This window comes from Aquarana catesbeiana, linkage group LG01, assembly GCF_042186555.1.
Source record: "Aquarana catesbeiana isolate 2022-GZ linkage group LG01, ASM4218655v1, whole genome shotgun sequence".
NCBI lineage: Eukaryota > Metazoa > Chordata > Amphibia > Anura > Ranidae > Aquarana > Aquarana catesbeiana.
This window is the reverse complement of record NC_133324.1, coordinates 168,696,131-168,840,309: the sequence shown is the minus strand read 5'-3', so window position 1 is coordinate 168,840,309 and position 144,179 is coordinate 168,696,131. Positions and strand designations below refer to the sequence as shown.

General features: G+C 42.4%; 1 protein-coding gene across 2 annotated transcripts; it reads left to right on the top strand.

Moving 5' to 3' along the window:
- The first annotated feature begins 39,494 nt into the window (after positions 1-39,494).
- ELL2 (elongation factor for RNA polymerase II 2) lies at positions 39,495-119,244 on the top strand. 2 transcript variants are annotated; one of them, XM_073624534.1, is made up of 12 exons: positions 39,497-39,771; positions 75,314-75,361; positions 88,195-88,316; positions 89,329-89,492; positions 90,483-90,742; positions 97,182-97,306; positions 97,558-97,642; positions 99,410-99,959; positions 103,705-103,768; positions 104,319-104,490; positions 108,654-108,698; positions 112,414-119,244. In XM_073624534.1, exons 1-12 carry the CDS (start codon positions 39,640-39,642, stop codon positions 112,528-112,530), a joined length of 1,884 nt encoding a protein of 627 aa, XP_073480635.1. In that variant the 5' UTR covers positions 39,497-39,639; the 3' UTR covers positions 112,531-119,244. The 2 variants fall into 2 exon arrangements, with proteins under 2 accessions (XP_073480636.1, XP_073480635.1); XM_073624535.1 differs by lacking the exon at positions 75,314-75,361 and having other exon boundaries at positions 39,495-39,771.
- The last annotated feature ends 24,935 nt before the right edge of the window (positions 119,245-144,179 follow it).

The following is a 144,179-nucleotide window of genomic DNA, read 5'->3' as shown; positions in this document are numbered from 1 at the left end:
CGGGGATCCATTTGTTTACATTAATAGATCCCCATTCTGGCTCTCTGTGGAACGATCGCGGCAAGTGGTTAAACTGTCTTTTGAAATTTACAAATGCAGCGATTTAGAAATTGTATGAAAGGTTTAGCACTGTGAAACACTTTTTGAAAATAAATAGTGCATTTTATATACAACTATATAGATCAGACCAAAATGAGGAACAAATGAGGAGCAAAGTGGGACAGAGGGACCTTATTCCAAATCAGGGACAGTCGATCCCTTGAAATCAGGGACAGTCCCTTGAAATCAGGAACAGTTGGAAGCTATGCCTTCGACATGCACATGCAAAAGCACAAGCACATGCAAAAGCACAAGCACATGTGTGGCCCTAGCCTTAAGCCTCCTCCACTATCTGCATACAGCAGATTCAAGCGTTGGAAATCAGCTGATTCCTGTGGCTGGGATCACAGGTGTATGACTGTATGCAGACAGCTGCTGTACAAAATAGCAGGCTCTCTACATCCAGGGTCACTTATCCTTCCCTAACAACAGGTAACCCCTGGGTGTACAGTGCAAATACACGTGAACAGCGGCGGCTCCTCTCTGCCTAGAATTTCTTGTGTGTAATTTGACAGTATAACACCCCAGTCTCCTTCAACAATGCTGCCTGGCACTTGCTCAGTACCAAGCGCTTCCATGTTTGTTCACAAATGTAAGTAGATAGGTAAACATGAGAGGCATATATATTATATATGCCTCTAATATATATAAATAAATATATATATATATATATATATATATACACACATATATATGACCAACTTCCCAGTTTATCATCCTGAACAGAAAAGACGGCAAGGAGGCTTGCATTGGCAGATCTTTTTCGATCAGACCGGCTGCAGTACACACAGGCCGGATGCTGGCTGGCTTCTATTGAACCGGCCGATGCCACCTGACATTCAGCCCGTGTGTACTAGGCTTAAGGCAGCAAGATTCAGATGTGGGACTGAAAGGACAGTCTGGGGTCCAGGGTGACACCAAGCACCAATAAACCATGTTTTCTAGGTGTATTTACTGTGGACGTGGTCATTGCCCTCAAAACAACACAGGAGCTGTTTGGTCACTCTGGCCTTCTCACCACCGTAGGCATTCATGAATATGTATATAATGTAAAGATTGTTTGAGAGTCAAATTGTGTTGTTTATTAAAGTCTACAGCTAACCATGGACAAAAAAAAAAAAATCTATTAACCACTTAAGGACCGGAAGGATTTGCCCCCCTAATGGCCAGGCCATTTTTTGCAATACGGCACTGCATCATTTTAACTGACAATTGCGTGGTCGTGCAATGTTGTACCTAAACAAAATTGACATCCTTTTTTTCCCACAAATAGAGCTTTCTTTTGGTGGTATTTGATCACCTCTGTGGCTTTTATTTTTTGCGCTATAAACAAAAAGAGAATGAATTAAAAAAAAAAAAACAATATTTTTTACTTTTTGCTATAATAAATATCCAAACAAAACATTTATTCATCAGTTTAGGCCAATATGTATTCTTCTACATATTTTTGGTAAAAAAAAAATTGCAATAAGTGTATATTGATTGGTTTGCGCAAAAGTTATAGTGTCTACAAAATAGGGGATAGATTTATGTTTTATTTATTTATTTTTACTAGTAATGGTGGCAATCTGTGATTTTTAGCTGGACTGCGACATTATGGCGGACAGATCAGACACTTTTGACACTTTTTTGGACCATTGACATTTATACAGCGATCAGTGCTATAAAAATGCACTGATTACTGTGTAAATGTCGCTGGCAGGGAAGGGGTTAACACTAGGGGCGATCAAGGGGTTAAATGTGTTCCCTGGAAGGACGTTTCTAACTGTGGGGGGATGGGACTGACTGGAGGAGGAGAGAGATCACTGATTCCTAATCACTGTCTCTCCTCTCCTTTCAGAACGGGAATCTGTCTGTTTACATTGACAGATCTCGGCTCTGGCTCTCTGCGGAGCGATCACGGGTGGCCAGCGGACTTCGTGGCTGCCAGACATGCGCACCAGCTCCAGCATCACGCTACGGGCGTGCGCGCCCCCTATAGCTCTTAAAGTGGCCAACTTACACCTATGGCGATTCGCCCAGGAGAGCCAACATGCCGCAGTATAATGACAGCGCCTGGTCCTTAGGCGGTTAATTAGTAAAAAAGTCATACATTTCACTGGAAGGGCCCATTTACACTTGTCTTTTCCTGTAGTAAGATGCATGCAGTTAATAGCATTAAATAGGATTTTAGGAAGAAATCCCATTCATTACTATGCATGTGCTGGAACTTAGTTCGTTTTTAAAATCCACGACATACAGCATTTAGTACATTCAGGCATGGCAAGAAGGCCTATTGAATGGTAAAGACACACAAACACAAGTTTAATGCAGATTTGTTCACTTTTAGTGCATCTGCAATATAAAAAATCCCTGTTCTGATAGCTTGACCCTGACTTTTCATAATTAATTAACCAAATGCACAAAAACATACATAAAGGCTAATGTACAGGTACATCTCATAAAATTAGAATATCATCAAAAAGATCATTTATTTCAGTAATTTAATTCAAAAAGTGAAACTCGTATATTTTATATATTTATGCGTTACACACAGACTGATATTTTTAAGCATTTTTTTTCTTTTAATTTTGATGATTGTGCCTTAACAGCTAGTGAAAACCCCAAATTCAGAAAATTAGAATATTACATAAGACCAATAAAAAACAGGATTTTTAATACAGAAATGTTGGCTTACTGAAAAGTATGTCCATGCACAGTATAGTATGCACTAAATACTTGGTCGGGGCTCCTTTTGCATGAATTACTGCATCAATACGGTGTGGCATGGAGGCGATCAGCCTGTGGCACTGCTGAGGTGTTATGGAAGCTCAGGTTGCTTTGATAGTGGCTTTTGGCTTATCTGCATTGTTGGGTCTGGTATCTTTCATCTTCCTCTTTACAATACCTCACAGATTCTCTATGGGGTTTAGGTCAGGCGAGTTTGCTGGCCAATCAAGCACAGTGATATCATGATCACTGAACCAGGTATTGGTACTTTTTGGCAGTGTGGGCAGGTGCCAAGTCCTGCTGGAAAATGAAATCAGCATCTCCATAAAGCTGGTCAGCAGAGCATGAAGTGCTTTAGAATTTCCTGGTAGAGGGCTGCGCTGACTTTGGACTTGATAAAACACAGAGGACATGGCTTCCCACATCATCACTGACTGTGGAAACTTCACACTCGACCTAATGCAACATGGATTCTGTGCCTCTCCACTCTTCCACCAAACTAAGGGACCTTGATTTTCAAATGAAATGCAAACTGTTTCACAGTCTGTGATGATTTGGGGAGCCATGTCATCTGCTGGTGTTGGTACACTGTTTTTTTATCAAGTCCAAAGTCAGAGCAAACTCGACTGACCTAAACCCCATAGAGAATCTGTGGGGTATTATCAAGAGGAAGATGAGAGACACCAGACCCAACAATACAGATGAGCGGAAAGCCTCCATCAAAAAAACATGGGCTTCCATAACATCTCAGCAGTGCCACAGGCTGATCGCCTCCATGCCACGCCGCATTGGTGCAGTAATTCATGCAAAAGGAGCCCTGACCAAGTATTGAGTGCATACTATACTGTACAAGGAAATACTTTTCAGTAAGCCAATATTTCTGTATTAAAAATACATTTTTTTTTGGTCTTATCTAATTTTTCTGAGATATTGAATTTGGGGTTTTCACTAGCTGTAAGCCATAATCATCAATATAAAAATTTTTAAAAAATGCTTAAAATATCACTCTGTGTGTAACGCATCTATATAAAATATATGAGTTTCACTTTTTCAATTGAATTAATGAAATAAATTAACTTTTTGATGACATTCTAATTTTATGAGATGCACCTGTATAAAATGCACACAAAAAAAATGTATGAATGTGAGCAGTAAACATGGATGAAAAAAATGCATACTGCATATGCATGAGTGTGAAAGGGGCTTTGGTCTTACAGAAAAGCTAACAATACATCTTGCTCACATGCTGTGACAAAAAAAAAAAAAAAGGTGCCAACTGAAGTGACACTCTGGGTAATTTCATCATGGTACAATGTGACAACTCCACTCCTACTTTACACACCAGCATGTGCTGTGTAATCCATTTACTGCAGCCATTGGTAGGATAAGTTTCACTCATAGGTGAACAGACTTGTAGGTCAGAACTTGGAAGACTGAACTGCAAATGTACAATTCTCATGCTCAAAACTGAATTGAATTATACACTGTCAGATTAGAAACACTTTTAGGCAAGGTTCACACCTTTGTGTTTCTGTTTTCATTCTTTTTTAATGCGTTTATCAGTGCATGCTGATTTACATTTTGCAAAAACTTTGATGTGCGTTTATGTATCTTCATGCTTACTGCATTTTCCATGGCCAATAAAAAGCTATTTAGGATTCGTACCAGAGGCTGAAAACACATCATTCATGTGTTTTAATGTGTTACCTTTAACTTCTATCAGCCTCAAAACACATGAAAGGGCAAAATAAAACCAGACCTGAAGTATTTTCAAAAGAACACTACTATGCAGCACACAGATGTGAGCAGGTGCTATCTATAGCATTGTCTTTGATACCACATACATTTCAGCACATTCCGACATGAACGGTACCTTTTAATAGTGTTTCTGGTGGCAAGTTCTGACTACAGGAACATTCATACTGTATGTAGGGCGCCTATACATTTGCATTTTTTACATGTGCTTTGGAATTTGTTTAAACGCATGTGTAATCAAAGGAAAGGTAATAGATAGAGCCTGTTCACCTCTTTGCACTGCTGTGCTGCAGCACATTTTTGAAGATAGCTGGATTCCATTTTTTCTATCTATTTTCATACATTTTGAAGCCAATAGAAATCAATAGTAGCGCATTGAATTGCACGTTTCATGCATTTTACATGCATTCTCAGTCCCTGGTAACAGGTCTAGGGCTGAGTTCACACATATGCAAATTGAATGTTTTTTTCTCCGCATCCAATTCGCATGACAGATGATTTCCGTGACAGGCCTCGATCTGGATTGAAAAAGGGTAATTTTTCATGTATTCTCAGACCCTGGTAACAGGTCTAAGGCTGCGTTCACACATATGCAAATTGAATGGGGGTTTCCCCGCATCCAATTCGCATGACAGATGATTTCCGTGGCGGGCCTCGATCCAGATTGAAAAAGGGTCCAGTACGTGTTTTGGGTCCGGTTCAGGTGCGAATTCAGGCAAAAATTTGGCCCTGAATCGCACCCGAACAGGTGAACGGTGAACAGACAGCACATGTGTGAACCCAGCCTAAGGCCTCATTCACGTCACATTTTTCTGCACCTGTCTCTGTAAGGGTACAATGAAAACAATTGTTCTATATGTGCCCTGTTCATACCACAACACTAGTGTTATGTGCAGATTTTTTCTGAGCAGAACTATGCAACATGTATGCATTTTTCTGTGCAGAAAAAAACCATGACACCAGCACTGTTGTGTGAACAGAGCCCATAGAAAATATTATTTTCTTTGTGCCCTTGCAGAGACCTTTTTTTCTTGCATATAAAAAAAAAACCTCACATGACACGTGTCATAACGTGCATTATGGTGTGAACAGAGCACAATTGTTTCTTTGTGTCCTTGCATAGACCTAAGTTAGAGAAAAGAACATCTCTCACTTGGTGTAAACAAAAATATTCTATGCAAGTCAAATCGACATGTTTTTTCCATCAGTTTTTTGCACATATGGCGTGAACAAGGCCTACAATAGTTTTTTATTGGCCAGTAGAAAAAACACATGACAAATGAAAATACAATAAAAAACATGCATCCACACACGCATAGAAAAACACATAAAAAATTGCATGAAAATGGAAAGGAGTGAAGCAAGCATTATGCCAGACACACATGGATCGAAATTTGTCCGGTTCAGCGGGGACCGGCCAAATTGCAATCGTATGGGCAGGGAGGTTGTATAGAAGTCAATCTACTGTTCAGCTTCTGTATACTTGCCCTGTTGGATCTTTCCCGCTCGATCAGCACTGCAGGCTCGATCAGCAATGATGGCAGGAAGTCTCTCCACTGTCAGAATACAATAGCTCAGATGGAAGGATTTACCCATCCACATCGAGTGTGTGGATGGGGGATTGGGTCGTTTTTTTCTGTTCAACCTGCTGGTTGAACAAAAAAGACTTACTCGTTTATGGGCTTCCTAAGGCTCAGTTCACATCTATGCGGGTGGCTGCAGGTGCAGGATGCTGGAAGGACAACAGCATGTAATGTAAAGTCCTGTGAACTATATACTGTATGAATTATACCTATCTATCCAGAAGGTGGCACTGTAGTGTGTATCTATGGTAATGTAATCAGAGGAAGTGTTATCTCTCTCAGTGTATGTAGTTGTATGCTCCTTGTTCCTGTTCCATGAAAAGACATGTTTTAATATTTCGCCATAAGAAACTTCCAGCGCATAATTTCAATGCTCTGAACAAAACAGGTATCACAGCGATTCCCGCACCCACAACCACCCGCAGTGAAAACTCGCTGCGGTGAAAAAACGCTCAGGGCTGCTATTCAGTTTGAATGGTACCCCCACACATGTAAAAATGCAGAGCGTTTTCAGGTGCAAGAGTTGCAGTGAAAGAGTCGCAGGATGACCATGCAATTTCCCTGCAGGCCGCGTTTTGAAAAAGGTACATACATCTTTTTCTGCGTGAAACACAGGCACGGAAGCCCATTCAAATGAACACATGCATAGGTGTGAACTGAGTCTTATAGAGTATGGCTTCACACATCAACAAGTAGGTCAGTTACTGCTAAGTAAATGTGCCCTGTACATAATAGAGGGCAGTCAGTCAGGCATGATCCATCTGCTGTCAAGCTCCAGCGTTGTAGGACAGTCACATAAACAAGAATGCTTTCCCAAGTGAGTGGGGGAGGCCATGATTTACCCCAACAGCTGACGGCTGGCAGTGTCTGCTGGAAATCCATAGACATGAGTTTATCACCAAACTCAGCCAGGCTTTCCACAGACACCAGATGAGCGTTATCCTATTTATCCTATGAGCATTGTCCTATTTCAGGATGATTACAGCCTGATTGCTCTATTCAAAACAAATTTGCCTGCATGATGCTATTGTTTCCCTGTGATCAGGCTGGCTCCAGAGGTGCAGAATCAAGAATGCTAGTCTGAACGTCTCAAGCAAACATACAGTACATGTCTATGTCACAACAAGTCTTTTATCTCCTCTCTGTCTGTGGGCAGCCTGATACAAAACATAATAATATATTGTGCACGTTACCAAAACTGGCCATATAAAGAAGAGAAAGGATATAATTAATGTCCCTGGAAATACTCTCTTTTTTATAGCGTTTAGCTACCCAATTTTTGCACGCTGTGTTATAAAACAACACGTATCATACTTTAAAACCGGTGTTTAAAGCGGCGTTCCGCCTGGGAAAAACAAAAATTAAAAGTCAGCAGCTACAAATACTGCAGCTGCTGACTTTTAATACAAGGACACTTACCTGTCCAGGGAACCTGCGATGTCCTCACCTGAAGCCGACTCTTCCCTCGGCTCTGGGTGCAGGTGCCGACATCCTTACTAAGGCAAACAGGAAGTGAAGCCTTGCCCTGTTTCCTACTGCGCATGCACAAGTCACTTTGAGTGATCTGAATGGTCCCTGCTGTCTTCTGGGACCTGTGTGTCTCCCAGAAGAAAGCGGGGGGGGGCGGACATTGCGTAGTTTGTACTTTGTGCTGCGATCTATGCCCAGAAGTGGGAGCACATACCTGGATTTGACAGGTATCTGCTCCCCCCTCCCCCCTGAAAGGTGCCTGGGGGAATCTGATCAGCGGAAGTTCCATTTCTGGGTGGAACTCCACTTTAAAATGCATCTAACCATGCATATGATGCTTGGTGTTCTTTTAAGACCAAATTTGGTTTATGTGGGCAATGTGTGTGGCCGCCTTCTTCCAGGTTTTTTTCACTTATTAAACCAGTCACTTGTACTTTGGCCAGTACAGTACCCTATGACAGGAAGTCTGCTATCTCTATGGGGTGGTCAGATGAAAATGGACTGCCTGTCCATTTCCATCTGACTGTCATCTGATCTTCTAGAGGGATGGGGAATGGATCCCCATCTGCCTTTTTTTGGCGGACTGAATTGGACCAGATGCAGGAGGGTGTACACATCCATTTGCATTCACTTCCCCATAGAGAACAATGGGTGGTCCGATCGGGTCGGCCTAAAAAAACGGACAGGTGGACCCGATCTGTCCACTTGTGTGAAAGGGGCCTTAGGCTTTTTTCCTTTATTTTTGCCTGGTGATCCTGCCAGTAACACATTTTATGTCCTAGAATGACAACACTCATCTCTCTTTACTGCATCTATGAAGAATCAGCAATGTCACAATAGGATAGCACTGCAAACACCTCCTCATCTCCATAACATAGAGGGGAATGGTTCTGTATTTCCCTGTACCATTACGTTTTTTGCTTTGCTTGGTTATTGCTTGCCTGGAACACGCCTGAACTCTACTGCCTGAAAAGACATAAATTGGCCAACACAGAACAAATTTCAGCAAGAATCATCCAAAATGTACTCTGTGGGTGACCCTGTTGGCACCACTAAGTTCAACAAAAGTCGATATATCAAATAACATTTCATAAAGAAGCCTGTTGAAAAATCCTCGTCCAATTAGATGTAAGCTGTTCAGGTATTCTGACAGCTGTGGGTGCCAGCTGCCAGAATAGCCGACATTGCAGATGTGTCTATCCATGCTGTTTGTCACAGATGGAGAAATCAAGTGATATCTCTCATTCATCCTCACAGGGTTGAATTTGAGAAATCTTAGGCAACAAAATGTGTGGGATACGGATTCCTGTAGCTGGATATACAAATGGATGCAGATAGTTGTGGCTGCTCTGCCTGTACAAAGCAATGACAGACAGACAGCAGCCACAGCAGGCCACCGGTGTTCAGATTTAACCACACATGGAATGATTAGCTGCAGTTAGGGACAGATAAGCAACCTGGATCCAAACAGCTTGTGTCAAGGAGTAATTATCTGTCCCTAAGCTCCATGTGCAATTACATCCAAACATCAGCAGACAGCTGCGGCAGCCTGTAGGAGCTTTGTACAGGTGGAGCAGCCACAACTACCCACTTCCACCTGTACATCCAGCTGCAGGAATACATTCCACAGGTTTCTTCTCACACCTTGCACGTTTTTGCAGTGTGAATGAAGCCTTAACATGTATGGCCAGCTTTAATTCCACCCACATATTTGAAACATTAAACCATCAGATATGAGCATCAATTAATCCCAACAGGAAATGGGTGAAAACTGAAAAAAAAAATCACTCCTGCTGTATGCTTACCTTCTCATTTCCCTAACAGGTACAGCCATATCTGATGTAAACCTGATGACACATTTCAGATAGCGTGAATAGTATGATAAGCCGAGAAAAATGAAGTTCAATAGCCAGGGCGGCTCTTCTACTTGATTCCGAGCATGTGTGGACTTTTGTGCGTCGGACTTATGTACACACGCTCGGAATTTCTTGTCGGAGAATTTGAGAATATATGTACTACTACATAAATTGCTATCTACAATTAAAAAGAAAGAGCTCCTTGCGCATAGCTATGGGTATTATCTGCCTTTGAATTAGCACTTGATCCTGTGTTCAAAATAATGAATTGGAGGTCGTCGTGGGAGGAGGCTGATCTTGGAGCCATTGGGTCATCCCATGTCATACACATTGAGGTCACACAGATGGAGCAATGAGTTACAGCACAACTTTGCTGGGACAAGCTGAGGTTCTGCCAAAAAACCCATAATGGCAAAGATAGGGATTAATGACAAACAATGTGAGAGTGACAACACTTGAATATAGTAGTCTGGGTGCCTATTATATGGTTAGATAAATGCATTGCTTTTTAATGGCAAAATAAGTGTAGAACAAATAAAAAATGCACAGCTATTTTCAAAATGTAGTATGCGTTAGAATATTTAGGTTTGCAGTGGTAAAGCACATATATTTTGTATGTAAATATTTAGCTATAACAAGATCAAGGGGAGAATCTTTCTAAAGACAATGCAAAGTAAGGCTATGGTGGAGGTCCACTCCCTCCCGTTGTTGTGGTTAGGCAGTTTGGAGACTGGCTTTGGGGTCCACAGAGCTTGAGTTTTCTAGCATTATACTGTTTCAGGCCTTAAAGCCCATTGATAGCATTGCCACCACATTGACGGGATTCCCCACATTTTAGCTAAAAGTAGAAAAGCTCTAGAAGAAACATTATGTTTCTGGCATGTTAAACAAGAGCTACTGTTTGTTACATAGTAGAGGTAGAATTATGTGATCCTATCCAAGATTGAGGGCAGTTCTAGACTTCTACAAAATCACTGCTTACACAGGAGGTACAGCTGTTCCTAGGCCTGTAGAGCTCGGCGAATGCTGAGCTACTTTTTAAGTCTGCGGTGGTGTAAAAACATAGCATGGAAAAAAACCCATAAGTGAACAACAAATGTGCATGTGCAGACACACACTAAAGAGTGCACTTAAGGGTGTGCATTTAATCCACCCCCCCGAAGGGGTAGGACCTCTAACCCTGATCCTCTGGGGCGCAAGGCTCCTGTGACTAAGGAGTGACTAAGGTTTCCAATGGTCTGCCTAGCCAGAAGGCCTGGCAGACCCCGTTATTCTAGGCCAGCCGAAGCCAACCATCGAATACTTGGTCGAGGGGTTCTCCCGAAGTGAGATCCCCCAGGGGCATGGGAGGAAGGAACTTAAGGGCCATACATCTGTCAGGGCTGTGCTCAGTCCTTCCTTTTCAAAGCTGGCTGCTCAGCTGTCGGCTAATTGCCAGCTCCTATCTCTCCACAGTGACTCACCTGTTTATGATATCCTGCTTGTCAGTCCTGCCTACTTAAGCCGTCCAGTCCAGATGATCTCTGCCTTTGCCTTGGTCACATCTCTAGAGACGTTCTCCTGTGTTCCTGTAAAAGACTTGCTTGGCTGACATTCCTTCTGGCTCCAGATCCTGCTTGATGTTCTACTACGCTCATCTCTGGCTCCCTGACATTTTGGCTTGTCTGACTATCTGTTCCTGAACTCTGGCTATGTTTTGACTACGTTTACTCTGTTTACCTTTTTTTTATTATTATTAAACAAGTGTGATTTAACTGTACTTCTGTCTCAGTCTGATTCATGGTTTCTGACAACATCCTACCCCTAGATGTTAGGGCAAGCCCGAGGACTCGCACCCTTCATCCGTGAGAAAAACACATACAAAAGTGAAAGTAGTGAGTGACAAACAGTGGGAGAAAAATAAATAGATAATAAAAAAAGTGGCCGTGTAGATTGTGCACTGGCTAGGCCTGAGGCCTGGTAGACAAAAATTGCCCCCGGACTTAGTCAAAAGGCCTAGTCCTAAAAGCGCAGTGCAAAAGGAAAGCAAATTTGGTGACTGTGACCATGTGTTCTGTTCACACCATGGGGTCCCACACCCAAGTGTTACTAAGAGCACCCCTAGGGCGACCACTCCCAGGGGGCACAGACATTGTGGACCTTCAGCCTTCCCAGCCCATGGCCAGAAAAGGTAGAACATTTAAACCAGGAGGTAATGGGCTCTTTCAGGTTTCCCAGAGGAATTACTTCCCTGGCCCAACTACCTTTGGTGGACACTTTAATGAGGTTTCAGTACAGAATCACCCCTTAATTGTGCTATCTTTGCTATAGATCTGCTAGTATAGGTAAGATTTAAGATCACAAATGGATGTTAGTGACTGAATTGGCCTTTTCATATATCAATTCTATTTGCTTCTGTTGTTCTCAGTGCATTCTGGATGGTAACACAGGAAAAACCCATGTACGTTGTTTACCAACCTCAATTATATGATGTGATATAGTGAATGACAATCCTTCATTCATAGGGATATTTGTTCTTCCTATCTGAAATCTATACATGAGGAAAAGGGGTTTTGAACGTATATTCTCCAAAAGGAAAACTGCTTTTAATGGAAAATTGTCCCTTTCCCAACCCGCCTACAGGGCTAAACAAGAGAAATCTAAACATGTATTGCTAGCCTTAGCTTTTTGGCAAAGATCAAGTGTAGTATCTGTTCTTTTCAGTGATCTAGTGGAGGTTCTGTGCTGTCATTCTGACCTGACCAAGGTTGGAGTGGTGGCTATGAATCTCTGCTAGAGTGATGGGGGCTTGGAAGGTTAGTACAGCCTGGAACAGAAACTGGGGCGCCGAAAGGCAGTTGGGGCATGGAAGTAATTCCCCCAGGAAAGCTGGAAGAGCCCATTACCTCCTGGTTTAAACATTCTACCTTGTCTGGCCATGGGCTGGGAAGGCTGAAGGTCCACGGTGTCAGTGACCCCTGGGAGTGGTCGTCCTTGGGGTGCTCTTAGTAACACTTGGGTGTGGGACCCCATGGTGTGAACAGAACACCTGGTCACAGCCACCAAATTTGCTTTCCTTTTGCGCTGCGCCTTTTAGGACTAGGCCTTTTGACTAAGTCCGAGGGCAATTTTTGTCTACCAGGCCTCGGGCCTAGCCAGTGCACAATCTACATCTCAATAACACAGATTTAGACAGATTTGTGAACAATATTTGAGAGAAATAGGCCTTTTGTGTACATAGAAAAGGTCGTAGATCTTTGAGTTCAACTCAAGATAAATAGGGGCAAACACAAAGTGTTGTGTTTATAATTTTGCTCAGTGTAATACCATAATATAGGTTTAAAAACCTGCTTGGATTGCCTGTCTTTTCTGCAAAAGCCTGGTGACTTGAACTTCTCCCTGCACTGCCCCCTTCCCTCTCCAAGCAAAGCTTGCATGTTTTGTGCCAAAGCCGAATGTAATTTTAGGGTCATTGAATTAAGCCTACCCGTCTGACCACCCTGTGAAGTCTATGTCCAGCCTCACTGATATAATTTGGGCCAGTCTCTCTGTCTGTAATGCCATTTTTGAATACTTCTATTTTAGCTAAATGTTTCTTTCATGATTATGCCTTAGAAAATATGTTTTTTTATTGTGTTTATGCATTGGATATTTGAAACTACAAATAATAAAGTGGAATCTGTTTCAAGCCTCCATGCCCTGTCACTGTATGTGAATACTTTAGAATATCATGATTTCTTATCAAGAAACATTAAAAGGAAGATACTTTGCTAGGTTTCAACACCATGACCCACTTCACTAATTATCTGCTATTGACAGCCCAAGCTACTCCATGTGAAGCTCAGCAGATCTAACCAGAATGTGTCCACACACACACACACACACACTGTAGCTGAATAGGTTAACAATATCATTATTTCTTCCCAAGAAATGTTTGCCTGACTTGTTCTAGCACCATGATCCACTGCATTTATTACATTATTAATTTTTTTTCCATTCAATCAGTCGACTGAAAAAAAAAATACCCGATTCCCTCATCCAAACACTTGATGGCTATCGAATCCTTCCCGCTGAGCTACTGTGTTCTGACAGTGGGGAGGTTTCCCCCCGGGAGCATACTATAGCCGATGGTACTGATCGATCGGGGAAAAATACCTCACAGGATAGTTGTAGAGAAATTGATCAACTTCTGTACAAACAGCCTGCCCATACATGGTTCTAAATTCAGCTGGTCTCTGCTAAATGGACGAATTTCAATCCATGTATGGCTTACCTTAAATATATCCTACCAACTACATTAACACTTTAAATTAATCACCTTATTTAGGAGATTGCTCAACACTAGCTCTGTCTAGCCCTGCAAACAGGATGGTCTCACCACTGATTGATTTTAACACATGCACTGAAACAAAGTATTTTGTAAACTTAATGGGTACCAATTTATATGCTAAAGAGCTGACAACCTACAAAGCATATATAAAGACAGACTTTAAGTGGCTAGTGTTGTCTTTGCAATTATTATGTTAAATTGAAAATAACTTTCCCAGGAGACTCCTCTGCATTTTAGGTGTGGTATGTTTTGGCACCCATCTCTATAGGAAGTGTGTTTTGTAGGACACCAATCCAAAGATGTAGCAAGAAGGAACTTTTGTACACAAATGCAAAAGTGTGAATTCTAACCATTGTCTAACCTACAGAAAGGGATGAAAAAAACTACATTTTTCATTTTCCACAGAAACAGGAGGTGGGGGGATAATCTTCCAACGGGGATGTTCTGATAACAACTGTCTAAGAGGAGATATTCCCTTGTTTTAAAGGCTACAGTTTTTTTTTCACCTTAATGCATTCTATGCATTAAGGTAAAAAAACCTTCTGTTGTAGAGGTCTCCCCCCCCCCCCATGCTTACCTTAGCCCAATCTAGATCCAGCAGCTCTCTCTGCTCCCTCCTTCCTCACAGGGCAGATTGATAGCAGCGGGAGCCATTGGCTCCGGCTCCTGTCAGTCAAATCACATGATGGGGGAGCAGGGGGCAGGAGCGAGCCCACACAATTGCCCCCATAAAAAGCGTCTTTCTATTGGGGCACTCACCAAAAAGGAGGAGCCAGGAACACCAGCATGGGACCCCAGAAGAAGAGAATTGGGTTTGGGGTGCAAAACTATTGCACAGAGCAGCTAACTATGACATGTTTATTATTTTATTAAAAACAAAAAAATAATGGAAGCTTTACAATCAAACACATCTCCTCTTACTTTCTGTGGTGTGTCTGGGACAGGAGGTGAAATCTCCCTGACAATACATATACAACAATATAACATTTCAACGGGGGTCTAAATCATTCCTACTATTTCCAAAACGAAAAACAAAATGTTTCCACAAAACCTATTACCTCCATACTGTAGCAGATAGTCACTACATCAACAACTATTGTTCTATTAAGATAATTCTGACACCAGGGAGTCTGCAGACCTGACAGTGGCCATGTACACTAATGCAATACATAGGAGTAGTCTAATTTTTGAAAACAAGTTATTCAGAATCAGCAATCAAATCAATCAAGCAAACAAGAGTTCATTTACACCAGAATACATGCATTAATGCACTTAGTGCTGGCAGGCGTTTCAAAAGCATTGTGTTTTTTTAAGAACCCTATCACAATTGTCATGGATGGCAAATTGCAGATGCCTGATTTAAAAAAATACAGCAAGCATGACTTAATTTACAATGCACCCAACATACTGGTCAACTGCAAGCTTCTGAATAAATACAAGTGAATGGAACTCGCTACAAGATTTATTCTATGAATTGCATATTGTGGTAAAAATGGAAAAATAAAACAAATGAAGTATATGTACGTTTCCACATGTTTTCACTCTGCAGTACTGCAAGTACAGAAAAAATACCTGTTGATATGCCAAAAGCCCAGTGAGCTTCTGACTACCTGTGAGCTGACAATGCTGCCTCTGCTGCACTGAAATTCAAAACAGTATTGCATACCTCCCAACGTTCTGATAAAGAGGGATACTTTTTAGTATACAGTATATAGGCAAAGGACATGTCTCTGCCACAACCCAGTTATGCTGACCCCAGAAATCTCACATGCAGAAAATGATTGGCTAAACCACACAAGTGTTTTTTTAACTCTATTTTTCCTTTACAGTGCCTTGAAAAAGTATTCACACCCCTTGAAATTTTCCAGATTTTGTCATGTTACAACCAAAAACGTAAATGTATTTTATTTGGATTCTATGTGATAGACCAACACAAAGTTTCACATAATTTATAAAGTGGAAAGAAAAATGATAAATGGTTTTCAAAATGTTTTACAAATAAATATCTGAAAAGTGTGGTGGGCATTTCTATTCAGCCCCCTTTATTCTGATACCCCTAACTAAAATCTAGCGGGACCAATTGCCTTCAGAAGTCACCTAATTAGTAAATAGAGTCCACCTGTGTGTAATTTAAGCTCAGTATAAATACAGCTGTTCTGTGAAGCCCTCAGAGGTTTGTTACAGAACTTTAGTGAACAAACAGCATCATGAAGGCCAAAGGAACACACCAGACAGGTCAGGGATAAAGTTGTAGAGAAGTATAAAGCAGGGTTAGGTTATAAAAAAAAAAATTCCAAGCTTTGAACATCTCACAGAGCACTTTTCAATCCATTATCTGAAATGGAAAGAGTATGGCACAACTGCAAACCTACCAAGACATGGTGTCCACCCACACTCACAGGCCGGGCAAGGAAAGCATTAATTAGTAGCAGCCAAGAGGCCCCTGGTAACTCTGGTGGAGCTGCAGAGATCCACATCTCAGGTAGGAGAATCTGTCCACAGGACAACTATTAGTCATGCACTCCACAAATCTGGCCTTTATGGAGTGGCAAGAAGAAAGCCATTGTTGAAAGAAAGCCATAAAAAGTCCTGTTTGCAGTTTGTGAGAGGCCATGTGGGGGACACAGCAAACATGTGGAAGAGCTCTGATCAGATGAGACCAAAATTGAACTTTGTGGCCTAAAAGCAAAACGCTATATGTGGCGGGAAAATAACACTACACATCACCCTGAACACACCATCCCCACCGTGAAACATGGTGGTGGCAGCATCATGTTGTGGGGATGCTTTTCTTCAGCAGGGACAGGGAAGCTGATCAGAGTTGATGGGAAGATGGAAGGATCAAAATACAGGGCAATCTTAGAAGCAAACCTGTTAAGAGTCTGCAAAAGACCCGAGATTGGGGTGGAGGTTCACCTTCCAGCAGGACGACCCTAAACATACAGCCAGAGCTACAATAGAATGGTTTAGATCAAAGCATATTCATGTATTATAATGGCCCAGTCAAAGTCCAGACCTAAATCCATTTGAGAATCTGTGGCAAGCTAAAATTGCTGTTCACAGATGCTCTCCATCCAATCTGACAGAGCTTGAGCTATTTTGCAAAGAATGGGCAAGAAATGTCACTCTCTAAATGTGCAAAGCTGGTTGCGTCATACCCCAAAAGACCTGAAGCTGTAATTGCAGCAAAATGGGATTCTACAAAGTATTGTCTCAGAGGGGGTTGAATACAAATGCACACCACACTTTTCAAATATTTATTTGTAACAAAAAAAAAAATTAAAACCATTTATCATTTTCCTTCCACTTCACAGTTATGTGCTACTTTGTCTTGGTCTATCACATAAAATTCCAATAAAATACATTTGGTTGTAACATGACAAAATGTGGAAAATTTAAAGGAGCGTGAATATGTTTTCAAGGCACTGTATATTGTTTTTTCAAAATAATAAATGCAATGATATAGAGGTTGGATAAAAATTTATTGCAGCATAACACTTTTGGTAGAAAATTTTCCAAGATATCCAATTTTGTTTAGAGATGTATGTATGCTTTTATAGGTTCCTGAATTTGACTTGGTATCAGCCTATTGCAGTCCTCTGTAAAGCAGAGCTCAGACTGAGTGAGGGAGAAGCATCACAATGAGTCAATCAACTGTGCTGCAGCGCTCCTGTGCTAACAAGCAACATGCTGATAAGAGGAGTAAGCAGAATGAAAAGGTGCTTGAAAGATCTCCTAAACCTCCATGGTTTAAGGAGATATTTACGAAAGACCCGAGCACCGATGACATTGGCGCATGCGCACTTTAGAAAGGGCACATCGTGTCGTTTCTAATAGGGGTCACGTGACTCTGGACAGTCACAGAGCCGGAGTTCGTGGCCCCAGAAAGGAAGAGGGGTGAAGATGGACGCTCCCTGCTAGTGAGGACAACAGTGACATCGCGGGCTTCGGTTTCAGGTAAGTGACACATAATAGGCTACTATGCGATGCATAGTAGCCCATTATGCTTTACCTTTGCAGGGAAATAAAGAGGAAGTAAAACCCACCAGGGGGTTTACTTCCTCTTTAATGATACTTGAATTTCAGTTAATTTATTTAATTTAAAAGAAAATATAGGTTAATTTTACCTTCAAACAAAATATTCATTCAAAAAACGTCCTCTTGCATTCAAATTGACATCACTGCTTGATGAAAAAAGTATGTAGGCTGCCAATAATTACCTCTCTATCTAGGAATGCTAATTGCCTGGCTGACATACTTTGGCTTAAATATTTCAGTCATTAACCAGTAATAAGCACAGGAATAACTAATTCAAATTTTTTTTTTTTGCTTTCATTTTCTACATGCTTGTTTCAAATTTGTGATGTAAAGGTTTAGAAGTCAGAAAGAAGACAAAAACTAAAACCATACTTTTTCCACAACATGTGTATTTTAATCAGGTACGTCTGATGGCCAGAAGCAATCATTGATGTTAATCCCTGCATAAGTGACAATGGGCTTTCGAATTCAAGATGGCGACACAGAGGAACAGGAGCCTTGAGAAGACAGCTCTGGACTACATTGGCTGGTAAGTGTGTGTTTTATAAGTCAGCAGCTACAGTACTTGTAGCTGCTGAATTTTAATGTTTCCAAACCCAAGTGAAGTTCAGATGCAAAAAAAATGTTTCACATCTGTACAGCGTTTTTTTTTTTTGTTTGTTTTGTTTTTTATTGATCTGAATGTAGTTCTATTATAGCCAATGGGGAAGATTTACTAAATCTGATGCACACAGCATCTGGTACAGCTGTGCGTGCCCACTGGACATTTTTGGATGTTTTTACAGCTACTGTTTTTGGCTTCAGATGTTTTTTTCTACAGTCAATAAACTCTCCAGCATATTATCCTCCTATGTGGCTCATTGTCGTATTTTAACGTTTTTGATCCCATTGCTTTAAAAAAAAAAACATTTAAAAATGCTACTGCTATAAAACGCTAAAGATTGCTAAAAACCGCTAAACAGCGCTATTGCAAAAACGCTGAAAAACATTGAAAAACTCACTGCAAAGCAACTGCTGGTTTTATAACCTTATTATAACGTCCAGTGTGCATGAGGCCTTACTGTCGCAGTTTAATTGAACAATCTGAAGTTAGAAGCTGATTGATTACTATCCAGAGCTGCACCAGCTTTAGTAAATCTCCGCTTTAAGCAGGAAGTCTCAGCACTGGACTCCCGTATTACAGCAGTGGAACAGGAACAGGGAGCAATGTCCCAGTCTATACAAGCTGTGCAATCTTCTCACACCGAACTTAATGACCAATTTATACAGCTGCAGCTGCTCCTAGATGACCTGGAGAACCGCAGTCGCAGACAGAACATACACCTAAGGGGAATCCCTGAATCCATCCCACAATCGGAGCTCCGTCTGATGGTAACCTCCATCTTTAAAAAATGTATTCAAAAGAAGGAAACGTGGACTTTAGAGGCACATCTGTAGTGTTGAAATACAAAATGAACTTTTATTAATCTTTAAAATTCACATTATTGGCATGACATGTTAAAAACAAAACATGGTGTTTGGTCTAAACGACGCTCACACCACCTAACACAACCAACTATTACCACAGTGGAACAGATTGATCAATAAGGGTTCAAAATGAGATGATGTCAAATGGAAGGAGCAGCTGGTTGGTAGTAGAAAGGTAGTGAAGAAAACTCTACATGTTACGCTCCCTTAAGCACTTCTTCAGGAGCTCGTAGTGGTGCATAGTATACAAAACAATATACACAGGCAAACCTGACGGGATCGTCCACCAATCAGCGGTTCCTCATGCCTTAAGCAATATAGAGCTCGAAGTGTCCTTATAACTAGTGTGGGATGGGGGTAATAACCATATCCTCAACAGCCAAACTAGGGAACTTTGAACCAGGCATTAGTACCATACACATGGAAAGGGGAAGCCCAATATGGCTATTCCTATGTAAAGTCCACTTTAAGCGTAGGGGGCCAGTAGAGCTCTAACAGTGTTAAGGCCAGAGCCAGTAAATGTAACGAAGACCCACCATCCGTATTTCTCCAGAAAAAGTGAATCTGTCTCTGAATAATTAAATTTCAACCTCCATCTTTAACCATCACCTGGACCGCCCGCATGACACGATCATAACTATTGACCAGGTTCTCAGAACACTTGGCCCACATTCTAACATGCCTGACAGACCCAGAGATGTGCTCTGTTGCCTACACTCCTTTAACCGTAAGGAGGAAATTCTGTGGCGGGCCTGGCAGGTGGGGGTCTTGGAATTCGATGGTGCGGCTATTCACCTACTCCCAGATATTTCCAGGAGAACCCTGATGATGCGGCGGGCACTTAAACCACTTCTAGATGGCATTGGAGAGAAAGGTCTCACTTACAAATGGGAACACCCTTTCCATCTTATTGTTCGTAGGGATACTGACACCTTCCCACTCTGTCACCCCTCAGAGCTCCCGCATCTGTTCACGTTCGCTGAGATGAACCCAATCACTGTTCCCAACTGGCTCCTGGTAACCGTGTCGTTGAACCCACAGCATCAGCCTATTGATGGCAGACCTCAAAGAAACCGGAACAACCGCCGCTCTCAAAGAGGCCCATCTCAAGCTCCTCAGGAACTGGTCCCTTGATTCTACGTGCAGACTGACAACAGTGGTACCTGACTGATTCCTCCTATGTGGTGTGTGAACACTCCTCTCTACCTGCATTACTTCGCCTTGTCTTTATCAAGAAAAGCTCAATAACCTCCTCTGCGGTTTTGCCCGGGGTCCACCTGCTCACCTATACAACTTAGAGAATGACCTGAACTACCAACTTCAACTTCCTGGTATACCCCAATCTGTGATACTACAGGCCTTCTTGCATATACATTGCACTCATTACCAGGCTGCGGATGGAAAGGGGGGGGCTTGTTTTTTGTTGTTGTCTCTCTCTTTTCCAGGTTGGAGTGATATGGACGGCTCACTAAACAAATGCAGATGGAGGTCATGGACCTCTCATACACTACTAGCGGGGGGGGGGGGGGGGGGGGGAGTATTTGCTTATTATAGTTACAATAACCCTTTTTTTTTTTGTTTGTTTAGGGCCTGTTGAGCTTTGAGAGGTCAGGTGAGGTAGATGTCGGATCCTAGATTCCATACTACCTCAACTCACCCATTACTTTTAATGATACTTCTACCTTTAGGCGTCTCCCTAGCCTCCTCAGAGGGCTCATTGACCACTTGGACCCCCGACACAGGCCATGTACAGCGGGCCCCACTTGGAGATACTCTCTGAATTACCGTTGAGAGATGACAGAGTTTCTCCTCAACTGGGCCCTAGTTGCCAACGTTGAGGGGTGGGTCCTCGATGAGCCACAGAGGTTACGGCCCCTGCCACAAATAGCGGGGATGTCATGGGGCACACCTGGGGGCTTGGGGATTTTGTTTTCTGGGCCACCTGGTCTGCATGACCGGAATTTAGGCCTTAGATGACCATTTTTGTCATTTTTTCAGTAGATACTTTTCATGTTTTTGTCTGGTTTTCCAACAGTTGACTCAATACAACTGTATTACCTTACATGTTGGTGCCGGTGTACCGGAAATTTACCGGCGTTGCTGCAGGGGTCCCAAAGGATAGGGCTCTGCATTTGACTGTGCCCTAACACCTCCCACAATAGGAATACTCTGCCCTGGTGGAAGTAGTTCTCCTCTGTGGAGTTCCCCTTTTTGATAGACCCCATACCTTTTTCTTATCTTTCTTCTATTTCCCTTTACTCCATCTTTTCTCGCCTTTTCAACTTCCCCCATATCTTCCACTACCACCCTTTCTTCTCTCCTCCCCTCTGCCTTAACCCCCCACCCACCTATGGAGTAGGCATCAGCAGGAATTCTGATGCTATGGCTCCTAAATTCCTATCATGGCACGTTAAAGGACTGAACTCCCCTGAGAAGCGTACCAGCTGTCTGGCCGAACTCTGGAGACATAGGGCACACATAGCTTTCCTCCAAGAGACTCATTTTCAGGCAGACAGGGTCCCTAAACTTACTAACAAGCATTTCCCGGTGGCCTACCATAGTCCATCTACATCTTCTAAATCTAAGGGGACAAGTATCCTCCTATCCAAATCTCTACACTGGCAGTTTCTAGATTAACACTGAGATCATGAGGTTCCTGCTCCTAAAGGGCAAAATCAATTCTCACACATTTACCCTTGCGAACTTCTACCTTCCTAATACAAATCAACCCCAGGTCCTGGAAGCATTTTTAACCACACTAGAGTCTTTCCCTGAAGGTACGCTTGTCTTGGGGGAGGGGGACTTTAACCTCACCTTAGATCCCTCAAAGGATTCCTCTGTACACTCCCCCTCCCTACCCCAAAGTGCATTATGAAACCTGAAAGACCTGCTGCATGCTCACCAACTGGTCAATATCTGGAGAATTTTCCACCCCCAGGAACAGGATTACTCCTTCTACTCTCCCACCCACAGATCCTACTCTAAGATAGACTTTTTCCTACTAAAACACTCAACGATTACCTTGGCCTCCAAAGCACAGATTGGCCAGATAATGCTTTCTGATCACGCTCCAGTTCTCCTTGTACTTACTCTCCCGCGCTCGTCCCCCAAGACACCCACTTGGCGCCTGAACGAAACACTTCTTGACCCTGAAACATCAGCAGAGATCATTAGAGAACTTTGCTCCTATTTTGACAACAACACTGGCTCCGTATCTAACCCTCTCTCTGTGTGGTCAGCACATACATGCTACATTAGGGGGGTCCTCATAAAGCATGGCCATGCGGCCAAACAACGCAGCGCCAAAACTTTGACGGACCTTTTGACAAAACTCCACAACCTGGAGATGCAACATAAAAGGTCGACCTGACAGCACAATAGAAGCAGAGCTGCTCCGGATTAGAGAGGCGGTCAGGGAGCACTCCTTATACAAGGCCAAGCATGTCCTACTCAAGGCTCGTCGTTTCTTCTGTCGTACGGCGATAAATGTGCCTGTTTGCTGGCCAACGCATTGAGAGAAAAGTGCACCCAATCACACATCCCCTCTCTTCTGACCCCTTCAGGGTCCAAGATCCATGCCTCGCCAGATTTGGCAGATGCCTTCCGGGATCTTTATTCAAAGCTTTATAATTTAGATTCAGCACACGCCGCTAGCCCAACAGCCCCTTCCCTCTCAAATATACAGGAATACTTACAGGAAGCCAACCTTCCTTCTCTTACAAATGACGACCAGGAGCAACTATCCCAGCCTCTCAAAATAGAGGAATTTACAGCTGCCATAGCGGACACACAACCAGGGAAGGCTCCCGGCCCCAGGGCTTTACACTTCTTTACTACAAAGCATTTCAGACCCAACTAGCTCCCCAGTTTACCATGGCCTTTAATGCCATCCTAGAGGGGCATAACGTTCCTCCAGACATGTTACGAAGGTCTATCTCTGTAATCCCAAAGCCAGGATAGGACCCACTGCTGTGTTTTAGTTACAGACCCATTTCTCTTCTAAACGGTGACATCAAACTTTTCACAAAAATCTTAGCCTCCAGGATAAATGGTCTACTACAACGCTTGGTTGCGCCTAAACAGGTGGGCTTTATACAGACACGAGAAGCGAGAGACAACACTATCAGGACATTGAACATCAGAGAATGCGAGGAGATCCCGATTTCCCCTCCTACTCTTATTCACTGATGTCGAAAAGTCATTTGACAGGGTGGACTGGGTGTTTCTACAAGAAGCTCTGGGTTCAGTCGGAATGCCGAAGTCTATCCTGGATTGGATCTCAGCTTTATACACTAACCCCACAGCCATGGTTCGGGTGAATGGGCTGGATTCTGACATGTTTGCGATTTCCAACGGCACAAGGCAGGGATGTCCACCCTGTCAGGTATATGCCCCTTTCTTCCATTCAAATGGGCCACCCGCTCGATCCAATATTTGGGAACCAGAATCCCAGCAAACCTAAAGGACATCTTCCCCCTGAATTTTCGACCCTTCCTATCAACGCTCACTGCAGACCTCAAGAAATGGGACTCCCTTGCTCTGTCTTGGTTTGGTTGCTGCAATTTAGTGAATATGAATGCAATGCCAAGACTCCTGTATTTGCTACAAGCCCTACCTGTTAAACTACCCCAGACTTTCTTTCATGTTGTACGTTCAGCGTTTATCAAGTTCCTCTGGCATGGCAAACAGCCACGTATTTGTAGGGCATTGCTACTAAGTCCGAAACTGAGGGGAGGCATCAGCTTCCCAGATCCTGCTGTATACTACACGGCGACGCACATGACACGAGTGGTTGACTGGTGCCATCATGGGGATTTGAAGCTCTGGGTTACACTAGAGCAGGAGGTGGCCCAGGCCCCATTGGCCAGTCTGCCATCAGCAGGAAAGCAAATAACCTCCCACTTAACTACCCACCCACTGATTGGCCCTACACTCTGAGATGGAAAGGTTCTTTCGTCTATCTTCCTTGACCAATTTCCCATCTCCCATGACTCATCTGAGATTCCCCCTGGGTTTATTGGACTCGGCCTTTACCGGGCAAGCCCTGAAAGCGCTTTTACGTGCCTCTTATTTTCTACGGCCCGCAGACTGGATTCCAACTGAGACTTTAGTGTCGGGACAGAGTACTATCCAATTGGACATCTGGAGAGCTAGGCAGCTTTCCCACTTCCTCAGCTCCCTGCCCAAACATGCGCTCTTCCCTCGGCAACTCTACTAATTTGAAGAACTCTGTCTGAGTGACGGCCCAATCCGTGGATCCCTCTTACAAAACTCTGCTGGACATACAAGCTACCACAGACCCTCCTTTCTTGGCTAAGTGGGAAAGAGACTTACAAACCACATTTACTGATCCCCAGAAAGAACGCATACTTTTCTTTGCGCAAAAGTCATCTCTGTAGTAAATACCAGGAAATTTCCTACAAATTAACCACACGCTGGTACCGGACTCTGTCTATTTTGGCTAAAATATTTCCCAATCAATCTGAACGTTGCTGGCACTGTGAGCAACACCCGGGCACTATTCTCCACATTTTTGGGGAATTTCCCAAACTACAAACTTTCTGGCAACCAGTCCTTCGACTCATTCACAAATTCACAGACATTTCCCTAACCAACGACCCTGCTGCGGTGCTACTAAACCTCACTCCCATGTCAAGAAAGCGCTACCATAAATCTCTTCTTAAACACCTTCTCAATGCTGCTAGAGCTTGCATACTGAGCCAATGGAAGCAGCAATCTGCCCCCACAGTGGCCCAATGGTTTGCAAGGGTTAATGATATTGAACGGATGGTAGATTTGACTGCTACGATTCGGGTTAAATCTGAGGAACATAAGACCAGGTTCTCAGAGGAATACCTCCGCTATACATAGTCTGGCTTTATTGATTGTCAAAAGCTTTAACTTTAAACCTAGTCTTTGCACTGCTTGATGAGCAGCGGGCGCCCCTCACCCCCTAGGTATGACCTCACCTCTTCCCTTCTCCATAAATCCCCTTTCTTCCTTCCCCCCTCTTTTTTTTTTCTTTTCTTTCTCTTTTTTTATTTGCCCTCCCCTTTATTTACTTTCTCCTATGTAATTCAAAAATTGGTATGTTTCAACCCCAGTGGGATACCCTGCATTACTCTTCCCCCATGTACTAATAACTGTATTTTTTAAGAATAACGGGACTTACCCCTATTGAAATGCGAGTGAATATACAACCCATCTACGCAGATCCCTAGTCTAGGTATCGGTTTATTCTGCACACCTACAGCTCTATTCCCTTGTAATTAGACTGAGAGTTCTTACCTTTAGTAAGATGCAATTAGATGCTGATCATTTATATGCTACATTGTTTGAACCACCTATTCTGTGAATTTATCTTTTCATTGTATGTCGCATACCACTAAATTAAAAAATGTAAAAAAAAAAAAAGTATACAACATTAATTTGCTGTACAGCAGCATGATGCACTGTGCTGCTGTACAGTGGCATGCGATTCAGTACAACGCACTGCGATAAAATGCAGCATGTCTGCATTTTATGGCAGCACGCTACAGCTCAGCTCTGCATTGCAGTGTGATTGAGAGACACAGAAAACAATTGTTTTCTGTGTGACCTTGTGATGAGAGGCATTTTACACTACAATAAAACACCTGTCGCCACACTATGTGTGCATTCGCCCTTACGGTGTTTAGCTCCATAATTGAGCATTTTGGAGTATTTTATATTTATACATTTGTGAATTATACAGTGAAAAAATACCACGCTAAATCTATATAGAAAAAAAACAACACATCCCAGATCATGTCTTAGGAGACGAAACGTGTCGGGTTTTAACGCTACTCAGGCAAATGCATTCCACAAGTCTACTTCCTGCTGGATCTTGTTATAAGGCGTTTTTACTTTGGATATGATGTACAAGTGTTCTACCTGTTAAATAAATTCTACAGCTACAGTTTTACACTATGTAGAAGCTTTTTTTATTTCTATGGTTCAACGAAATGCACAACACAACACTGTGAATGGTGATCTGTCAAAGGGTTAAGACATGAGACCCTTAGAGCTGCCTTCTAAACTCCATACTTTGGATTCACAATAGCATTGTTACTACGGTATCCGAGTCCACACGTTCTGGTAAGCGCATTATCCCCTTCAGTGGTGGATTTTCACACATGAGTGTTTTATACAGACAGTAACACTTCTACCCTTAATTACTGTGATTGCACAGGGATTCTACCTGTTCCTTTTTTTTGGACTTTCATTCCTATGTAAAATAGACTTTTCAACAATTTTTTACTGTTTCTTTTTCCATATTGCACTTTAGGCTGGGTTCACATATGAGCACACAGCGGCTCACAGCAGGAGTCTGCTGCGTCCTTGTTCACCGTTTCAGGTCCGATTTCAGACCCAATATTTGGCTGAATTCGGACCTGAAACAGACCAAAAGACACACAGGGCCCCTGTGCAAATAGCACCGGAGCCGCTGAGGAGATATGTGAACCGGCTCCAGCCGGTCATATTCTCCTGCTGTGCGAATTGGATGGGCGGAAATGCGTATCCAATTCGCACTAGCGTGAACCCAGCCTGAAGGTATATTATGATATTCAATAGATAAGATACATCAAGGTTTTCAATCTATTGCACTTTTCAGCGCTGTACTTTTATATTATACATTTGTGAATGCATACAAATACAAGTGAATGTGTACAAACAAAAGTGTAATCTGGTGGGGTATGCATACACATCTAAAAAGCAAGTCGTTTATGCTCCATTACATGTGTCAGCTGATAGTAGTAGGATCTAGCAAAGATATAAGTATTTTATTTACTGTACGCCAATGTGCATGAGCCCTCAAATCATCAGATCTTTTGTATGAATGATCGCTCTTAAATGTACAAAGTTTGTCTTGAAATCCCCTATTTCCTGATGTGGCTATTTTAGGTCTGTGGATGAACATTATCCTGAGCCAATAAAAACAGGCATCCAAAGGCTCCTTTTAGCCATTACCAAAAGGATCTGTCGGCAAGAACTGAACCAACCAAAAATATAAAGCAATCTATATACAGTAGTATACGCTGATTGAATGGGACGCCACTTTAATTTCATTGCTCTACGCTGATGACAACAAAAGAAAATCCCATGAGTCAGAGATACAGAATAATTGTCTAATGTTTTTGGCACAAAAGGAGTTAAGTGAAAGGAAGCCCATATAGGCTCTAGGACTTCCCATATGGTGATTTACATTCCAAAGAGACAGACAGGTCTACATTGAGGAGGGAGCACTGCACAATACCAGCACAGTGATCTCTCAGCCACTGCACACATTCCTGGGCCTTTTCTGGCTAGGAGCTGCTCTGAATATAGAATCTTTTGGGAAAGTTTACACCGCAGGCTGTGCACACAGTTTTTAGATGATGGAACCTTCATTAACATATTGGTCACTCTGCAACATGCTGCTAGCTTTAATGGCGCAGGAACAAAAGATAGGAAACTTCATAACAGCAGTAACTGTATGGTTACAATAACAAGGATTATGAAAGGAGCTCAGAAGTAATAGCAACAGACTTAAGTTTCCAATACCAGAGCATTATGGGAATGGATACCAAGATAGCAAACAAATTGGTTAAAGCATATCTAAACCAAAAAAAGAATAAAAAATGTATATGTTGCAGCTTGCCCATCCCTAGATTTTTTTTCATTCATTTTCACCCAGTGATCCTGCCAGTAAGCAAAAGTAGAAGTTATACAGTTGATACAAACCATTTAACATTGACAGGGGTGCTTACAATGGTCAGCTTTTATTCTGTTTTTTTTTTAAATCCCAGTTTAAACATTTACCTTTCTTGCATGTTATCCCCCTTCTCCCTTCTGCAAATCATTGTCTCTCAGCATTATACCCTTGCTGAAAATATGTTTAAAAATGTCACCAACTGAAACTAGCAGCCAACATCTACGTCAGCCTTTAGTTCTGCAACAAAGATGTATGTGACAGCCATGCTACGCTATTAAGCAAGAGTCAGGATGTATCTGCAGAGATTTCAAAGTGCCCATGGGCATTCAACAGTTCAGTCTATGAACTAGTTATTATAGAACAGACTGGATCTGTCTGCAAAAATATTACAATTAATAAAGCTATCATTTAGCCCCTGTTCACACCGGTGCGAGTTGTCATAAGTTGGACCCTATTGTAGGCAATGTAACTGTTCAAAACAGTACAATGCTGACTTTGTGGTGCCACATCCTTTTGAAAAAGTAGTTCCTGCACTACTTTTGGCGATTTCAGGTGTGACTTGCATAGACATCTGTGCATAAAGTTGCACAGATGTCAACCAAGTCGCACTGACATGCGGCTGTGGAATTGTGCGATTTCGAGTGAAGTTGCACAATTTCAAAGTCGCATTTAGTCTGAACCTAGACTTACTGTTAAAGAGAAACTTTCATGCCATTGGTAAAAAAAAAATCAGATTACCCAGAAAAATATGTTTCCTGGAGGTGTAGGTCACATCCCTTGCTCCACTACAATCATATAGGATATTTAGGCACTCAAAATCTTGCAATAGGCTGAAGTGCATTCTCATGTAATTTTTTACTCCCAGCTCTGCTGAAAGACACAGTGATCTTACAGTTAAGAGAAAACTACCAATGCCTCCCGAAAGTGTTGGGGGCCAGGTCAAGTCCTTTTTTTTCCCCTGGCGATCTGTTTGCAAATTTTTTTTAAAGCCGTATGTGTTGGGAGGAAGGGTGCTTGCTAAAAAGCAGACCTTCCATTTGGCAGGTCCACTTTGGCACCTTAAGACTATGCAAATACTGATTTTCAAAAATCTGGAGCACTGCCAGTATTTCATTATAAAGGTATGCTTCAGCACTTTATGGTGCCAGTTCTGCATTGTTTTGTATTACCTATACCTAAAACTTTATTTATCTTACATGCATGCACACACATATGTTGCCACTGACATACTGTATATGCATTATTATAATATATATATATATATATATATATATATATATATATATTGTACACAGTTGTATTAGGTATAGTGCACCTGTGTCGCACCTTAACGTATGCGTGTACTTTTCAACAAATGTATAAACTGCTGTCAGGAAGCAAAGTTGTTTGTTCCTGTAGGTACTTTCACAAATCTCTGCAATTGTCCTGGGATCCACAAAAGCTATGACTCTAATGCCGCGTACACACGATCGGACTTTCCGATAGGAAATGTGCGATGTGAGCTTGTTGTCGGAAAGTCCGACCGTGTGTATCCTCCATCGAACATTTGCTGTCGGAATTTCCACACACAAATGTTTGATAGCAGGTTCTGACAACAAAACTTTTTGTGGGAAAGTCTGATAGCGTGTACACAAATCCGTCGCACAAAAGTTCACGCATGCTCTGAATCAAGCAGAAGGAGCCGCACTGGCTAGTGAACTTCCTTTTTCTCGGCTCGTCGTACGTATTGTACGTCACCGAGTTCTCACGTTCAGAATTGTTGGCCAACATTTGTGTAACCGTGTGTGCAAGACAAGTTTGAGCCAACATCCTTTGGAAAAAAATCCACGGTTTTGTTGTCGGAAAATCTGATCGTGTGTACGGGGCACAAGCTGAGACCAAACTAGTCCCCTCCTGCTTCATTAATGTGATGGGAAGAATCACTGATGACCAGAGAGCTATGAAAAGAGGAGGGCCAACTCATGACTTTCCTTGCAGAAGCTGAGATCTGGATATAAGGGATCCTCAGGCTTTGGTCCCTTTTATAAAGTACTCTACTACAGTATAAGAATTTATGTTTCCCTGTATTATAATTTATTTTGACAAGTTCTTACATAGCAACAAGTTACATTCTGACAGCAACCTGTTCTGACATTGAAATTATTTAAAATACTTACAGATTCTCAAATAGTGCTATGTTCTGACACAGTGATGTGTTTTTCCAGTTCTGTCATATGAATTTTATTTGCTACATATTTACTGTTTATCAAATGTGCCCACTTTTGCTGGTCAGACGTTAAAATATACATTGTATTATTTAATATTATAGCAATAGCAAGTAATTCTGATTGACTCAAGTCCTTGTTACTGTATGCAGAATTTCTTGACAGCTTTTTTTTGTGCAATAGCAGCCATCTCTCGCTTTTTTATGGAAAATAAGGAACAATGCCATTGATAACATTTTCTCCTGCAAATGCTGCCGTGCTGACATGCTAATTCAGTGGATTCAATTCTTTTTGAGTCAAACATGCAGATCAAACAACAAAAGAATAGTAGCACGGGATCCTCATTAGCATAGTGAGAAACATTTATTGAACAATTAAAATAGCACACTTACAAGTAGGATTCTTGACATTCAGCATAAGGATTGGATGTGGACACTGCAAAGCTGTTAATGAGCATTGGTAGCTTTTGCATACCAAGTCGGCATAGGGAACCAGATTTGACAACTGTCAAAAAGCCGCCACTGCCCGGTGTCCTACAGCGCTAACGCGTTTCAAAGTAAACCTCAAAAAGTTTTTGACAAAGAATGATTGTTCCTTTGAAACGCATTAGAGCCCCCTCCTTTCAGTATCACATAGGGGTTGCCACGAGGTAGTGGATAGCCCTGCTGCTAGCAAGACCAACAGGCACTTGTGCCACTCTGTACTGATGCCCCTTCCTGTCTGCTCTATCAGGAGCCCCGATTTAGAGGTGTAAGAGAGGCCTTCCTCATTGTGTCAAGCTCTTCTACCAGGTACGTGTCACTAGCTTAGGCGAGAATGACATTCGTGTCCCCGCCCCCCTCCGGATTAGGTGCATCTGTGCCCTGTGGCACATCTGCACATGCACAGGTCTTCCACGTCTGCGCACATGCTGCTTTATCTAAGCATGTGCAAAGACGGCTGCTATGGAACTTCCAAACAACTACCATGCGTGCGCATGCATAGGAAATCTCCTGCGCATGAGCACATTGGCTGAAGAAATATTCCAAGACCCGAAGGCTAAGCTCTTTGGCAAATCTATGCATGTGCCGTGATATAAAAAATGCTGCATAGTTGTTCACATTCCATGCCTTGAGAATTATTGAAGCCAGAAACAGTTTTGGAAGTAACATTTAAAAAAGAATATCAGTAATAGCCATTTACATATTTTTCTAAATGTGAGTACAAAAACTTATTGGGTAAGGCTTGGTTCACACCCATGAGTGAGGTGCAGCCCTTGTACCTGTGGGAAAAAGGTCCCTGCACCTTTTTGAAACCGCAGCTGCAGGGAAATCGCATGGCTCTTTTCAACCATGTAATTTCTTGAACCCACAAATGTACTGCGTGTTTAGATGCACAGGGGTGCCATTAAGAATGACTGGTAACCCCATGCATCTGTGAAAGAGCTGTGTGTTTTGGCTGTGAGTGTGAAAAAAGCTGCGCACAAGTGTAAACCTAGCCTTATGCTGCGTACACATGAGCGGACTTTCCGGCAGACTTGGTCCAGCGGACCGGACTCCGTCGGACATATCGATCGTGTGTGGGCTCCAGCAGACTTTTTTTTCCCAAAAGCCCAACGGACCTAGAAATAAAACATGTTTCAAAGCTTTCCGACGGACTCGAGTCTGGTCGAAAAATCCGCTTGTCTGTATGCTAGTCCGACGGACTAAAACCGACGCTAGGGCAGCTATTGGCTACTGGCTACTGGCTATGAACTTCTTTATTTTAGTCCGGTCGTACGTCATCACGTACGAATCCGTCAGACGTTGGTGTGATCGTGTGTAGGCAAGTCCGTTCGTTGTGAAAGTCCGTTGGAAGTACGCCGAAAGTCCGTCGGATAGTCTGTCGGACCAGTCCAGTCGTAAAATCCGCTCGTGTGTACGCGGCATTAGTCAGAGAGAACTCTACACTGGGCCTTACTGCACAGAGATTAGGAGAAGGGAGAAAAGTGTAGCTATACTTAAGCTGGCCACACAGATCTCAAATTTCAAAAAACACCTGCCAACACCACCTGGCTCGACATACTTTGAGAAATCGAAGGAAGAAAAGAGTCAGCTAAACAGTGACTGCAGCCAATTAGCTGCAGTCACTGTTAGGGACTGAAAGCTGGGGATGACAGTTTTCATTATGCAATATACAGCGGCGGTGAAGTCTTTCATCAATGCTCTTTGCATGTATGGCCAGCGTTAGATAGAAGTTCTTGGTAAGTCTGCAATTAACATCAGTTGAATTTAAAGCTGAACCCTGAAAACAGGAAAAAAACAAACTACCCTTGAAATGGGATACCCTCCATGCTGCAAGCACGTGTTACTAAAGTCACATTTTTTTTTAAATTAAAATAATATGTTATACTTACCTGCTCGGTGCAGTGGTATTGCACAGAGTGCCCCCCGATCATCCTCTTCTGGGGTAAGGGAGATATCTAAATGTGAAATCAAATGGATCTATTTAACTGATACACTTTATTCTAAGGGAGTGAATGTTGAATTAGATCTCAATTGTTTTATAAGCGATTACTAGCAATGTGATATATTTGGTATTTGAGGTTGGAGATTTCACCATATACACCACCTCCTTTAAATTAGTTCAAATATTACCAAGGACAGAATTGGAGTTTGAAGGTGCAAACAATCAATTAAAATTGATATTACAAAAGTACATATTTTTTATTAAACAAATATAATTTAAAAACAGAAAAACTATTTAATATAAAAAGAGCCCAATAAAGTTCAGTGGTCACTATACAAAAGAATGGTTGCCCCTACATGTTTCACCACAATCGTGGCTTCTTCTGGAGCTTTTGTAGGACCTTAGTACATTACCACCCTTTAAAACAGTTCCAAGGAATCCTCAGAGCCCGTCGGGAGCTCCAATGAGGTGTCTGTGTGCCAAAAATAACCCTGTAATCACACCCTGTTATAATAGGAAGTTTAAGGATTTTATGGACTAATATGGACTGATACCAATATACTCCCCAAGACGCAACCTTCATAGAAACTGTGCTATCTGAGCAATTCCTTCTCTGAGAATGCCAATGTTCCTTAATTTGGTATCAATACCTTTAAACAAGGGAAGATCAAAATAGTTGGTCTATCCCAAAGGGATTAACCCTTTTTTGCTTGGTTTAGTGATCCTTCAGGTAAAAAGGTGATCCTCCCCAAGACACAAGATGATGCGTATTTGTATCAGTCCATAAACTCGTTAAACTTCCTATTATAACAGGGTGTGATTACAGGGTTATTTTTGGCACACAGACACCTCATTGGAGCTCCTGACAGGCTCTGAGGATTCCTGGTAATATACTAAGGTCCTACAAAAGCTCCAGAAGAAGCCATGATTGTGGTGAAACATGTAGAGGCAACCATTCTTTTGTATAATGTCTACTGAGCTTTATTGTGCTCTTTTTATTTGTTTTTCTCTTTTTAAATTATATTTGTTTAATAAAAATTATGTACTTTTGTAATATCAATTTTCATTGATTGTTTGCAACTTCAAACTCCAATTCTGTCCTTGGTAATATTTGAACTAGCAATGTGATGTTTATTGGATTCTCATCCGTTATTTTTAACATTTTTATTTTTATTATATTATGAATGTGCTGAGTTGTGGCATGAGATTTTCTATTTGCTTTAGTCATTTGCCTTTATGTATTAATTTTCTTTAAGCAGTTTTAATAACGTAGATGCATTGATGGTATGACTATTTAGATACCAGTCCAATTTACGTTGGATAGTAATTTATGTATATCTACATGTGAGAATAGTAATGCATGTACTGTTTCTGAGCCCGATTGTATTATGGAATATGATGTATTGGGTCATATTAGGTCTAATTGGGATTTGGGCACGTTTTTGTGTCCACACACGATCAGATTGAGCCGAGATTTCACCTATGTGAACAGCCCCTTACATCTAATCGGCTGTCCGTGGTGATTACTGGCATGGGATTAGGTTATGTGAACATATGGGGTTAATACCCTGTGTTATAAATATACAAGGCCGTGTCGCGTGGCCACGCCCGCTGACGAAGACGTAATGACGAAATGCGTCTGGGTGTGACTATGCGGCTTCAGAGACTGCCAGCAGCATTGACCTCTACCCGGGAATCACTGGGTATAGGACAACCTATTATCGTTGAGAGAGATCATGCAGGCTGAGCGGTACAATTAAATATTCATGCGATACTTGTTTTGACCCTTAGTAGGTGCAATTTTAAGTTGGGTATACGGGAATAAAAGTTTTAACAGGATTACTCTATGAGGTCTGTTTCCCTTTGTATGAGATATTGTGACTGGTGAGGACCCCAATCTAGCGTGACTCTATGAGGACAAGGATATCTGTCTGCGATTTCCCACCTGTCTCTTCATAGCCTCTGGTAACTGCAAAGACCTTCCCTGCAACACAAAGTCGCTTTACCTGTCTGCGATTTCGTGACTCTTCATACCCTCTGGTAACTGCATAGACCTTCCCTGCAACACAAAGTCGCTCTACCTGTCTGCAATTTCCCACCTGCCTCTTCATACCCTCTGGTAACTGCATAGACACCACTCTTCTCTTATACACTGGACTACATTAACTGTCAAAACCAGGTACCCGCTCCCACGAAAAAGTGCCAAATGTGGCAGTGGGGGGGGGGGGGGAATGCAAACAATTGGAACTTCCCCTTTTGGGTGACGTTCTGCCTTAATGTTTGATTTCTCACATGACCACAGCCTCCACCTGGTCCCAGGCACTAGTGAGCACACCTTTGGGTGAAGTGTTACCCCACGTGCAAGGTGCAGTAGACCCCGCCCACACGCTCATCCAACAAATTAAATTCAAAACCTTAGCAACAACTTACAGAGCCAACCACAAATCAGCCCCCAGCTACATCACTAACTTGGTCTCAAAATATTAACCAAATTGTTATCTTCCTTCCTCCCTAGACCTCCTGCTCTCTAGCTCCCCTGTTACCTCCTCCCATGCTTGACTCCAGGTCTTCTCCTAAGCATCTCCCATCAGTTGGAATTTCCTAACCCAATCTGTACAACTTATCTCCTACTCTGTCCACTTTTAGATAATCCCTGAAAACCATTCTCTTTAGAGAAGCCTACCCTGCCCCTCGCCTAACAACTGTACTTTTATTTTCTCCATCAGCGCATCCCCCACAGTTATTAAATTTTGTATCACTTGAGCCTCCCTTTTAGGTTGTAAGCTCTAATGAGCAGCTCCATTTAAGATTAATGAATGCTTTCACACTGGGGTGGTGCGTTGGTAGGGAGCTGCAAAAACTCCTGCAAGCAGCATTTTTGGAGTGCTAAAAAAAGTGCCCTTCTCCATTAAAATGAATGGGAAGCGCCTCAAAATGGTTCTTGAAGCAGTTTTTGAGTCACGTAACCTTAAAAAAAGCGCACTAATGCCTCATAAGCGATTGAAAAGCACCACAAAAACGTTTGCTTTATGTTTGTTTTATGGGGAGTTTTCAACTGCCTCAGTGTGAAAGGGCTCTTAACCCTTTAATCGCCCCTGATGTTGACTCTTTCCCAGCCAGTGTCATTACTACAGTGAATATATATATATATATATCTTTTGTGGCCCTGGGGGGCCACATTAAACCGGAACACCGGACTTTGGACATGCCTGACATACAGTGATGACGTACAGGTATGTGATTTTACGCTTAAGGCCCGCCCTGCTGCAGTAAATGTACATGGGGCAGTCCTTAAGTGGTTAACCACTTGCCCTCCAGAAGATTTACCCCCTTAATGACCAGGCCATTTTTTTGAGATACAGCACTGCATTACTTTAATGGACAATTGCACGGTCGCAGGGCGCTGTACCCAAATAAAACTGATGTCTTTTTTCCCCCACAAATAGAGATTTCTTTTGGTGGTATTTGATCACCTCCTGTGGTTTTTATTGTTTGTGCTATAAACAAAAAAAGGCCGACAATTTTGAAGAAAAAAAAAAAACTTTCTGCTTTAGCACATACCCAATAAAAAAAATCTGATTTCTTCATCAATTTAGGCCAATATGTATTCTGATACATGTTTTTGGTAAAAAAAAATCCCAATAAGTGTATATTGATTGGTTTCTTTCTTTTTTTACTAGTAATGATGGCAATTAGTGACTTATAGCAGGACTGCGATATTACGGCGGACATTCGGACACTGACTGACACTAATTGGGGACCAGTTACACTAATACAGTGATTAGTGCTAAAAATACGCACTGTCACTGTAGTAATGACACTGGCTGGGAAAGAGTCAACATCAAAGAGCCCTTTTACACTGAGGCACTTGAAAACTGCCCATAAAACGTCCCCCAGGGCCACAAAAGATATGTACAGTATGTATCGGCTCTGCCTTGGAGGGGTCAGGGAAGGAGCGCCATTAGATTACATACAGGAGAATCTCCTGTTTACTCGGTGGCATCTGTAATAGGAAGTCCTGTCTCCTGGGCTGCCATTGGACAACTGTTCTGTCTATTATAGGAGGCGGGACTTTGTATTAAAGAAGCCGCCGTGTAAACAGATTCTCCTGTATGTAATCTGTTGGCGCTTGTCCCGCCCCCTCCTGAAGTGGTTAACCACTTGCCGTCCGCCCACCGTCAAATGACGGCAGGGAAGTGCGGCTCTCCTTCTGGGTGGATGTCATATGACGGCCTCCCAGAATGACCGCTCTTGCGTGCCCCCAGGGACGCGCAGCATGGCGATCTCGCTGTGTTTCTAGGACATGGCGCGACCCTGATCTATGTAAAGAGCCGCAGCTCTTTAACCATGTGATCGGCTGTGTCCAATCACAGCCGGTCACATGTAAACATGGAGATGCCGGTAATCGGCGCACCTCACCTCACACTGACAGAATGTGAGGAGAGGAGAGCCGATCAGCGGCATCTCCTCGCAGGGGACAGCTAAGTATGTAATCAGGGCACTGATCATCAGTGCCCTGATTACAATTAAGTGCCCACCAGTGCCAGAAATTATTGCCCACCACTGCCAGCAATCAGTGCCGATCAGTGCCCAGAATTGCCACCAATCAGTGCCCACAAGTGCCAGCAATCAGTGCCCACAAGTGCCAGCAATCAGTGCCCATTAGTGATGTCAGTCAGTGCTGCCCATCACTGCCACCCATCAATGCCCACCAGTGCCGCCCATCTGTGCCCATAAGTGTGGCATATTCGTGCCTCCTCATCAGTGCCACCTCATCAGTGCAACCTATCAGTGCTGTCTCATCAGCGCCCATCAGTGAAAGAGAAAAATTACTTATTTACAAAATTTACTGACAGAAACTAAGAAAAAAAACTTTTTTTTTTTTTTTTTTTTTTTAGGAAAAGAATAAGGCCCCTTTCACACGGGCGGAGAGAATTCAGCTTTTAGCTGCAGATAGATCAAGTTATCTACTGCACCTAAACTCACACAATGCTTTCCTATGGCCCCATTCACACACTGCATTTAGCAACGGTTTTGTTACATGGGGTTTGGTGCGGTTAGAAAAAATACATTTGACTGTGTCCAGGAATAAATGAGTGCAGCTATCTGCACATAACTGCAGGTAATCGCAGTGTACTACTTCTCCTGTGGATAGCAGCGGCAACAAGGAAAGAAAAACAATGGGAAGAGCATCAGAAATAGCAAGAATGTTCCAACGCAGATGCATGTAAACGCAGCCAATCGCAACGTACAACTGCAAGTGAACGCTGTGCCGGGATTCTCTGAATTTCAAAATAACAAAACATACTTTTAACAGCGGCAGAACAGCCGCCCGTGTGAAAGGGGACTAAAAATCCCAGCAGTGATTAAATACCACCAAAAAGAAAGCTCTGTGTGAAGAAAATGATAGAAATGTCATTTGGGTACAATGTTGCATGACCGCGCAATTGTCATTCAAAGTGTGAGAGTGCAGAAAGCTGAAGAACGGCCTGGGCAGGAAGGGGGTAAAAGTGCCCTGTATTGAGGTGGTTGGGGGTGAATGTTCCGGAGGACAAATTGCGTTTCATAAATGGCTGCGCAAATATCATGAGACATGAAAAATGACAACACCCACCATTTCATTCTCTGGGGCCTCAGCCTTCAAAATGTAATATTTGGGGGTTCAGAGTGATTTGATGGCCGAAGCTGCAGATTGTATGATGTGTGTGAAGGAGAGATTGTATGGTGTATGTGAAGAAGGAGAGATTGTATGGTGTGTGTGAAGGAGAGATTGTATGGTGTGTGTGGAGAGATTGTATGGTGTGTGGAGAGATTGTATGGTGTATGTGAAGAAGTAGAGATTGTATGGTGTGTGTGGAGAAGTAGAGATTGTATGGTGTGTGTGGAGAAGTAGAGATTGTATGGTGTGTGTGGAGAAGTAGAGATTGTATGGTGTGTGTGGAGAAGTAGAGATTGTATGGTGTGTGTGGAGAGATTGTATGATGTGTGTGAAGGAAAGATTGTATGGTGTGTGTGAAGAAGTAGAGATTGTATGGTGTGTGGAGAGATTGTATGGTGTGTGTGGAGAGATTGTATGGTGTGTGAAGAAGGAGAAGAAGGAGAGATTGTATGGTGTGTGTGGAGAGATTGTATGGTGTGTGGAGAAGGAGAAGAAGGAGAGATTGTATGGTGTGTGTGGAGAGATTGTATGATGTGTGTGAAGGAAAGATTGTATGGTGTGTGTGAAGAAGTAGAGATTGTATGGTGTGTGGAGAGATTGTATGGTGTGTGTGGAGAGATTGTATGGTGTGTGAAGAAGGAGAAGAAGGAGAGATTGTATGGTGTGTGTGGAGAGATTGTATGGTGTGTGGAGAAGGAGAAGAAGGAGAGATTGTATGGTGTGTGTGGAGAGATTGTATGGTGTGTGGAGAAGGAGAAGAAGGAGAGAGTTTGTGTGGAGCCGAGGTGGTTGCCGTGTGCGGTGTGGTTAATGATTACTATCCCCGCCGTCATTGTGGTGACTGTGTGCCTTCCAAAGGTCATTACCATGATATACCATCGCTCCTCCTAGCTCTCCACATACAAGGCCTCTATATGGAGTACTTCTCTCCCCCGGGCTGCCATTGTTAGTATAGTGACCCCACTAGGGACACACACAACACACACACACACACACACACCGGAGTCCCTACGCTCAGCGACCACCCTACGTCACCCGCTGATGTCACTGTCCGACTGCACGATTCTCTGGATCCCTACGTCACGACAGGCCACGCCCACCCCCTGGACTTGATGACGTCCAGCCAGAAACGAAACAAACAAAAAAAAAATCCCTCATCCCTTGCTATAAAGAGATTGCATTACGGGCAGTGCGCTGCAAACCTAGCTGAGGGAAGGGGGCGGAGCTAAGCGGTTAGCCAATCAGCGACGCAGACTTCGCTTCGTGCCCTGAGTAGCAGGTTTGGTTGTGAGATACAAAACTCCCTGCTCAGCAAAGAGTCGGGAGGGGAAGAGGGAGTGAGTGAGGAAGATGGCGGCTCTTAGTGAGGAGGGGAGGTACGGGCTGTCCTGCGGGAGGGGGACACAGGACAACACCACCGTACTTCACGTTAAACTCACTGAGACCGCCGTCAGAGCCTTGGAGAACTACCAGAACACTAAGGTAAGGGAGGAGAGTGGGTGGGAGGGGGACACCCCCCAGGGAATTCCCCCATACGGGCTTTTATTAGGGTTGCCAGATGTTTGTGTATGAAGGAATGTCACCGAAGCCATGTCATCCCCCTCTGTCCTCCCCTGGATAAAGGAGTCATTGGCTGTGTCCGGAATCTCACTTCTGGGCTCTGTCCGAACTTCGGAAGCACTGACCCATCAGAACCGGGACACCTCCTCCCCTCGTCGTGTGATGTGGATTATTCCAGATATGGGCTGTGTGTGGGAGCTGGGGAGAGCCCATTGTACGGGACAGGGGTGTCCTAGGAGCTGGCAGGTGCTGAAAGCCCCTCTGGTGTGATCCAGCTGGTCCTTGGTCTCCTAGCTCCTCCGCACTGCCTGTACACAGGACTGCCTGCACCACCGTCTACTGCACCACCCCTCTCCAACACAGGGCACTCCATACACTGCCCACACCTACACACCACAGCCTGGGGACACTTGGGGCATTATTTCATAGAAACTTACAAAAAGTCTGGGTGTCACCAAAGGAGGACCGATCTTCATCAGAGGGTATACAGGGACTATGAGTTCTCTCATCTCTGGGCAGATTCTTCATTTAATAATCATGTAAATCAGCTGTTTAGATGATGGAGAGGAGACACTGACTCCATATTGTACTTTCCATGGAGGTGACATGGCTGTTCTAGGAGAGGAAACACTCACTCCACTTGTACTCTCCATAGTGATGACAGTCCTACTAGGAGTCGCTGATTCCATATTGTCCCTTCCCTATGGCTGTTCTAGGAGTGGACAGCCCTACTAGGGGACACTGACTCTGTATTGTACTTTCCATGGCTGTACTAAAAGACGCTGACTCCATATTGTCTCTTCCCTATGGGTGACATGGCCTACTAGGAGAGGGGACACTGACTCCATATTGTTCCCTTGCTGGAGGTGACATGGCCCTACTAGGAGAGGGGACACTGACTCCATATTGTCCCTTCCCGGAGGTGACATGGCCCTACTAGGAGAGGGGGCACTGACTCCATATTGTCCCTTCCCGGAGGTGACATGGCCCTACTAGGAGAGGGGGCACTGACTCCATATTGTCCCTTCCCGGAGGTGACATGGCCCTACTAGGAGAGGGGACACTGAATCCGTATTGTCCCTTCCCTATGGGTGACATGACCCTACTAGGAGAGGGGACACTGAATCCGTATTGTCCCTTCCCGGAGGTGACATGGCCCTACTAGGAGAGGGGACACTGACTCCATATTGTCTCTTCGCGGAGGTGACATGGCCCTACTAGGAGAGGGGACACTGACTCCATATTGTCTCTTCGCGGAGGTGACATGGCCCTACTAGGAGAGGGGGCACTGACTCCATATTGTCCCTTCCCGGAGGTGACATGGCCCTACTAGGAGAGGGGACACTGACTCCATATTGTCCCTTCCCGGAGGTGACATGGCCCTACTAGGAGAGGGGGCACTGACTCCATATTGTCCCTTCCCGGAGGTGACATGGCCCTACTAGGAGAGGGGACACTGAATCCGTATTGTCCCTTCCCTATGGGTGACATGACCCTACTAGGAGAGGGGACACTGAATCCGTATTGTCCCTTCCCGGAGGTGACATGGCCCTACTAGGAGAGGGGACACTGACTCCATATTGTCTCTTCGCGGAGGTGACATGGCCCTACTAGGAGAGGGGACACTGACTCCATATTGTTCCCTTGCTGGAGGTGACATGGCCCTACTAGGAGAGGGGACACTGACTCCATATTGTTCCCTTGCTGGAGGTGACATGGCCCTACTAGGAGAGGGGACACTGACTCCATATTGTCCCTTCGCGGAGGTGACATGGCCCTACTAGGAGAGGGGACACTGACTCCATATTGTCCTCCCAGAGGTGACCTGGCCCTTCTACAAGAGGGAACGCTGACTCCATATTGTACTTTTCATAGACATGAAATGGTCCTCCTAAGAGAGGGGACACTGGCTCTCTATTGTCCCTTCGCTAGGGACAACATGGTCCTACTAGGAGAGGGGACACCGACTCAGTATTGAACGTTCCATACAGATGACATGGTGCTACTAGGAAAGAGGACACAGACTCGGAGTACCTTTTTTCAGAGTTAACTTGGCCCTACTTTGACTCCAAATTTTAGCTTCCATAGAAATGACATGGCACAACCTCAAAAAGGGTCTCAGTGACTCCATATTGCCACTTCCCAAGAGATGACTAGACCCAGCTAGTTGAGGAGACGCTGACACCAAATTGGCCCCTCCCCAGAGAAGACATGGCCCAGATAGTAGAGGAGACAGACCCCATATTGTCCCTTCCCAAGAGATGACTAGGCCCGGCTGAGGAGACGCTGACTCCATATTGGCCCCTCCCCAGAGAGTATATGGCCCTACTTCTGGAACTTCCCAACCAGACACCAGTGTAAAGCCCCCATCTCTTTCTAGCCTTTGAATTAAGTTTTATAACCAGCTAACTGCATAGGAAGGTATTTACATTAATTTGGGATTGCTGTTGTCTACTGATTAGAACTTCCTTTTTTTTTTTTTTTTTTTTTCTTCTCTCACTCCTCCCCAATCGACAGTCTTAGAATTTCAAGCTATGTATGAACACAGGCCTGTTTAATCTGCCTACAGCGATATGCATACGAAGTAAAGATCTGGGTACATTGTAACCCCCTAGTGTCCATGTAGATTAGTCCTGTCTTTGCTGTGTGTAAATGTGCTGAGTAGGGGCTTGGTTTTAGTGTGTAATATCATGGGCGTTCTACTTTTCTCGTACCTGTATAGGAAAGCTGAGTAAGCTTCCATAAAAGCTCTGGCTGGCTCATAATGCTGCGTTGTAAGTCTCTCTCTACCCCCCCCCCCTCCGGTTTGTGGGGGGCAGCTGGTTAAATGGCTTTTAATGATCTTCCCACCTCCCATGGCTACATGTCTGCTGTGGATTTTCTTTCTACTGTGTTCTGGAATTTCACCCAGGCTTGAAACCAGCATACATGTCAAGAAATGCTTCAAAGTGCTAATTAAACTCCATATTTATTATCTTTAAAGCACTAAACTGCAGCATTTTGAGAGAAATCTAGACTCTCATATTTTGCGGTGGTTTCTGGCAGCTGAAATGTTATCTAAGCAATGAGGCTTGGAAGGCAGCTCTGCTTCCCAGGGCTTGCTTATGTGGCAAGTGAGCGCTTGGTGGACTGACCAGTTTTGAGTTGAATATCGCTTTATGTTCTGCGCCAAAGTGCTATCTTTTTAAAGAGCAGCATAACTATAGCTACTAAAGTACATACTACTTTACTTCCTTTGTGGTGCCAGCTGGTCTCAGATTCATTCAGTAAACTGAGCCAAAGTCCTTGCTGAAAACCGGAGATTTGCTGAGCTGTCACTTTTCAGCTCTCCAGCCATAGGCCTGTAAATCATTATTTTTTTCACTGCATTGCTTTACATATGGTCTATTGATGATGTTGCATGTGTATATATATTATAAATTTCTCTATCAGGATTTATATAGCACTAACAGTTTGTGCAGGGATTCACAATATAAAGATGGGCAGTACAATTCCAATACTGCTCAATACAGAAGGAATCCTTGGGCCCTGAATTAGAGAGAGTTCTAACAAAAGCTGCCCAGTATAATGTACACAAACTAGCATAAATATACTGTATGTACTAGGGCCAAGTTAGACCGGAACTATTAAACTTTCCAGCATGTCTTTTGGAGATTGGTAGGAAACAGGAGTACCTGGAGGAAATCCAAACAAACTTCATGCAGATAATCCTGAATGAGGACCCCAGTACTACAAGGCACAAGTACCTGCCACTAAAGCTAGTCCTATGCCAGTAGATTTCTTTTGTGCAGGCTGGACAAAGGAAATCTAACTGATTCCTCCATCCACATAAATGGCATGGATTGTCAAGTCCTCCCCCGCCTGCCCCCCCCTGCTGGTCTATTGTAGAGCGCTGGCTGTCAGAATGCCTGATCATTGCCTGGAACAGGCGCAGTTTGGCACTTTTGGCATGATGCCTTCGCCAAGTCAATTGAGCATTCCATTTCGAGACGACAGGGCCACCTACTGTTCAGTTACAGCCAATTTGTCTGAATTGGCCTACATCCTAAGTGTCGATTCACACCGAGGCAGCACGACTTGCAGCGCGGCTGCCTCAGGCGACCTGGACATGACAGGAGCGGCGACTTGCAAAACGACTTCTGTATAGAAGTCAATGCAAGTCGCCCCCAAAGTCGTACAGAAACCTTTTTCTAAGTCTGAGCGACTTGCGTCTCTCTGATTAGAATGGTTCCATTGTACAGAACGGGGCGCTACTTGTCAGGCGGCTAGGTCACCTGACAAGTCGTCCCAGTGTGAACTGGCACTTAGTGTATGGCCAGCTTAGGCCATTGTGCTTTATACTTAAGCGGAGCTCCACCCAAAAGGAAGCTACATTTGGCACCTTTTTTTTTGGGGGGGGGGAGCGGGTACCTGGTTTGGAAGGTACTCTCTCCCACTTCCGGGTAAGATCACTGCACGGCATTTGACGTTTCCGGGCCCTCCTCCTTTTCCCTCGCTGCCTTCTGGGACATAGAGGACACACCCAAAGCTGATTGCCGAATTGGCTGGGGGGGGCTGACATTGCGGGCTCCCTGGATAGGTACGTGTCCTAATAAGTGAGCAGCTACAGTATTTGTAGCTGCTGACTTTTTTTTTTTTTTTAAAGACTTGCACTTCTCTTTATGTAAGCCCTGGCTCACGCCAGTGCAGCTGCAAAGTCACAATTTTTCAGTGAGATTGCATGTGCAGCTTTCTGACATCTGTGCAACTTTATTTAACAGCTGTCAATGTAAGTCACACTGAAATCGCACAGAACCAGTGCAGGAACATTTTTCAAAGTTGCTGTGATTTGAGTCGCAGTGATCTGAACGGTTCCATTGCCGCAAATAGGGTGCACCATGTCATTTGACTTTGATATGTCAAGTCGCATTACAAGTTGCATGGGTGTAAACCAGGGCTAAAGTCCAATAGGTTAGCTTTTCTGTCCATGAATCAAAGGCAGCTATTTAGTTAACCACTTCCCGCCTGGCCTATAGCAGATTGACGGCTGGGCGGTGGTTCAGTTATCCTGACTGGGCGTCATGACGCCCAGCAGGATAACATGCCGCAGCACGCCCGTGGGGGCGCGCATCGCGGCTATCGGTGGAACTGTGTGTCAGTCTGACACACCGCTTCACCGATCTTGGTAAAGAGCCTCCGGCGGAGGCTCTTTACCACGTGATCAGCCGTGTCCAATCACGGCTGATCACAATGTCAATAGGAAAAGCTGTTGATCGGCTTTTCCTCACTCGCGTCTGACAGACGCGAGTAGAGGAGAGCAGATCGGCGGCTCTCCTCACAATTAGCGCAGACCCCTCTCGGATGCCCGCTCAAGACCACCAGGGAAGCCGCCAGGACCACCAGGGAAGCGGGCAACATGTGGATGGCCAGGTATGTACCCCATGGCCATCCACATGTGCTAGTTATGCCAGATCTGTGCCAATCAGTACCCACAAATGGGCACTGACTGGCACCATTATATTTCAGTGATGCCCAGCAGTGCCACCAATCAGTGTCATCGGTGCCACCCGTAAGTGCCCATCAGTGCCGCATACCAGTGCCACCTCATCGGTGCCCATCAGTGCCTGTCATTGAAGAAGAAAACTTACTTATTTACAAACATTTTTAACAGAAACAAAGAAAAACTTGTTTTTTTTTTTTTTTATTTGTTGCGCAAAAAATAAAAACCAGAGGTGATCAAATACCACCAAAAGTAAGCTCTATTTGTGGGAACAAAATGATAAAAAACCTGTTTGGGTACAGTGTTGCATGACCGCGCAATTGTCATTCAAATTGTGACAGCGCTGAAAGCTGAAAATTGGCCTGGGCGGAAAGGTGTCTAAGTGCCTGGTATTGAAGTGGTTAAAGATTTTCTGTTCAGATAATTTTATTTGAATGGATCAAAAATATGGCAGCTTCTATTGATAACTTGTCTGGAAAGGTGCATGCTCTGGTGTTGTCGTCATTATCCCTCCCTCTTTAACTAAATGGTTAGGCGCTGTCCTAGAACAAGCGTGTAAATGTCTCCTGTAGGGACGGATGATATTTATTATTATTATTATTCAGGATGTATATAGCACCAACAGTTTGCGCAGCGCTTTACAACATGTGGGCAGTCAGTACAGTTACAACACAATTCAATACAGGAGGAGTCAGAGGACCCGGCTCATTAGAGCTTACAATCTAAAAGGGACCCACATACTTGTTCCAGGTCATTGATTTGAACTATCAATGCACCTGCAAGAATGGCAACCCCAAAGGATGTACCATCTAAAATGTCAGCTGTGGAAGCTCCCTTATTTTTGTCCTGACAGGTTAGTCCTTATAAAGAGTTCCTGTCAACAGCCACCTCCACTGTGACTAATGTTTTGCAGATCTTTGGGAGTTTTTATTGCATGCGCAGCATAGGAAACCAGTTGGTGGCTAATTTACAGCACGTGCAGCTAATGAAGTTGTGTGAAGAACTCTTACCTTTTTTATTGCACTATTTTTCATTCTGTTTTTATAGTGAACGTATGGGTTATTTCACATCCTAGAAGAGTGTAAACTGGGCTTTAAATATATTTAAAATAAAGGCAAAATTTTTTTATTTTGGATAGTGTGGAGATGGATTAGAACCCCTGTCGGTTTTTATTACTGCCTGCGCCCCTTTTGGGCAGATTCACCCTCTATTGCCTGTTTACCATTATTGAAAGTAAAGGAAGATTCAAATTTTTGGATTGTCCCCAGAAAAGTAATAGAGGGGGACCTCAAATAATTCCCTTAATTTGCAGGGATTTCCTCTCGCTTCCTGTGTCTGAAGACACTTGTGCTTGGTTGGATAGTAGATGTTTTAGATGTATAATCGGTCTGCTGGGGTTTGGCTGCCATTGTATCGTGCTGCCCACCCATATGAAGGACAATCTGGTCAATGGTCATCTCAAGATTGAGCATCCGGAGACTGGATTTTTTGCATGACTTGGATTTATTCAGCAGCCCTGTAAATAGACATTTTGAGGTGCACTCCGTTTTGTATGAAGTATTTTAAAAGCCAGACTCAAACTGAGCTTCGACTGTAGCCCCCATTCATGCATCGGGCGCGTGTGTGTGTGTGCGTGTGTGTGTGTGCGTGTGTGTGTGCGTGTGTGTGTGTGTGTGTGTGTGTGTGTGTGTGTGTGGTGGGTTTTTTTTTTTTTTTGTAACCACCTGATTAGAGCCAGAGGCTTTAATAAGCTTCAAAATAGGGTGGGCTCGTGGCGCCGAGCATTGCGCACAGAGCCTACCCAGGTGTGTTAGAAAAGCAAATGAATATTCGGTTTTCTAACACTGAATCGCCTCTCCGCCAATTGGGAAGCGCGGGTCTGATACCAGTTTCCCGATTGTCTGAAAGGACAGGTGATCCTATTGGATGCCTAGGAGGAGGGAGATGCACGGCGGAAGCCGCTGTGATCCACAGGAGGAGGAAGTAAGCTGCCGCTCACCGGACACGCTGCCCACTTCCTAGATGGGGTATCGTCCTCCTGGGGATGGGGGGCGGGGTTGCCCCCCCTCCCAACCCGGGAGCATGAAGTAATCTTCTCATGAAAGAAAAAGTGTGTTGCTGGTCTGTCAAGTAGCAATACCAGGAGAACACATGCTGTAAATAAGTGCCTTGTTCCAGGTCAGTGCCTCGGGAAGCATTGAAAACAACACATCGGCATTACTGCCAGGCAAATGGAGATGGATAGATAGAGGCATGCATAAATAGATCTATCTATGCATGCCTCTATCTATCTCTGTCTCCTCGTGTCTCTGTCTCCGTCTCCTCAGTTGACTGCATGAACATAGATATGGTGTTTAGGAAAGGAGGTCAAAAAATTGGTGGACTTTGTGGGCACATAATGAGGGGTAGAATCAATAAAAAGGTATACATTTTTATTACAGCATAATTAAAAAAAATATAGACCTCATACAAACACCCTATATGGACACAGTTACCCAATAATGCAGTTGTCTGTTAGTTTTGTGAGGTTCTCCCATACCCTGAGCCACAAGTTCACCAGCACCTACATATCATCTGTCCTGATGCAGCTAATTTAGTGAAACGCGTCAACGAGCATGTTTTTGGAGGCGTTACTGGATCAGGAATCTTTCTCTCACTTTGATATATTACCAAATCAATCTTTGTACTTTTTTTTTTTTTTATTTTTTTTTTTTTTGATTCTCCCTCTCAAGATGTGCCCACAAACTCCCCATATAGATGGCTACAGTGTTTATGCAGCTACAATGTGTTGGTGTGCCATAATCAACAGCAGCTGCATTGGATAACATGAGTGGCTACTGAGGCTGGTGAGTTTGATGCCAGTCCCAAACATTTAGAAAATAAATCACTTGGAATTTCACACACACACACACACACCTCAGTGACTGCATATATATATATTTTTTTTTCTATAAACAATAGAATTAAGGAGAGCAAGTCTGTAGCTGCTACAAAATCACCAGTGTAAAACTGGCTTTATGGAAAATTGTTCAGAATGGGTTCTGTGTAGGTGGGGTTGGTTAATTGGAACCCTAGTAAGCCGTGTTTGACCATTTTAGTTAAGGTGCACTTGGGCTAGATACAGATTTACTTGGCTATCTGCCAATCTCTACAAAAGTGCATTTGTGCAGATACTGCGTTTCCCACAGAAAAAGGTGCATGCACCCTTTTCAAAATGCAGCCCGCAGGGAAATTTCATGGTCATTTTGACCATCTGCTTTTTCCCTCTGGTACACGCACTGCGTCCCCCCCCCCCCCCCCCCCCCCCTCATGCATAAGGGTGCTATTCAGAATGAATGGCAGTCCTGTGGGTTTTCACTGCAGGTTGCAGGCACCCACAGCCACACGTAGAGTTGTGAACCAAGCTTAAAGGAAAACTGTAGTGAAATTAAATTGAGAGTTGACATTTCTGAAAATGTTAATCCTCATCATATGTGCTCTTGCAATGACTGCAAATGTCCTACTTTATGAATATCTGAATTCCATAGGCCTGCCTCCATGTTAAAGTTGTTAGGACTCACAATAGGCAGCTTGGTTCATGAACGTCGAATGGCAGCGGAAAGGGATGGTTATCTTGTGTCCATAGCCAGAAGTGTCCTGTTAAAATTACCACTTTAAGAGTACATTGTCACACAAAAATGTTAACTGGAAAGCCTTTTTTTGTAATATGTATATTGATTTAATTATTGATCAGTTAACCTAAAACTAACAACTACTTACATTTTACCAGAACTCAAAATGGAAAGTAATGCTTATGTTCTATAATGAACAAAGTATGCTTGTGATGTAGATTGCAGGTAACCATGCCTTGTCACCTGAAAGCATTTCCTGTTTTTTTTTTTTTTTTTTTTTTTTCCCTTCCCTTTAAATGTGATCACATGGTTAGCTTAGAGGCAAAGTACGTGCCTGGGCTCTCGCTTGACAGGATTAATCACTGCTGCCTGCTTTGATTAGGGAGGCTTTATAGAGTAGAAAAGAGACCTTAGAGGCCTAATACCCCAAAAAATCCTACATAGGAAACTGCTTACTGTGCAATTCTTGTTTTCTATAAAAGGGATCTACTGTTCCTGCTATGAGGTGTTGCTCAGAACGGCAACTGAAATGTGTGCAGGTTTTTTTTTTTTTTTTTTTTTTTTCCCATCTGCTGGTTTGTAGGAAATGCAACACTAAAGTTATCTCTGAGCTTGTGTTTCTGAATAAAATATATGCAAGTCTACCATATCCAGACTGAGATATTTTGGCAGCTCTTTTGAGATTTGCTCATCCCTCAAATGATTGCACAACTCCGAATTCGCCTGATCTTAGACTCTGCCTCACATACAGTGTAAAGGCCTTTCTAAAATGCACTCTTTATTCTGGCTATTCATGTAGAATCTGTAAAATTCTATTAAACCCAAAAGGAAAACATTTTATTATTTTGCAGCTTATCAATCCTTAGATGTAATAGCTGTATTAGGCCTCATGTACACCGCTGCTGGTAAACGGACATTTAGGAGCAGTTGAGCATTTTTTTTTTTTCAACTGCTCCTGAACTCTCCTCTGTTATCTTATCAGTACATCTACACAAAGTCATTAGTCGTTTCTAGGCAGTTGCGTTTAGAGGCTTTTTTTGGAACCTAAAAAAAAAAATGCGTTCAGAAGCTGTGTTTAGAGGCATACCATTTTTTTTAGACGCCCGTTTATAGCTGAACAATGTCCCGTGTAGATGACGCCTACGTTTTTTTTTTTTTTTTTGTTAGGCTTTTTTTATTTTTTCATGTAGCAGAGGTTTAGACAAACCATTTACCAGTGATGGGTGCTTACAATGGTAAGCCTGTAGTCATGTATGTTGAACCTTTTATCCCAAAAGGAACAAGGCTATAATTGTTTATAAAGTGTGAGCTGGGATTTGGCTTCAATTAGCTTAGTGTCTAAATTTCTTAGTTCTAACATTATTCTCTCCTCCTTCATTCTCCTCCTTCATTCTCCTCCTTCATTCTCCTCCTTCATTCTCCTCCTTCATTCTCCTCCTTCATTCTCCTCCTTCATTCTCCTCCTTCATTCTCCTCCTTCATTCTCCTCCTTCATTCTCCTCCTTCATTCTCAGTGTAGGCACCCAAATTCTGGCCAGAACACTCGCTGAGGTTAAAGTGATTTATAAACTTTCTTTTTTTTCCCTAAACAACAAACATGTTACACTTACTTGCTCTGTGCAGTCCTCCTTTTTTCTAAGGTCCACATCAGATGCTTCAGGCCCCTCTTCGGCGAGTGCCCTTAGGGAAAGGCGCTTTCCCTGAGGACAACCGTATGTGCTCGCTCCGAGCCTTCCAGCTTGCGTCTATTGACAGACCAGGTAACTTGGCCCCGCCCCCTGATTCCTCGTCACGACATTTGATTGACAGCAGGAGCCATTGACCGTCGCTATCAATCTGACCAGTGGGGAGGGAGACAGCAGCGCGAGCCTCTGCTCTTGTGCACATCGCTGGATTGGCTCAGAATGGGGGGGGCTCCTGCAGCAGAAGGTTTTTTTCTTACCCCAATGCATAGAATGCATTAAGGTAAAACTTGAAGCTTTAGAACCAATTTCAAACAGGGGGAAAAAAGTCTAAAGAAAACAAATGCAGCCAACACTGGGCCGGCTGTGGGAATTTGGAGTAGAAAATGTCCTCCTTCGCTGGGAGTTAACAATGCCCCATCTTTGGAATTGGGGGAGGAATAGTGCCTCGTTGTTGGTGTCCCATCATTGGTTTCCATGGGAGGAACACTGCCCTATCATTGGTGTTAATTTGAGAAATAGTGCCCCATTGGATGAACTATAATCCCAGCGTTTGTGTCAGTGAGAGGAATTGTTTCCCGCTGGGAGGAATTGTGCCCCGTTGTTGTCAATATGACAATGTAACCTGTTTTTGTTTTTTGGGAGGAATAGTACCCCATCATTGGTGACATTGTGCCCCATTGTTGGGGTCAGTGGATGGAATAGTGCCCCAAGGGTCGGATAAAAGCAAAGGGCCTCAGTTTGGAGAACTAGAGGACTCAGTGCTAATAATGGCCTTGCTCAACTAGTCTTTTGTGGAGCCTCAGGGGTTCCTCCAGAGGTTGCTAGTAGAGTTGCATCAATACCGATACTAGTATCAGTGCCGATACCAAGCATTTGCGAGAGTATTTGCAAATGCTTTGATGCCTAATCCGATACCTGGACAGTTAGGGGTGATCAGTGCGGTGGTGGTGGCAGTTACGAGCACGATCTCCCTGTATAGCTTTCTATAAATAAAAATAAAGCAGCTGACAGCAGCTTCTTCTCCTCCAACCCAATTTCCCCCCCCCCCCCCCAATGGCTTTCAGCTGCATTATTGAAGCTATACAGGGAGATCGGTGCTTGTAACGGCCCCCACTGATAACCCCCAACTGTCCCCTATATCCTCCTTCAGTCCCCCTCCATGTGCTTCTTCAGTCCCCCCTTTGTTCCGGATAATGTCAAGATGAAGAGCAGAGGAAGGAGCCGGTAAATCTGTCATTTACCGGCTCCTTTTTCTGAATGCACAGAGTCAGTGATCTCTGCCTCTGTCTCCTGTCCATTTATCTGCAGTGCAGCTGAGGCTGCTGAGAAAAGGACTTGGAAATCTGTGTCCTCTGTCCTTTTTTTCTGTCTCAAAGGGGAGATTCAGGGGTCTCTGTATATCTCACCAAAGTGCACCCCCAACCCAACAGTAATCAATAAATATTTAAAAGTAAAAATAAACACCGCCCCCTACCCACCCCAAAAAAAGCATTGTAAAAAAAATTTGTAAAAAATTATTTTATTTTAAAAATAAACAACTGACACAGTTCACGCAGCATCAATGCTGTATATTAGTGCCACTGTCTCATGACATTAAAAAAATATCGGTATTGGTACTTTATACTCGGTCTTAAAGTGGTAACAGGACAACCCTAGTTGCTAGGGGTTCCTTGAACAAACCTCTTTCTGTGTTTTAACTGCAACATTTTTAAAGTTGGTGACAGGGTCCTTTTTCTAATGACAATGCTGCTAAAAGCGTACCCAAACCTTTTGCAAATTCTTACTGTATTCACTGAAGCCCATGTGAATGTGTACAAGGCCTGGATGTATTTCACTTACCCCTTAGCGTAATAACTATTATTTGTTTTGCCACAATTGCCTAGTATGTCTGTCTGTTGACATCTGGAACATTTGAGGAGCGTACAATATGCTATGTTCTTACCCTCCTCCCCCATAAGGTAGAGCACGTCATTTCCTGTAGAGATGTGTACTGGATTTTTAGTGCTGACCTTTGCTTTATTTAACCAGATTAGAACACCATAATCCCATTCTTGTGGAAGGCAGCTGCTTGTAGGTTATATACAGCACACTGTGGAACGTGCAGGTTGGCTCAGTGACCCGCTTGTGCTGCTTCCTTTTTGTTCTTCTTGGCTCTTGTTTACACGCAGTCAGCTGGGACTTGGGGGAGGAATTTATGAAGTGTTCTCTTCACAAAGTATGATTCAAGCAGTCTGAAGGTTCTGCACTGTCTAAATTGCCAGTGCAAAAAAAAAAAACACATTCCACAGCTTACATTTTCCCACTTGGTGCAGACAGCTTGGATTACATTCACAAAATGAAGACATTTTTCTCTAGGAGATATATATATTTCGACATGCTGCTAAATTTTACTGAACCAAATAATATAAATGCAGAGCCTGCCTGGATCTAGTTTTAAAAATGTACTTTTCTGTGGTTCTGGTTTGATGTCATCAATAGTTGTCCTCTGGGCAAGTCAGAAGTACCTAAAATGTTGCTTGTGTGGGCAAATTGTGAACTTTAATACATTTTTGGATAGCACACGGATAACATGGTCAACTTCCTTACTGGGTGTAAATAACACTGAAAAAGTGCACTTTTTTTTTTTGTTTAATGCAGCGCTCCACACAACACAGCAGCACTATACAATATGTGCTGTGGTGCACCACAAAAGGGTGCATTAGAGTCGAAGGGGAGAATCTGAAAAGGTAATGCGACATTCCTAAATGAAATGTTTTAGTCTTTATTTCAGGTACCTGTATAGCGCCATCCATTTTACACATTCACTCACACTCAGTCCAAGTTCCCAAACTCACATTTGAACATACACGGGCCAATTTAGACAGGATCCAATTAACCTACCAGCATGTCTTTTGAAGTGTGGGAGGAAACTGGAGAAAACCCACGCAGGCACTATTTTTTTGTTTTTTTTTTTCTTTTTTGCTTTTCTCATATGTGTTTGCCCTTATAATATCAGAGCTATGCAGACTACTCAGCAGGAAAATATTTAAATGAACCTATTACAGAAATATTCTCCAGCATCTTGTCAGGCCAGTGAAGTCGCTGGCTATATACACCTTTCAGTTCTTGTGGCGTGGGGTTTATTTATTTATTTTTTTTTTTGCTAAACTTTGTGTTATGTTGTATTCTCTGATAACCAAAAATTGCTTTGCATGTTTGAAAGATTCCTTGTCCTTTTCCCCCAAAACATTAAGTAACCTTTTTTACATCTGTATTCATATTTTAGGCTTCAAAAATCAGGTTTTATTTGGCTTTGTGTTTTTACATTGCAGATTTACTAGTGTGAAAAAAATTATTCTGCTCTGCTCTATTAAAGCATACATGTACAATTTTTGAATAGGTTCCATTTCCTCCCCTTTGGCATCATTAACACTTTACTCAGTAGGTAAATGGGAGCAGTTACCTGCCCCCCTTCAGATCCTCCCCTGTGTAAATATGGGTATTTCATCAACAGTCTGTGTATGGGGGACATGGCTTTGATGACAGCGGCAGTCATGCTTCAAACAGACCCATAATCTGCCTGTTAGCAATTACTATAAAGTGTTTTTTCTCTTATACAATATGCATTTAATTTGTAATTTGTGTGCTTTAGCTGCCTAATAATGAATGTCTCAGTGCACCACACTAGAAAGGTGGTAATGGGCTTTCTGGTAACAAATAGTTGAGTTGTGGTGGTAGGGGTGTTTCAGTTTAGAACATTTGATTAGAAAGTTGCAATTCATATAATTGATTAGTTAGGATAACTGAAAGCTTAAATCAAGAGCAGGCTTAATTTAGGAAAACAAATCTAAATATTCTATAGGCCATAAATATAAAATGGGTTTGACTTGTTTAAATGTTGTATGCTACCTCCCATTTTACCCTTCATGTGGCTGAACTCTCCCTCTCCTCCTCCCTCCTCCCTCCTCCCTCCTCCCTCCTCCCTCCTCCCTCCTCCCTCCTCTCTCCTCTCTCCTCTCTCCTCCCTCCTCCTCCTCCCTCGAATGTAAACAGGGTGTGACAGGTCTACTTATTAGAAATTAGGGGCAGAGTCCCTGGTCTCCTGACTCGTGTTGCAAGAAATGCTTAGGACTTTTTGAGTTCATTCAATGGGATCAGTGAGCATAATAAGGCTGGCCATAGACAGTTTGTATATCAGCTGGTTCAGCAGGGACCGGTTGAGATTCGAACCATGTATGGGCAGGCTGTATGTACCTAAGTTGATCAATATGGGTACAACCCAGCTGTCAGATTGTACTTGCAATTATTGCTAACGGCTGTTACAACCGCTAGCAGTAATCGATGTTCTCCTGGCGGGGATATCTTCCCCTCCCCCCAGGAGAACACAATGGTTCAGTGGGAGGGATTCCCCCATCGACAGTCAACCCATAGTTGCAGGAAAGAAAATCGCTCCGTCTATGGCCCACTTAAGGCTCGGGATGTAATCACTGTTGCCGTTCTGAATTTTAAAAGCTGGTGATGAGACCTGCAACAGGACACACTGGTGATTGGGGGGGGGGGGGAGAGACAGACAAATGGTGAATACAAATGGGCATATTATTTCATTGGCCAACAAGAATATACAAGTGTATGAAATGTATTTTGCAACTGAGGGTTACTCTAACAATGATCTTTCATCTAGTTCATTTTGTAGAAAAATTAACTTGTACTTTGGATCTAAATGCACAACGTATGTATGTGTGGTTGTTGGGGTTTTATTTGATATTTTTTGCCTTGTTCCCCAGCTCCATTGGAGTCTGTGTAGTGTAGATGGCTTGGATGAAGTGAGGTCAGGGGGTAGAGGTGATTGCTGGGTTGTGGGTTCAGTGCAGATCCTGAATGTGGTGATTATGTGCACAGCTGTCACTTTCAGCTACTGGCAGTTTGGAAGGTCTCTAATTAGGAGAGGGGGGGAAATTTCACCAACTGAACTGGTCACCATGTCAGTTATACTTTGTACTTTGGAAGGAATTTTAAGTCTTTGCTACGAGAACTGGTTTTATATCTTATATTGGTTTTTCAGAACACTGCCCATCTTCCACATTGATGGGAGTAATTGGATGTGTTGGTACTGGAGGAACTCTAGTTGCTTTAGAAAATGCAGAAAAATCCTCTTGATTTCCCATGCTTTAACCAAATGTAATGTTTTACATTGTAGTAACTATAGTATGTTACTTTCTCATCGGCTATCTTGGAATAGAAGGAAGCTGCTCTAGTTGTTCTATGTGATTGTTCAACGGAGTCTCTGCCGATTTTTAATAGATCATTGTCCTCTACTCCAGCTTATTTAGAATCTATTCAGTTTTAGGCTTACATAGTGTTCAAGTATATATTTTGATTCTTAGACCTTTTTAGGATCTTAATGAAATATTGTATAAGAATATTTTCTATCAAGCCGGTGTAGACCTGAAAAGCAACCCAGGGCTATCTGTGTTCTTGCTGGGGGACAGGGGATTGGAAAGGTTGGCCTGGTACCCAGACATTGATATTATTCGGTCTGGTTGAATATTTTTTTATTGCTCTAGGTATTTGAAAGTAACTAGTTGCTTGACTGTCAGCGTAGTTTACTGATCAGACTAGGTATGCGGCCATTTGTGGGTCAGTGACTTTCCAGCTTCGAAACGGCACAGTCGTGACAGTTTGTTCTGGGAAATTGTCTAGGATGCTCTGGCAATTCTAATGGTGGCTCCAAAGGTGTAAAGGTAATTGTAAGGGCTTTCTTTTCCCTCTGAGGCACATTATTAACATCTAATAAATTGCTCCCAAGCTTTATATAGGCTTGTTTCTCCCTAGTTTTAGGTAGTGCTATATTCTGCTTTAGATTTCTCAGCTCACATGAAGTGGCAGGTTTTCACATCCATGCAAGTGATAAACATCAGGTTAAAATATACACCCAGCATTGGAGCTTTATTTATCTTCTCTTCAGAGGTCTTACGTCACTAGCTCCTAGCAATGCTGCTTTTGTTCCTGCCCTCTACCTCTCCCTCTGATGGCTCTGTTCAGGAAATCCAGATGGTCTTTGCTCCAGTATGTCTTTATAAATATTAAGCAATGCCAAATGTCAGCAGCTTGATAGATTAACCTTAGTACTCATACGCATGCATTTCCCTCTACTGCCGAGAATTACTGTTACATTTAGCTAAGTGTGAAAGCTAACTTGGGCTGATTTCCCTGCAGCTTATCACATGTACAAATAAGAACAAGGCCATTCCTTCATGAGCAGTGGCTTAAAGTGAAACTCTGCTTCTATTGAAGGGGAAACATTTAGGGCTGCAACTAATGATATTTTCATAATATATTAGTTGGCTGATTTATCATTTCGATTAGTCGGATAATAACCATTAAAGTGTGGTGTATAATTTAGCATGTGTGTAATAAAAAAAAAAAAAAATATATATATATAATTTCTCCAACTATATGGTTAGGAAGCAAAATCTCTAATCAACTCTGAGAATAACAGACAGAAGAGAGATACTGTATATGCTATTACATTTTGAAGAGTGTTTTTTTTTTTTTTTTTTTTTCCTCTCCTTCACTGAGGGGCACTGATGAGGTGGCACTGATGTACACTAATTGATGGTACGGATGGATGCCAAACAATGCCTGCCAGTCGGTGATGCCCATTGTGGGCAGTGGCATACCTGGTGATGACATTCCTGGTGGTCCAGTGTGGGCATCCTCAGGGGGGGTTTGGCTGCTCTGATAATCAATCAACACAGACCCCCGTCAGACTGACACACCGCAACATTGATCGCCATGGCTTGATATCCTGCCGACGTCATATGACGTCCGGTCAGGATATTTACACCACTTTGCTGCTGTCATTTTGCTATATGGCGGGCAGCAAGTGGTTAAAGACTGGCTTTGCCGATTTTCAAACATAACTGTAATATATTATATCCTGGCCATACAAAACAATGTCTTCCTTCTGTAATGGAAATTTGTAAGTTCTGTATATAATTGTATTCTATTTTGTATGTATTGCACGTTGCCCTCACTGTGCACACGGCACTAATGTTTTCAGTAAATGTTTACATTCTTTTGAGTCCTGATTAGAATAAGCCTGCCTATGTAACGCCCCTTGTTACCATAAACGTACAATTGTAATATTAATGTGATACCTACGTAATCATGTGCATGAAAAACCTTCAATTGCGTCATAATAAAGCAGAACAGTAATTTGGAAAGATGCTGAGCATATCTTTTGTGTCTGTTCCCTACTGCAGTAGTTATTATTAATTTGGAACCACTAATCAATATGAGGATAGGAGTTGCCTATCATCAGTTTAACCGAGTCACTTCCAAAAAAGTTATTTTAAGAACGTTCGTTCAATTTTCTAATCGTTAGTGTGGTCAAATCAATGTTCATTTTCGACCACAGTGATTGGAAAATTCGAAGGAGCAAAATAGAATAGACAGTGTATGTGGTTTTCGTTAAGAAACTACAATTTTAAAACTGAATGTTAAAAGCAGGAGAGATTTTCAAACAACATTCTTTCATTCAGTGAACGTACAAAGATTTTTCATATGAATATTCTCGTCCGAAAATTGATACATGTATGGCCAGCATAAGGCTCTGTTCTGTGCACACCTATACAGTTTGCTTTTGATCTGTTTCTACACTGCTTTTTGCTGCGATTTGCATTTTTGCTTTTTATTTTTTTATTTTTTATTTTTTGCGACAATTTGTTGTTGGGCAGATTAAAAAACGCAAATTGCTGCAAAAACGCACTACATGCTTTTCTGCAGCTTCTCCATTTAAGTAAATGGAACCAAAAAAAGCAGTTTTGCGTTGGAGTCCTTGGCCCTTTTGCCATAAATGTAAACGTGTCCCGTAGGAAACCATGTTAAATGGACTGTAGTGCATTTCTGCAAAAAGCACCAAAATACGCATAGGTGTGAACATATATTACATTATGTATATAATAATAAATACACCCAGAAGTAGGATATATGGGCATTTTAACTAAGAGTCTATTATTATTATTATTATTATTTAGGATTTATATAGCGTCGACAGTTTATGCAGCTTTACAACATTAGGGCAGACAGTACAATTACAATTCAATACAGGGGAGAATCAGAGCCCTGCTCGTTACAATCTAGGAGGGAGGGTCAAGTTATACAAAAGGGTAACGGCTGTGGGGGATGAGCTAATGGAGAAAATAGTGCAGTTGTTAGATGGAGGCAGGATAGGCTTCTCTGAAGAGGAAGGTCTTCAGGGATCACCTAAAAGTGGATACATTTGGAGACCTTCTGACAGATTGGGGTAGCGAATTCCAGAGGATGGGCGAGGCTCGGGAGAAGTCCTGGAGGCAGATATGGGAGGAGGTGATGAGGGAGCTAGAGAGCAGGAGGTCTTGGGAGGAACGAAGACGGTGATTAGGTTGATATTTTGAGACTAGACTAGGTTAGTGATGTAGCTGGGGGCAGAGTTGTGGATGGCTTTGAACTTATTGTTAGTATTTTGAATTTAATTTGTTGGCAGCCAATGGAGGGATTGGCAGAGTAGGGTAGAAGACACTGAGCGGTTTGTAAGGTGGATGAGTCTAGCAGCAGCATTCTTGATGGACTGAAGTGGGGATAGTCAAAGGTAAGCCAATGAGGAGGGAGTTGCAGTAGTCAAGGCGAGAGATAACCAGGAAGTGAATCAGGCGCTTTGTGGTTTCATTGGTTAGAAAGGGACATAGTTTAGAGATGTTGCGGAGGTTGACGCGGCAAGCTTTGGAAAGTGATTGGATGTGGGGCCGAAAGGAGAGTCCAGGATAACACCATAGCATGCTGACATGTGGGGATGGGTGGATGGTTGTGCCATTGCTATTCACAGAAGTCAGGGGAAGAGGCACGTGGGGGAGAAAATATTATAAGCTCGATTTTGGACAAGTTGAGTTTGAGGAAGTGGTGTGACATTCATACAGATATGTCGGTTAGTGATGCGTGAGGAGACTGATGGAGTGAGTTGAGGGGTGGAGAGATAGATTTGTGTGTCGTCAGCGTAGAAATGATATTGAAAGCCGTGAGAGGCTATCAGCTGACCCAGGGAAGAAGTGTAGATTGAAAATAAAAGAGGTCCAAGAACAGAAAGTTGGGCGACCCTGACGGAGAAAGGAAGAGGAGTGAAGGAAGTAGAATTGTAAGTGACTCTGAAGGTTCGTTGGGATAAGTGGGATGAGAGCCACTGAAGAGCACAGTCATGGAGACCGAGGGAGTAAAGGGGTTGTTGGGTTTTTTGTTTTTTTTTTTTTTTTTTTTTTTTTTTTGAGGGGGTGGTCAACCATGTCAAAGGCAGCTGAAAGGTCCAGAAGTTGGAGTACAGAATAGTGTCTTTTGGTTTTTGCAGTTAGTAGGTAATTTTGTGAGTTTTAAAAGGACAGTTTCTGTCACGTGTTGAGGGCAAAATCCAGATTGAAGGGGATCAAGAAAGTTTTTTTATTTTTGATGAGGTGGTCACTCGGTTGGTTGTAAACCAGGCGTTCAAGGAGTTTTGAGGAAAAGGAGCAAGGAGATGGGGCATAAGTTGTTAAGATTGGTAGGGTCCAAGGACAGCTTTTTAAGTATGGGGGTGACCAGTGCATGTTTTAGAGCACTGGGGAAAATGCCAGAGGTGAGGGAGAGATTGAAGATGTGGGTTAGAGAGTGTAGGATGGGGTCAGAGGGCGACCGTAGTATTTGAGAAGGGAATAGGGGACAGGTGTTTAGGTGGGTGTTAGGAGTTAAGCAACTTCGTCTGTAGTAGCAGATTTGAATAAGGGGAGTGTCAGTTGTACCTGACATGGGGTCTTAAAGTGGATGTAATTGTTCAGTATTGTTCAGTGAGAAAAATCTTGACAAACTGAGAAAAACTTTGTCAAATACTCCCCCTTGCTATGAGTGACAGCCTAAGACACAGGCATTATTTTTTCCCTCCCCCACTCCTTTCTTCAGCAGCTCTGCAAGGATTGGCTGTTCTACACCTCAGCATGATTTGGCATGCTGAAGTCATGTGGTTACTTTCCTGTCTTTTCACTGGATGTTAGATATCATAGCAGAAGTTAAGTGTTCAAGAAATAAACAGGAGAAAATGCATATTGACAAGCGGAGTGTAGAGGTAGGCGGGGAGTCTACTGACATCACGACTCCACCCACCGAGCTCCAGACAACAGACCCTCCCACAGAATCTGCAGTTTTTCAGCTCTCATAACACAGAGGGGAGACATTTGACAGGTAAAGATACATGCAGGAGGCATGTATATCCTTATAGATAACCCCTATGGCAGTAGTTTAGAAAGGATGACATTGGGTTTACATCCACTTTAACGGGGGGGGGGGGGGGGGAGATACCTGTAGAGTGGAGATTTCATCACAGATTGTATCAATTTTGTTTTTGAAGTGATTAGCAATCTCCTGGGCATTGAGTGAGTCAGTGGGGGGAGGCGGTGGAGGACGAAGTAGAGAAGAGTCTACGGGACTGGATGAGAAGGTATTAATAAGAGCTGTAAAATAAGTCTGCTTGGCAGTGTGGAGGAAAGAATAGTATTTTTGGAGGGCAGACTTGTATTGGTTGAAGTCTTTGAGAGACTTAGTCTTGTGCCACAGACGTTCAAGAGCGCGACTACGTTTTTGAGAATTTTAGTGTCATCTGTTTGCCAGGGTTGTAGGGGTCGAGGCCTGATTCTGCGTGTAGTGAGGGGAGCGAGCTTGTCCAGGGTGGAGGGCAGGGATTTATTGTAGATGGACGTGGCTTGGTTGGGGCAGGGCAGGGGAGAGATTTTGTCATAGAGGTGGTCAGTAGCAGAATAGAGAAAAGAGTTTAAGTTGCAAAAGTTTCTGCGGGTGATGGTTAGGCGATTTTGGAGGGAAAGGTGGTGGAAGACAGAATGAGAAAGAAACTAATGAGGAGGTATAAGGACATGAAGCTATATGAAGGGTGCAAGGGAGATTTAAATCTCGTATATTAAAGTAGTACTAAAAGCTGAGATTTAATTTTTTTTTCATGTGTATATATTTTAACCACTTCAGTCCCAGAAGATTTTACCTCCTTCCTGACAGAGCACTTTTTACAATTTGGCACTGTGTTGCTTTAACTGAAAATTGCACGGTCGCTCAACGCTGTACCCAAACTAAATTTGCACCCCCCCACAAATAGAGTTTTCTTTTGGTGGTATTTGATCACCTCTGCAGTATGTGTGTGTGTGTGTATGTGTGTGTGTATGTGTGTATATATATATATATATATATATATATATATATATATATATATATATATATATATATATATATATATATATATATATATATATATATATATATATATATATATATATTCAATAAGCGTATATTGATTGGTTTGCACAAAAGTTATAGCGTATGGGAAAGATTTATGGCTTTCTTTTTATAACAGATCGGAGACTTGACGATTTTTTGGGATCATTGGCGTTTATACAGTGATCAGTGCTATAAAAATGCATTGATTACTGTGTAAATGTCACTGGCAGGGAAGGGGTTAACAATAGGGAGCGATCATGTGTGTTCCCTCAGCATGTTCTAACTGTGTGGGGATGGGAGTGACTAGGAGAGGAGCTATATTGTTTTTCCTGCCTAGGAACAAACGATTTGGCTCCTCTGACAGCACAGGGATTTGTGTTTACACACACAAATCCCTGTGCTGGCGCTCGTTCACGCAACCGGCGGCGATCGTGTCTGCCGGCCACGTGTCTCAGGTCCCCCGCCACTAGAGGCGCGTGCCCTCTGGTGGCCAAAAAACCGGGTAGGACGTACCCGTACAGGATTTTGCCCAGGAGAGCCATTGTGCCGCTGTATATCTGCGTGATGATCGGCAAGTGGTTAAATATAATGCACGATACTGGTAAACGTTTACTTTAAAATGTAATTGTAACGCCTTCTATTACCTCCTATTATTCCAGTCTATTGGCCTCCACCTTCTCTGGGTTCAGATGCTGATCTTCCCAGCAGTATCACGTCCTGCCCCGGACTACATGTCCCATGAGGCATTGCTCCTCTCACATTCACAAGTTCTCAGGCACTTGCTGACATAAATGGCCGGTGTACTGAGCTGTAAACAAATAATGCATTCTGTATGCAGGCCAACTAATCGCCTGGCCGATTAATCGACTATGAAAATAGTTGACAACTATTTTTCATAATCGATCAGTTGTCGATTAATTGATTTCGGCCCTTAACAAAATACATGACGGGTTAGTCATAGCAAACCTTGTAAGATGCTCATCTGCTTCAGTTCTTTATATACTGACGGACCAATTTAGCAGCATATCCCAAACAGAATACCCAATGGGAGGTTCTGATGGCAATAATTACATGATCAGTCTATGCTGTAGTAAGAGACAAATTGTATTTTGGGAATTTTTTGGTACCTTTTTTAATATTGAACTAGATTTCTTATGCCCCAGGTAATCTACATTCCCACCTTATTCCAGTAATGTGTGGCAAGGCACAGTAAATGCAGTGGTGTGGTGCTATTATAAATGGAATCCAAAGGAAATTGCTGACAGAAATGTGTCGCTGCACAGCGCAGAACAATGTTCCAACGTGCGCTGCTTTAAAAAAAAAAATTAAAAATCCATGCAAATTAAAATAAATATAATATATTTGCAAACCAAAACGCGTTAATGCGTTGTCGCATGCTGAGCGGCAACACGTATCTCCAACACATGTAGGGGGACATCATTGACAGCCTGGGCTCAAAGTAAGTTGTTGACTGGCTTTGGGCTTCATTCAACCCAGAAGAGGACCAGTGAATAATGGTGGAGGATGAGAACAGTTCCGGCTGGTGCCGAGAGTTGATCTTAAAGCAGATCTTCACTGCATCTGAGCACTACAAAGCAAAAACACCAATTCATTTTTAATAATCAAAGCAAACTTCCTTATCCGTTCATGTCTCCATGCTTTATTTTGTTGAGCAATCACTTTGGGAAAACGACCCCCTAGCATTTCTGGCCGTGGCCATTTTGAGTAAGGGCAAATGATTCATGTAGTATTTACTTCCTGGAATCCATCTGCCCTTAGCTCAAGCATGCAGACAGGGGAGTTTGCTTAGCTGAGAAAAAAACCTCATCCTCTCCTCCCCCTCCGGAAGACTCCTGGTTTGTATGGTATTCGCCTAGGCAAGAAAACGGGCAGCAACAAATGTTAAAACGGGAAAGTATATTCTATTTATTATTATTATTATTATTATTATTATTATTATTATTATTTATTATTTATTATTTTTTTTTTTCTAATTCTAGCAGCGTGAGGGTTAAAAAATAGTGTTGATTGAGAGGGTGCAGTGCCACTTTAGGTTGGTCTTTATTATTTTTCATACAAGATCTTAAAGATACATTATAGTTGCAAATGAAACCTTGAGATGCTTGAAGCAGCAAGCATTTACTCACTGAGGCGTTGCATTTTATTTTTAAAAATGTTTCATGGAATTTTAATGGTGAATAATGTGCCATGCACTAATAAATTGAATATGTCTCCAGATATGCATATGACATTGGAGAGCTTTATAGAGGCCACTAATATGTAAGTGTATTATAGAACAAGTTGGTAATGTTCTATAGTCACATTTCTTTGATTTTATATTCAGTTCAGTGTTCCTGTACTTTGCTCAGTTTTTGGCGCTCAGTCAGCAGGCTGGGAAATCCTCCCCACTGTGTTTTCTGACAGTGGTGCCGCCCCCCCCCCCCCCCCCCCGCTATCAGAATACGCTGATCAGCACTGTGGCTCATTGGCAGCAAACATTGGTTATATTGCTGCTTACCCAGTCTTGCATGTGTTTACAAAGCTCTCTTGCAATTACAAGGATGAATCAAACCAATTAACACTGGCAGGGTAAATTTAGGTGATATCCTCAGAGCTATGGCTTTGTTTGCATTGATGGTATATCAGATCACAATATTAAAGTGTTACTAAATCCAGGACCCTGCAATCACTATATCTGGTCTCCCACAGTACACAGAACATGGAAATGCAGCAATCATTTTAGTGAAAAAAAAAACAGCTAAATACCCTTTTCTCATCAGCAGTATGTAGCAGTCTTGTGACTTCTATCAGTGCCTGGTTAAAAGCTTGGAGTTTTTGCACTGGCTGTCCTATCGGGATCCAAGACCCCTGACCCTCTGTCTGGACAGTGCTGATTGGCCCTGTGCTGATCACATGCACCCTCCCAAGGAAAAAAAACCTCTAGCAGTACACACCAAACTGAGCATGTGCAGCCTGGCTCCAGTAACTATCTTGTTTGTATGTTCTTTTCCTTCGGTTCTTGTTTTAAAACTGACCAGTTCAACAGCGGGGCAGCCTTTACAGTGTATTGGTGATCTGTTTCCTGTTGGAGGTGATTCTCTCATAGGCTGTCCTGGAAGACTCCTGGAAACGGAGCTACTGGTAAGTTTAAGGCTTAGTACACATTGGCATTAAGAGCAGGTGTTTGACAGGCGTTAAAAACGCCCCTCAAATGCCTATGCACAAGATACAATAGACAGCACATAGTGCTGTTCACACTAAGCGCTAGCGTCATGTCGCTTCAAAATTAAAGCTTCTTGTCGAGTCAGGAGGCGTTTTGAAGTCTCCCATTTAAGTCTATGGCGCATAGGGCAAGTTTAATGCTTGTAAAATGCCCCATTCTAAAGCTCATTGACGCCTGTCTACAGGAGTGTTTGTTTAACATCAAGTGTGAACAAGCCTAACTCTGGTTTTTCACTATCTGCTTTTAGGCTGGGTTCACACTGCTGTGACCCCAAAGTTGTGCAATTTCCTTGCAAACTCCTTTCCACTTGCTTGCGACTTTTTTGTGATTTAACATTGCACTCTATGGGATTCAAGTCCCACAGTCACAGAAAAGAAGTGGTGCATAAACTTCTTTTTTTTTTTTTTTTTTCTTTTTGTCGCTGGGACTTGAGTTGCATTGATTAAAGCGGGGTTCCACTCAAATTTTTAACTAATCTTACCCCCTTCAGTTAATTGCATAGATGTTCAAATGCCGCACAAAATTTTTTTTTATCGCTGTAATTACCTTTTTATATTGTACTTTATTGTGGCACTTCCTGTCTCTCCTCCCATGGGAGTAGGCGTGTTTATTGCCTTTCCCCGGCGCCGCACTGTCTCCTGGGAGCTTAGTGTCAGGCTTCCCAAGATTCAGTGCGGGAACAATGATCATGCCTGTGAACAAGCTGTGAATGAACAGCATTCACCGCATCCAGGAAATCAATGCTTGTGGGCTTCACATGCCAACAAGCAAGATGGAAACAGCCAGCATCACATTTTAAAAATTATTCTTCAGTACGAAAACAGACAGAGGCGGAAATATTACACCCAAACTTTGAGTATTATTTTGGGATTAGCAAAGTGTCTCAATGACCTAAAAAAAAAAAAAAAAAAAAAAAAAAATTGGTCGCTGGACTACCACTTTAAGTAGGATGGTACCCATTGTAATGTGTTTTGACTTGTCATGCGACTGTGTTGCAAGTCAAGTCGCAGCAGTGTGAACCGGAGCTTAGATAAGGTAACAAATTGAAAGTAGTGGTACAAGTTCTGCATTATGCTAACCACATATATGCCAAACACCTGTCTGTTTATATTTTGAAAGCTTCTAAAAACTCCTTTTATCACAGGAATCTGCATGAGGACTGAAAACATGGCACAAGTAAATAATGTACAGGTTTCAGAGTCCAGGCTTAACCCAGTCAAGTAGTCTAACTGCACTATGTTGTAAGGGAAGAGAAGGAGGTGCCTGGGTCTTATCAGGGCAGCCATACAACAGACTTTGCTTTTGTGTGCTTTGGTAATCCTTTTTAGGGGTTTGCATTATCTGTCCAAAGAAAAGAGAACTGCTGAAAAAGGACAAATGTCATCTAGTTATCAACGTTTGCTGTCCAGAGACTGTATTTATCTACAGTTCATGTTTTTTATTTGTAGTTCTAACCAGCCTTGGCACTGGGATTGACTTGATACGCTTTCTCAGTTTATAGCGTTTGTTCCCCTAGCAGAAGACAAACTGTATGTACTTTAGAATGGAAGTAGTGAAGCTGGTGATTGAACTGTAGTGTTTTTAAAAGGTCAGGTAGGAGACGTGCTGGAGATCAGGTTACTGGCAGACAGGTTCAGACTCCGCTCTTCCATCCAATTGCACAGTCCAGACAATGTATGATAAAGCAGCATGCAGTTACTAGATGCTCTCAGCAGAACAGTGTAAAGCCGGATACACACTACAGTTTTTTTTTTTTTTGGTTGCACGAAACCTTTCAGCTCCATGCGTGGTTAGTCCAGCGATATCCCCTGCTGACACCCCACCAAAACACTGCAATCAGAACACTCTGCCATTGGCTGAGAGTGCTGATTTTTTTTTTTTTTTTTTACTGGCAAATGTCTCCTGACATTCTGTTCATGTGTACGGGGCTTAGAGCAGAGTTCCACTCATTTGTCTCCTTACATCCTTACACCCCCCCCTCATGCCACATTTGGCACTTTGGGGGGGTGACAGGATACAAAGACAGGTACACTGTTCCCACTTCTGGGAGCCACAGCCGTGGCTATTGATGTCACCGCTCAGGTCCCTCCTCCCCCTGTCACCGGGCCAGTAGGAGAAAGGAGCGGAGCCTCGCGCATGCACAGTAGGGTTCCCGGTGTGGAGCCTTAAGGCTAGCACCCGACAGTTGATGGAAACATCAGCTGCGTTGCTGACATAACTGGACTCAGGACAGGTAAGTGTCCTATTAAAAGCCAACAGCTGCAGTATGTGTAGCTGTGGCTTTTAATTTTTGCAGTGGTGGATGGACGTCCGCTTTTAAGGCAGCCCAGTCAGTGTGGTTTTTATTCAACCTGGGGGAAAAAAAAAAAACTTGACTCCATTCCCCCAACAATGTGGATGAGGGGAAACGTCCCCAACTTCCAAATACACTGTACGCCACTGCCAGAGTGCCAGCTATAGCCAGCAAGTTGAATGAAATAAAGGCAGATCCCTGCATTACCCCAAATAATGTATATCTCCCACTGACCTATCGTATTCTGACAACAAAGCCCCCCCCACCCCATCAGAATACACTGATCATTGCTGCTGCTATTGGCTGAAAGCATTGATCAAATGCTGGTTTTCCAGCATGACCTTTTTGGGTGGCTCCTGTTGAATAGTCAGTCGTACACACGGCCCAGTACCTGCTGGAACATGTCCACTTATTTACTCCATGTAATCAATAGTGTTATAAATTCTCTAATGTGCTGTGTGTAGATCTGTAGTAAAGTAAGATTTCTAAACATACTTGTTAATATTTCAGCATTCTCTTTAACTAAACTCAACCACTTTGAAGTTTTAGAAGTATCCCTTGAGACCATTTACCTAGAAATATCTGGCGGGGTACATTTTTTTCTTTTTTTTTTTTTTTTTTTTTTTTTTTTTTTTTTCTTTTTTGTAAGATAAGCATGTGGGACATGTCTGTTAGCTTGACATTGAACAGCTGGCCATAGTCTGAAGATGCTAGTGGGAATCTTCAAACAATCTTGTGTCATTTTTGTTCATTTTTTCACACTAATGCTTGGCGGTTGCTGCAACGTGGAAAAGTACATGTTGCAAATTCCCCAACACCACCATAGTATGACTGGACCCTAAAGGGTGGGCAGCTGGCTCTTGTATACAATGATTTTAAAAAGCAGAACTTACTCATATAGTACAACGGCTGAGTATCTAAACATCTGTTCTGTTCACTGTCTAATCAGCACTGTGGTTTGAGCTCTTGAATTATTGCACTTTCCAGTCCTTTTTTTTTTTTTCTCAGCACTAGAAGTATAGGTAAAGGTGCTTGTGATGAGGGATGTGGCCATGACTCGGCATGGCAGGGGGCATGCTTCCACAAATTCCACAAAGCCCCCATTCACAATATCATGTTCTTGGGCAGGTAGAGGATTGATTGGGTTTTCTTTTGTTTTTTGTGTATTTTGGCCCTAATAGTAAGATGTTTTTAAATCTAAGCACCTGGAAAACATGCATAAGCATGCATTTTTCAAGAGCTGCCATCAAAGAGCCCCAAAGAAGCTCATAGTCCATACAGGGAATTCCATTTATGTCAGTTGTGATGCAGCGACTGCAGACACAGCTGCTGCTCCCAATTTGACAGATGTGTGCATGCACGGCTTCATACACGGATAATTCTGTTCCTGTAATCTGTGTCCCAATTGACCTGAATGGGACTGCCTGCATGGGGTTGTATGGAACACCTATGCAAACTCTGCCCTCGCATGGATGTACACTGTAGTAGACTCGTGTGAACAAGACCCAAAGTTTCCACAAGTGGAACTTCGCTCTCCCAATTAACATTGATTACTTTTAATCCCCATCTTGCTAGCATTAGTAAATAGATAGGATGGTATATCATATTTACTTGTGTTAAACTTTTTTTTTCCCCATTACTTCCTGGTTTCCAGGCCTTGGCAAAATGTCATAAATCCCAGGAGTCTTCAGGAGGGGTTTTCTCAGCTAAGCACACCCTCCTGCCTGCACACCTAAGATTAGGGCTGATGGATTCCATGCTACATGAATCATATGTGCCCTTACTCAAGATGACCGCAGCCAGAAATGCTAGCCCGGGGGGTTCAAAGGGATTTCTCAACAAAATAAAGCATGGAGGGATGGATGGGTGAATGTTGCTCTTAATATTAAAAATGAATTTTAAATAGAGGTTTTTTTTAGGTTTGTGGTGTTCAGATGCAGTGAAGATCCACTTTAAATTTTTTGGGATTTAGATGAACTTTGAGGCATCCTCATGTAAAAATCCATTAGAAATATTAACATGATGGTACAGGACTGTAAAGAGTTTGTAAACGGTCTCACCAAGGTAAATAAAATTAGTAGACATGTGAACAAGTCCCCCTGCTTGACTGTGCTGTGAGGTCTTTCGCAATATGATCACCTGAAGAAATTTACTGTAGGCTAAAGACAAGGTAGCGTTACCACTCCAATGTACAAGCCTGTTTTATTTGGCTGCTGACCTGCTGTTGGGAGATGTCTTATCAGAGTGGTTCACTTAGCCTCTGTTTTTACTGGTTAAATGTTCTGCCCTGTCCTACAACTTGCTTATGTATTGTCTGCCAGTCCTTTGCAGGAGTTCAGTATCCTCCCTGAAGTATTCATTTGTAATTTTAAAGGATTTGGCAGATACTGAAATGTGCCATTGTTCCAGAGAGCAGGAAGACCAGATTCTCAGATTGTTCCCTGATCTGTGTTTATGGCCTCCAAGAGGAAGTGACAGCTTTAGTATTCCTAGCTTCTTGCACAAGCTTTAGTAAAGTGTAATGCTGCAGTGTGTGTGTGTGTGTGTGTGTGTCACTGGCCACTTTATTAGGTACCCCTTGTTTGTACAGGGTTGGACCCCCTTTTGCCTTCAGAACTGCCTTAATTCTTCGTGGCATAGATTCAACAAGGTGTTGGAAACATTCCTCAGATTTTGGTCCATATTGACATAATAGCATTACGCAGTTGCTGCAGATTTGTTGGCTGCACATCCATGATGTGAATCTCCCCCCACATCCCAAAGGTGCTCTATTGGATTGAGATCTGGTGACTGGAGGCCATTGGAGTACAGTGATGTCATATTCAAGAAATCAGTGGTGAGATGATTTGAGCTTTGTGTCATGGTGTATTATCCTGCTGGAAGTAGCCATCAGAAGATGGCTACACTGTAGTCATAAAGGGGAGGACATGGTCAGCAACAATACTCAGGTAGGCAGTGGTGTTTAATTGATGCTCAATTGGTACTAAGGGACTAAATGTGTACCAAGAAAATATCCCCCACGTTACACCATCACCAGCCTGTATCATTGATACAGAACAGGATGGATCCATGCTTCTCATGTTAATGCCAAATTCTGACCCTACCATCTGAATGTCGCATCTGAAATCGAGACTCATCAGACCAGGCAACATTTTTCCAATCTTCTATTGTCCAATATTGGTGAGCCTGTGTGAATTGTAGCCTTTCCCGTTAGCTGACAGGAGTGGCATCCAGTGTGGTCTTTTGTTGCTTTCAAGGGTCAATGTTGTGCATTCAAAGATGGTATTCTGCATACCTTGGTTGTAACCAAGTTCTCCGACATCAGCAAGGCATTTTCATCCACACAACTGCTGCTCACTGGATATTTTCTCTTTTTTGGACCATTCTCTGTAAACCCTAGAGATGTGTGTGTAAATCCAAGAAGATCAGTTTTTTAAATGCTCAGACCAGCCTATCTGGCACCAATGACCATGCCACGTCAAAACCACTTAAAACCCCTTTCTTCCCCATTCTGATGCTCGGTTTGAACTTCAGCAAGTTGTCTTCAGCATGTCTAGATGCCTAAATGCATTGAGTTGCTGCCATGGGATTGGCTAATTAGCCATTTGTGTTTAATAAGCAATTGAACAATTGTACCTAATAAAGTAGCGTGTATGTGCTTTGCAAATAACTCTTTAGAAATGGTAACTCGGCAAAATGAAGATGGATGTCCTGGTCCTTTTTTTTTTTTTTTTTTTTTTTTTTCCCAGGTGGATGTCGTGCATTGAGAGTGAGGGTCCAGACTTGAGTTAGATTTAACCTTGTGATTTTACTGAATTCTCAGTACTGACTAATTATGCCCCTTAAAGTGGAGGTTCGCAGCTGCTGACTTTTAATATATGACACTTACCTGTCCAGGGCGCCCACAATGTCAGCAGCCGAAGCCGATACGTCCTTCGGCTCTCGGCTGCTGCAAAATCCTTGGTAAGGGAATAACGAAATGAAGCCATGCGACTTCACTTCTTGGTTCCCTACTGCGCATGCGCGAGTCACGCTGCGCGTCCTCTCAGGTCCCTGCTGTGTTCTGGGACCTGTGTGTCTCCCAGAATACAGTGGGGGAATACGGGGTAGGCGCCGGAAGTGGCATAGATCACCATAAGCGCCGCTGTGATCTATGCCAGGAAGTGGGAGCAAATACCTGTATTAGACAGGTATCTGCTCCCTCCTCCCCCCTGAAAGGTGCCAAATGTGACACCGGAGGGGGGGAGGAATTCAAAAAGTTCCATTTTTGGGTGGAACGCCACTTTAAATCACTAGCAGTCAATCACTTAGAGTAGTAATTGATCGATAGAACAAATTACCTCCTATTGTTTAAACCCTGGGTGCTCAAACTGTGGCCCTCCAGCTGTTGGGGAACTAGAAGTCCTAAGGCATTGCATGGCTAACAGTTACAAGCATGACTCCCAAAGGCTGAGGCATGATGGGCTTGTAGTTCTGCTACAGCTGGTGGGCCATAGGTTGAGCACCCATGGTAAACTATACATGCAATATGTAATGGTGTGTGGGGGTGGTCCCCCCCCCCCTCCCCCTCCCCACATGTGTGGAGTTGATTGCCAATATGTGCTGTATGTGTAGGTCACACAATAGGGAGACATTTATTGCACCAGTTTAATGACTGATCAGCAACTGTATTAGCCTGATTGAGCCAATCTTTTCTATGGATAATTATTTACAGTTGTCTACATCTGTATTTAGCAAATGGCAAGGGTTTAAAAATGTCTTTCCCCAAAAAACTGCTGCTGCAGTTGTCCTATTGATGATTATACTTTTCTACTGTCAGAAAAATTAAAAATTGTGCTCATACTTGGATTTCTCAAACTTTGGAAAGTTGTTGCAGACAGCAGCTCTCAGGCTGATCATTAGACCTTTCTATAGGGACATCCAGTTGCAATGCGCCAGTGTGGTGGGTTTCTAATTGGCCCTGTGTCTTTTACATGATACAGTAGTTCACTATGGCTAACAAATAGATAAGCCGTTTACTCGTTTTAAACCATGCTAAAATGGAAATACCTGTTCTCTCTAGTCCTTTTTGATGACCTCCTTTAGGACAAAAAAAATGACATTTTGCTGTTTCATGAAATCTCTGAATGAGTGATCTATGTTGTTGGAGTAGGCCATCTTATCAATTATCTAAAATACAGAAGATTGGTGGGGGTTGTAATGTGGTGTTGTTGTTAATAATATTATTATAATACAGGATTTATATAGCGCCAACAGTTTATGTAGCGCTTTACAACTTGAGGGTAGACAGTACAAATACAATACAATTTGATACAGTAGGAATCAGAGGACCCTGCTCCTTAGAGATTACAATCTAAGAGGGAAGGTCAAGAGATACAAGAGGTAATAACTGTGGGTGATGTGCTGATTGAGAAGATAAATGTACAGTTGTTAGGTGGGGGCCAGATAGGCTTCTCTGAAGAGATGAGTTTTCAGGGATCGTCTGAAAGTGTATAAAGTAGGAGAAAATCGGATGGATTGGGGTAGAGCATTCCAGAGGATGGGAGAGGCTCTGGAGAAGTCCTGAAGGCGAGCATGGGATGAGGTGACAAGGGAGTTTGAGAGCTGGAGTTCTTGGGAGGAGCGAAAAGAACTATTAGGTTGGTATTTTGAGACTAGGTTAGAGATGTAGCTGGGGGCCAGGTTGTGGATGGCTTTGTAAATTATAGTTAGTATCTTGAATTTAATTCGGTGACTGAGTGGCAGCCAATGGAGGGTTTGGCAGAGGGGTGTAGCAGACGTTGAGCGGTTTGTAAGGTGGATGAGCCTGGCTATATACTTTCAAGAAGTTCACTGACCACCTTTTTAGGGTCCATGCATATCAGGCGGCTGAAAAAAATGCCAGAACCTTCTGCAGAAAAAGCGGTTTTTAAAATCGCTTGTATTGCACAAGAGTGTATGTGAGTTTATGGGCATTTTTGCTTTTTCCAAAACCTTCTCCTTTGCTTATTTTTCACTGTAATCAAGGTTTTTGTTTTTTTTTTTTTTTTTTTTTTTTTTTTTCTGACAGCTCCTTTTTCAAAAATGCACTTAAGTGTTTTTTTTTTTTTTTGCCGGAAAATACTCCCCTGCAGATATGCAAGGACAAATACTCTAACATAGAGTTGCTTCTAAAGCCTGAAGGAAAACGCCCCCAAAAGCCTGTATAAGCAGCATTTTTATTTATTTTTTTGCCCAGAGTGCATGGGGCCTTTGTGAAACTTAACATTCTCAGTGAGGCAGCTCCTCATAATGTTCGATCTATTGATCGACTTCAATACTTCGTTCGCTCACTGCCATTGGCTATAGCTGCTGTCAGTGATCATTGTATTCTGATGCCTGGAAGACCTTTCCTGCTGTCATGATACAATGGCACAGCGGGAGGAATTCCCCATCAACGCGGACTGTATTGGAGAGGGATCAAGATATATATTTTATATAATTTTTTTTTTTTTTTTTCTCCCACCTGTGCATAATGCATGGTCTGCGCCCCCCACCCCCCCCCCCCCCCCCCACTTTTCCACTGATCTTGTCTTTATTATTTGGTGACTATTTTGCAGCGTATTTGTATGCATCCTTCTTAATCTAATTTTTTTTTTTTTTTTTTTTTTTTTTTTTTTTGGACTTCGGTTTCTTTACTGAAAATGTATATGTGCACAATGCCTCACTGTGTTATGGTGACAGTTGTTCTATTGTCTTGCCCCACTTTTTGACTGATGCCCAGATTAGAGTGCGTTAGTGCAGCACACAATATATGCAGCCAGTGGGCACAGTAGAAAACCATAAATTGCTTGTGAGTCAAACAGTGTGCATGAGGTCTTAACACCCCCTTCCGTACACACGATCAGAAAATCGTACAAAAAAAAAAAAAACAGCTTTCGAAGAAATCGGACGATAACCGGATCGTTGGTACAGAGCTTTCAAGAGCCGATCATGACGGTTTGGCCGATCTGACAATCGCAAAATTTTTAATCCAATTAATCCGTGCAGTTGTCGTTTGAAAATGCAATACAAATACATTACTACACATTACATTGCGTCTGAAATCTTTCTTTTTTTTTTTTTTTTTTTTTCTGTCCAAGAATTTGTGTGACTTTAGTAAACTCTTCAGGTTTGATCTGAGATTGGCATTCCAAAAAAAAAAATGGACGATCATTCATCCGATAATCTCATCGTGTGTACCAGGCAATAGACTTTTTTTTTTTTTTTTTTGTGTGATTCATGATGGGCTTTTTACAAAAAAAAGTTCAAATCAATTGTTTAAACTGAGAAAATATACAGTTTTAGGAAGAATAGAATGACAGCAGCTTCCAGCTCTTGTTGGTACTACTTAGTTTGCCAGCTTTTTGTTGCCCTGCCCTAACTCCATTACCTTATTTGTTTCTTTAAAATGCTGCATTTCTCTACATTGTCTATTGTTAACCACTTCCAGCCGTACGCAGGTGGGCTTTAACACTGCCGGCAGTAAAAGCCTCTTGAAGGGGGTGGGAAGGGAATAAAATATGGGCTTTAGATTTGCAAATCCTTGCTGGGGTTTTTTTTTTTTTTGGGGGGGTTGTATGTGGGTAAATTTTGATGTGGAACTCAGGAGTCAGTCTCATACAGTTTCCAAGGACTAGGAGTTTCCTGCTGTAATTTTTTTGGATGGATTATTTTTTAGCACCAGCTGGATGCTGAAGGGCTGAAGTTATCCACTGGTATCTTTGTGTCACATTGGGGTACCAAAGATTTAGTCCTCTGCTTAAATGGTAGTTGGCTTTACTCCTGCTGCAGCATTCTTCGTAAAGTAAAACGAGATGTAAGAGGGAATGGTTTTGGGTAGACTAATATAGTTGACCATAATGACAGTAGGCGTGTCTAATTTAGGTTTTTTTTTTTCTGTCTGTTTTGTAGAATTCAGTACCTGCACGACCATCCATTCAATTTCAGGGACTCCAAGGAGTAAGTATTGATCCTTTTTTGCCTTTTGTGTAGAAGCATTTTCATTAAAGAAAGCAGTTTACCATTGGTAATCCTAAATATCAGCTTTGCATACCAGTCATGAGTTTATTAAATTCCAGAACAGATTTCCCTAGTTTTTTAAAGACCAGTATCATGCACTAGACCATTTATGAATACCATCTGTGTCTAATCAGTCTCACTTTAAGGTTCACAGTGAGGGTCGGTTCACACATGGGCAACACGACTTTAGCGCGACTTTGTACCGCGACTTCAACGCGGCTTCAGCGCGACTTTAGCGCGACTTCAGCGCGACTTCGGCAAATTACGAGGCGACTTGAAGTCGCCTCCATGACAGGCGACTTTGCCTGTGGCCAATCACCTCTCTGGGAGGGAGGGGGGGAGGGAGGGGTTTTCTCTGCAAAGTCGCTTGACTTTACAGAGAGATCCGACTTGCAGGCGACTTACATTGAGTTGAATGGGTACAAGTCGCCTACAAGTCGGATAGAAGTAGTACAGGAACCTTTTCTGAAGTCGGAGCGACTTCAGTAGTGTCAATTAAGACGCTCCCATTGCCTACCATGTTAATCTAAATACAAAGCGACTTGGGGCGACTTGGGGCGACTTGAGGGCGTACAAGTCGGATCCCAAGTCGCCCCAGTGTGAACCGACCCTTAACCTAGTTGCCTGTAGAATGGTGTCTAATGTGCAAAAGTGATTGGGTGGGCCAGAATTTAGTTTCCTTAAAGCAGTCTAGTCAAAATTTATCAAAGCTTAAAGTGATGCTCTTCTTCTCTTTTTTTTTTTTTTTTTTTTTTTTTTTTTTTTTATAAACCTGTTCTACTTACCTGCTCTGTGCAGTGGTTTTGCACAGTGGCCCGGATCCTCTTGGGTGCCACGTCAGCTCCTCCCCGGATTTCTCCTGGCTCCTCACTCCTGTCGCCCTCACAGCAAGCAGCTTGCTATGGGGCATCCAAGCTCAACTGCTCCTGTGTGTCCATTCACACACTGAGCTGAGGTTTGGCTCCGCCTCCTGATTGGCTCACTGCCTGTGATTGACAGCAGCAGGAGCCATCAGGAGTGTGAGACGCTGAAGAGGCAAGGCACTCATGGACATGGCTGGGGGTGCTGCTGCACACAGAAATTTTTTTTACCTTCATGCATGGAATGCATGAAGATAAAAAGCCATGTGCTTTTTACAACCACTTAAAGTGGTTGTAAACCCTTACAGACCACTTTTACCTACAGGTAAGCCTAGATTAAGGCTTACCTGTAGGTGCAAGAAATATCTCCTAAACCTACACGGTTTAGGATATATTTGCAAAAGACAGGTACCGATGTCTACGGCAGGCGCACTGAGTGTGCCGTTTCTAGTGGCGATTGTGCCATTAGTGGCGGCTCCCGCGCGCATGCGCAGAAGTGATGTCATGGCCCCCCTCCCCCATCTCAAGCTCTATACTAACTAGCATGTGAATGAAAGATGTGTAGACTTGCCTAATCTAAAGACACACCAGTCCGGTCATGTGATCTCCCCAGCGGCCGTCTTCAGGGGAGAGGAGAGCAATGAGAATGGCTGCAGTGCCGTCGCCAACTGACTAAGACATTTGTCCGCTGTCCCCCCTCTCCCCTGCAGCTGGTGCTAGATGATCAAATGACTGGAACCGAGCGCCCTAGATTAGGTAAGTCTACACATCTTTACTTTACAGGTTAGTTTGTGTAGGACTTAGAATGGGGGTGGGAGCAGGTTAAAGCTTAGATACATTTTAGACCAGACTTCAACTTTAATAATTTGAAAGGAGGTTCTGGTAACCTGCGTAAAGAAAAATGTAGATGCTTCTCAGACCACTGTGGTCCAGTCATATGGTCTCCCCTGTGTCTGCCAGCTACAGGGGGAGGAGCGAGCACTCAATGACTTTGTAATGCCTGAGCAGTGATGTCACTCATAGGCTTGCTTTGGCCCATCTTTTGGCGTTCCCTCCTCTCCCTTGCAGCAGGAACTGCCTAAAACAGGGGAGCCAATCACATGACCGGAGAAGAGCAACATGAAAACTGGTGCATATACATGTTTTTCTTCCACAGGGTAGTTAGTATAGGTGTTAGGAGATACAGAGAGCATATTTAAACATGGTTAGTACAAGACTAATTCCTGTCCTGCATACCTGTTCCAAATACACGGATATTTCATAACGTTCTGAGAAGTACTCAAAACAACCACTTAAGATTGGCCTCTACATCCCAATACTCATTAGAATGTCAGGTCCTGCATGGGTTTCTGACTTTTTTTTGCCACCCTAAATTATCTGATATCCAATCCATACAGCTGAAGTACATATGAGAGCTGTTTTACATGCCAAAGGATTTGTATTTCTGTACATCATTTACACAGCTCTGCTGCACAGTAATTTTGGGCAGTGAAAGGACCTGATCTAGCTATGCTGCAGTTTCACTCTCACTTACAGGCCTCCTCCCTACCACCACTCTGACTAGACCGTGAAAGGAGAAGCAGCAGACTGATGGGCACATCTGTCATTCTGCACTCTCCTATCGGCAAGCTCCTTGCACTATAGCAGTGAATTTTTATGCTGCTACTCCCTCCCCCTCTTTAGGCTCTGCTGTAGACTGCCAGAGGCCGATAGTCAAATTCAGAAACTTGTACTGCTTGCATTCAACTTTACATCTCTTGTTAACTAAATGTTTTTTATGGGAGGAAGGGGGGGAGTGAAAAGTACCAACTATTTGTAAGGGCTCACATACACAAATGGAGCATTAGGGGAGAATATAAGTAAGAAGGGTAGGTGTTCAAGCAAACCTGTCATTTGCCCTATTTGGGCAAAGTGGCAGATTCTGTTCAACAGAAAAGATCCACCAAAAATTATCTTTATGTCTTAGTGTGTACCTTCACTACTCTTTCTAATATTGAAAGGGGTTTGTTTTTGCTATACATACTTAAAAGTTCAGACTTCTGTAAATGCATTGTGGCCATTAAGTTAGGTGACATTAGGTAATTTCCATAACGAAAGGCTACAAACTGGCTAAGTGCTTTTGATGAACATACATTCTAGTAAATCAATAGTGTATATAATTAGACATGTCAGTGTTATTCTTTTTTCAGTGGTATGATTCATTGCTGAAATCTTTAACCATTATTTGCAGATCTTGAAATTGGGCTTTTTGCCAGTTTTTGCATTGCCTGCATGTAGTGAATATTGGGCTTTGTGTCAGTATTTTAACCACAGAGTTGTGTTGACCTATGGAAGTCAATTCAAATGTTTAAAACTGAACTCCAGGTGTTCGTTTCATTGCATAGTTACAATAGTCCAACTTGTAACAATGCATATTTAATGCCTAAGGGACCGTTGTGGAAGGTGACCGTCCCCGTAGTGGTCACTGCTACTACAGTGATCTCTGCAGATTTCAGGGTTCTCTGTGGCTTTTCTGCTCTTGCTTGGCATTGACGCCATTCACAGAATGTGTCTGTTTAATGAATACAAAGCATTCTCTGATTGGACAAGGTGGAGATCTTGATGTCATTGACCCGCGTCTCCACCTCATTAAATCAGAAAACGCCGTGTTTTCATTTAAAAAAAAAAAAAAAAAAAGGCATTTTGTGAATGGTGATGCCATGCGAGATACTCTTTATGGTCACTATGCAAAAGGGGAGCAATCTAGCACAAGACCCAGAAGATTGGCGAACTCTTTTGTACCAAATATTACAGTGAGTGATCTCTTCCACAGGTGTCCCTCAGGTATGAGCTATGCATACTTGCAAATGGTCCAGCTCAGACCAATCTAAGGCCAACCATCTCGGCCAGTTCACCAGGGGCTTGACTGAGATTCAAACCATGTATGTGCAGGCTGAATGTACCCAAATCAATCCATCAATCAACTTTGGTACAACCAGCCTGTCAGCTTTTTACATGCGATTATTGCTAGAGGCTGTTATAGCTGCCATCGGTAATCGCTATGTTCTCCTGCCCCTGGAAGAACACAATGGGGTTTATTTACTAAAGGCAAATCCACTTTGCACTACAAGTGCACTTGGAGGTGCAGTCGCTGTAGATCTGATGGTACATACAAGGAAAATAAAAAAACAGCCTTTTTGCTTGTACATGATTGGATGATAAAAACAGCAGAACTTCTCCCTCATTTCAGATCTTCCCCTCAGATCTAAAGCGACTGCACTTCCAAGTGTATTCACAGTGCACTTAAAGTAAAAGTTAAAAGTAAATCAACCTCAATGACCCAACAGTCAGTGTTAATGGTGGGGATCTAGTGTGGGTTTTTTTCTTGTGGGTTTTTTTTTTTTTTTTTCCCCTGCAATCCATGGTTGCAGGTAATAAAATTGCTCATTCTATAACTAGCTTAAAGTGGTTGTTATCCTAAAAAAAAAAAAAAAAAAAAAAATTCTGTGCTTGTGCTGTTTAACTTGGCCCCTTTCTATCACCTAAAAAACCTGACTGATCCTGCCTGGCTATACCCTCCTCCTGTAAACTGGGCCCTGACACCGTGGTCACTTTGTACCTTTGTACCTCCGTCATCCGCAGCCTGCTCTGTGTCCCCCCCACCAGGAGATGTAGGTACAGTTCGCCAACCTTTTTTTATGTAACAAAGGGGCACATACCGTTATGTTACAGAGGGGATAGGATGTTTTTATTAACCACCACCTTAACTATGCAATAAAGATGAATACATAGATTTTAACTTTAGGCAGACTGGGAACACCAATGAAATCGAATGACTGGTTATTGCTTATACTACTTACTGAAATTTGCTGGCACGCTTTTTTTTTTTTTTTTCCCAGCGTGTTCTAGTTAAACAGCCTTTTTTTTATCCCTGATATTGTTATTTTAAAGATCCACGCTTGTACTGATAAAATTGCAGGTAAAAATCTATATGATTATATCTATATCATTGCATGCAGCGAGAGAACATATTGGGAGAGCTTGTGATTGGCCAGGTTCGGTTTTTAGTTAAGTCTTTATACCAAAAGAGTAACTTCACATGCGCCTCTTAGAAAATGAAGAATAGCAGATGTGTTTGTATCATTTGGGTTATGATGAATTCTGGATCCTAATGTGCATATCTAGCTTTAAACCGCGTGTATGTTGCCTGTCAATTCTGAAGGAACAGATGACACTGACTCTGGTTTATTTTGTGGAAAATAATGGGCTGTCTAAGCTACCCTATTAAAATGTATTCTGCCACATAAACTAGCAGTGAATAATGTTTCTTGCTACTAAGAAATGGTGGGGTTGTGAAATATGGCCTGTACTTAGAGATGGTACCCTAGGCCCATTTCTACAATGATACTGGTGTACAGGCTCCATCCCTTTTGTAACCACTCACATTATTTGTTGTCTTGCAAGTTAAATGGAAGATCTGATTTCTGATCTAGCTTCTATATTGAGGCCTATCCCTTTCGAGCAGTGTCTCTTGAAGGCTGCAGTAAAGCAATAAGCCTATGAAAACACTTTTTACTTGGATTAGATTTGTCATTTTGGTACAGAGACAGTGGAAGCAATTAAGTGTTTTTTTTTTTTGTTTTTTTTTTTTTTTTTGTGTTTTTTTTAGACTTAAGGCATTTGAGAATATTTGCTCTATCAGATCAGAGAACTTTCTTTGTAGACCCCTCTGACTGCTACTATGGTCTGTACTGTGCGCCAAGTTTGGCTGTCAGATATTAGGCAAAGTTTTAAAATATTCCTCAAAGCCACAAAGTAGGACCTCACAGCATCAGAGGTGAATAGGCACTCACAAGTCCAAACAGCCAGATGCTAAGAGTCTTGGATACTTCTCAGGCGTTAGTTTGTACAAACACTTGAAGAAAAATTAAAGCACAAAAGAAAAGTTCAATAGCACATAACCTTTTCCATAAAAACTAGAATTATAAAAGCTGGCTCAACTTACAAAAGACGCTGTTTCTCAGGCCAAGCCAACAGTGTGTGACGTCAGCATTCTAAACTCTGCCCAAAGTGTTTTGTCCAATGGGATGTCCTCAGCTTGTGCAGAGTTGTAAGAGGGGGCCTATTGGGTCCTCCAACTACAGGCTGTCTGCATAGAGCTACAGGAGGGGACAGCTACAAGAAAAGCCACTCTGCGTAAGGAGCGTGAGTGACCGGTCTTTATTACAGGAAACTCCTGAACAGAGGAACTGTCACAGTGGGTTTTGTACACTGATCTGGAAAAGGACACAATGCGTTTTTATATGCATTGACGTTTCTAAACACTTCTAAATGCATGTAATGATTTTTTTAGGGAGCCAGTCACCTTTTTGTATTTAGGTGCAGTCAATTTAGCTTGGTTTAGAGAAATTGGAATTGTGCATCCAGGATGTGATGACAAGCAATGTGACTTGACACATGTAAACGTGCCTAAGCCTGATTTAAACCTGGAACAGCTAAACAAAGGAAGATGATCTGTGATACGCAAGTTTGGCTTTTCTTGATGTAAGACATTTGATATGGAAAGTATAAATGCAGAAGTGCCCTTGTGAATGAGGCCTAAGAATACACATGTATCTCGTATTTGGACAATGCTGGTTTATCCTGGAGGTTCAGATTTACAGTGGTTGTAAGGGCAATTTTTTTAAAATTTAAAGTGCTTATTATACCTACCTGCTTTGTGCGGCAATATTGACAGAGTGGTCCCCCGCCGGCACTCTGCTTGTTCCGGCAGGTGTCCCCATAGCAAGCCATGTGCTATGGAGGCAGCCATGTGAGTAGATGCATACAGCACAGCTTGGCCCTGTCCCCCTCTCCCTCTTCATAGGATTTGACTGACAGCAGCAGGAGCCAATGGCTCCTGCTGCTCTGGGTCTCTTGAGAGACAAATGGGACTGCACTGGATTGAAAGAGGAGCCAGATAAGTGTTTTTGGGGGGAGAGCGGATGGGGTTTAGGGTGTTTCGCTGGTGGTGTGTAGTTGTGTTTTTTTTTTTTTTTTGTTTGTTTTTTTTTTTTTAACCTTTAATGCAAGAAATCCATTAAGTGGTTATAACCCCTAAAGTAACTGGCCTCAATTGCTACACAGATGAAACTAATCCACCTACATAAGTTGTACCTGTTTATCTGTCTTCTCTTCTCTACAGCCATTAAAAGTGCAAAAATTTACACAGCTTGTCTGATCTTCCAGAAATTTGAGGCTGTTCATCACAGGCTGTTTGCTGGCTCTCCCTTCCCTGTCACCTTTGTTTCTGTTGGTGTCAGGAAAACTTGTCAGAAGTACTCCTGCAGATGGTTAACAGACAGAAATGGCACTTGGTGCTCTGGATTGAGACAAGTACTCACTATAGAGGGATATGCTTTGTTCATATTCCACATCCTGAGGTTTACAACCACTTTAAGGTAAAATTATATGGACTTTAGAGTCACTCTAGAGTGTAGTTCCTTTCCTTCCTTTTTTTTGCCTATTGCATTCAGTTACAAGTGCTTAAAAATGGCCAGAGAAAGCAAAAATTAAAGCGGATCTGTAAATGTGCTTTTTTTACCTGTGCCGTCCCGGACAAGCACCCACTGATTCTGGTTAATGGCCCAGCATTGATCTTGTGCTCAGTCTGTGCCCATGTGATGTGCATGTGCTGATGATGACCCCGGAAATTCCTGCAGACTCCCTCAGTGCAAACATAAGCACATAAGAGAATCCAGGCTGGAACAGTATGTCTTTCAGCAGAAAAGAACTTGGTGACCCTTGCTTGTCCCCTTACCCTCACACACTTGTCCTTTCTATACAACAAATAGGAATAGTAAACAGCTCCTCCAGTATAGACTGTATCTCGGACAAACACTCAGTGCTGCTTATTCCTAAAGTCCTTGAGTTTGTTTGGAAAGGGCTGTAAAGGCGATGCAGCTGGTTTGCTGTACACAATTCACAGGTTAAAGTGTGCATTTTATTTTTCCAGCTTCCCTATTGTGGCTTTTGTGATCTATGAAGAATTGCGCTGAGGTCTAGGATGAAGCTCCACTTTCCTTCCACATTTGCCTGACACCTTGCTTTTCTTGGAAAGACTTCTGTGCTGCTTGTGTTTGTGAAAGGCTGATAATCTTTTGTGACTACATTTACCATGATTATCTTCTAAGGCAGTCACAGCAGGTTTTGTCTGGCCTTTGATGCTGCTTTTTACGTATCTCCGTTTGACATTCCTCTAATTAACTGCCCAGTAGCATGTTCCGCCTTATTGTTACAGTATAGGTCCTTTTCTAATTGTTTAGTGGCCCTATTTTCCTTTCTGTGGTATGTTTTCTTTTCCTTCCAGTTATACTGAAGTGAATTGTGTGTGTGTTTTGTAGGCTATAACAGGAATGGGGGATGGAGACTGGCTGCCAGGGTCTTAGCAGGGGGCCAATCTTTTGCATCCACTGAAAATCTTATTAGCAGAAATAATTGGAGCAAATAATGCAAGTTATTTAAAGGGCAACATGATTACCATTTCTTGTATTGCTGCAGTTATCTGTATGTTTTACTTGTTAAAGAGTATTGTGTTTGGAAGGGGAAGTGTCTTCTGTACAGATGTTAACTTGGTAACTTTTACAAAATCATTCTTCTTGCTAGTAAACCTGCCAAGGATTCCATACTCATTTCCCTTCAAGCCATGCCCCCTCCTTGCATCAGTTCCCAAATACTGCCTTTCCAGTGGGAGGGTATAGGAAATTCCCATAAGGGCTTACATGTGCTCAAACATCTACTTTCCTCACGGCACAGAACATAATCTGGCCTTAAAGCAATATTAAATCATCCAACAAACACATACACAGGGGTGGACTGACAACTCATGGGGCCCCCAGGCAATCAGATTATGGGGCCACACAGTATACACAAACACACATGCACGCACACACGCACAGTATACAATCACACAGTATACACAGACATGTTTATATTGGCTGAGAAGGTACTGGAGAGGTGGGGCAGCTATAATCTTGGGATTTTTAGACCAAAAGGATGTTGGTAAGGGACATTTCAGAGACAGATGTAAAAAAACCCCAGATTTTTACATACTGTCCCTGGTTTTACTGAGGCTGGCAACCCTAATGGGGCCCTCGGGCACTGCCCGAGTGGCCGAATGGTCAGTCCGCCCCTGCACATTACACCAAATGGATTACCTCCACCACACATGACAACTTTGGTATGTGTGTACTCCTCTGTTTAGCAGAAGCTGGGCTTAACAACCAGCTTCTGTCAAAAAGGTCATGATGGGAAACCAGTATTTGACCAGCACTTGCAGCCCACAGCTCGAATCTGTGCATTCTGATTTGGGGAGGAGAATCCCCGCTGTCAGAATACAATGGTCCTGCAGGGAAGATTGCTGCATCCACATTGCTTGTGTAGATGTGGGGCTCTGTCAGGTTTTTTTGTTCAACCCGCTGGTGTTTGTGTATATGCCCTGCTTTACCTGCATGAAGGTCATAAAGTCCTAAACCTCGAGCCTTTTTAGAACCATTTTTTTTTTTTTTTTTTTTTTACATTGGGAGAAATGCTTACAAAGCCTAGCGATGAACACTTCCAGCTACATGTTGGGAATGGCAGCATGGTCTGTGTTGAATACCGAGTTGCTGACCTAGAGCCAAGCATTCAGACATTAAAATAAACTCCTGAGTGGCTTTTTTTTTATGTGCTATGCTGTTCCGGTTAATTGCATTAGAGACTCATCTGGTTTTAAAGAACATGAAGTTTAAAGATTTTATGATGGCTCTGGCACTGTAGAGGTCTTGCAGCCTGAGGGCTGTTTGTGCCATCAGATAGTGCTTGGCTATTTTATTGTATAAGCTTTCCAGGATATGTTTGAAACCTAGCCTGACTTAACCCTTCTTGAAGCATGTATATCCCCCATTCTCTCTGGAGAATGTAAGGGGAGTGCTGTAGGCCAGCTACTGTTCTTCTGACAGTATTCATATGAAGGGATCTTAATTTGTGTTTAACCGCTTCCTTCCCTCTGGACGACTATATACGTGCTGTCTTTGAAGAGGAATACCGTTGTTATGGTAGCAGGTAACTACCATAACCCCGGTATATCCTCTTCAAGAGCCGGCGATTCTCTTTCGGATTAAAGGTGGTCTCTGCGGCGGATTCGCCGCAAGATCACTTTTATCGGCGGCGTGAGAGGGGACCCCCTCCCGCCGAGCTCCGGTGCCCTCCGCTGCTTACCGTAGCAGCGGACGCGATCCGGACCTGTCCCTAGCCTGACATGGAGACAAGTGAGGGGAAGATGGCCCCCACCCGTCTCCAAGTCATTGCAGGGCAGAAGCGACGTCAAAACGTCCCTCATAGCTCTTAAAGGGCCATTTTATTTTTTTCAAATGACAATTTTTTTTTTTTTTTAAATTGCATTTTAGTGTAAATATGAGATCTGAGGTCTTTTTGACCCCGGATCTCATACTTAATAGGTCATGCTTTTTTCTATTACAAGGGATGTTTACATTGTAATAGGAATAAAAGTGACACAATTTTTTTTTTTTTTTTTTTTTAAGAACAGTGGAAAAAATAAAAAATGGTAAAATATGAAAAAAAAATTTAAACGCGGCCCGTCCCGCCGAGCTCGCGTACGTGAGTGGCGCCCGCATATGAAAGCGGTGTTCAAACCACACATGTGAGGTATTGCTGCGATCGGTAGAGCGAGAGCAATAATTCTAGTCCTAGATCTCCTCTGTAACTCAAAACATGCAGCCTGTAGAATTTTTTTAAACGTTGCCTATGGAGATTTTAAAGGGTAAAATTTTGTCGCCATTCCACGAGCGGGTGCAATTTTGAAGCATGACATGTTTATCGATTTACTCGGCTTAACATTATCTTTCACAATATAAAAAAATGGGCTAACTTTACTGTTGTCTTACACTTTTTTGAATTAAAAAAAAAAAAAAAAAAAAATTTTTTTTTTTCCCCCCGAAAAAAGTGTGCTTGTAAGACCGCTGCACAAATAGTGTGACAAAGTATTGCAACGACCGCCATTTTATTCTCTAGGGTGTTAGAAAAAAAAGAAATAAAAAGGTGTTTGTCGTGGTTTGTTACCTGTAATGGTAGTTTATATTTTGGAGGTCATTTCCGGTGGTCGGGTATTGAGGAGGGTGATTAATGGATCAAGGGAGATGGTGTTTGACAACAGTCTAGACATATTAAATACTTCCACCCAGAACTGATGCTTAACAGGACATTGCTATCATATGTGGTAGTGTGTACCTTTTTGGCTCCATAGCCACAGACCTGCTGAATAGTTTGGAGCAAATTTGATGTATGGTGGGTGTCTTAGAGGCAGGCAGACTGCCTTTAGTGTGGCAAAGGATTTAAAGGCCTTGATTCTCATTTAGCCTTTTGACATTAAGTCCTGGTTCACATCTATGCGATGTGGGAACCAGTGCGATTCCAGTGCTGGTTCCCGCATCACATGTCACCTGCCGACAGTTCACACTGACATCTACGAACTGCTGTGGGTGTCAATGCAAAGTTAATGACACCCCCATATTAGATCGCAGTGCAGACTGTCAAATGGTGCAGAAATCGGATCGCATAGGTGTGAACATTTTGTATGGCTGAATTTGCATCGTACAGACATTGCATGTAATCTGCACAGCAATGTGGTGCAAATCAAATGCAAGATCTGTGATCGCACAAGTGTGAACACAGCCTAAGAGTGAGCAGGTTTTAATGGTGCTGTGGTGAGTCAGACAAGGTGGGGAGATATAAACTAATATGATGGAAACCAGGAACAGACCCTGGAAAGGAGTTATTGGGAAGATAACATAATACAGAATGCTGCAACACATAAGGAAGGAAAAAATGTATTTTTGCTCCCGTTGTGAACAATGAACTTATATGCACGTCAACTAAAGAGCACTTAACGCCCATCAGCGTGAGCTAAATTAAATGGACATGGTGTGAATCCAGTCTGAAAGCTTTAGCAGCACAAGATTGAAACTTCCAATTCCACAGTAATGGTTTTTAGATAAGAGCTAGTGTGCAGTTGGGTACCATTCCCTCTGGCCTTACAAATGGAGCATACAAACCGGCCACCAGTAGAAGACTAGATTAAGGTCCGAGACTGAAAAACATCCCTCCAACTTCTTACTTTTTTTTTTTTTTTTTTTTTAATTTATTTTTTTTATTTTTAAGTAGTAAAGGGGTTGGGGGTTATAATGCTTGGAAGATATATTTTTGCCATCTGTGTACCATTGAGATTTTCCTTCAGATCATGTCCCATAGGCAAAACCGTAAGTGAGAAAATCCCTGGTTTTCATAATAACTAGTGTATTCCCCCAAAGTCTGACTGAAATGCAGGTTTGAAATCGTGGCGATTTCAGCTGAAATTGCACAATTTCAAACCCGCATTTAGTGTGAACCTGGGCTAAATCATACTTTAAGATGAGTGGAATAATCTGGTTGGTGGTTCTGTAAAATGTCTGTAGAAAACTGCTAGATTTTGTAGTTTGTTTTTTAGGGGATATATAGATGGATTCATTGGTAGTGTTACAGTCCTATCAGATACTTTTGATAGCTGTATCTGTTTAATATCTTTGTTTTACACCGACCATAAGGAACAAATAGTGTGGCTCCCATTTAAAAAAAAAAAAAAAAAAAAAAATTTCCCCCGCTCCTCTTTCTGAAATTACTGGTTGCCTGCCCATCATGCTAATGCATTGGGTTTATTGCTTTGTGTCATTGGACCAGAACAAGTATAGAAATGAGGAATTCTGACTCTCGTGTGTTGCATACGACTCGGTGTTAAACCTAAACGACCACTATTTTCAGAAAAAAGGCCAGTAATGGCAGCCTCCATATTTTCTCTCCTGACAGGTATACTTTAAGAGATGTACTGAACAAATGATTACCTTGCTTTCTCCACTCTTTCAGTGTATCAAGATTCCAAAATCGGATAGCCTCAATGAAATGCACAACTTTAACTTCTATCTGTCAAACGTGGGAAAAGATAACCCCCAAGGCAGCTTTGACTGTATCCAGCAAACCGTATCAAGGTAAGCAGCCTGTTGCATTTATACCTATAAACTAATGGGAATGTATGCGGTTTGGGTTGTAGATGATGCCAGTACACATTACCTGGGCTATTGGCTGGCCAAGCAATGTATTTGCATTGGTACTTGCCTTGATGGATATTTTTATAGTAAAGAAAAAGTCAGATTAAAATGGCTTCTAATTGGTTGCAATAGAATTATTATTCTTATGGGGTCAAAAGACTGTGTTAAAGTGGATTATATATATATATATATACATAATTATAATTATTACCTGGTACAGTAGAGTATGTCAAGTCATCTGTGCCCAGTATTCCCACGAAGAGTTAACCCAGCTCTGAGCAATGTGTGTGTTTTGGTTTTTTTTTTTTTTTTTTTTTTGATAAACTACAGATGTGCTTTTGTCTCCACATCCCCCACTGTGTGACTGACACCTTTTTTATCTCATGAACAAGCATGAGAGCAGTGTGTCTAGGATTCCAGCTTCACATCCCTCCTCCTTTTTTTCTCAAGTCCTCTCAGGATTGGCTGCTCCAAACCTCAGCATGATTGGGTATGCTAAAGTCATGTGGTGCCTTTCCTGAGTTTTGACTGGTTGTTGCTCAAAACTCAGAAGTAGGAGAGTGTAGAGGTGAGCGTGGAGTCTTGTGACATCATAACTCCGCCCACCAAGCTCCAGCAAAAAGACCCACCCACTGATTCCAGAGTTTTGCAGGGCTCCTACTGCTGAAGGGGGTGACATTTGCAAGGTAGGGATACATGCAGGATGTATGTAGTTTACATCCACTTTACACTTAAAGTGGTAGCATTGGTCTTTAGCAAGTCACGTGGAGAGTCACAGGAGAAACAAGTAGAAGTGTCAGGACCAAGGGTTGCCAACGTTTTCCAGTGGATTCTGGGGGGTGACTTCCACTCTTCAGGGCAGTTGCCAGTTGTGAATTTCTGTGTTAAACTAAAGCTCATCTAACCTTGTGGATTTTATTTTTACTTTTATTTTTTTTCACCCCTTTTAAAGCTCGGGGCTGTCGAAAATGAACTGCCTGGGTTTCATACAGGATAAAATTACAGTATGTGCCACTAACGACTCCTACCAGCTTACAAGAGACCGCATGACCCAGGCAGAGGAAGAAACCCGGAGCCGTAGCACCAAGGTCATAAAACCTGGTGGTCCATTTGTAGGTAAGTGTAAATTGGAGACTACAGATGAACTTTTAAGCATTCTATTAAAAATTGGTTTAGGAATCAATCTGCATGGCTTAGAAGGTAGTTTAGATGAAGATGCGGTGCTCTTGTTCCATATGTCGCTATGTGTTAACTTTTTGATATTCACTGCCTATGACATGATCTGCTTTAATTTCCAAGTGTGGCTAAATTTAAACCGCAGACTTAAAGAAAAAAAATTGCATTCAAAGTACAATATGCGGCTTGTGTTTGCTGATACTTTGCTCTGTAATTCTCAGACTGCTCAGTTACCTTTGTCCACGAGAGCTGCCTATTGAGTTCAGTGGGAAATTGGGTCGGTCAGAAGTTGCAATCTACAAATATGAGACTTTGCAGCCCCATTGAGCTACAGTTACTCTTACTAATTTACTAAATTTGCCCTCTGCTTAAAATATTTTGGATTAAGAATTTTTATTTTTGATTTTTACATCTGGATAAATATTTCTCCATGTATGTGCTTATAGATGGCTTGCTGTTTGAGTATCTTTTTGCTTCACTGAGAAATCTAGAAGTAGAACATCTGAGCTTCTCTAAAAAGTACAAGTCAAATGTATCAGTCTGGCATCTGGGTTGGCACCATTCCTTTGGCGCTGGAAATATGCCCATGACACTTTATAACCTCTGCAGGATCCATTGTGACTTGCCTTTAGCACTTCTGCTTGTTAGGTCTGCCAAATACTAAAAGAAATACCATTTCTACAAAGCCAAATTTTGGTTTCAAATTCAATGAAGCAATATGCATGTAAAAAACTACCTTTCATGAACATTGATTGTAATAACGAAGAATAGCAATGTTTTTTTGTTGCCCAAGAACTCCTCTGTTCAGTGACGTAGAAAAAAAAGCTTTAATTTCCCCAATTTTGTTTGAGTGCCACTCTCTAGATTTGTTTTGGGCATTTTTTTCCTAACTTGTATTTTTACGTTTTTGTTTTTTTTTTTTTATTATAGGAAAGAGGGTCCACATTCGTAAACCAGCAAATAGTATTCTAGATACAGCACCAGAAAGGAAAAGGTCTACGCCTATTAACCCTGCAAGCACCATACGAAAGTCAAATATCAGCAACAGTATTGCACAACGGCCATATAGGGAAAGGGTGATTCATTTACTGGCACTGAAGCCATATAAAAAACCAGAGATACTTGCACGTTTACACAGAGATGGCGTTAATCAAAAAGACAAGAACTCCCTTGGTGTTCTCCTGCAACAGGTGAGACTAGCTCAGTCATACCGTGTAGCTGTTTTACTGTTGCTAATGCATGGGCACAAGACATCTGCACATTTGGTGGTTTGAGGTTTTAAATGTTTTAACACAGCATCAGTCCTCCATATTGTATTTGTTTTTCTTTTAACCTTGCATAGGATTGGAAAATTATAACAGGATCTAAAGTGAACCAACACCCATGTATTTTTTTTTTTTTTTAAATCTAAAGTTCGATTAGACATTGCATACTTTAGAGTTTGACAAGAAATGCAGCTGACCTCTGTACTTGGTTGTAGTGCTGCATCTTTTCAAATCTTGCCTTTTTTTTTTTTTTCTTAGTTAAAGGATAAGTTCACCATTCGTAACATGTTACATCTAATATTCAGGGTGTAACATGTTGCAAACAGACCAGCACCCGCACCTCTCAGATCCCCACTGTGACAACTAGAATGGATCTGCCCCACCCCAAAACTCTCCCTCCCCTTAGGGTGGCTTTGTTGCCTTCCATGGTCCTATATAGTCATGTGTACTTTCCCAGGAGAGAGACTCCAAGTCATGGTGGTGTCTGAACTGACATGCACAAGCAGCCAGGGAGGACTACATGGAACTTACACAGTGGCATTATGGGACATGTAGCCCTGAGGGGGGAAAAGCAGTCTGGGAGGCATAAACGGGCAATCCTGTGCAGTGGCATGTTGGGACATGTACTGAAGCAGGGTGAATCACATCAGGGAAGAATAAACAGGACACACAAGCACAGTGGCTGTACCGGCAGTGGACTTGTGGCCCTGAGGCAGGGAGATAGGACTTTCGATGACTTGATGAATGCGCACTCTCCAACTGAAAGTTCAGGTAGCGGTGCACAGGAACCTGTATGCTGTGGTGGTAAAAACACAAAAGGAAATTATTTCTGGGCTGGGGTGTTTTTTTTTTGTTTTTTTTTTTTTTTTATGCAAAACCCTTTTATCTTCCTCTTTTCAACCAGTTTATGTAAATGAAGGAAAATGTGGGGCTTTTAATACTGTTTTTGTCCTTTGGGGCTTATTCAGTAAAGGAGTCAGGTGCAAAGCTTTAGTCTGCTCCCAAAATGTATGTTTTGTCATTTCATTTAACTTCAAAAGTACGTATTCAGGCAGACAAAGTGCATCTGCTATAAAACTCCTCCTTAATACAACAGAGTATTTGCTTGACCCCCTGCTGATGGCATAATACAAATGTAAGTCTAGTCTCTGAAGTGTATGCGTCCTCGGGGCTCGTTCACTTTGCAGTGCTCCCCACCCTCTCGGCACTTCCCAGCTTAAATAGGTTGGTCACATGGCTGGCAGGCCTCCGTCTCTTTAGATAATTCAAGCTGTCTTGCAGACACCATGCAGGCCATTGTAGGAACGGACACTGGCTTACAAATGGAGTATAAATTCCCCTCCGCGGTGTTTAAATAACAAATCTATTTAAACATGGGCTGGTGTAGTAAAGCATGGCTAGCTGCCAAGCAAGTGCAAATCCATCCGCATGCAGCTCCACTCTTACTTGTACCAGTTCTTAGTGCTGTGCTGTTTATGGTGATGTGTACATATGGGCTTTTTAAAAACTCAGCATTTTCTGTTAATGTATGCAATGCTTCTGCTCAAAGTGGTGGCATTGCAAACCTTGCCCTTTATATGGAAATGTAGAGGGCTATCAGTGGAAGCTGGAAGGCAGTTAGCTATGCTAAGGGTGAGGTCACCATCTGGGAAACAGCCAGTGCATTACACCACTACTGAAAGTCGTAGGATTTGCATACAGTTTTCTAGTGTTTAAAACCTTGTACTGTAAAAGGAGGGTGGGGGAAGCCCAAAAATGAGCTTTGCTGTAGTGATCGGTACTTTATGCCCTGTAATAGCCAAGGGCTAATCTGTTGCATTTGAAACTTTTTATTTCATATTTTACATATGACAAGGGGTTAAACAATCTGGCTGCCTCTTAGCACCAGAGGGAAGAATTCTTCTTTGCTACTTTACATTTCAGATGTCAGCAAGCAAGGCTTCTGCTTTAGTACAGTGCTAGCTCATCATACGCCACTGGTACACTGCTCTATTTTTAGCTGCAGCAAGCTGATCATTTCTGTTACAAAATCCATGCACACCCATATTGGGCATTGCTACACCTTGACTGGTGAACAAACTTCATGTCAGCTGTGGTAAGCAGACAGCGTAGCAGCACCCTATTTTTTTAAATTTTTTCCTTGCGATGAAATAAATGCCTGACTAAAATCATATATTGGTAGTTTTTTAGGATTAATTCCTTTTATAAAAATACAAAGCCACATTTTTTGTTTGCACTTTAAAAATTTAAAGGACCTTTTGGGTAGAAAGGGTTAAATGGCACTGACTGGGTCTTTGTACTCCGCAGCATTTGAAACAGTACAAGCCTGTACTCTTCTCTGTCACTGAGCCCAACACCCATTACACTAGGAAAGGGGCAGAGGAGTGTGGTTTTCACTAGAAACCAGAAATGCAAACATCTGTAACCCTGCGTTTCTAAATGCAGGATCAAATTCTAGAATACTCTTGAATAACTGCTGTGAACTTCAGAAGTATACATAGTGTATTTTAAGAAGTGAACTGAAATTCAGACTTCAGCTTACAGGACATTCTGGGCAGAATTAACCATTTTCAGACTCATATGGGCCTCCACTTAGGAAAAAGGATACACATGAGATTTTTAATCAATGAGATTTTAAACTTGTTCATGTTCCTTTGGGGGAAATAAGTCTTGTGAGTTTAAGGTAGCGAGGATGTTTTAAAAGAAGAAATTGCCTCTTGTTTTGAGAAGTTAGGCAATTTATCCCTTTAGCCCATTTAAGGCTGCCAAGCCGATTAATCCAAATTAATTTTGCAGTGCCGCTCTAAGCTAAGATGGAGATCTCCCCAACGATTGCAGTGAAAGGAGGTTGTGTCAGTGCACCATTCAAAGGTGTAGGAGCTTTATCAAAGAACAGAAAAGGTGCCATTCACTAACAGTGTATTGGTATGTAGATGAATGTGGCCTCAGCCAGCGCCCCTCCAGCCACATCCCCCTGACGGTGAGTGGGGCGAAACATGTCAGGGGGATGTGACTGGAGCGGCGCTGGCTGAGGCCACATTCATCTACATACTAATGCTCTGGGTTGGCAAGTGGCACCTTTTCTTTTTGATTAGTACTGAGCATATGAAGACACTGTATAGTGTGATTGTAGGAGGTTTATGGCCTTTGTGTACGTCTCATGCCAGTGCTATTTAAAAAAGATTTATTGCAGATTTTGGTTGCACTACCTAAAATGGCATGTGTATGTGTGCCCCTAAAGTAGGCTTCTAATATCCATCAAGGTGTTTAAAATAACACTTGGCGAGTGCAGGTACCAGGGCTAGCATTCAGATCTGCTTTTGTGCCCAAGGACTCTAGATCCTAATACTAAGCTGTATACACAGCCTTGTCTTTTATTTGTAATTTACCTCCATTGCTGGCATCCAGCTCTCAGGCTTGCATTCACACACAGTGTTTTTGAATTGCAGGCAGATTTGCCATGATTCTGCCCACGTTTTGAAAGTGCCGATGTGTGAATGACAAATCATGGGACTCTCGTTTGAGATGCCATTCATTTGAATGACACCTATAATCGCGGTGTGGGATTGTCGTGCTGCAATCGTGGCAACCCGCAATGTGTGAAGCTTGTCACCCAAAAGTAGCTCCTGAAGTTTTCTTGGGCTTTCAAATTGCGGGCAGAATCACGGAAAATCTGCCCGTGATTCAAAACACCAAAGTTTGAATGCAGGCTAAAAGCCTCTCCATGGCATCGTCTGCTAAAAAGCCAATTTTGACATAAACTTGCATGCACATTTCGTATACTGAGCAGATTTCTCCGGCACCTTTCATTTTAAATATCTAAACCAGCTCTCCCTCTATATGCTTTCATCCGGGGTACACAACCCATGTTCAGCACGACCATGGAATATAAATGTATAATATATAATTCTTTATTGTACCAAGTGCAGGTAGCAGACAGGCATTTTGTTGCGCTACAAACGCAAGGTTCTGGAGCTTCTTTAGGGCGTTTGATGCGCATACTTAAACGGGCTGGCCTATTCACGACAAGCGGAAATGGTCAGGAGCAAAAACACGAGCTGGAACATGAGCTACCACTATGCTCAGGTGACAATGGGGCCTGATTGTTGACCTAGAGTGACCACAGGAGTCTCAGACTGCTGCTAATCATGCAAATGTTTTTCTGATCTAAATGTGTTTGGGCCAGATTTTTCACTGATTATATCTTGTGTGCATGATGAGAATGTTTAGTCTTTTCTGTTTAGAATCCATTCTTCCCAGAATGTGGGTAATGTTTAAGTCCTTAGTGCTGGTCAAAGGGTCAGGGCCTGTTGTGTCTGCCTGAACTGATTTTGGCACCTTACCAACACAAGGACATTGGTCACATGGCTGGGAGTGGAGAGCTTAAAGTCACAAGCTTTAAAGGAGACAGGCAAAGTATTTCATTATTTATTATAACATGCCTAGTCCTCAGATTACTTTACATTTTGTGTAATTTTTGGTACTTTTTCAGAAAGTTCTAGCCTCCAGTGCTGTCCAGTCATGTGGTTGTGTTTTAGCTAGTTGACTTGCATACTTAGTGCAAGTAAAATGTTTTCTTGTAAAAGCTAGATGCATTGAAACAGGAAATTTGGTCCAGTTTCATTCCAGACAGATTAGGTAGACTAAGGCCTCTTTCACATGAACAAGCCGTTCAGGTACACCTGTCAGTTTTTTAGGCAGACTGCAACGGACCCTCCATAGACCTATGGAGCGTCGGATGTCAGCGGTGACATGTCCGCTGACATCCGACCCGCTTCGATCCGAAAAAGTGTAACGGAGGAAAAACCTACTTTTCCATCCGTTTTCTGATCGGGTGACGACGGTCTCTACGGTCCGTCGTCATCCAATCCCCCATAGAGGAGAGCGACACTGTGACAGGTCCGTTGCTGCACAGTGTGCAGCAATGGACCTGTCATCTGCCTGCTCAGCAGGGATCCACGGAGCGATCCCCGCTGAGCAAGCGGATGTTCACTGGGTAGATCATCTCGGATCCATCCTTTGTGAAAGGACCCTAAGGCTGCATTCACACCTGAGCATTTTCAGCTCAAAAATGCTTGTAAAACGCCTGAAAAATGCCCAACAAGCAAAATCCCATTCATTTCAATGGCACCTGTTCACATCTGAGCGTTTTGTCACCTGAAGCAAAACGCCTGAAAAACACCCTAAGCTCAAAAGAACATTAGCTTTTTTGGGGCAGATTACAGGTGTCTTTCTGCCTTCTACATTGGTGACCTGAACAAAATTGCGGTAAAAATGCGCAGCTTTGAAACGCTCAGGTGTGAATGCAGCCTAAGAAGCAGAATATCTAATTACATATTTCTCAGCATAAAATAACCCTGCAGAGTGATCTATAAACACTCATGCACAGTACTGAGGATATATATATATATATATATTTTTATTAGCTTTTAGAATGTATGAAGTCAAGTCCGGCATAGATACTCTGCAAATGATTACTCTGGTGTGGCATGTATCAAATGAATTATGCTTTGCTGCTCTGCTATACTATGTCACTGAGGTTTGGTTTATTTAGCCAAGCCTTTTTAAAGGACTCGGACCAGCTGAAGACTATAGAAGGCTGTGTTGCAGTGAAATCTAATATATATACTGGGAAGTGACATGCCCTGTTGTGGAGCTGTAGGTCTCTGGGCAGGCAGAAGTATTTCTAAATGACAACCTAAGTATAGTAAGGTAGTGTATATTAATAGGTTGTCCTGACAATGCTGTGAGAATCCCCACGCCAAAGTGTTTTTATCTATTATATTAGGCAAATAGAATGCTTTCTCCAGCATTAAGCTACATATCCTGGATACACTATTCTGGGATTGGCAGCATATAGCCTTACAGAACTGCATGTTCCCACATGTGCTCTTTGTTGGCAGTCACAGGTTAATGTAATCTCCATACTAACATAAGTGCACCTGTCACTTTTTTGTGCTCTTGACTTGCATGCATTTACTAGAACCTGGTGACATCATGCAAACATGAGATGTGAAGTTCCTCACTGATGATACAGAATCTTGGTGACAGCCCACCAAGTGTATGGGTGACCAGTGCACTGAGGAGAAAATGTTTATTTTGAAAGCTATGCTATCATGCCAATCTAGGTAGGAACAATGGTGTTGGCAGTGGACATGCATGGCTTGGGACAGGCATTCTGCCATGTAAAGAAATCTATTTTTTTTTTTTTTTTTTGCACATTGAGCTTTTTGGAAGGAATCCGGAACTTGCCATAGAAGTGTTTTCTCATTTCCATTAACCAATTTTTTTTTTTTTTTTTGTAAGCTAATGGAGAAATGCTGGTTACGGATATCCTATTTATCATTACTTTTCTCTCCATTAGGTTGCCAATTTGAACCCAAAGGACAATTCATATACGCTTAAGGATTTTGTTTACAAAGAAATACAGAGAGAGTGGCCTGGATATTTGGAAGGAGATAAGCAACTATTAGATCGAGTTCTTTCTAAGTATGTACTACAGTATCTAAAATTTCAGTGTACTAGTTACTGCACTACACTCCTGATTTGAAAAAAATTACATTTCCTCTGTATATGAAGATCTGATTTGAAAAAAAATACATTTCCTCTGTATATGAAGATATGTTTTTCTAAAGTGTAAAATTTTTTTTAAAAAAGTCTGCCATCACTAATGCAATGAGTGCAATACTAAAGGTTTTCTTATGGACTGTAATCTATTATGTGATTTTCATTGTCGGCAGAAAACTTAACCAGTCTCAGAATGCCGGCTCCAACCAGTCAGATTCTCCTCCTCCGTCAAGTGCTGCATCTGCATCTCCTACCCAGGTATTTGGGGACACGGGTACTTTGTGGTAAACCTTTTGACCTATTTTGTCCCTTTTTTCTTGTTCTGAGAATTATCTCAGCTTTAGTATTCTTCCCTGCAACTTTTTCTCTTAACAGAACAGAGCTGCTACAAGGTCAGGCTCTAGTCTGATAATTCCAGATTTTTTTTTTTTTTTTTTAAAGTGGCATTGCATGCAGGCAGTAAACCGATAACTGCAATGAATTCAGCTCTGATCTATTGCAGTAAAAGCACTGGCTTGTTTGCTGCATGCGGCACTGCCTGCTTCTTGAGCATTCCTCTTCTGATTTGTAAGTGGAAGAATTGGTTCTGGCTGAAAAAGGACAATAATATGATGCTGTGATGTACGAGTTACTTCTACTGAACTGTCTTGAGTGTAAAACTTGCCGTTTTAAACGCTGGAATTGTCTTAAGTGTATGTGCTAAATGCTTTTATACTTTCATTGCCAATTTCTTTTAAAGCTGAACTACAAGCACAAAGACTTTCATCTAAGCCACAAAGGGTATAAATTAACTTTGTGTGCATCAAATGCCTTTTCAAACCCTTCAATTCTAACACATACGGGAATATCATCACTGTGCTGCAGAGAGTCTGTGGCGGGACCCAATAGGCCCACACAGGCCCAGTCCCCCTGCACAACAGGAGAGGAGCAAGAAATGGTCTATACACAGGAAGGTCCTGCACAGAGAAGTGCAGGAGTTGTTTCATACTAGGTTGTTACACAGATCTAGCAGGGGTACACAAAGTTCTTGCGATTTTATAAAGTATATAGTGGGGGATATTTACTCTAAACTGGTGCACACAGAATGTGGTAACCAATCCGCTTCCAAATTCATTTTGTTCATATAAGCTTTGATATTAAAACCTAGAAATTGGTTACTATGCACAGCTGCACCACATTCTGTGTGCACCTGTTTTAGTAAATCTCACCCAGTATGTTTAGCCCAGAGTTTAACTTCCAATACTGATTCAAAGTCAGTTTATAGAAGGTGAAGTCTGCATTTAATTAGTGCTAAGATGTGATTGACCACAGTAAAAAAAAAAAAATCAGCACTGGAAGGGCTGCACACAGAAATGCATATCAAATGTTTTGGCATCTACATCTAAAGCCTCGTACATACGGTACGATTGTTTGGGCAACCGAGCGTCTGATTTTTGTCAAAAGGGCGTGTGCCAGGAGCTTGTCTTGCATACTAACATTACATAAATTGTTGTGCCACAAACACGAATGTAGTGACGTAGTACGAGGAATTTCAGCTCTTGAGCGCCACCCTTTGAACCCCTTTTGCTAATTTCGTGTTTGTGCTTTCATGGTTTACTGACCATTCGCAAATTTGAAGAAGCTGTCGTTTGACAAAAATTTACTGGCCTGCCATCCAACATTTGTTGGCCTAAAATTGGAAAACCAATTGTTGAAAGGAGCGTACTAATGGTAAGAACCTCAGACAACAGTCTGTCAAACGACAGTCCCCTTCTGATTTTTGTACCATGTGTATGAGGCTTTAGACTTTACAAATAAAACCTATGGCTTTATAAAAGATGTAACGGCTCATCTGGTTGCTTTGTTACTGCTTTTTGTCCGTCTTTTTATTAGTTTACTAAATAAGCCTGGAAATATCAGAAAATCAATTGCATTGTTTACATATGGACTCAGCTTATGTTGTAATATATACAAAGTTGAGTGCATTGTAATTTTGGAAGTTTCTGTTTATTTTCTAAGCGCTTTTCCTTTTCTCCACTTCTCTAGAAACGTCTTTTGGATTCGGAATTCATTGATCCCTTAATGAATAAGAAGCCAAGGATCTCTCACCTTACAAACCGTGTGCAGCCCACTTTAAATGGCCATTTGGGTGACAAACCAGCATCTGCACCTCCTCCACCCTCTGCTGCCGCCACCCCAACACTTCCTCAACTTCCACCTGCACGCCTTCCAGTCTCCAACCCGCAAAATATAAACTCAAACTCCAATTCTCCTAGTACTCCTGAGGGTCGGGGGACGCAAGACCTGCCCATGGACACTTTCAGTCAAAATAGTGGCACCTATGAGGACCAGCAAGAAAAATATACCTCTAGGACTAATCTGGAAAATTCTGTACCAACTCCAATTAAGTTGGGAAAGTTGGATCCCACGGACGATAAAAATAGCACATTGCACAAAAAGGCAAAGAGAGCCAAAAAACACAAGGATAAAGACCGCAAGAAACTGGACGCTGAACCCACAGTGGAAAACAAGCCAGCACACCTAAAAGAAGAAATCATTAAGGCAGAAAAGAGCCCAAGCCTGGATGAAAAGAAAGGTGCATCAATTTTATACAGTATCTATGTGAGGGCTACAGAATGTTTGGGGTGTGGTGTGTTTTTGTTTTTTTTTATTTTGTAACGCTACCAATTGAAAATGAAGACCAATGCAGGGGTAGAGCCTATTAGGCATTGTACATACATGCCTCTGCTTGTATAGGAATGTCGTGTACAGCAAGGTTTTACAAAACACTGTCAACACTTTCAGGAAGCTTTATGGAGTGTTGAAACATTTTAAGCACCCTTCAGCTCTGATTTGGGGACGGTAAACGCACATTTCAATGAGTGCGGACTATTTAATGAAGCTGCTAACTGTCTTCAGTAAACTTTAGTGCTGATTGTTTAAAGCCTGCTAGCAGCTTGTTAAAAATGAGTCAGCCCGTTGGTATCTCTTTATACTGTGACTGACAGTTGCTAAGCTTTGCACACCTTTAACCCTTTTGCTGCCAGAGCCTTTTTTGCACACCTCCTTAAATCATTTTAGGCCTGAAGATTAAATAACAACCCAAACCGCCCAAAACATTATATATTTTCTGAAAGACACCTTAGAGAATAAAATGGTGGTAGTTCCAATTTTTTATGTCACATATTGCCACAAAGGTACACAATAAATTCCCAATGTTTTTGGTAAAATATTAAAGCTGTCAAACCTTAAATTTGCATGCTCCCATGAAATGGCGACAAACTTCAGTACCCTATATTTTCCATAGGCAACACTTTAAAAGCCCCCTATAGGTCATCCATTTAGTGTTGGAGGTGGTCTTGTGCTAGAAATATTGCTCTCACTCTGGCATGTGAGGCAATATGTAAAGTGGCAGTGAAATCGGTGGCTTCATGCGTAGACGCCCCCAACTTGGAATAGCAATATGCAAGCAATCGGGTAGGTGCTGCTTGTCAAATTTACATACTATACAGCTACAGTTACTGGTAATGTGTGTAAACCCCCCACCCCGATCTACAGACCTGGCAGCAGAAGGGTTAAAGCAAATATTTTGTAAATGGTTTCTGTAACACATTGCTCTTTTATAGAATGAAGCCCATATGTACAAGGCTTTATAAAGCTATATACTGCATAATTTTTTGGGGGGCCAGAGGGATGTTCTAAAGTGCAAGAGGGCTGCTGCATTTATTACATGCCATATGTGACACGTTGCTAGATCTTCATAGAAATGAGAAACTGCACGTCAAAAATAGAATGTTTGTGGTTTTCAGAATTATCAATGAGTACTGCACCTGCTTTCATTACTGAAAATGTTTGAACATCTGTGGTGTTAAATATTTCCGCTGCATGATCAGGAATTCAGTACAATGATCTCTTAGCCAGATTGTAGCTTGATTCTGATTTTTGCTCCAGCTCACGTCATGTTAATTGTACAGTGCAAGACACAGGCTAAATGTCCATAGACACCGGGCTATAGACTGGTACCTTCAAGTGATCAGACATTGGCAAGTTTGGAGTTCGGTGTTTTTAAGGTGATGGACCTCTTAACTTAACTAGTTTAGTTTCTTTTTTTTTTTTTTATTCTTTGCATTCTTCAATCGACTCTTTGCTGTCCTCCGTAAAACTTTGGGAGAGTTATCATCACTCCAGGAGGATTTGACAGGCAAGAGGTAAATCTTTCTTGGTTTGGAGGTTGTCGGTGCTGGCTATTGCTAGTAGCAATAAAACGGAAATGAATGCTGGACAGCCGCACTCGTAGGTTTGCTTTGTTTATTCAAAAGATTCACATCAAAATGACAGGAGAAGAGCTGACGTTTCACACTAACGTTAGTGCTTACTCATAGGGGAACTGCACTTAAACCCCATATTGGAGTCGACCTGTAATGTTTCAGGCACTAGCTTCTTCCTTCTTGCAGCGCTGTGCGTTTTTGGCACTATATACTTCAATTGAGTTGAATGAAAAATGCATTTACGTGTGTTTGGTGTGTTTTTCCGGCCTCAGGCGACCAGCACACGACAGTAGCGGCGACTTGCAAAACGACTTCTATATATAAGGCACCTCAAGTCGCCCCCAAAGTAGTACAGGAAACTTTTTCTAAGGCGGAGCGACTTGAGTCACTCCTATTAGTCGTCCCAGTGTGAACCGGCTCTTAAAAGCCTTGTCTTGTCACAACTTCAGTTTCCAATTGTCACAGGAATGATGCTTCTTGATACATTCTGCTTTGAAGCTGTTATGCAAATGTACTTAGTCAAGGGTCAATGTAGAGATTCCCCTTTGCTCTAAATTTGACTAAGGCCCCTTTCACACTGGGGCGGTGGGGGCGTCGGCGGTACAACAGCGCTATTTTTAGCGCTGCTGTACCGTCCTTGCAGCTGTATTCGGCCGCTAGCGGTGCGGTTTTAACCCCCGCTGGCGGCCGAAAAAGGGTTAAAATCCCTCGTACAGCGCGGCTATAGCCGCGCTGTCCCATTGATTTTCAATGGGCAGGAGCGGTTTAGGAGCGGTGAATACACCGTTCCTTCACCGCTCCAAAGAAGCGGTTTGCAGGACTTTTTTCACTGTCTTGCCAGCGCACCGCTTCAGTGTGAAAGCCCTCGGGCTTTCACACTGAACAAGCAGCGGAGGCTGTTTAGGGGCGGTTTGCAGGTGGTATTTTTAGCGTAATACCGCCTGCAAACCGCCCCAGTGTGAAAGGGGTCTAAATGTGTGTGGCAGAGGTTTGAACACTTTATTGGGAGTGACACCACCATAAACCTTTTTTCTTGAAGCATATGTCAAGGCAAAATAACAAAAATATATTTTGCACACTTAAAACAATATGTGTATGTATTATAGGTCCTGGCTCTTTGTAATAAAAAAAAGTGTGTGAGATAGAGGTAGGTGTGTGTGTGTATCTATCTATCTATCTATCTATCTATCTATCTATCTATCTATCCACATACATACCCTCATCTCCTACTCCCCTATATCACTCCTTCACCCACCTCCACTCCTCTCGTATAAAGAGTTAATCGTTCCAGGTCTGGCAAAGTAGGTATTTTGTACTTATCGAACAGACATAACAGGACACTTTCAGTGGACCAAAAGTTCATGGTTTTTATATAGTTTAAATGGCAAGTACATCGTGCCTGTCTTCCACCTCCCAATCTGCCTGCCAAGTCGCACATCCCAGTGAGCCCTTTACTGAGATCTTTCATGGCAGTCCATAACGGAGCTGAAGCAGCCTTATAGAAAGTTCTGTTTTGTCTGAAAGTTTTTAAATAGTTCTTTCTTTTTTAGTGGTGTTTGTGTGTGTTTAATATCCCAAAGGCCAGTTCCCAGGTAGTTGAACAAACCTGCACTGTCATGTTGCTGCTGTCTTATCTTGGCAAGTCTTATGGGGGTGGTACTGCTATAGTAGGTGGTGTTTTTGCTGTGTCATGCTTTGTGTAAACTATTTGATTCCCTTCTTTTTTGTATGCAAGACTATGGCATTGCCCATCTATTACGTAGTGTTGCAAATATGCACACCACAAGTGTACCTTGTTTTATTCTGTGTTGAGTAATTTTTGGATGCAAAGATTTTTTTTTTTTTTTCTCGTTTTTGCTGCAACATGCCTGAAAATGTGAAGTGAGCCAAGGTTGCTGTGTTTCATGTGTGGGTTGTTGTAGTCATACTGTGTCCCCGTGTGGGAATACTTTTTTGTGATGGTATGTTGCGTATCTTTACCCAGAATTCTGGGTACCCAGTGTACAAGAGTTGATTAATAGAAAATGTATCTTGCCTTTTCCTGTATGACTCAGACTGTTTTCCTTCCCACAGATGTTCAAGAATCTTGCATAACTTCAGACCCTTCATCCACAACAGAACTGCCAGATTACATAGTGTAAGTGAGGAAGCATCTTGACACTTGTCAATAATGGCAGTGACCTTTTATTATTTAAAGCATATCTTTATACACAAAATGGAATATATTGTAGCATACCAGATACAAATGTGTGTTGTTGTTGTTGTGTTTTTTTTTTTTTTTGTTTTTTTGTTTTTTCTTTTTCCTTGTAATCCTACAAATAACACAGCCTTTATGCTACATAGTTGTTAGATCTAAGATTTTACTGTCAAGATGTTGCATACTGTATGTATAGTAAGCTTAACACTATAGACTGGAAGATTTTTTTTTTTTTTGGAAAGTTTTATAATTTTGCATCTGGGCCCCCTGAAATTAGCAGATCTAAGGTGCAAGATATCCTTTTTCTCCAGCATGGATTATCTCCTACCTATTGACATTTTGTGTGTGTTTTTTGGGGTTTTTCTTTTTTTTTTTCCAAGTTTATGGGATTTTTTAGTGTCCATCTTCTCTGAACAACAAATATATTTTTTTTTTACTCGAATGCCTTTTAATGGGCTTTTAACAACCAACATAACATTTTCTTTTGTAGGAAATACACTGTCATTATGTCTAATGACCAGAGGCAAAGCTACAAGGAAGATTTTAACTCTGAATATGATGAATATCGGAGTTTGCATGCCAGAGTAGAAAAAATCACCAGAAGATTTATGCAGCTGGATGCACAGAGAAAGCGGCTGTCTCCTGGTTCTAAGGAATATCAGGTGAGGATTGTTTTATGCTGTGACTTACACTTTTGCTAAAAAATAAAATAAAAAAAATACCTGCAGAGATGAAGGTAAATACCCTTCCCGCTACCCCTGCTGCAGACTGCCACTCTAATGACAAGAATTTGTCCTGCTAAGTCTCGTTAAAAAAACGAATACTTCAATATCCATGTCGTTCCCTCCCCAACTGTATTTAGTGGCTACTCCTCCTGACCCCTACCTCACCACTGGAAGTATTAAGAATCTTCAGAGATTTTTAAAGTGATTGTTTAAATATTTTCCTTTTTTAGATATACATCTGAAAGACTAGTTTTTCGTTTGATCTATTCTTTTTAAGAAATCAGTTTTTTTTTATTTATTTTTTTGTAAGCATGTGCTTCAGGGCAGTTCATTAAATTTTCAGGCAACACTTCCTTCATAGTAATGCTGCGCAATGTGCCTAGGCACCCTCACAGTACTAGGGAGTGCATTTTTTTTTTTTTTTTCCTTGATTCCTTCTTAAAGCTAACACTTCTAGATTTTTTTCCTTTAACTTGGCAAGGTTCTTTTTTGAGTTTGGTTCCGTTTTTTTTTTTTTTTTTTTGTCCATTTCATGTATTACGAATCCAGTTGCTGGATGGGTCTTTTTTTGCATGTAATACCTGCAGTCACATTTGTTTCTCATTTGTTTCTCATTGGTTTTCCGTAACTTGGGAAAATTCGTTTTGTTCTTGGTATAAATAGCAGCAGTAATTCTAATGTTTCTGAAGCTTTTCTGTATTAGTGATGGACCTGTGTGTCGCTCATGCTCTCTCTCTACTTGGTCTTTTTAATAATGCATATCCATACTTCAACTGTGTTTGTCTGCTGAGCCTCTGTGTTCTATAGCAGTTTATCTGGATCAGTCCTACAGATTCCTTTTCCTGGGGGGGGGCGCAAGCACAGCATACTGTAAGATTTGCTTCAACTAGCGCTGACAATTTATTCTGCTTAATTCTCCTGATTGCACTGCTGTCCGACCCCCCCCCCCCCCCCCCCCCCCCCCCCCGCTCTGCTTCCGGTCACTCACCATTGGCTGCCGCTTAGTCTCTGCTCCCTCTCGCTGGTGATATTGCCGCTCCGCCATGGGAGTGGTGGAGGGCCCTGTCCTCTCCTGGACGACACCCCCAGCCAAGATGGTGGACTCCTGCCCTGCTCAGCAAAGGAGGCCGCTCAGTGCCTTTTTGCGACGGCTGGCAAGGATCCCCCACCGCTCCAGCTGGCTGATCCTGGTGGAGATGGACTGGAGGATGACGTGGGCTTGCTTGTGTTCCCTCTGACTCCTAGCAGACTCTTGGGCACCTGTTGGATTGTTGGGACTTTTTCTCGGGGTTCTGTGTTTCAGCCAGCTTCACAGTAGCTGGCTTTGACAGCTTGGCTATTGAAGCCCAATTCCTGAGGAACAGGGGTCATTCAGAACCAGTAATTCCTAGAGGGACAAAAAAGCTTTAATCCTGAAAAAACTATGTATAGTTTTTACCTTTCCTTCAGTCAAGATTGAATAACTCTTTGGCCCTGATGACTATTAAGGGCGAAGCTTCTGCCATGCTAGTATTTTTCAAGACCCCACTAGCTTCCCATTCCTTGGTCAGAACTTTTGTACAAGGGGTGGATAACCTTGCACCACTAGTACTTTCTGTTCGCTCTGTAGGACCTCGATCTGGTGTTTTCGGTCCTTCAGAGGCCTGACAAAGAAATGATCAGCCTAAAATTTTAATGATAGGTTTATTTGAACAGTGAGAGACAGAATAACAAAAAATATCCAGAAAAATGCATTTCAAAAAAGTTATAAATTGATTTGCATTTTAATGAGTGAAATAAGTATTTGACCACTTCGCAAAACATGACTTGGTGGCAAAACCAACCTTGTTGGCAGTCAGGTCAGACGTTGCTTGTAGCTGGCCACCAGGTTCTCAGGAGGGATTTTGTCCCACTCCTCTTTGCAGATCCTCTCCAAGTCATTAAAGGATAACTAAAGTTTTGGTTTAAAAAAAACAAATGTCATACTTGTCTCCTCGGTGGAGTTGGTTTTGCACAAAGTGGCCCCGATCCTCCACTTCTGGGGTCCCTCATTGGCGCATCTGGCGCCTCCTCTTCTCGAGTGCCCCATTGAAGAGCCGCTCTCCCTCAGGGCACTCGTGCGGGTGCGATCCCGTGTCCTGCGTCTTTTGACACAGACAGCAGGACCTGGCCCTGCCCCACGTCCACCGCGTCATTGGATTTGATTGACAGCAGCAGGAGCTTTCAATGGCTGCGCTGCTATCAATCTATCCAATCAGGACCCGAGACACTGGCTGGAGCTGGTGTGCTTGTCCCCGTCGCGGGAAAGACCGGGCTCGGGTAAGTAAAGGGTGCACTCTGGGGGGGCTGCTGCATGACGGGAGGTCATGCGTTCAGGTGAAAAACTTTGAGGGTTTACAACCCCTTTTAAGGTTTCGAGGCTGATATTTGGTAACTCGGACATTCAGCTCCCTCCACATATTTTCTATGGGATTAAGGTCTGAAGACTGGCTAGGATGTGCTTCTTCTTGAACCACTCCTTTGTCTTGGCCGTGTGTTTTGGGTCATTGTGATGCTGTAATACCCATCCACGACCCATTTTCAGTGCCCTGGCTGAGGGAAGATTTGACAGTGCATGGCCCCGTCCATCGCCCTCTTTGATGCGGTGAAGTTGCCCTGTCCCCTTAACAGAAAAAAACCCCCAAAGCTTATTGTTTCCACCTCCATGTTTGATGGTGGGGATGGAGTTCCTGGGGTCATAGGCAGCATTCCTCTTCCTCCAAACACGGCGAGTTGAGTTGATGCCAAAGAGCTTGATTTGGTCTCATCTGACCACAACACTTTCGCCCAGTTCTCCTCTGAATCATTCAGATGTTCATTAGCAAACTTCAGACTGGTCTGTACATGTGCTTTCTTGAGCAGGGGAACTTTGCGGGTTCTGCAGGTTTTCAGTCCTTCACGGTGTAGTGTGTTACCATTTGTTTTCTTGGTGACTATGGTCCCAGCTGCCTTGAGATCATTGATCAGAGTCTCCCATGCAGTTCTGGGCTGATTCCTCCTATGAGGTGAGATCTTGCGTGGAGCCCCAGACTGAGAGATTGAGCTATTTTGTGTTTCTTCCATTTGCAAATAATCGCACCAACTGTTGTCACCCTCTCACCAAGATGCTTCTCCCTGACATCCTTGGACAGCTCTTTGGTCTTGGCCATGGTGGAGAGATTGGAATCTGATTGCTTCTGTGGACAGGTGTCTCTTATACAGGTAACAAGCTGAGATTAGGAGCACGCCCTTTAAGAGTGCCCCTGATCTCAGCTCGTTAACTGTATAGAAGACAATCAACAAAACAGGCAAAAAATTACACTGACTACATCCACATAAATCAGGCTAGAGGGGGATTTTTCAATTCAACAAATCCCCACTAAAGTGAGGCTTACCGTCACCCCAGGGATATCGAAATAAGCAACCATAGGGGTGTTTTCCTCTGAATTAGTTGAGCATACAAAAAACAGGAGCAAAAAGAAATTCCCAAAAATAATTCTTCAGAGAGGAATTTTTTACCTTTTTAATAACTGTTATTTCTTTTTGGGAATTTCTTTTTGTAACTGTATAGAAGACACTTGGGAGCCAGAAATCTTGCTGATTGGGGATCAAATACAGCTTTCACTTATTAAAATGCAAATCAATTCAACTTTTTTGAAATGTGTTTTTCTGGATTTTTTTTTTTTTTTTTTTTTTCTTTTTTTCTTTTTTGTTCTGTCACCGTTAAAATCAACCTACCATTAAAATTCTAGACTGATTATATGTCAGTGGGTAAACGTACAAAATCAGCAGGGGATCAAATACTTTTTTCCCTCACTGTATTCGTTTAATAAAAGGTGGTTCTCTTTGAGTACTGATCTTTACTGCATACTCAACTTGGGTAACTTATAATTGGGATACTGTGACTTGGAGCTCATGCAGCTTCTCCTCAAAGTAATGAACAGCATGGCAACAGTGAAGTGAGTATTGGCTACAGCACATGCAGATATTACCCTTTTTTTTTTGTTTTGTTTTACTATCATGCTTCGACAGCAGGTTAAATTCTGTGTTTGCCAAGTTCCTGCTTTTCTGTGCACTTTATCAAGTCTGTCTTTATATTTCAGATTGTGCATGAAGAGGTTCTCAAAGAATATCGTAAATTTAAAGAGGTAGGTGTTTTTATATTGCTGAACTGAATGGTTTTCTTTATAGTTAATTGAGCAATCGGGTTCAAGCCAACGGGACCCCATGACCAGTGTATATTTTTTTTTTTTTTTTTTTTATGGCAATGAAGTGAATGTGTGTAGCTTTGGGTTGCCCACATTTGACTATATTAACCATTTAACGACCGCCCCATAGCAGATTTACTGCCTTACTACTTCCGCCTGGGGGGCGGGAGCGCCGTTTCTCCTGTGACTACTCATAGCAGAAGCCGATCTACGGGTACCAGGCAATGTATGTCCACTGGCACCCACCGATTACCGGGCGGACGAAACTCTGCCTGATTGGGGCAGGGAATAAAATCCATCTCTTCCCCTAGTAAAAGCACCACCCACAGTAAACAAACACTGGCTGGTGCTTTTAATAGGGGAAGAGATGGCGATAACCCCTTGATCACCCTAGATGTTTAACCCTTTTCCAGCCAGTGTCAATACCGTGACCAGTGCTAAAAATATGCACTGTCACTGTACTAAGTGTCACTGGTTCCCACAAAGTGTCAGTATCCAGTTGACTGCTGCAATATCGCAGTCACGCTATAAGTCGTTGATTGCCACCGTTACTAGTATAAAAATTCCAGTGTGTATATACACAACAGTTTGTAAACGTCATAACTTTTGTGTAAAGCAATCAATATACGCTTAGGCCCCTTTCACACTGGGGCGGTAGGGGGCGTCGGCGGTAAAACAGCGCTGTTTTACCGTGGTATTCGGCCGCTAGCGGTGCGGTTTTAACCCCCCGCTGGCAGCTGAAAAAGGGTTAAAACTCCTCGTATAGCGCAGCTATAGCCGCGGTATTACCGCTGTATAGCCGCGCTGTCCCATTGATTGCAATGGGCACGAGCGGTGAATACACCGCTCCTTCACCGCTCCAAAGATGTGGCTTGCAGGAGATTTTTTCTTCTCCTGCCAGCGCACCGCTTCAGTGTGAAAGCCCTCGGGCTTTCACACTGAACAAACAGTGGAGGCTGTTTAGGGGCGGTTTGCAGGCACTATTTTTAGCGCAATAATGCCTGCAAACCACCCCAGTGTGAAAGGGGCCTTATTGTGGTGTTATGTAGCAGAATACATATTGGCTTAACTTTATTGAAGACATTAGATTTTAATCGGTGTTTTATAGCAGAAAGTTAAAAAAAATTTTTTTTTTTTTCTTTTGCGCCAAAAATAAACGCATGCAATGCTAAGCTGCTGCAAGCAAAGCCAACAGAATATTGGCATACATTAACCACTTAAGGACTTGAAGAATTTGCCCCTTAATGACCAGGCCATTTTTTGCGATACAGCACTGAGTCGCTTTAACTGACAATTGCGCGGTCGTGCAACGTTGTACCCAAACAAAATTTACTTCCTTTTTTTCCCACAAATAGAATCTTTCTTTTGGTGGTATTTGATCCCCCTCTGCGGTTTTAATTTTTTACGCTGTAAAGGAATGGGTGACAATTTTCAAAAAAGCAATATTTTTTGCTATAATAAATATTCCAAAAAGGTAAACAATTTCTTCATCAGTTTAGACCAATATGTATTCTAAATATTTTTGGTAAAAAAAATTGCAATAAGCGTATATTGATTGGTTTGCGCAAAAGTTATAGTGTCTACAAAATGGGGTATAGATTTATGGCTTTTTTTTTTTTTTTTTTTTTTTTTTTTTACAACTGCAACATTGTGGCTGACAGATCGGACACTTTTTTTTTTTTTTTTTTTGGGACCATTGACATTTATACAGCGTTCAGTGCTATAAAAAATGCACTGATTACTGTATAAATGTCACTGGCAGCTAAGGAGTTAAGTGTGAGGGGATGGGACAGACTATCTGCCTCTCCTCTGTAAGAACAGGGATTTGTGTATTTGCACACAAATCCCCGTTCTGGCTCTCAAGCCCGTGGGTGGCCCGTCGGCCATGTCCACCGGGCGTGCGCCTGCTATCGATTTGTGGGAACGTGCCAACCTGCGGCCATATAATGACGGTGGCTGGTCGGAAAGTGGTTAAAAGGGGGAATAACTCTAGAGATAAAATAATTCTCCCACTCTACAAGACTCTCGTCCGGCCGCACCTGGAGTATGCTGTCCAGTTCTGGGCGCCAGTCCTCAGGAAGGATGTACTGGAAATGGAGCGAGTACAAAGAAGGGCAACAAAGCTAATTGGGGGCTGGAGGACCTTGGTTATGAGGAAAGATTACACTGAACAAGCACTGAACTTGTTTTTTCAGGAGAAGAGACGCTTGAGAAGGGATATGATTTCAATGTACAGATACCATACTGGTGACCCCACAATAGGGATAAAACATTTCCCCACAAGGGAACCTAAAGACATGCGGCCATTCACTAAAATTAGCAGAAAAGTGGTTTAACCCTAAGCGGCAAGGATGTTGACTTCTCTTCCACAAGCAGTGGTTTCAGCAGGGAGCATAGATTAAAAAAAACTATTAGCCACCTAAACAACCACAAAATACAGGGATGTACAATGTAATGACATAAAAGCGCACACACACAGGTTGGACTTTGAGATTGAAAAAAAGACACAAGTCCATCAACTATGCAATCAAAAAGCTCTTTGTGGCGAAAAAATTACATGCATTTTATTTCGGTACAACGCTGCATGACCGTGCAATTGTGTTTAAAGTAACGTAGTTCCGTATCACAAAAAGTGGTGATGAAAGGGGGTAAATCTTCCTATGGTCAAATGGTTGAAGAAACTCTGTTGCTAAAATGTTTGCAAACGAACTGTTCCTGCAAAGAATAAGTGTTCGCCCTTACAGCGGTTAGCACTACCAATCTCTGCTGTTTTGAATAATCTGCTAAATTCCAACACTTTCCCCACTGCATGCTGTGGTTCCTCTTCCTAGCCTTGACACTAAATCGCTACTGGACACAGCAAGGGTTACTTTTGTTTTTGCTTGCAGGAAACGCTTTTCAATGTGGTGGTTTTTGTCTTTTTTTCCGTCCGAGTGACTACTTCTGACACAGTGCTAGCAGTAGATTGCAATGATGGCTCTAGATTCAGAGACAGCGGACAGGTTTTGCCAGTAGGTTGTCAGGAACATGAGTGATGAGATGGGGATCATATCTGAAAATTGAACACCTCTAGGGCATTGCTTGGGACAACTTCCACAGACAGCTACATCATTTACCTTCTAGCATTTATGTATGCTTACACATATTGCAGGGTAAAGTCATTCAGGCACCATACTTTGACATGCTATTTTGCAACATTTTGCAACATTTGGGACTATAACTGCTGTTGCTTTGGTTAATTAAGAACAGGAAGTGGTAACAGCACACATGCCAGCTTTTGGTTTTATTCCATTATTCAGTATCTCACAAATAAATTAGAGCAATTTGTAGAGTTGGTGCAGAAATTGGTCATCTTTCCTGATCTAACTAAATGTCAATGTGTTAAGGGCAACCAGTGGCTTTTCCCATCTTTCAGGGATATGTAGTGAGATCACTCTGCATCCATCTTATCATTTTGTTGAAAAAAGTCAAATGGAAAAGTCACCCCTTATAATGACAATTGCATTAGCTGAAAGTGAATTTATGCACAGACCGTTCTGTACCAGAGTCCCTAAGAGCTATAAACTTAACTTAATGTAGAACTGTAACCACTGCAGTGCTTGCTAAACTGAATTGCCCAACTGACTAGAATTTTTTTTTTTTTTTTTATTTCCAGGCAAGTCCAAACTATTATGAAGAAAAGTACAGATGCGAGTACCTGCACAACAAGCTCGCCCACATTAAAAGACTAATAGGAGAGTTTGACCAACGACGGGCAGAGTCCTGGCACTAACGCTCTGCTTAGACAAGATGTGAAAACTCAACTTTTATTTATTTAAAATTCCACATGTGTTACGCTAGGATAAAGCAAAAACTTTTCAGGAGTTTCAGTATTAGCAGACGTATTGTTTTCTTCTCCTGATGCCCGACCTTCCTTTATCCTGCTTATTTAAAAGCTGCTTTCTCCTCTTCCTTGTCCTTTGGACTGTCATTTATCTGTGGAAATCGGTGTAGCTACTGGATCTCCAGTGCCTATACCTGATGAACTGCGCATTTATGTAGCATAATCATGTGCTTTTGGATAAATGTCTGTCTTCTGACCTTTCTTAATGCAAACCCTTTGCCTTAAGTGGTATAAGGTAAAAAAAAATTTGCACAAAATGTATTAAAAACCTTTAAAAAAAATGGTGGGTTAAGGGACAGAAAGTGTATGTAAAAAAAAAAAAAAAAAAAAAAATGAAACCGCCTATCTGTCCTTAACTTGAACGTTAACTTTCAAATCGTACCCCCTGACTTCAATGGATGCCTTAAGGTGTTTGCCTGTTTATACTTGGTGTAGTTAAGTATTAGCTACGCTGCTTCCCCTCTCATGAAAGCAAGCGGGAAGCACTCTGTGGCCTATCAGCGTCTAGGAGTGTGCTTGTACGCGTGCAAGGATTGCGTGTGTGTGGGCATGCATGATGAAATCACAAAGCTGCTATGAAATAGGCCAAACGCTCAGGTTTTAAACAACTGGCGAGTGTTATTGGGGTTTTCCTATGACTTTGCTATTTCTATTGTGGGGAAAAAACAGAAGCATTTCCATTTCAAGGATTTGTCCACATTATTAGGAGCGAAGGGAGGGCTGATAAGGAAGCTGGTATTAAGCCAAGCCTAGCCCCTTCAATAGAGAAGGGGGGTAACTTCTTGTGAAGGGGTTTAACCAAGACACATTATTTTGGGTGACATTAAGAAATATAACCATGTAGGTAACCTATTTATATACTGATATAAAGTATTTTTGAAAGATATGCAAAGAAGCTATTTACCTACATGTATATTTAAAGATTTTTTTTTTTTCTTTTATCTCCTGCAATCCAGGAGTTGAATAAAGTACAGATTATATTTAACTATAAGAAAATACTGTGATCATCAGACAGCACAAAGTTGCATTTCATGCAATGTACCAGTTTACTTTTCATGTGGGAACAGACTTTTTGGTTTTCTTAACATTCTGAATAAACCGAAAAATTCACTTTTTTTTTTTTTTTCCCTTTCCCCCTCCCATAAAAAGTGCTGCCAATAAAAAGGGATACATTGTTTACAGATGTGATTAGTGGAATGTTTGCCAAAAAAAAAAATGTCTATCTGTAATAAATATTGCCTCCAGCATCAAACATGCTTGCTTTTGTCTTTCTGTAAACCAGAATGTTTGTATCATGGGTGATTCTAAAAGCTCTTGTTACAGGGATGCCATTTTGACGTACCAGTGAAATGGTTTGATCTGTTTCTTGGTGATAACATATCTGGGCGTCACCCTCATTATAGTGCTCTGAATACAGAAGTGGTTTAAAATCCTAAAAGAATAACCGTTTTAGAAGTTTACGCATTGCCTTAAATTATCAAAGCATTATTGCACTTCAAGAAAAAAGTTAACTTTTCCATGAATTTTCTGCTTTTTGTAACTAAAAACAGTCATTTCTACTATAAACACACAAAAGCGCACTTTAAAGTAAGAAGGCTTTGTGGCATTAAGGAGTACGCAATACATTTCCCAAACTGATTCTTTATACCTGTAGATGAAATATCAGACTGTTCATCTTGAGGGCCATTACAATGTATATTAACTTTGAGCTGTGGCCTGCTTTTTCATAGTCCAATTACATGCATTCAGGTATGTCAGCTGTTTGAATAAGTGGCTATACGCCTGGTTACTTGGCTGACATTTAGTCCAAATTTGCAGTTCACCTTTGTGTACTATTCTGTACCTCCTTTGCAAGGTGTAATCTCACAATCTGTAACTGTCCTTGTTGAAGAAATCTGTAGCTTAACGCAGAGGTTTGCCCACTGCTGAAAAAATTTAAATTAAAAGCCAGCAGCTACACATACTGCAGCTGCTGACTTTTAATAGGACACTTGCCTGTCCTGGAGTGCAGTGATGTCGGCTGTCAGGTGCTGCTGCCGCCATTGCCAGTAAGGGAACCCGGTAGTGAAGCATTACGGCGCCACACTAGGTCCCTACTGCTCTTTTGCGAGGCACCCGCTGCACTCTCCTACTGGCCCAGCAGCAGGGGAAGGAGGACGGAGCTGAGCGCTGGCATAATGCGCCACAGCTGAGACTCCCAGAAGTGGGGACAGGATACCAAATGTGGCACCGGAGGGGGGAAGGAGACGAATGAGCGGAAGTTCCGATTTTGGGTGGAACGCTCACAATTAAAGCAATGTTCAGGAGAATATTCAAAATGTTGCCATCTGTTTGACATCTAGTTAAACATTTTTGGATATTGAATTTAATTATGGCATCAAATAAGTGTGAAATCCCATGTGCTTTAGGAAGTATCTAAAGGAAACTTGTTTATGTACCCTAAAGAGAAAATTAGACCTAATTTAAATAGAAAAAAATTGAGAGAAATCTTATTTTGTTCTCGGTCTTTATTGTGGACCACATAACCTTTGCCACTTACTTTCTGGTTTACAAGACAGATGTATTAATGAGAAGTAAATTTCTAAGGGGTAACACATCTCTGTATGTACATGTGACCCTGAGTTTTACAGGGTATCAGTCTAGTCTTGTAGGCATAAGAGCACAGCCTGTTAATGCATTATAAACCACTGTCTGAATCCAGTGAAAATTCACTGTCATGTTATGGTGAATGGATAACATTGTACTTAAGGAAAGAGACTCTACATAAGCATTGTGTGACAAGCTAAATGACTGATGTATGCAAGCCAAGAAAACCAGGTGGTAGCCCTGGATTTGATAGTTTTGTATCATACACTTCTCTTTATATGTCCTACATTATTTTATTTATTGGCGATTTTGCTTATATTTGGGCAGAAATTATAGCCCCCCTTTTTTTTTTTTTTTTTTTTTTTTTTTTTTTTTTTTTTAAACCATCATGTTTTCAAGATTTCCCAATTGACCTCAAAAGTTTTGACCCACTTAACAAAATAAGCCTGGTGTAGATATGCCAGACATGGCTTGAAAAGGAGGAAATGGAGATAAATAATACTCAATTCCGCCAGCAAATTGCTTGGGTGAAGTTTTTCTTCAGTAAGCTTTACAGATTGGGCCTGTAGGCATTTGATGAACTTTTGAACAGTTAAAACATTCATCACTGCTTTTGGCTATATATATATATATATATATATATACTTTTTTTTTTTTTTAGTACACACTGTTGTATTTCACATTCCTGTTTGAACAAACAAGTCCAGAAAAACTGAGATCTCTGCAGTATTTATATTGGTGCATTTCTAAATCATTAACCAGAGTCCCCTGTCAACTCCCCTACCCCCCTTATAACAATGGTATTGCAATAGTAAAACAGACCCTTATAAGCTGTTAGACTTCCTGGGATTTTTTTTCCTCCTTAAACAAGAAAACAAAACACTGAAGACTGTTCATACCTAGATCTTCAGGGGACAAAATTTCTTGCCTCCTTAACCACTTGCTTACTGGGCACTTAACCCCTCCCTCCTATCCAGACCAGTTTTCATCTTTCAGCGCTGACGCACTTTGACAATTGCGCGGTCATACAACACTGTACCCAAATTAAATTTTTATCTTTTTTCCCCCACAAATAGAGCTTTCTTTTGGTGGTATTTGATCACCTTTGCGGTTTTTAGTTTTTGTTCAGAGCTTTTGTTTTGATCATGTGATCAGCTGTCATTGGCTGACAGCTGATCACATGGTAAGGGGCCGGGACCCGGTGATCACAGCGCGCTCCACGCGCGCCATGTAGGGCGCGTGCAGGGCATGTGCACAGGGGAGGCCGTCTATTTCCTCCCGGGAATTCAGGTCCGCACTGTAGCCGTCATTCGTCTATAGTGCGGATGTCAACTGGTTAAATGTCTTCAATTCCTGCTTTGTGTTGGTGTCAGAGGCCTGTGGCTCAATCTGCCAGCACTTTCAGTGCTACAGGTTAAGTTATTGACATGACAGCAGGTGTGGTATCAGGTATTCAACACCCAGATAGGTTAGATGCTTAAAATGTCTTCCGAAAGAATCGCCTGCTGGAGAGAAATATGGATCCATTCCTGCTGGTAATTGACAAAAATGTTAACATTTTCTATTGAGTTTTACCAAAAAACAAAAATTAATAAACCTGCATCCGCATAACTCTGAACTCCAAAGTGGCTCTAAATGGGGAAAAAAAAACAGACCCTTAAGTCCAGGTTGTGTAACACCCTGCCTACGTTTGTCGTGGGCGTGAGAGAATGCAAAAGTGCACTGCGGTCTTACGTTTCCTGTGGCCGGCGGATTAAAATGTTCCTATCCTGAACACGTTTCTTCCGCGTTCAGGAGAGGGAGATTCAAGCTTGCCTAACTGCAGCAGCTCCTACATGTACATTGACACACAGACTTTTATGGAGTTGAGTTTAGGAGCTTTGGCAAAAAACAAAAAAAAAGGCAAAAGCTCCCAAACTTACGTTTAGCAGCTGCCAGTGTACATGAAGCCTAAGGCAGATGTTCCCTGGAACAATAATCTACAATGGTATGAACAGTGTGTGGTGTGGTGTTTTTTTTTTTTTTTTGTTTTGTTTTTTTCTGGTGCCAGTCTAGTTAATTATTTCATTCAACCATGTTCCTTTTATGTGTGGGGCCCAATTCAATGCTTCGTGAAAAGTGAATGTTTATGCCTAAACACAAATTACAATTGAATGTTTTGAAAATGTGAAAAAAATTGATTTGAAACTGGGAAACCACAATGTTTGTATTTTTTTTTTTTTTAACAATGTTCTCAATTGCTTGTAGCATCTTTACTTGTTTACTGTTTAATCTCATGTTGAGTTATGTTCTGCCCTCTGCTATAGGGCGTTGCCTTTTCATTCTCAGAGTATTGTGAATGATTGTCACTTTCATTCATGTCCTTTTTATGTGTTTGCTTTTTTAATTGAAAGAGTAACTGGAAAGATTCATTCCAGTTTGTAATATCCCATGTTCTGTGTTGCTGCAAAGTAAGGGCCTTCAACTGCACAATTAACAGAAGTATGGTCTCTTGTACTTGCCTTTTTTTGCTCAGTCCAATCAGAATACAGTATCTGGAGGTTCCTGAGTAATTACAACACTAAGTACATGCTTAGTATAACTAGTAGCTTAGCAGTGCATATGTCTTTCCTCTCTCCTTTGCAAAGGATAAAACAAGCTACATGAGTGATTTCTAGTAGCTTAGATGTGCTACTAAAATCTGCTAGTATTTACTAGAAGTAGCAGTTGATTACTAATCATGTGGAACAAAAGGCTCTCTGTAGTGTGACCTACACAACTAGCATGTTGTAGGAAATAATCCTACCCAAACTCAGTGCTTCAGTTGTGGGTAGTTCGCTACTATATGGTATTTGCATAGCTTCTACCGAAGATCCATTTCTTCCATCTGTTTATCAACTGCTATTGATGCGTTTTTTTTTTTTTTTTTTTTGTTTGTTTTTTTTTTCATGCAGTTGAATTCAACTGACTTAACCAGAAGCTCGTGAGACCTTTTTGATGGGCAAGGCTGTGTATACTTGGGTCCCTTGCCTCAAGTTTCTGCTTCAGCCTCTTTCCCTTTATGGGGGTGTGTGGTCTCTACCAGCAGTGTCAGTTAAGCTTTGTTCACTCTGCACCTAACAGAACTCAAAGAAAAATGCAGCAGGCTTACCAATTACACTTGTATACATGTAGCCATAAAAGCCCACGTGCCAGCGGATCTCTGGAATGAATACAAATGCCTTAGCAAACCGAGTAGAGCGATTCCAAGCCTTCACTCTTGCAGATACACATGCCTCTTTTTGGCAGCCATACTTGATGCACGTTCAGCTTCTCCTTCCATTCCTAAGGGCTGTGTTGCCAAAATAGTGTTCAAACCTGGTAAATTTTTATTTGTAGAATTTAAATTTTAAAATAATGGCAAATTCCATAGCTCCTCTGCCCCATTTAAAACCCAGTCAGAGAAAGTTTTGGGAAGCTTTTGTCTGTCTATGAAGGATTCCTTTCTATGTGCTTTATCAAAAATTGTATTTCCTGAAATGTGTAATCTAATCTTTATTCATCTACTGCTAATGGGGCTACTGTACTTTGACAATGGGGTTGATTTACTAAAGGCAAATCCACTTTGCATTGGAAGTGCAGTGGCTTTAGATCTGAGCGTAGGGGAAGCGCTGCTGATTTTATCATCCAATCATGTAAAAGCAAACATGCTGTTTTTTTTATTTTTATTTTCCTTGCATGCCCCTCTCAGATCTACAGCGACTGCACTTCCAAGTGCACTTGCAGTGCAAAGTGGATTTGCCTTTAGTAAATCCCCATATGTCACAAAACCATGTGCATCAAACACAGAAGAGCAATTTAAGTTTTACCTTGGCTGTTGACCCTGCACAAAACCATTCACACATTTTTCTCAGTTGCTCCAATCATGCTGTATTAAAGGAATCTCCAAGGTGAAATGGAGTTGGGGTATTTTATTAGCTAATTTTTGAGCCAATGTTGCCCCATTGTGTTCAGACAAAATAAATTGTTTAATAAAATGTTAACTTTGAGCATCTTGAATGTTTGTTTTTTTTGAGTTTTTTTTTTTTTCCATTAAATTTAACATAAGTTACATTGCAAAAGTGATTTGTGCTTAACTTGACACGTGAGTGGATAGGTCACATAGTATTCTGAAGCCTGTAAATGCTGTCCGATCATGGGGAGGCCTGGCAGTGAGCCTTTAAGCCAGGGGTCTCGAACTGGCGGCCCTCCAGCTGTTTCAAAACTACAAGTCCCATCGTGCCTCTGCCTGTGGGAGTCGTGCTTGTAACCATCAGCCTTGCAATGCCTCATGGGACTTGTCATTTTGCAACAGCTGGAAGGCTACCAGTTTGAGACCCCTGCTTTAAGCAGTACATTTCCTAGTTGCAAAGTACAAGATGCAGGCTCTTTAATTATGATTGGGATATTTGCAGCTACCCTCAGGTGATTGGACACTGGCAAAAAAAAAAAAAAATGAAGGCTGCAGAACAACTCTTTAAAACCTCTCCCTGCTAGCCTCCTTTTTTTATTTTTTTGTTTATTTTTTTGCTAGTGTCCTCTTGGTGATTGACCTCTCCTTTTACTGAGTGAAGCTTACTGTCTTGCATGGAGGTGTTCTCCAGTATTGGGTCTCTCAAATTCCAAAAAAAAAAACAGCCCCAGTACCCATTTCAGACTGATTCCACCAGTGAGTGGCGTCTGTCCTGTATGGAGACTGTTTTCAGCCAAGGAAGTATTTTTTTTTCTTTATCCTACATCACAGGATTGGTGTTCTTAGGCCATTGGATTACGTTCTACCTCCAGGTAATTTGACACCGGAAAATGGCAAAGCTGAAACCTAGCACTGCATAACCACTCCCAGCATGCCTCAGCTTTTTCTAGTGGCTGTGGGTGATGGCCGTCAGCCTTTCTCTGCTTTTAATATTATTTTTTTTTTTACGTTTAGTATCCTGTTGCTTACCATGATAGCAGCACTGATCCAGACCAAATTCCTCCTGGCTTACTACAGCTGTGGGGGACTGTACCCAGACCCCACGGGTGGGGAGGGAGGCCTGTAAATTGGTACTGGACCCCCAGATTAAGCACTCATTGTGGTACACCACTGTATAAGTGTAAATGCTTGTAGGGGGAACTCGTAGGTACAGGACTTTGGTGGAGCCCAGCTCTTAGAGACCTAGGGGTAAGCCTGACCAGGGCGAGAGGTGAAGATGAGTCGCTTAGGCAAAAAGGTAAGCCATTTTCAACTGGGGTGCCTTGGCAAAATGTATCAAATTGTATACAAGCCAGCAGGTGGATAAAGCCTGCCTTTTATTTTCACAAAGCCACGGTTTTTCATTATGCACCATTATAACTTTCTAGATGCTGGCATCCTAACAAATTATGGCATCAGTTGACAAGAAGGATGTTTGTTGCCTCCACAGCCGCCTTGTTTGACCCTCCTGTGCCCCTCTCCCTCAGTACTGGGGTCACATTAGCTGACTGACAGAGAGAAATTGAGGGAGAAGAGAAACATAGGCATACTAGTCGGTTGCCAGTGTGCAAAGGTGTTTTTGCTTTAAAAGTGTAAATCGCCTCTAACGTTGGGTGCCCTATGTGTAAATGTTGCTGCATTATGTAAAACTATTACAATCATTTTTTCCATTTTAAAGAGTGCCTTGATTGGAAAAAAAAGGTTGAGAAACACTTCTAAGGGACTGGTAGCGCTGCAATGCAAGACTTCATGTTATTAGTTGTAATGTCTTGGGCTGTATGTATTTACCTCAATAAAACTTTATTTGGATAAAAAAAAACTTCATGGTAAGTTACATCTGGTGGTCCCAGAGTGCTACGTTCACACCCTTGAGTAGTGGGGAGTGGCAGATAAGGGTTACTGATGTGGCTACAAGAGGCTGGTTAGGTGCTCCTTTACATTTTATATTTCAGGATTCCCCCCCTCCATTCCCCCCCCCCCCCCCCCCTCCCTTACCAGGCTTTCCCGCTCTTCAGTGCATGTGCGGGTTTGCAATCCTGCTGCACTGTGCATGTGCCTGCCATCCTGCCTGGTGGAAGATCATTTCTCCTGGGCGCCAACAATATAGAACACTGACTCCTGACCCTTCTCCATAGAATACAGCACAGACAGTTCATCTGCTTCTGGGACCCTAGGCCTCCAGGTGGTGGGACACTCAGAAGCATTCCCCTCCGACACACTCCCTGCAATTTGTAGCCCCCCCCCCCCCAACTAGTGTTGTTAGATGATGGATGACCTCAAGTTACTGAGAGCAGGTTCTGGCTTGTAATTTTGATATTTCTGGAAGATTGAAGATTAGGCTTGGTTCTTCACATGGAGAAATGTAACACTCACCACACTGGCAGACACAGCACCCAGGGTGGGATCCTCTACAATCTCTCCCACAGTGCTCAGAAGTGGCTAAGAACTGCTCAGCTCAACACCACCTGCCTCAGCACACAGGAAGCCCAAAACTAACAAACACTCTATGCCATGCTCCTCTCAACCACCACATCTCACCAACGCAGCCTCACCACTCCACATTACTACCAGTCAGCACTTAAAACCGGGGAAAATGATGCTTCCTTTGATTGTGATATGAATCTGGATGAATGTGCTACTTGGAGAAACTATGAGCACAGTATAATTCCCAAAAAACACTTTTGCTTGCTTACCCAGGAAGTCCATGAGGTTTGCTGCTCTGAAATTAACATTCTATGTTCAGACCTTTGCTATGTCTCTACCAAAGTTACATCTTTGGAGGGAATGCTCCAGCACACTAAACAAGAATAATCTCTCAAGCCTCTACGCTTCGAATTTATCAACATCAGAAGGAGGTGAGACAACACATAGTGTTCTTTTAATTGTTGAATTGTACATTACTAAGTTGTAAATTTAACTCTAAAGCTGGCCATACATTATACAATTTTCTTATTCAGTTCCCTTTAGTTATGTAGTGCAAGGGCATGTCTGCATACAAATTGAAAGTGTTTAGGTTTGACCTCATATTATATGGTTTTAGTAAATCTAAAGGAAAATTGGATAATGTACGGGCAGCCTTACTTTTACTCCATCTTTCCATTTTTTCCTCTTTGAGTTGTCTCCCCCTACTGCATCTCTGCCTCCAAAAACCGTAGGCCTCACCAGATCTGCCTTCAGCAGATGTCCATTTGCCTTCCTCCATCATGCTAACCTTTGGATCCTCCCTGGTCAGCTAAGTCTAGCATTTACTTCTGTTCTGCATTCACCATCTTATTATTATACGAGATTTATATAGCACCAACAGTTTACGCAGCGCTTTACAATGTATAAGGGGGACAACACAATTACAGTACAGTTCAATACAAAAGGTACAGGAGGGCCCTGCTCGTAGAGCTTACATTCTAAAGGGAGGGGGTGGTGGTACAAAAGGTAATAGCTGCAAAGAATGATTTGATGGGGGTGGGAACCATTCACCATGATTCATATTCTATCCCTTAATGTTAAGAGTCTCAATTCTAACTATAGGAGACATCTTTTGAGAGAATTTAGGTGTACCTGTATGATCTCCCATTAAAGAACCAGTCCTTCCTGTCCCAGCAGCCAACAGGCTCAGCAGAAGTTATCGCTAAACCTACTTCACTACAATTTCAGTACCTGGCTCTGTCACTGTCTCTGGACCTTTCTGCCTCAGGCAAAACTTCTCTCTCTTTGTTCTCATGTCAGAGTCCTATGGGCCCAGAGGAAGCCCTACATTTGTGCTTCCACAAGCGTCTTTGGTCTCATGGTTGGCTTTTTCAAGGCTGTACCCCACGCCTAGTTTCACTCAAGACCACTGCAACATTCTGACAGTTTGGAACAAACAGACTTAGTACCTTGGGTTCTGCATGTGACTGACCCCCAAGGCCAGACTTTTCTTAGCATGGCGGATTTCCAACCCAGCACTGGATTTAGGGAAACCCTTTTCTTCAAAGTTGTGGAAAGTTGTCATGATTGATACCATCTTGTAGGACTGGGAGCAGTGCTGGATACCCTATTTATGTGGGGACTTGGTCATCAGATAATCCTGCCTTCTGATCAACATTCTTCTGGCTGCTCTGTACCACTTGCAAGCTGTATTGCAACTTTAGTCTAAAATGTACCTTCTTCTGGTCATTCAGTACAACTGGCTGTCTTGCACTGCTCCTGGCTGTACTAAGCACTGTCTCTTATGGCATGTTCCTGGTTGTCTCACATAACTCAGACTTGTAATGTGAGCCACCCCACAGTCACTTCTCCACTGTGTAGCAAGATCAAGTACTCATAGCTTAATGGAGCTTTTTTGACCTCTTGGTTTTTATCCAGATTCTGACCCAGTCTCTCTCTCTCTCTCTGGACTTTTCTTGTCCGCACTCCTGAGGCCTCTCCCTCTAATGTCTTTGCCCCAGGGACAGATGGCTGGACCCTGGCTCTCTTGGTTGCCAGGCCTCAGCGTATTTAAAGAATCCCCAGCCACCTACTGGACAACCCTTTCCAGGGATTGGTAGAGACCCATTAATATTCAGGCTGCTTATTCTGCTCTCCCTCCCACTATACCTCCAGAAAAATCCCAAAGACAGAGAGAAGTAGCAGAACAGCAGCCTGTGAGATACTAAACAGCCCAAAGAAATTAACTTCTGCTACTCTGCATACAAAGAAACCAACTAAATTTTTCTAGCAGCCTACTCTGAACTAGGAGGTTGCTACCCCTACATCAATTATAAAGGAGGCACCAGGCTTTATGTTGCTAAGGTCCCTTTCATAGCTGGTGGACTCCGTAATGCTCAGCAGGGTATCTCTCCCCTGATCTCTGCTGAGCAGGCGGATGAGAGGTCCGTGTCCGCTCCACTATGCAAGGGCGGTCGGGTGGAAATGGACCGACTGTCCTCTGAACTGCTGGGCAGATGGAGAATGGATCTGCCATCCGTCTGTTTTTGGCAGATTGGATTGGATGCCGGAAGGGGAGAACAATGGCTGGTCCGATAATGTCCGCCTGAAAAAACTGACAGGTGGACCTGATTGGACCACTCGTGTGAAACCGGCCTAAAGGAAACGGACTTGATCCTTTCTTGGGCAGAACCTTATGTTCACAGGCATGGAAAATTGGCAGGTGGAGCTTTAAATGTTTACCTGACCCCAGAGACAAGCTTAGGAGGCTCTCTAGATTTTGGAAAATTGTGAGGTAGACTTTCTCAGTCATCAGTATCTGTAATCGGGGGAATGAGCTCTCCATCCAAAGGTCTTTCAATCCCTTTGTCACAGTGGGGAGATGCCAGATTAAAATCTGCTGGTTCCCAGATTCAACACCAAACTGATGACGCTGTGGGGTCTGTTCCATCTGGGCAATGCATTTTTGCCTCTCCAGATTCCCACTTGCTTACTTTGCAAGATCGAGGAGGAGGGTATTCTGGTGATCCTCATTGCACTGAACTGGCTTGGGAGGATGTTGTACTCAGACATATTTAATCTCCTTGCAGATGCCCCAAGGGCCAGTGTTCCATCCTGTTTCTTGGTTCCTGACTTTAACAGAATGGCTGTTGAAGCCGTGGTCCTGAAAAACGGGACTTTCAGGTTCAGTCATCTATACCTTCTTCGCCTTGAATACCATTAAGGGACAAATCTCTGACTTGGTTGATCAGTTTCAGAGACTGTTGGCCTGTTCTCTTTACTTAGAACCTTTGTTCAGGGAGTAGCTCACATTTCTGGCCATTTGTATCCCTGTGTCTCCTTGTTTTTCTTTTCTCGGATGGCTCTATTCCCTAACTGGGTCCTAAGAAGCCACCTTTTTGTGTGTGCTCCAAGGGAGACTGAGCTTAAAATGTGAACATGCTTGTGCCGATGTGTACAGGCAGCTAGAGAGGACTAGAAGGGGTGTGCATCCATGACACAAGCAGCCAGAGGACTAGAAGGGGTACACTGCACAGTCAGCCAAGATGGTGCCGCTTGGAGTAATGGGACATGTAGTTCCAAGGAGGGGGATCAGTGGGGTGGGTGCATACAATTATGCCTACCTCTACCAGACATTGAGGGAAGCAGCACAGAGAATCCTGGAGGCTTTGCTGGTAGACACAGCAAATTGTAAGTTTATCTACTATACTTTAAGTATTGTTTTCAATTCAACTTGCTTGTGTAGATTTAATGCTGTTAAGAACTACTTTAAAGTGGTGTTCCACCTAAAAAAAAAAATTAAATGCATCCTTCAGTGCCTGGATTGGTGACGTCACTTCCCCTTGGCGCAGGAAGGGCTCAGCTCTGCCCCTCCCTCTTGTCAATCATCTGGGACACATTACAGGTCCCAGATGACTGAGCGGCCAATCACGGCTCGCGGTGCCGCTCGCTCATGCACAGTGGGTGCCCGGCTGTGAAGCCACAGCCAGGCGTCCACAGTTGCAATGCCAGTGCCGCCAAATGGAGGGGGAGACGAGCGTGTCTTCTATCCCCCGCATCTCTGTACAGTGGGACAGGGAAGTGTCCGATTATTAAAAGTCAGCAGCTGCATTATTTGTAGCTGCTGAATTTTTTTTTTTTTTTTTAAATGGGAACTCCTCTTTAAGCTTTATATTTATGAAGAATTGATTTAAAATTTCAAATGATGGCGTTGGCAATACCTGTATCCAAGGCCACAAGACATTACTTCAAAGGATCATATTTGCAACATACATTCATAGATTAACCACTTAGCAATTGACATGCTCCACTCAAAAGGCTATACACATACTGAACTATACAGAAGTATTTTTGGGGGTACTTTTGGCAGGATCCTTAAATGCTTTACAGGCTGCATGATACAATATGCTTAACATTTATCAGTCGTCTCTAGTGTAGCGCTTAACCCAGGAGCCACTTGAGAAGGTGGGTTCTCTGTTCTGTCACAATTCTTTCCAATGATTTAATGCTTAATTTTTTTTAATTAAAATAAATATGTTATACTTACCTGCTCTGTGCAATGGTTTTACATAGAACAGCCCAGATCATCCTCTTTTCAGGTCCCCGGAGGTGCTCCTGGCTCCCCCCCCCCCCCCCTCTTCCGAGTGCCCCCATAGCAAGCTGCTTGCTAAGGGGGTACTTTTCTTTTTTGTACTACGATTCTAAATGATATCTGATTGGTCTACCACCCTGCTGCTAAGAGGGAGATGGGGGGGGGGGGGGGTGGAGCCAGAGAATTTCACACGGTCGCTACTGTCAAGCCCCCCAGCAATACAGCAGCTGCTCAGTGGCAGGGCGGGGGTGAGGCGGTCCACAGCCGGAAGACCACCTGGCTACACTAGCTTGCTAGAATAAGTTATATAGAGTGAGCCCCCCCATACAAGAATATAACATTAGTCACTTAACAAAGGAGTAATGACTAGACACATGATTTATAAGTGTGGCTGAATTACTCCATGTGATGACTCCCATGTACCTATAATCTAGGAAAATGACTGATGACTCACAAAAGGCTTGCGTTTATCCAGACATCAGCAATCTGACGAATTATTATACATCATAACTAAAGAATTATCTAGCATACTGCAGATATTTTATTCAGGCCAATACCTGTTAATCTCATTTTCAATTATTTTTGAAGTGTTTTCATGGCAGCAACTCAGAAAGGGACTACTAGGAAGAGTGTATCTTTTTAATATCAATTAATAGAAATCAAATAAAAAGCTTAAGAAGCAACATTGTCCTCCAATGAGTCAGCCATCAGTGTATAAGAGATTGCCACGCATGAGCGGTAATGGAGCCCTGCACTCTCCTGTAACTGGGGACAGAGACATGACTCATAGAGCATGCCAGTATAAATATTCCTGAAAAGGAAATGAGTTATGCGTCATCATTTTTAACCACTTCAGCCCCAGAAGATTTTACCCCCCTTCCTGACCAGAGCACTTTTTTGCAATTCGGCACTGGGTCGCTTTGTACCCAAACAAAATTGACGTCCTTTTTTTTCCCACAAATAGAGCTTTCTTTTGGTGGTATTTGATCACCTCTGCGGTTTTTATTTTTTCGCTATAAACAAAAAAAAAAAAAAAAAAAAAAAGCGTCAATTTTGAAAAAAACGCAATATTTTTAACTTTTTCCTATAATAAATATCCCCCAAAAATATATAAAAACATTTTTTTTCCTCAGTTTAGGCCGATATGTATTCTTCTGCATATTTTTTGTAAAAAAAAAAATCGCAATAAGCGTATATTGATTGGTTTGCGCAAAAGTTATAGCGTCTATAAAATAGGGGATAGTTTTATGGCATCTTTATTATTCTTTTTTTTTTATTTATTAGTACTGGTGGCGATCTGCGATTTTTATCATGACTGCGACATTATGGTGGACACATCGGACACTTTTGACACTATTTTGGGACCATTGTCATTTATACAGAGATCAGTGCTATAAAAATGCACTGATTGCTGTGTAAATGACACTGGCAGGGAAGGGGTTAACCACTAGGGGGCAATGAAGGGGTTAAGTGTGTCCTAGGGAGTGATTTTAACACTGGGGGGGGGCTACCTAGGGCATGACAGCGATCACTGCTCCCGAACACAGGGAGCAGTGGATCTCATCAAGACACAAGGCAGAACGGGGAAATGCCTTGTTTATGGCACTTCCCCCGGTCCACCTCTCCACACCGCAATCGCAGGCCGCCAGGAACATCGAGTTCCAGGAACCCATGCGTGCGCGCCCAAAAGGCGGCAAATTTAAATGGACGTACCTGTACACCCATTTGCCTGCCTGTGCCATTGTGCCGACATACATCTGTGTACGGAGGTCGGCAAGCGGTTAAGAGCAAAAGTTTTAAATCTTTAAGCAGTAGTAAGCCCAAAACCAAAAAAAATATTTTACAGTCAGGTCCATAAATATTGGGACATCAACACAATTCTAATCTTTTTGGCTCTATACACCACCACAATGGATTTGAAATGAAACAAAAAAGATGTGCTTAACTGCAGACTTTCAGCTTTAATTTGAGGGTATTTACATCCAAATCAGGTGAACGGTGTAGGAATTACAAAAGTTTGTATATGTGCCTCCCACTTTTTAAGGGACCAAAAGTAATGGGACAGATTAACAATCATCCATCAAACTTTCACTTTTTAATACTTGGTTGCAAATCCTTTGCAGTCAATTACAGCCTGAAGTCTGGAATGCATAGACATCACCAGACACTGGGTTTCATCCCTGGTGATGCTCTGCCAGGCCTCTACTGCAACTGTCTTCAGTTCCTGCTTGTTCTTGGGGCATTTTCCCTTCAGTTTTGTCTTCAGCAAGTGAAATGCATGCTCAATCAGATTCAGGTCAGGTGATTGACTTGGCCATTGCATAATATTCCACTTCTTTCCCTTAAAAAACTCTATGGTTGCTTTCACAGTATGCTTTGGGTCATTGTCCATCTGCACTGTGTGCCATCCAATGAGTTCTGAAGTATTTTGCTGAATATGAGCAGATAATATTGCCCAAAACACTTCAGAATTCATCCTGCTGCTTTTGTCCGCAGTCACATCATCAATAAATACAAGAGAACCAGTTCCATTGGCATCCATACATGCCCACGCCATGACACTACCACCACCATGCTTCTAAGAAAAAGTGGTATGCTTTGGATCATGAGCAGTTCCTTTCCTTCTCCATTCTCTTCTCTTCCCATCACTCTGGTACGAGTTGATCTTGGTCTCATCTGTCCATAGGATGTTGTTCCAGAACTGTGAAGGCTTTTTTAGATGTTGTTTGGCAAACTCTAATCTGGCCTTCCTGTTTTTGAGGCTCACCAATAGTCTACATCTTGTGGTGAACCCTCTGTATTCACTCTGGTGAAGTCTTCTCTTGATTGTTGACTTTGACACACAAACACCTACCTCCTGGAGAGTGTTCGTGATCTGGCCAACTGTTGTGAAGGGTGTTTTCTTCACCAGGGAAAGAATTCTTCAGTCATCCACCACAGTTGTTTTCCATTGTCTTCCAGGTATATTGATGTTTCTGAGCTCACTGGTGCGTTCTTTCTTTTTAAGTATGTTCCAAACAGTTGATTTGGCCACACCTAATGTTTTTGCTATCTCTCTGATGGGTTTGTTTTGTTTTTTCAGCCTAATGATGGCTTGCTTCACTGATAGTGACAGCTCTTTGGATCTCATATTGAGAGTTGACAGCAACATATTTCAAATGCAAATAGTACACTTGAAATGAACTCTGGACCTTTTATCTGCTCCTTGTAAATGGGATAATGAGGGAATAACACACACCTGGCCATGGAACAGCTGAGCAGCCAATTGTCCCATTACTTTTGGTCCCTTAAAAAGTGGGAGGCACATATACAAACTGTTGTAATTCTTACACAGTTCACCTGATTTGGATGTAAATACCCTCAAATTAAAGCTGAATTGTGTCGATGTCCCAATATTTATGGACCTGACTGTATATGGCAGCTTACCAATATCAAATGTGTTGGGCTGCATTTGTTTCACCCTGTGATTCAAAAAGTAACACATCTCTTGTATTAGAGTGCCCCCACTCTGAATAAATGAGCACAAGGGGCACCTTTACAGCAGCATTGTCCATTGAGGAGGAGGAGGGGAGACTTGGGGAGAACAGATTGAAGCCAAACTCCATATAAAACATTATAAGCAGTTTCAGCAGTTTTTTTCCCTTTGGAATAAAGGTTTTACATTATCAGTGTTTAATGGTTTGTCTCAACACCTTAACTTTTACATCCACAATAGAGCTTGTTCTTTTGAATAACTACAGACTTACTGGCCAGATCACCGGGTGAAAATAAAGGAAGGAAAGCCTGAAAAACTAAACAAATGCAGCCACCACATCTAAGAATTGGTAAGCCACAATATAATAAAGGTTTACTCTTTGGTAGCAACAAGTGGAACATACACTGCTAATGCTACATAGAAAAAAGCTGCAGCCGTGCTAAATGAAAATCAGAAACCCCACGCCAAAGGGACTCAGTTGTCGGTTTGATTTTTATGATGAAAGTTATTGCATGTATACATAAATACTAGTATTATTTGTGTGTGTGTAAAGTGAATTATGTTTTTTATTTTTATTTCTCTAGTGGTAGAGTCCTTTCTCCCCTCCCTTTGCTGTGGACAATCTATTCAGGTTCCCTGTCATAGGGAGTAGACATTCCTCCCAGGAAGTTAGAATTGTAATTATATAGGCTTTGTGCCTGGTGGTGATGATGTATGCCTGAAAAAAAATAAATACAGTATCTGCTGTATACCTGAATCTGTAATACTTCCCTATGGTTAGTTTCAGTACAAACCTGTAAACTTGCTTGTCCTGCCAGTTGACAAACTGGATACCTAACATTCTGTATGGATCTACACCTCTACAAGGTACTCAGCAAATGAAATCTGGGAGACTGGAACTGTCATATAAAAGTAGCTGACATTCCAACTTTACAGCTAGAGTCATAATTACCTCATACCATTAATAACACACCCAATGCTGTCCTTCAGCCTGGGTTCACACTAGTGCGATCTCTGACATCGCATGTGATTCGCACCCGTACCGATGTCTGAGTAATGCGAGTTCAGCCATACAGATGTATGGCTGAACTCGCATTGCATTTGCACAGAAAAAGGTGCAGGGACGTTTTTCCCCGCTCTAGCATCGGATCGCATGTGTGTTCTCACCTATGTGATCCGATTCCTATGCGAGTTCGCACTGCGATCTGCGAACCGATCTGGGGGTGTCATTAACATTGTATTAACACCCGCAGCGGTTCGCAGAAGGCAGTGTGAACTGCTTGCGGGAGAGGAGCGATGCGGGAACTGGCGCTGTAATCGCGCTGGTCTGAACCTAGGCTCAATGTACAAAAAGAGATTGACTGCTTTCTAAACATGCCCCTCAATGTGACATTCAACAGACATTCACAGGTGGTTAATCATTCCCTGTCATTTAAAACACATGCAGCGGGGAGATACAACTGCGTTTAAAAATTTGTGAATCGCATATTTACTGCTAAGAACAAAAAGGCTAAAGCCTAGTACACACGATCAGAAAATCGTATGAAAATTACCGCTTTTGAATCGTATGATAATCTGAACCTTACTACACAGCTTTCGAGAGCCGATCACGACGGGTCGTGTGAATTTTTTTTTAATAGTAATGGCGGTGATCTGCGATTTTTAGCAGGACTGCGACATTGCGGTGTAGAGATCGGACACTTTTGACACATTTTTGGGACTGTTGACATTTATACAGCTATCTGTGCTATAAAAATGTACTGATTACTGTGTAAATGTCACTAGCAGGGAAGGGGTTAATACTAGGGGTGATCAACGGGGTTAAATGTGTTCCCTAGCCGGTTCCCGACCGGCTCACGTACTTATACTGTGGCACAATAGCTCTCCTGGGCGAAACCCCGCATGGGTACGTCCTTCCCTTTAAGAGCTGGCAGAGGGCGTGCGTGCCCGATGTGCGTGGCTGGCGGACACAATCGCCGCTGGCCACACACGATCCTGTGCATGAGAGCCAGCCTTGGGATTTGGGATTTAAACACACAAATCCCTGTTCTGTCAGGGGAGAGGAGACATATCGTTTGTTTATACTAAGTAGGAACAACAATATGTCTCCCAGTCAGTCCCCTTGATCACCCCTAGTGTTAACCCTTTCCCTACAAGCTAAATGTCAATGGTCCCAAAAATGTGTCAAAAGTGTCCGATCTCTCCGTCGCAATGACGCAGTACCGCTAAAAATTGCAGATCACCGCCATTACTAGTAAAAAATAAATAAATAATAAAAATGCCATAAATCTTTCCCATAGTTGTAGACGCTATAACTTTTGTGCAAACCAATCAATATACGCTTATTGCAATCTTGTTTACCAAAAATATGTAGAAGAATATATATTGGCCTAAACTGATGAAGAATTTTTTTTTCTTTTAGATTTTTTGGGGATATTTAATATAGCAAAAAGTAAAAAATATTGTTTTTTTTTTTTTTCAAAATTGACGCTCTTTTTTTGTTTATAGTGCAAAAAATAAAAAACGCAGAGGTAATCACATACCACCAAAAGAAAGCTCTATTTGTGAGAAAAAAAGGAAAATTTCATTTAGTTACAGCATTGCATGAATTGTCAGTTAAAGCGACACATTGCCAAATTGTAAAAAGTGGTCTGGTCAGGAAGAGGGTAAAATGTTCAGGGGCTGAAGTGGTTAGGGAGGTGTTTCTAACTGTGGGTGGATGGGACTGACTGGAGGAGGAGACAGATTGTTGTTCCTAATCACTAGGAACAGCAGATCTGTCTCTCCTCCTCTGTCAGATTGGGGATCTATCTGTTTACATTGACAGATATCCGTTCTGGCTCTCTGTGGAGCGATCACGGATGGCCGGCAGACAAAACGGCCGCCAGCGACGTGCATCGGCTCCGGCACCCCCTGGAGCTCTCAGAGCGTCCGATGTACAATGACGGCGATTCGCCTAGGAGAGCCAACCTGCCGCAGTGTAACTGCGGCGGCTGGTCTTAAATTGGTTAATCAGTACAGTTTTTGTCCACAGATAAAATACGTTACATCACTTCCAAATTATTATTCTGTTGTACGAGAATTTTTGATATGAGACTAGCGCGCAAGAAAAAAAAAGTGGACGATCATTCTTCCGATAAGCTTATCATGTGTACCAGGCTTTAGACCTTAAAGCGGAGTTTCACCCATTTTTCAAATGTATTTGCATCCACATGCCCATCCGCATTGTAATTCTGAATGGCAAAAAAAATTATTTTGTGTGTAAACACCGTAATTTTGATGTGTTGATGCGCCACTTTCGGTCCGGCCACCTAGGCGATGTTGTCATAAGGCAATTGCCCTGGACTCCTGGGATATTGGCGTCATCTATCCCAGCAGACTACAGGAATCGCCTAATACTGAAATCTTTCATGATCTCCAAACCAGAAATGACGCAATCGGGAGAAGTTTGGCGCCATTTTTGAAGATGAGTATCTTCTGAGAGGAAGTGGAGCCCCTCTGCTCGGGACCATACCAGTGGTATTACTGTGCAGGCCCGAGATCAGGAGGTGTATGCTGGTTAGCCTGTTGCACCGAATCCCGGAAATAAAGACAAGCAGGCTTCAGATGTCCACAACGGCAAAGGACCCTGCCTGCTTCTGAGATCAGATTAGATATTACTGATTTTAACCAAACAAGAAGGAACACATTAGTGACATTATCCAAATCCTAAAGTAAAAATTATAACAATGACAGGGGAGCATTTAAAAAAAAAAAAGGATTCGGGGAACTGGAAGTCCGCTTTAATCCCACAGGTGATGATGCATTTTAATATGACAGGCGTGTGGGCAAGTGTCCCCAAACGTAGACAGTGTCACATTAGGATGAGAGGCTGTGTAGCTGCACATACTAATAGAGTTCAATTGGCTACCTGCATGCAGCTCCTGGAAGTAGGGGCTCATTCAGATGTGCGTCAAACACCTTCCCTGGAATCCATAAAGACTGGCGCAGACAGATTTTGCAAAAGTGTCTCTCATGTGTTCTAAAAGTGTTCCAGAATGTGCCAAATCCTGTCTAAAACTTGTACTTGAATTAGGCGCATGCTGCACCACTTTTAGAATGCATATTGGACACTTTTGCAAAATTTGTCTGCGTCAGTTTCTCTCTCTACGCCAAAAGAGAGTAATCTTAATTAGCTTGACTTTTTTGTAAGATATGAACTGTCTGTATTTTTTTTTAAATTTAGTGCATTCAATGCGCCACAAAGCAGACATGACACATCTTAGAACTACCTGAATTTGGTGCACGAGCCGCTCTTGGAATCAAAGTGTCACAGATGCTTCATGAATTTGGCGCAATACATTAACACAATATTAAAAAATTAACGCCATGTTTAAAGGCTAAGTTCACCTTTAAAAAAAAAAAAAAAATGATAATAAATAAATTTGCATTAATTATTTCTTTTCTGATGAGCCTACACCCACAATCAGTAGGTCACAGATGCAATGTAAGGCACCTTACCTGGCCCTACCTCCATAAGGACAGACAGTTACAATGCTGGAGGAACTGTCAATAAGCTACAAGGGTGCTCATTAGTGCTCTTGCAGTTCATTGAGAACTACAAGCCATCTGCCACTGTGGCAGATGGGACTTGCAGTTAATTCATTCACAGATTGCTGTGAATGAATGATGTGACTGCACCAGGGGGGAGGCCACACCGTTTTTTAAAAAGTGACAGCGGGGAGAGGATCCCCTGCTTACTGTCACAGGGGTCTGGGGAGGGGGGAGAAGGGGTGCACCTGGAGAATGTTCAACGTAACACACTAAATATGGGTATAATGGGTAACATACTCCAAAAGGTGAACTTATGTTTTAAGCCACATTTAAAGTGATTTCAAAGCTTTAATTTTTAAAAAATAAAATAACAAACATCTCATAATTCCCCGCTCTATCGCTCTATGTAATAGTTTTGTATAAAACAGACCCAATCTTTCTTTTCTTGCGTACCCACCCCCCCCGGTGCTTCTGGCTTTCTGGCTCATCCTTTTCAGCAAGCTTTATATGGGGGCATTTGTGCCTGTTTGCTCCCTAGCCTCCCTGTCCGTGTCTATCTTAAAGATAGTAAGCATAAAATAATAAGCATAAAATAAATATTTTTAGGTATGCTATGTACCTGGGAATATATAACAAACATATAGTGGAGGTTTATCAAATTTAATTTCAAAAGGAGAATATATTTTTATGGCTTCTTTTAGACTTATGGTACTGCTTACTTTCCTCTGAAAAAACATCCATGGAGAATTGCTTTTCGAGGGCAGTATAGCAGCAACTGACAGGTTACTGTTGCTTCTTCAGGACCTGTTTTTTTTAACTTTTTTTTAGTTGACAAGTGGCAATTTTACATTGTGCTGCAATTGTGAGCCAAGCATTCGCTATTGAGCTTAATGGGTGAGTTTGACAGGCAGTGCCACAAAAATTCTGCAACCACAAAGCATTGTATTGCAGCCGAGACATGTGTACAGCCCTGTCCGGCTGTACTATTACAATTCAGGTGGGTGGCCAAGGTAATGCTGTTTTTATTGCTGCCCACCTGAAAGAGCTCTAATGCTAGATATACTCTTAAAGGGCAGACCCTTAAACGCATGATGAAAGGACTTCCATTGATGTCTTTCCCTTTCTTGACTGGCATGCCAATGCAGTGTATGTGACATGAAAGACCTGAATGACATTTCTCCTTTCTATGGAGAAAATAGATTGCACAGCAGGTCAATTTTAGATGTCCTAAAATCTATTACAAGCAGTGTTCTTGCTAACTAATACTTAGATTATCACACTAAAGAGAGCACAGATCCTCAAGTATCTACCCCTATGTGTTTAATGTAACAAAACATATACAGTTGTGCTCATAAGTTTGCATGCATGGCAGAATTTATGATTTCTTGGCCATTTTTCATAAATTATGAATGATAACACAAAAACATTTCTTTCACTCATGGTTAGTATGTGGCTGAAGCTATTTATTATCAATCAACTGTGTTGAGCATATTGGCCACCAAGGAGGAGGAGACGCAGGGGAAGCCACCGTGAAGCCGAGCAGGAGGAGATGCAGGGTGAAGCCGCCGCCCAGAGGAAGCGCTCTCCGCGACCTAGATAGGGTAAGTGCAGGGATGGTGACCGACGATGATGTGATCACACAGTGATGTGAGCTCTGTGTGCCTGCAGAGGCTGGAGCGATGTGTGCTGAGGGTGGAGTGCAGTGCTGTGTGCTGGTAGGGATGGAGTTGGGGGGGGGGGTAGCCGGTGGATTGTTTGCCCCCCCCCTAAAAAAAAAAGATAGCACCATCCTCCACTGTGTATAATATCTACAGTATTTCCAATGGGGCAAAAAAGTATTTTGTCAGCCACCAATTGTGCAAGTTCTCCCACTTAAAAAGATGAGAGAGGCCTGTAATTGTCATCATAGGTATACCTCAACTATGAGAGACAAAATGTGGAAACAAATCGAGACAATCACATTGTCTGATTTTTGAAAGAATTTATTTGCAAATTATGGTGGAAAATAAGTATTTGGTCACCTACAAACAAGCAAGATTTCTGGCTCTCACAGACCTGTATCTTCTTCTTTAAGAGGCTCCTCTGTCCTCCACTCATTACCTGTATTAATGGCACCTGTTTGAACTTGTTATCAGTATAAAAGACACCTGTCCACAACCTCAAACAGTCACACTCCAAACTCTACTATGGTGAAGACCAAAGAGCTGTCAAAGGACACCAGAAACAAAATTGTAGACCTGCACCAGGCTGGGAAGACTGAATCTGCAATAGGCAAGCAGTTTGGTGTGAAGAAATCAACTGTGGGAGCAATAATTAGAAAATGGAAGACATACAAGACCACTGATAATCTCCCTCGATCTGGGGCCCCACACAAGGTCTCACCCCGTGGGGTCAAAATGATCACAAGAACGGTGAGCAAAAATCCCAGAACCACACGGGGGGACCAACGTAACAAAGGCTACCATCAGTAACACGCTACGCCGCCAGGGACTTAGATCCTGCAATGCCAGACGTGTCCCCCTGCTTAAGCCAGTAAATGTCCGGGCCCGTCTGAGGTTTGCTAGAGAGCATTTGGATGATCCAGAAGAGGATTGGGAGAATGTCATATGGTCAGATGAAACCAAAGTAGAACTGTTTGGTAGAAACACAACTCATTGTGTTTGGAGGAGAGAGAATTCTGAGTTGCAACCAAAGAACACCATACCTACTGTGAAGCATGGGGGTGGCAACATCATGCTTTGGGGCTGTTTCTCTGCAAAGAGAACAGGACGACTGATCCGTGTACATGAAAGAATGAATGGGGCCATGTATCATGAGATTTTGAGTGCAAACCTCCTCCCATCAGCAAGGGCATTGAAGATGAAACGTGGCTGGGTCTTTCAGTATGACAATGATCCCAAAGGAGTGGCTTCGTAAGAAGCTTTTCAAGATCCTGGAGTGGCCTAGCCAGTCTCCAGATCTCAACCCCATAGAAAACCTTTGGAGGGAGTTGAAAGTCCGTGTTGCCCAGCGACAGCCCCAAAACATCACTGCTCAAGAGGAGATCTGCATGGAGGAATGGGCCAACATACCAGCAACAGTGTGTGACAACCTTGTGAAGACTTACAGAAAACGTTTGACCTCTGTCATTGCCAACAAAGGATATATAACAAAATATTGAGATGAACTTTCGATATTGACCAAATACTTATTTTCCACCATAATTTGCAAATAAATTATTTAAAAAATCAGACAATGTGATTGTCTGGATTTGTTTCCACATGTTGTCTCTCATAGTTGAGGTATACCTATGGTGACAATTACAGGCCTCTCTCATCTTTTTAAGTGGGAGAACTTCTACAATTGGTGGCTGACTAAATACTTTTTTGCCCCACTGTATACTGTATGTATACGAATACCTAAGGTATTCCAATAAAGGGGTGGGAGCCATCGGCAATAGGATATAATGTAAAAACTGAAATAAAAAACCTGATTTGGCTCAACCACCTCCAATAACAAAACATACAGTATCTCACTAAAGGGAGTACACCCCTCACATTTTTGTAAATATTTTGTTATATCTTTTCATGTGAGAACACTGAAGAAATTACACTTTTCTACAATGTAAAGTAGTGAGTGTACAGCTTGTATGACAGTGTAAATTTGCTGTCCCCTCAAAATAACTCAACACACAGCCATTAACCACTTGCGGACTGCCTCACGCAGATATACTGCGGCAGAAGGGCACATACAGGCAAAATCACGTACCTGTATGTTCCCCTTTAAGAGGCAGCCGGCGGCACGCACCCGCACCCACGGCAAGCTCCGTGAGTCGGGTCACGGGTCCCACGGACTTCATCGACGCGGGGATACCCGCAATCGCCTCACGGGGAGGAAGAACGGGGAGATGCTAATGTAAACAAGCATCTCCCCGTTCTGCCTAGTGACATTTGTATAGCACTGATTGCTGTATAAATGACAATTGTCCCAAAAATGTGTCAAAAATGTCCGATGTGTCCGCCATAATGTCGCAGTCTCAATAAAAATCGCTGATCGCCGCCATTTTAAAAAAAAATATATATTAATAAAAATGCCATAAAACTATCCCCTATTTTGTAAACGCTGTAACTTTTGCGCAAACCGATCAATAATCGCTTATTGAGATTTTTTTTACCAAAAATATGTAGAAGAATACGTATCGGCCTAAACTGAGGAAAAAAATTGTTTTTTTTATATATTTTTGGGGGATATTTATTATAGCAAAAAGTAAAAAATAATGCGCTTTTTTCAAAATTGTCGCTCTTTTTTGTTTATAGCGCAAAAAATAAAAAGTGCAGGGGTGATCAAATACCACCAAAAGAAAGCTCTATTTGTGGGCAAAAAAGGACGTCAATTTTGTTTGGGAGCCATGTCGCATGACCGCGCAATTGTCAGTTAAAGCGACGCAGTGCCGAATCGCAAAAAGTGCTCTGGTCAGGAAGGGGGTAAATTCTTCCGGGGCTGAAGTGGTTAATGTCTAAACCACTGACAACAAAAGTGAGTACACCCCTAAGTGAAAATGTCCAAATTGGGCCCAAAAGTGTCAATATTTTGTGTGGTCACCATTATTTTCCAGCACTGCCTTAACCCTCTTTAGCATGGAGTTCACCAGAGCTTCACAGTTTGCCACTGGAGTCCTCTTCCACTCCTTCATGATGACATCATGGAGCTGGTGGATGTTAGAGACCTTGTGCTCCTCCACCTTCAGTTTGAGGATGCCCCACAGATGCTCAATAGGGTTTAGGTCTGGAGTCATGCTTGACCAGTCCATCACGTTTACCCTCAGCTTATTTAGCAATGCAGTGGCCATCTTGGAGGTGTGTTTGGGGTCATTATCGTGTTTGAATACTGCCTTGCGGCCCAATCTCCAAAAGGGAGGTGATCATGCTGTACTTCAGTATGTCACAGTACATGTTGGCATTCATGAGCCGGCAGCACTCATGCAGTCCCAGACCATGACACTCCCACCACTACTCCCACCATCGCTATGAGTAAGCACTTGGTGTAAGTGCGAAACGCGTCAGATATTTTTGTATCATCCCACAGTCATGTTTTGTGTACCCCATGATCCTGTATTTTGAATAAAAAGACGGATTTATCCATTCCTGTGTGCGGCTGTCCAGGTCTTCTTGTTCTCTTCTATTTGCATCAGCATTTAGCCAGCACCTGGGGCTCTTCACTTCCTGGAGGTAATGAGACACAAGCACTCTGGTTTAAGCCCCTCTTTACTCCCACCACCATGCTTGACTGTAGGCAAGACATACTTGTCTTTGTACTCCTCACCTGGTTGCCGCGACACATGCTTGACACCATCTGAACCAAATAAGTTTATCTTGGTCTCATCAGACAGGACATGGTTCCAGTAATCCATGTCCTTAGTCTGCTTGTCTTCAGCAAACTGTTTGCAGGCTTTCTTGTGCATCATCTTTAGAAGTGGCTTCCTTCTGGAGCGACAGCCATGCAGACCAATTTGATGTAGTGTGCGGCGTATGGTAAGAGCACTGACAGGCTGACCCCCCACCCCTTCAACCTCTGCAACAATGCTGGCAGCACTCAACTTCTTTGGTCGACCATGGCAAGGCGGCCTGTTCTTAGTGGAACCTGTCTTGTTAAACCGCTGTATGGTCTTGGCCCCCGTGCTGTAGCTCAGTTTTAGGGTCTTGGCAATCTTCTTATAGCCTAGGCCATCTTTATGTAGAGCAACAATTCTTTTTTTCAGGTCCTCAGAGAGTTCTTTGCCATGAGGTGCCATGTTGAACTTCCAGTGACCAGTATGAGAGAGTGAGAGTGATAACTCCAAATTTAATACACCTGCTCCCTATTCATACCTGAGACCTTGTAACACTAATGAGTCACAATTGGACATTAGGTTTAGACATTAATGGCTGTGTGTTGAGTTATTTTGAGGGGACAGCAAATTTACACTTTTATACAAGCTGTACATTCACTACTTTAAAAGTAGTAAAGTAGTGAGCAAAGTGTAATTTCTTCAGTGTTGTCACATGAAAAGATATAATAAAATATTTACAAAAAATGTGAGGGGTGTACTCACTTTTGTGAGATACTGTATATAAACTCGCTGGATCGATTAGAATCATATTTTTTAGTATCAAAATCATGAAAAGGAAGTACAACATATTAAAATGGTTCCACATAAAACAAACTACACTTGTGCTAAAAGAACTATATATCCACCTCACATATCAAAAAACTGTTGTGTTTGACCCAGCAAGGCATGAAGTATAAAGAGTGATTCCCCCTAATTTTTTAGAGTCCAAGTATGAGGATGGGGGAACATGTAATCAATTAATTGGATTCCAAGGCTTGGATTCCAGGCAACACTCCTGTGGATAACCCGGATTATGATGAATAGTATAAACATGCAGTATGAACTCCATATAAGGATAATGGGGCTGATTTATGAAAGCCGCGTGCCATCAGTAGAGGCGCGCGTTGAGGCGCAACGCACATTTTCTTATTTACCGAACGGTGCGCCGGGAACAGAGTGCGAATCCCCCATTTACTATAGCAAAACTGCGATCTGTGCGCAACTATGGACATGGCGCACAGCATCTTGAATTCAATATTAACAGAAGATGGAGGTGCCAATATTATGATGTGCGGAAGTTTAGTAACAACTGCCCAAGTAACAAAAATGCCCAAAATAGAATTAGAAAGTAACTTTTCCAGAGAAAGCCTGCTGTGCCTGCAAGTACGTTTAGAACTGCGTGAGATCAATGTAAGCAGTGAGCATGCGCAAGTGGCTGTTGCGCTCGTTCACATGCGTTTGTTCACTGCGCGGCCAAAACCTTAGTAAATGTTAGGCAACATACATGCAATTGCATGGGTTAAATGAGCGCACCTCGAAACTTGACACATTTTTTTTTTACGCTGGTTCACCTCTATGTATTTTTTTTTAAGGAGATTTGCACACAGGTTATGTTAGCACGTTACGTTGCCAACATGTGACATGCACCTTGTTAAAATTATGTAAAAAGACTCTCACTCCTCCAGCTCCTCCTAAACAGGCATTTAACCTTCCCCCTCTAATGCATATGATTTCCATGGGCTAGCTTTTGCTTTTAAAGGGGAACTCCACACTCCATTCTCCAATGCTCTTGTCTTCCCCCTCTAACCCCTTAGGTTTCCATGGGCTAACTTTTGCTTTTAAAGGGGAACTCCACACTCCACTCTATTCTCCAGAGGCTGTGAGCTGCCTTCACCAATCCAAACCACATCCTTTTTCAGAGCATACAACAGGGCCAGCTAGGAAAGGGGCGAGAACAGCGATCGCCCAACTCCCTCCTGAACCATACAAGGCCACATGCAATCAAAATATCTGGCTGCCTTTGGGGCATGTTGGGATCAGCCCAATACAAACCACAAAGCACCTTGTACCCACTAGTTTAAAGGGGTTTTCCACATTCTGTAAAACCCCCTGTCCGCAGCCCCCCACAACCCCAGCCTAGCTTTGTGTGGAAGAGGCCCTTGTCCCCCTGAATATGGGAACAAGGTGGTTGACTTTTGGGATGCCCGAGCCCCTCCTGCCCCCAAGCATCCACCTCCCTTTCATGGGCTGGCTTGCTGTGTGTTTGGCTAGGAGTTTGTTAGTGTGTGGGATAGGCACAATTTTTTTTTGGTTTGGGGTTGTATTTTTCACGTGGGGGTTCTCATTTTAAGCCTTCACAGACCGAAACGGCCTTGTATGTATTGGGGGGCAGGCAATTTTTTGTTTTAGGTTAAAATCTTGCAGCTGCAATGTAGATTTGTAAGTTTTCTCTAAAGCTGTACATCTTTGAAGCAGCATTTTGTATACATGCTACAGATGCACCACTTTACAGGCAGAGTAAGCCCCCCAAGTTACTAGCTTTTAAGCAATTTTGCATTTTTAAAGGCACTTCTCCTTGTTTCAATTTTGGGGTTGTCCAAATTGGTGACATTGATATATGTCCCTCAGGGTAGGACATGGGCCCCCATACCCATTTTAATGGCAATAACTAGAATAGAAGCCAGCCAAGTGGACTCGCAAAATTAATGTGTGCGTGCGTGTGTGTTTTGGGGAGAGATATTTTTCAAAGAAATATTTTTGATGTTGTCAATCTGTGTTGTTTGTAGGTTGTTAGTTTCAACTTTGATTTTATTGTCTGTGCAGCATTATTTTGCAAAATCTTCCTCAAGCTGTTGTGACTACTAAATGTTTACATCCTTAAGAGACTGTCGGTTTGTGGGCGCAGTCCTTTTAACTCCTGTTAATTTCCACTTCAAAATGGTCAGACCTCAAAACCATATTCCTGAACAACATGACAGCATATATGTATGGGTAGGCTCCACCCCCTGCCCTATCTCAGGACCGGTTATACTATAAGAGTAGGTCTCCTCCCTGCCTGCAGCATTCTCTTTTTTTTCCTCACTGCTACAGCCTGTTATGTTACTGCTGAAAGCAGAATTTTTATTTTTCCCTCACCTTTGCCAGACGCTTCTGGCCAAGCCACACAGGATCAAGCCCCTTGTGTCGAAGCTCCCCACTGTACAGGCAAACATGAATGCCTATATGGGAGAGACCTCACCCCCTCAGGATCCAGGAAGAAAGGGGGGTGAGGGCATCTGGTCTCTAGGGATTGCTCCTTTATCATGACGCCATGGATGGACTTCATTGGACTTTCTGTTTGGACTTGAAGCATGCAGGTCGTAAGGCACCACATGTTGCACAAATCCATATTATTCAGTTACTGCTGCAAGTATGTGGTTAAGCTTGCATTTCTGAAGGGTTGTGGTTATGTCTGCAAAACTGCTAATGCTGATAGCAGGTGTGCTGTGCTGGGCTGAAGCCTTCCTATTAACTGAACAAGCCTGGCCCTACAGTCTTGACTTATTTTCTGCAGGTATGCTGTTAGTTTGCATTCCTGAAAAGCATATATCACACATGCGAATCTTACTGGCTGTCCATAGTGCCACTCTGTTAATAATGTTTCACAGGTTGAAGTCTGTCACTGTGTCTGCAGTATTGCTAATGCTTGGACTGATAACAGTGATACTGAGCCCTTTCCTATTAACACAGGGCCTGGCCCTGCAGACTGGGCTCACTGTGTATTGATGCTTGGTTGTGGTATGATCCTTGGCGGTACATGTGTCTAAGGTAGGTTTAACCTGCTAGTGCTAATTGTCAGATGACTATTAACTTGCGCTGCTTACCTGTGATTACATTAATTCTACAGTATGAATGACTGTTAAGTGTTTATTTCTATGCATTTACATGCTGACCTTGGTGCTAAAGTAAAAGTCAGGATCTGTTTAGTCACATTCCTTAGTACTTACCTGTTAGCAATGTGTAATTGCTTGTGTTATTTGGGGTACCCCACAGAGAGATATGTGGTTTTGCAGTGGTTACTACTTATGGCAAACACTCTCAGGCTTGGCTCCAGGCTTTCAGCTCATCTGTGAACCAGTAGCAATCAGCCTTCCTAGAGACCAGCAACTTTAACTAAGGCGAGGGCAGGTAGGTATATGCTATATTCTAAAAGAGTGCACATTATGGGCATAATGAGTGTAAATCTCTCCAGCCCTCAACACCAACACCAGTCAACCTGCTTCTTCAACAAGGGACAGATCCACTTCAGCCCTGAAGGAACCACTATGTAGTTAACTGCCAGAAGAGGCAGCTCAAGAGATCTCTACAGTAATCATAGTGGTCTGGTATGTCGGCCAAAATGCAAAACAAAGTTGCAGGCCAGAGGCAGTGACAAATGGGCAGAGACTGAGAAAGCCTACAGTCACTAACGGTTCCATACCAAGCAGAATCAAACAGCTGTGTTTATCTAAAGGCAAACTCTACCTCAAAGCTTGCTTCTGGGAAATTACTATGGCAAGTTGACATATCAGAAGCAAAAGGTGGATAATTTAACCCCGTCCAAACTGACTGTGTGGAGCTCAGGACCTAAGCTTTTCCTTGTCAAAAGAAGTTTATTGAGTATACAATGTTATAA

Coding starts and splice junctions, on each gene's coding strand:
- ELL2 (XM_073624534.1), top strand. CDS start 39,640: ATGGCGGCTCTTAGTGAGGAGGGGAGGTACGGGCTGTCCTGCGGGAGG. Junction 89,493..90,482: donor ACCTGGTGGTCCATTTGTAG/GTAAGTGTAAAT, acceptor TTTTTATTATAG/GAAAGAGGGTCCACATTCGT. Junction 97,643..99,409: donor CATCTGCATCTCCTACCCAG/GTATTTGGGGAC, acceptor CCACTTCTCTAG/AAACGTCTTTTGGATTCGGA.